At 42.0% G+C, this 141,521-nt stretch overlaps 10 protein-coding genes, 1 non-coding gene and 1 pseudogene across 21 annotated transcripts in view; 7 read left to right on the top strand and 5 right to left on the bottom strand.

Moving 5' to 3' along the window:
• The window catches only part of usp49 (ubiquitin specific peptidase 49), a 9,824-nt gene extending 1,779 nt beyond the window's left edge, over positions 1-8,045 (top strand). For all 5 annotated transcript variants that reach the window (XM_086292391.1, XM_086292387.1, XM_086292390.1 and 2 more), the window contains 5 exons: positions 125-1,569; positions 4,003-4,210; positions 5,887-5,995; positions 6,223-6,428; positions 6,533-8,045. In XM_086292391.1, coding sequence (XP_086148517.1) covers positions 190-1,569; positions 4,003-4,210; positions 5,887-5,995; positions 6,223-6,428; positions 6,533-6,636 — 2,007 coding nt within the window. In that variant the 5' untranslated portion in view covers positions 125-189 and the 3' untranslated portion in view covers positions 6,637-8,045. The remainder of the gene's footprint in view (positions 1-124; positions 1,570-4,002; positions 4,211-5,886; positions 5,996-6,222; positions 6,429-6,532) is intronic.
• Positions 7,725-15,898, bottom strand: tmcc2 (transmembrane and coiled-coil domain family 2). The gene is made up of 5 exons (XM_086292393.1): positions 15,555-15,898; positions 12,680-13,093; positions 11,734-12,356; positions 10,474-10,609; positions 7,725-10,174 (listed from the first exon to the last, which is right to left on the bottom strand). Exons 1-5 carry the CDS (start codon positions 15,555-15,557, stop codon positions 9,875-9,877), a joined length of 1,476 nt encoding a protein of 491 aa, XP_086148519.1. The 5' UTR covers positions 15,558-15,898; the 3' UTR covers positions 7,725-9,874.
• Positions 15,899-17,548: 1,650 nt separating this feature from the next.
• On the bottom strand, positions 17,549-21,444 carry cdkn1a (cyclin dependent kinase inhibitor 1A). 4 transcript variants are annotated; one of them, XM_086292386.1, is made up of 3 exons: positions 21,124-21,444; positions 18,994-19,444; positions 17,549-18,911 (listed from the first exon to the last, which is right to left on the bottom strand). In XM_086292386.1, exons 2-3 carry the CDS (start codon positions 19,433-19,435, stop codon positions 18,856-18,858), a joined length of 498 nt encoding a protein of 165 aa, XP_086148512.1. In that variant the 5' UTR covers positions 19,436-19,444; positions 21,124-21,444; the 3' UTR covers positions 17,549-18,855. The 4 variants fall into 4 exon arrangements, with proteins under 4 accessions (XP_086148512.1, XP_086148511.1, XP_086148509.1 ...); XM_086292385.1 differs by lacking the exon at positions 21,124-21,444 and adding an exon at positions 19,782-19,860 and having other exon boundaries at positions 18,994-19,685; XM_086292383.1 differs by lacking the exon at positions 21,124-21,444 and adding an exon at positions 19,782-19,842.
• A 9,617-nt stretch (positions 21,445-31,061) lies between these two features.
• On the bottom strand, positions 31,062-37,639 carry srsf3b (serine and arginine rich splicing factor 3b). Of its 4 annotated transcripts, none has more exons than XM_086292381.1 (6): positions 37,481-37,639; positions 36,744-36,954; positions 36,156-36,296; positions 34,120-34,158; positions 33,549-33,635; positions 31,062-31,786 (listed from the first exon to the last, which is right to left on the bottom strand). In XM_086292381.1, exons 2-6 carry the CDS (start codon positions 36,944-36,946, stop codon positions 31,759-31,761), a joined length of 498 nt encoding a protein of 165 aa, XP_086148507.1. In that variant the 5' UTR covers positions 36,947-36,954; positions 37,481-37,639; the 3' UTR covers positions 31,062-31,758. The 4 variants fall into 4 exon arrangements, with proteins under 4 accessions (XP_086148507.1, XP_086148508.1, XP_086148506.1 ...); XM_086292382.1 differs by lacking the exon at positions 37,481-37,639 and adding an exon at positions 37,122-37,335; XM_086292380.1 differs by lacking the exons at positions 36,744-36,954; positions 37,481-37,639 and adding an exon at positions 35,100-35,547 and having other exon boundaries at positions 36,156-36,294.
• A 1,268-nt stretch (positions 37,640-38,907) lies between these two features.
• LOC147330659 (S-adenosylhomocysteine hydrolase-like protein 1) lies at positions 38,908-54,722 on the top strand. The gene is made up of 17 exons (XM_086292376.1): positions 38,908-39,425; positions 42,442-42,553; positions 42,837-42,980; positions 44,972-45,072; positions 45,413-45,515; positions 46,353-46,447; positions 46,808-46,914; positions 47,000-47,116; positions 49,403-49,466; positions 49,606-49,694; positions 49,948-50,018; positions 50,399-50,493; positions 50,648-50,746; positions 51,020-51,088; positions 51,419-51,497; positions 51,662-51,782; positions 51,932-54,722. The coding sequence occupies exons 1-17, from the start codon at positions 39,246-39,248 to the stop codon at positions 51,936-51,938; spliced, it is 1,653 nt and encodes a 550-aa protein (XP_086148502.1). The 5' UTR covers positions 38,908-39,245; the 3' UTR covers positions 51,939-54,722.
• Positions 54,723-56,407: 1,685 nt separating this feature from the next.
• Positions 56,408-68,740, top strand: strip1 (striatin interacting protein 1). The gene is made up of 20 exons (XM_086292375.1): positions 56,408-56,529; positions 58,437-58,506; positions 58,614-58,688; positions 58,783-58,917; positions 59,013-59,133; positions 59,457-59,632; positions 59,716-59,843; positions 59,960-60,142; positions 60,574-60,794; positions 60,917-60,982; positions 61,078-61,141; positions 61,256-61,327; positions 61,726-61,800; positions 62,159-62,256; positions 62,601-62,727; positions 65,833-65,933; positions 66,055-66,121; positions 66,215-66,319; positions 66,430-66,634; positions 67,321-68,740. The coding sequence occupies exons 1-20, from the start codon at positions 56,419-56,421 to the stop codon at positions 67,566-67,568; spliced, it is 2,448 nt and encodes an 815-aa protein (XP_086148501.1). The 5' UTR covers positions 56,408-56,418; the 3' UTR covers positions 67,569-68,740.
• A 189-nt stretch (positions 68,741-68,929) lies between these two features.
• Positions 68,930-77,922, top strand: LOC147330657 (tripartite motif-containing protein 16-like protein). Its single transcript, XM_086292374.1, has 7 exons — positions 68,930-69,419; positions 72,981-73,076; positions 73,157-73,390; positions 73,475-73,631; positions 73,708-73,797; positions 76,056-76,115; positions 76,228-77,922. The coding sequence occupies exons 1-7, from the start codon at positions 68,949-68,951 to the stop codon at positions 76,770-76,772; spliced, it is 1,653 nt and encodes a 550-aa protein (XP_086148500.1). The 5' UTR covers positions 68,930-68,948; the 3' UTR covers positions 76,773-77,922.
• A 973-nt stretch (positions 77,923-78,895) lies between these two features.
• LOC147330655 (sodium-dependent neutral amino acid transporter SLC6A17-like) lies at positions 78,896-99,576 on the bottom strand. Its single transcript, XM_086292373.1, has 12 exons — positions 99,084-99,576; positions 95,080-95,525; positions 91,501-91,658; positions 90,812-90,938; positions 87,565-87,746; positions 87,362-87,472; positions 87,040-87,281; positions 85,169-85,361; positions 84,899-85,091; positions 84,461-84,620; positions 84,200-84,362; positions 78,896-83,867 (listed from the first exon to the last, which is right to left on the bottom strand). The coding sequence occupies exons 2-12, from the start codon at positions 95,360-95,362 to the stop codon at positions 83,466-83,468; spliced, it is 2,214 nt and encodes a 737-aa protein (XP_086148499.1). The 5' UTR covers positions 95,363-95,525; positions 99,084-99,576; the 3' UTR covers positions 78,896-83,465.
• trnag-ccc (transfer RNA glycine (anticodon CCC)) lies at positions 92,004-92,074 on the top strand. Its single transcript has one exon. It is a non-coding gene; the product is annotated as a tRNA-Gly (tRNA).
• A 6,626-nt stretch (positions 99,577-106,202) lies between the features above and the next one.
• On the top strand, positions 106,203-114,288 carry LOC147330654 (RNA-binding protein 15 pseudogene; annotated as a pseudogene).
• A 4,148-nt stretch (positions 114,289-118,436) lies between these two features.
• LOC147330653 (amphoterin-induced protein 1-like) lies at positions 118,437-123,541 on the bottom strand. The gene is made up of 2 exons (XM_086292372.1): positions 123,333-123,541; positions 118,437-122,977 (listed from the first exon to the last, which is right to left on the bottom strand). The coding sequence occupies exon 2, from the start codon at positions 122,907-122,909 to the stop codon at positions 121,389-121,391; it is 1,521 nt and encodes a 506-aa protein (XP_086148498.1). The 5' UTR covers positions 122,910-122,977; positions 123,333-123,541; the 3' UTR covers positions 118,437-121,388.
• An 11,354-nt stretch (positions 123,542-134,895) lies between these two features.
• LOC147330652 (G protein-coupled receptor 61-like) lies at positions 134,896-139,867 on the top strand. The gene is made up of 2 exons (XM_086294227.1): positions 134,896-135,170; positions 136,569-139,867. The coding sequence occupies exon 2, from the start codon at positions 136,784-136,786 to the stop codon at positions 138,185-138,187; it is 1,404 nt and encodes a 467-aa protein (XP_086150353.1). The 5' UTR covers positions 134,896-135,170; positions 136,569-136,783; the 3' UTR covers positions 138,188-139,867.
• The last annotated feature ends 1,654 nt before the right edge of the window (positions 139,868-141,521 follow it).

The raw sequence follows: 141,521 nt of genomic DNA, 5'->3' as shown, positions 1-141,521 counted from the left end.
CTTTCTTTTTTGTTTTGTGACAGTTGCTTATACACTGCAGTCTTTTCATTAGAAAAACAGAAAACAAAAACACTGGATTCTGCTATCAGCAGTAATCTTGCTTTATTTTTTTCTTCCTCTACAGAATGAGTTGCTGTTTGGCTGCGGGACGTGTGTCCTATCGCTGAGGCCACATGTGTATCTGGAGCAATGGATCGTTGTAAGCACGTGGTACGCCTTCGCCTAGGCCAAGACCATTCGATCCTTAATCCGCAAAAATGGCACTGTGTCGACTGCAGCACCACCGATTCGGTGTGGGCCTGCCTCAAGTGCTCCCATGTGGCCTGTGGACGGTTTATGGAGGAGCACTCACTCAAACACTTTCAGGAGTCGCACCATCCGCTGGCTATGGAGGTGCGAGAGCTGGATGTTTTTTGCTTTGCCTGTGGAGACTATGTACTCAACGATAACGCAGAGGGTGACCTCAAACTCCTCAGAGGGGCGCTCTCCACTGTTCGGAGCCCGGGTAGGCGCTCACTGCGCTCTTCAACAGGGGGGGAGTGTACTCCCTGGGTTGGGGAAAGTGGGCCGCAGCCCGCCATGCAGCTGGCCTTGCGGCACAGGAGGAAAGCACTCCTGGGGAAAATGCTCCGGATGTGGATCAGCAAACATCAGGAGCTCCAGAATCAGCGTAAAGAGAAACTCGAGGAAGCTAGAAGACAAAAGAAGGAGGTGAAAAAGAGACTCATGGAAGAACTTGGCAATGTTCCTCCCAGGAAGAGTGCTAGGCTTCTTACTCAGGCGCCACGTTCAACCATCACACTCATTCCACGCAAATTTCGCGACCCTCCAGAACGCCTACCTCCTCCTCCTGCCCAAAAGAAGCCTTCACTTTTAACCCTGTCCCGCAAGACTTCTCAGAATGGCAAAGCTGCCAGACTGAGGCGATACTACTCCACGCATGCAGTCACACGACGGAGACTCGCTCCGGGGGTCACCGGTCTGCGCAACTTGGGGAACACGTGCTACATGAACTCAATATTGCAAGTGCTGAGCCACCTGCAGAAATTCAGGGAGTGTTTTCTCACTTTGGACCTGTGTGAGACTGAGGAGCTACTTGCCAAGACCAACCACTCCCAGGGGATGAAGGGGGTGACAGGAGGTGTGGTCAGCAGTGGTAACACAGCGCTGGCAGAATACCCTCTTGGACGTATGGGGAAGGCGGGCTGTTGGAATTTGCCCGTGGGGAAAAAGGAAAGCGTCTCGCCTCCTCCTCGCTGCTCCACCCGCCAGCAGATGTCTCTGTGCCATGAGTTACATACGCTTTTCAGGGTCATGTGGTCAGGCCGGTGGTCTTTAGTATCTCCCTTTGCCATGCTGCACTCTGTGTGGAACCTCATCCCAGCTTTCCGTGGATACGACCAGCAGGATGCCCAGGAGTTCTTGTGTGAGCTGCTGGACAAGGTGCAGCAGGAGCTGGACACAGAGGGGTCCAAAAGGCGGATAGTCATCCCCATCACAAAGAGGAAACTATCCAAGCAAGTGCTAAAGGTTCTCAACACCATCTTTCACGGGCAGCTACTCAGCCAGGTGAGACTCCTAACTTATAACTGCATGCAGTCAGTGTTGTCCAGTGTGATGTAGGTTGTTTTGTTTGTGTATTTATCTCTTTTCCCTCTTGCTTTCCATTTCTGCATGTCTGTTGTGAAGTTCTGGGCTAATGCCAAGATTTTGACTTTTGTGTTTTGTTTTGCTTTCATTATTATTTCTGTATATTTATATTCCCCCTTTGTGCCAGAGACACAAATCTGATAATAAAATAAGTAATAAATGTTAATTAATAAGTGATAAGTAAAAGGATAGCGTTTTAGTCTTCATGCCTTTTATTTTGAAAATTGACCATGTTCTTTACTCTCCTGGGTCTAACTTCCTTCCTACAAGATGAAGACAAGATAAAAAAAAAAAGGAGAAAAAAATGACCCAGTGGTATTTTTAGTAGGTGCTGTTTCTGGGATGCTTCTGCAAAAACATGCTTCACCGGGTACAGTTAAGCTGTAGTCATTGTTTTGAAGAGGTGTAATCAGCTCCTGTAGCTGTCCTTCAGTTAGTCCCCAGTTAACTTTGAACACTGAGAAAATTCACATGAGACATCAGATAAACGTCGGCCACTGACATCAGTAAAAGGTATCAACTTAGGTGCTCTTACCAATCACAAAGGCCCATATCAGTTAATATCAATTATATATAAGCTGAAATTTATACACTGTGCTGCAGATACAGATGCCATGGATACAGATTTCCAGTTAATCAAAGTCTGTGGTTGCATGAAAAAACTGTGATGTCACTAGGGCTGGGCCATATCATACCGTTCATGGTAATACCGGTATAATGTTGGGCAACGACAAGAAAATGAAATATCACGATAGAATATGGGTAAAATGCGCGTGCGCAGTGCCTTTGTTTTCATACGCACATGGCGAAAAAGGCACGGCGGCGACAGAGAATGACAAGGGCGAAAGCGGATTGTTGAATGAAACGGATGAACCAGAATTGGTTTGTAAAAATGCTGCAACTTCAGTGGTGTGGAACTGGTTTAGCTTTCGTCCGTCAGATACACAACAAAGCACTATTTTTGGTAGAGCGTGCTAGCGGGCCGTCATTATTACCGTGTTTTTTGGTAAATACGGCACACTTAAAATCAATCATTTGATTTTTCTGAAAATCGACAGTGCCCATTATAATCCCGTGTGCCTTATGTTTGAATTCTGGTTGTGTTTACTGACCTCAAAACGATTTTATGTACACGGCGCTCGAAAATGTTTTAGTACGACTTTGCTAAGCTACGAAGCCGCACCGCTTGATGGATTGTCGGCGCATTACGGCTATCTTAGGCAGGAGCCTCGCGGAGTGATACATACGGTGCTTCAACATAATATTACTGTATTGTGTGTGTATAACCTCTTTTTAAGTTTTGTGGATATTATACTTGGTTATGCTGAGGATATGTCGGCCAGTTTCTACTGGAAATGCTTTTTGGTTGAACTGTCAGCGAGGAATTTGCATTTGCACTGTTACGTTTTTATATAACTTTAATGCAAAAAAACAGCTGCTTGTTTAAGTGAAAATACATGTTTTGTTTTTTGTTTTTTTGCACTAATAAAATTGTGGAGTTGTAAAGTATTTTGTCTAGTGTCAATTATCGTCAGTTATATCGTTATCGCAAATTTTCAAATCTATATCGTGATAAATATTTTTGGTCATATCGCCCTGCTCTAGATGTCACATCACCACATTCCTATAATCATTTAGGGTGGTGCATGAGGAGGACCAGACTTACACTACAATACACTACAATGGTGCGTTGTAGTGTATTGTCTCTGTGATGTCCACCTATAGCTGCTTTAGAATCACCAGCTAACCTTACATCCATGTGTTTGGACTGTTGGAGCACGGTGGAGTACCCAAAACGCCCATGCAACATGCACGCATTACACAGAACACCCTCCCCCCAAAGTCCAGCAGTTTCAAAGGCGACACTCTGCAGTTCTAATTGCGATTTAATTTTTAAAATTCAAAATTCAATCCACTTCAAGGTGATGTGTTTTTGGTGTTGTGAACAAATAAACAAACAAAAAAAGTCTTAACTGCATCTGTTCAGCTCTGTTTGCAGGGTTTGACCAATCACAGTTAAGATTGTGAGTTTAGTAATAAAAAAGAGGCATGCATCTGCATTAAAGAATAAAATGCAGAGACACGGTGGGTTAAGCAGTTGCCTGGAAGAGCAAGCCAAAGAAGACAGTTGATTGATTGTGATCATGTATGAAGAGCATAAACCTGTGCTGGAATGTAGTTAGAATGGGGAAGTGTCTGGATTTGTAATTCAGGCAGATATTTTTGTTTCATTTATTAAATCAGTTTATTTATTTGTTTGAACCACTTTCCAGAGTTCTGCTACAGCTGAAACTTGGAATCGTCGTCACACTCACCTTTGCTTGTGTTCCTCCTCTTCTCTGTATGTTTTAGGTGACATGCCTATCCTGTAAGCACAAGTCTAACACAGTAGAGCCATTCTGGGATTTGTCTTTGGAGTTTCCAGAGCGATACCACAGCATAGACAAAGGCTCGAGCTCGACGGCTTACCAGCGTAGCTGCACCCTCACTGAGATGCTGTCCAAGTTTACAGAGATGGAGGCTCTTGAAGGCAGCATCTACGCCTGCAACCACTGCAACAGTCAGTACAATGTTTAATGCACCACAAGCCAAGCTCGTCTTAAGTTCATTATTAGCTGATAAGACTTTGCTTCTTAAGCTCGAGTTGAATAAATCTGTATTGTTTCAGGATATCTGCCTATTATATGACAACTTGGATGCATTCTGATAAAGCTGCTTATCAACCCTAAAATATCAATTAGCAGTTAAATTATTCTCTTGATTCATCAGACAGAGAACTGGATAGTGGACCATACCTACACAATTTGGATTCTAATGGGAATTGGTTTTAAATAAGTTATTATCCAAAGTGGAACTTAAAGTTATAGATTTCCCTTCATGATTTATTCATTTTGACTCCGGACCCTGCTTTTTCTTTAAAGGTCAATGCAGTTTTTCTTGCGAGGTATTTCTATGAATAACTGAGAATGTCAGGACAGCAACTTGTAAAAATGAAGCGTTCAGAACATTTTCCTGTTAATCTGATGGCATCGGAACTAAACGCACACCCGGGTCATGACTAATTAAAAGCTGTCATTTCATTCTCATCAGACGCACAATAGTAACATGCAAACTGTCGCATAAATGAAGAGGATTGCACAGGATTACGACCGCATGCATGTGTTTCCCGACGTTATCAGTTAAAAGACTTGATTTTTCAGGATGGAGAGAAGTTCGTCTCCGAAGTGTTACACATGCATTCAGTGTGATCCAAATGCATAAAGCAAGATTTACAAATGTATGTATTGATGTGTGTGTAGCGTTTGAGAACACACAAGCAGGTGCTTCAGTCCACGCAATTTCAAAGCAATTTTACCACACGCGAAACTGTTTTACAAATGCGCACATCCACATTTGAATAAATATTGAATGAATACTGATCAGCTGCTCACAATTCCTGTGCATACAAATGTCTGAAACTTTACAGACATCCTCCTACTCACGAATGGCCTGGCACGCACAGATCACATCACATGGTCACGTAGGATTTTGAGACAAATTTCAGGCTGCCGGCTTCGCATACATCCAGAAATGTAAGCTGCATTCAACTACTAGTGTTCTGTTTTCCTGCATTTTTCCTACTAAAGTAGCCATTTCTTCTAAGTAAACAGAACAACTAGTCACCCCGCTACTAGAAAACAGATTTTCCAGTTATGTAGTTAGAAGTTTTCACTGGAATGGAGACAGGATCTATCAGGAAAAAATGTTTAAGTGATTCATTTCAGGGAGGTGAGGTAAAAGCTGCTGTATTTACTGAAGTGCGAAGTCTTGTGGTCCCAAATCATCAAATAAACATCAGTAAAGTGTAAACACTTACCTCAAGTATGATTTGTCAGGTAATGTATTGTCAGATTTCACCCATGCTGTGCATACAGAGTACACTGTAGAACTGTGGGTGCATCTGAATGTACCCGTGAGGAGCATTTGTGTGTAAAGTGACCTTTACCTGAATGACTGAATGCTTTCAACAGATTAATGAAGCCAACGGTGTTATTTATTTATTCATTGTCTAAGAAGCTCTTTAATCTCCTGCTCACAGCTCCGGCGGAGGCAGTGACTTAAAAACTAGGCTAGCAGCTTTGAGAGAGCCACACAACACTTTCGCAAAGCCTGAGATTTTGCAAGAAAGCGTCACTTGTGCAGCGGAAACAAAGCCTCGCATCAGTAACCTGTGATCTCCTTGTTTCATGGTTTCAGAAAGAAGACGGAAATCATCCCACAAACCCTTAGTTCTGTCAGAAGCATGTAAGCAGCTTCTGATCTACCGTTTACCTCAGGTTCTCCGGCTGCACCTCAAACGCTTCAGGCAAGTTTCTGTAAAGGCTGATATATATAATTATTATTATTTTTTTTTTTTTACTTCCAAACCAAGTTCTTTGAAATTTCTCAAAGAAATTTCAGGATTTCCTGTAGTTTTGATCTTGTTTTTTCTGTTTGCGTTGTGAACTTGGGGTGCTCGACCTTTATTTATTTTTTTTGTAAGACGAGGCTTGTGAAGTGTAGCAACACTAACTATCGCCTGTTGTACGGCAGATGGTCGGGGCGGAACCACAGGGAGAAAATCGGCGTCCATGTGGCCTTTGACCAGGTTCTGAACATCAAACCATACTGCTGCACAGGCTCAGGTCACTCTGTCCACAGAGGAGGCTACACCTACGATCTGTCTGCTGTAGTTATGCATCATGGTAAAGGCTTCGGCTCAGGGCACTACACCGCATACTGCTACAATACAGAAGGAGGTGAGGAAGAGCGCACAGCATCCTGTGGTTTATTTAAGATGCAAATGTTCTGCTGTGTTGTTGTTTTTTTAACATCTTTTTTAATGTGCATTTGCTATCCTCAGGTTTCTGGGTCCACTGTAATGACTCTGAGATGAAGGTTTGCAGTGTGGAGGAAGTGTGCAACACTCAGGCCTATATTCTCTTCTATACCCAGAGGTCTGCTTAGGTACCTCTCGCTGTGATGATAACCTGTGCGTGGAAACTTAGGGCTGCATTCACGAAAAGGTTTTCTGATGCTTTCCCAGATGTCATAACATTTTAGCAGCACAATCCAGATAAGAAGTATGATAGTGGTGAGTAATGTTGCCATAGCTAGTAGATCAGAAAGCTCTGGGTTTATGTCTTACTTTTGACTCTGTAAGAAAACATTTTCGTAAATGAAGCCCAGGTTTCTCAGCCTGTAGGACCAGCGTATTGATTCCTGGCCTGAAGACTGTGGTCAGACTCTGTCCTGCTGAACAACAACAACAACAACCATCAGGCTCGTGTCTGTTGAGTCTGGGAACAACCAGGCGCTCTCCCCGAGACAGCATTTTACATTAAAAAGGCAACACGGATTCTGGACTTTGGAGCGTTTGGCCACAGTAATGTTGACGATGTGCATTTTTACACGTAATCGCGCGTTTGACCGCTGAGCTTTACATGAAGCGACACATTTTTAACGTTGCCAGCGACCGCACTGATGGTCCACGCTCCATGTTGCCTTCTGCTCAGCTTTTTTAATTATCGTGAAACATCAGTTATGGAAACTTTTAATACTCACCCCTGTGTCATTTGTATCTCATCATGTCCTCTCCCTCAGATGTACTGCTGTGACTGGATACTGTGTCTTAGGCTCAAGGCTCTCAGTGAACACGAATAGGTTTTGTTTTTAGTTTATTTTGTAGCCGCTCTGTTCCATGAAAAGAAGCAAAAAGCACGAGTATCAGACACTCAGTGGAAAGCTGCGGGAGGAGCTGTTGCTGTCGGCTCCCGTAACACCTTGAAGTGTCTGCTCCTCCTCCTGCGGTTAGACCGGTCTGAGCCTGGGTTGGACATGCCGCCTCTCTTAACCTGCCGGAGACGGGGCGCGAGTTAAAGGGTAGATACCGAAGAATGTGTGGTTTCTTTTTCTTTCTTTCTTTTATCTGTTTTTTGGGGTACCCATTTTTGAGTTGAGCACCTGAAAGCAATATATTGTACATCTCGCATCTTGACAGGAAATTTAAGAAAATCAGGAATTCTTCTGCTTGTTATATACAATGTGTTTTGGGGTTTTTTTTCTGTTGTCTTTTTTTATTTTGTTTTCTACTCTGCTGTTTCTATCGAGGTCTTTAGATTTTGCTAGGTTGTCAAGAAAAACTGTGTTTGATACGAGTCAAATGCAAAATACATTTGTGAACTCTGTGACAGTTGGAACAATCTAATGACGATGAATGTCTTACTTTTTAGCGGTCAGGTGTGGCCATGCCACCAGCTCTGATCCCCTTGAGTTCTGTCGTGTACTGTAAGAATACCTGTCATAAATGTAATGGTCATATGGGTTTTGCCTGACAGTAATTATTAAAAAGACAAAACAAAATTGAGATGCTTTGGTTCTCTTGCTTATTATTATTATTTTTTTATATAGTATTTTTTCCAGAGGGAGTGGTGATTCTGATTAAAAGAAGGTTATGAGCAGCTTCATGAATTTAGCTTCATGGCTGAGCCAAGAGAGTAAAGTAGAACTGAAATAATCAGGTTACCAGATGGATGCACAGCTGATCCGAGGCCTAACCACTAATGTGTTCTTAGAAATATAATCTGATCCAGCCAAGGATGGTGCTCATAATCAAATGTAAATCTCTTTCTTGCCTTAACAGTAAAGTGATCAGGGGCGTGGCCGCCACTCCCAAATGAAAAAAATATGAATCAGTAATTGTGATCCATAAACATGCCAACAGTGTCTGAAACAGCATTCTACAAATGCTCCCTTAAGGTATGTGTATGTGTTTAAATGCTTAAGATCAATCAGCTTATGGGACTCTTTCACACTGGAAGCTCCTAAATTTCCCTTTTTCCATGCTTCATATCTGACTTTTATGGAAGATCTATGTTACTTTGTTTGTATGCAATGGTCAAGGGTGGAGCAAAAGGATGGCCAAGCTCACCGCAAACTAACATTTACCCGTCCTTCGGGCCTACCTCTTCCAACCAAAGGTAATCCGATGATTATGCACACAGTCAGAGCTGGAGCTTTATCCACTCTCTGCTGCTTTTTTATGCTTCCCATGCATTCACATTGTAACAGCAAAACCACCCATTTATATGCAATAATCTTACAATTATTATAAGCAATCAAAAGAGAATACACTTTGGTGCCTGCATATGCAAATACGTTTTTAAAAGTAAAAAAAACAAACGGGTGTCGGCGTGAAGGACGATGAGGAGATGGATCAAGGTCAGCCTAATATATGAAATCATTTATTTCTTACATTGTTTAATAAAACAGCAATAATTCTTCTTTCTTTTCTTTTTTTTCTTTTTTTGCAAACTGGATATAAACTTTGAACATGCCAGTTAAGTTGACACTGTGGATAGTAGCAGTTCTACAATAGATATAATATGAAAATGCATTTGTGGACAGAGCAGATTTTTACACTGTTGAGTCAGTATGGTGAATTGTAGCAGATTTTTTTTAACTATTCATTCATTTGCAAGAGAAAAAAAAAAAAGGAAAACGAAAGAAAAAGCACTGCTTCAACACCAGAGAAGAATGTGAAACAAACCGGGAATGACACCGAGTGGAGATACGACAGATCCGCGCTGCAATTCTGACACCAAAATGGCAGTTATAGAAGATTCAGTCTGTCAGTAATGACATGTTAACTCATGCCAGCTAGATGCATCTCAGTGCACATATGAGGACATGCATGAGCACATAACATTCATGGAGAAAAGAAGAAAAAACACCTTGTTCCTCTCAAATACACATTAGCTTCAACATGAAGATTACAGCAAACATGATCGGGCATTTTATTTTTACTCCTGTCTTTGTAATGAATGTATCATAAATCATTAGAAAAAGGCCAAAGATTTCTTGCAAGAAACTCAGTTTTTGGTGACAGCGATGCGATCGACGGTTGGTCATCAGTGCCGGTACATGTGGGTGAGAGGGAAGGATGTCTTTTGTCACTTGGCAAGCAGAGAATTTCACTTGTTTTTGCTCTGTAAACACCTCTCGGCGCTCCCTGTAGGCCGGGTCTCGACTAAAAAGTGCCGTGCTTTGTTCTCTCTCACTCCGCCTTCAAACTCAAAGGGAACTCGCCGCAGTGGCTTTCATTTCACTTCAGTCTCTGGGTCCCTTCAGTGATGGCGAACTGAGCTGGAATCAGCTTCTCTGATCCCCTCCTCCTCTTCCTCCTGTAGAGTGTCTTTCAGGAAGTTTAGCTGGGCAGCAGCCACAGCTCCACAAAGTCCCACTGCTTCCACAGCACGAACAGCAGCAATGTCAGCAGGACGGTGGCGGCTACGCGGGCCCGGGTCTTCATCAGAGGGGTGATGAAGTTGGCCAGAGTGGAGACGAAGACCAACAGCACGGCCATGAGTGCCAGGATGACGTTGATGAGCTTCCCCAGCAGAGCTCGAGCGTTGGCATTCTCCACTCCTTCTAACTGGACAACCTGCTGCTGCTGCTGCTGCAGCTCCAGCTTGGTGATGCGGGTCAGGCATGACTCGACTGCCTCCTGTGTGTGCAGATCCCAAAGAAATGAACCCACTTAGTGCGATTTTGTTTTTCAAAACCTCATTAAAAGGCCTGAAAATCTAAGACACCTTTTACAGGGAATGATAATGTCTTAATTCAACTGCTTTAGTCAGAGTTGAAACTACCTCTGAAAATCACAGTCAGTAAACACAGTTTGTACGTTCACGTCTTTGAAGCATATACAGGTTTTGGAGAAACATATTGCCCACACACAGCTCTGATCCCAACTTCTAGCAAACTCCAAAGTCTCCAACGATCTATCGGAGTCTTTGTTTTTACCTGAATGTCTCTCGCCCTCTCATACGACTGGTAGGCGACTTTCTCCTCCATGCTGGCGAGCTCCTGTTTCAGGTTGGTCATCTCATTCTGGTGCAGCTCCGTCAGGTCATTCAGCTGCTCTTCAAGTCGCTCATACCTGAACACACAGCGCAGCACACACTGTACTCCAAAGCGTGCATGTCAAACTTGTTTTACATGGTTTATCTACATATTTAATCCCTGTGATGTCATTTATTTTTCTTTTTTTTATTATTGTGGACTCATTGTACAAAACATACATTTAGTAGAGGGCAAAAAAATAGAAGTTTCCTTGTATTTAATTCATCCTCTGGTTGTTTGTTGCTTTCTACCATCTACCACTCTACCATCTTGAAATTTTGTGTGATGGTAGAGATCAATAAGAGCTCAGCTGATTTCATTTGGGAGGAAATCTGGTCATGGTCACACCAAATGTAAAAATCAGTATAAACTTTATATTACCCACAGTGTTTTATGGATCTTCAATCTTCACAACAGTATAACAGGCTTGAATGACATGATTACCTAGGTTGGCTAAGCATTTGACCTTGACCTTCATTTTCTAGCACCCAAGGTTAAAAAAAAACATTTGAAAGGGCATGGAGAGAACACGCTTGTAATTCTTTTCAATATGATGCCCTAATTGATCACGATGACAAAATCACACACTGCATGAAGAAATGTCAAAATCTGAAGTTATTGCAGCTTATTGAAGCCAAAGATTTTGGCCGATTCTGCACCAATCATCTGGGTAAAGATAATAAAATACACTAGCATTTAAGGCTTTAAGGTCATAGGTCAAAGGTCAGACAGCATGTTGCAAAACAAAAGCTTTAGTATACTCCTTGACCTTCAGGGGGAGTTGTGCTCTCTGAGTGCTATTGTTGTTTATCTATTACTTAATTAATAATGAATTATTAAGTGAATAATTAATTTGTGTTGCATGCACTGTTAGAGGGGAGGTGTTTATCAGAAGGAAAAGCTGTAAAGCTCTGAAAATGTAGTCAGAAATTTCAAACCCGATGCCCTCCTTCACATTTTCCAATAACGTCTAGTGGACGGCACTTTTCCGGCCACTTTTGGCGACTGGGCCTTAATTTTGACACCCCTGCTCTAAAGTACATATTTAATGATGATTTTAAAAGGAGCAGTGGGGACTGAGTTGTTTTTTCCTTGTGTGAATTGCATCTTGATGTTCAGTGTAGCACGTTAGTGATTGCTTTTCTTTGCAGGGACATCTACCTGTATCTCTCTTCCTGCAGGCACTGAGTCATGTAAGAGTAGTCGCTCTGCAGCTGGCCCTTCATGTCCTCGATGGCGTCCTCCATGTGCGTCTGGCTGGCCTTGATCTCCTGCAGACCCTCAAGTAAAGAGTCCCATGAACTATGCATGTGATGGTGGTGGTGGTGGTGCCCGTCCAATCTGGGGCTCCCCATCGTTGGGCCTAACATACCACCCCCTCCTCCTCCACCAGCCCCACCAGAATTACTGCCCGCTCCGGATCCAGACGTGGCGCTGGAACACTCGTCGTCGCTGCCGTACTTTGGGCTGGAGACCAGGGTGGCGCTTCCACTCAGGGCGCGGGGCGTGGGGGTGTCTTCAGCGTGGCCCCCAACTCCGTCCTCTAGCGTGTCTTTTAGGTGAGCAATGTTATCAGCACTGCCAAACTTGTTTCTTATAAGACTGGCAAACTCTCGTGGCTTGGAGACAACGGCCGTGTGCGTGAGAGCAGAAACTCCTCCTTTAACCCCTTCAACTACTCCACCTCCGAATCCACTTATCCCAGCACGAACGTTGGCTCCCACGTCCTTCAGTCCCTGCTGCATGTCCCGCAGGACATCCTTCGGCTGCCGGGCTGGCCCATTCTGTGAAGAGGGGAAAAGGAATGAGGAAGCAGAGAAGTGGAGGATCCTAAAGGAGAGAGCTGATCATGTTATGAGGGTAAGTTTTAACCCTCATAACACAGATGAGGAAAGCAGTCCCTGTGAAGAATCAGGTGAGGCACAGGGGGGATGCACTGGTTTAAATAAGTGTTTGGGAAATCATCAGTCTATTTCTGGACTCCACTGCGCTCCCAAAGATAGACTGAACACTTGTTCAAGTCACTCATAAGATAAATGTTCCAATAGACCACGAAGAAAGACACGTGCATACACACACACACGCACACGCACACGCACACACTTACCTGCTCTATCTCCTTCAGCTTCTTGTGGTAGTGCTCTAGTTTTTTGTGTAAGTGCGCAATAGTCTGTGCCGATTTCTGGTTCTTCTTCTCGAACACTTGCTTGATTCTGGACGCCTGCTGTTTGTCCGCGTTGTGAGCCAACTTCAGGTACTCCGCCACGTTGTCGTCACGCGCCTCCTGCTCCACGCGAATCTGCTCGGTGACCTTTAGGATCTTCTGCTGCAGATGCTCCAGAGCAGCACGTGTCCGCTGCGGCTCACCGGCCACAGCACCTTCCGCTCCCCCCGCCATGCCCCCAGACACCGACCCCACCGCCGCTGCTGCCCCCGCTCCGTCCATGCTGATGTTGGTGTCAGAGCCTCCATGGCTGGTAGTGGAGGGCAGGCCTAGAGTTGCCACCTCACTCTTGTCCAGCTGAGGGGACAAGAGGGCAGTGACTTGCTATTCAGGGGTGAAAAGAGAGCTACAACTGCTCCAGATACATTAGAGGTGTTAGTCAAACTAAGGAATCAGAGCCTCATCAGTATAAAAGTGTAAAAGTAGAGATAACAAAGGTTATTCAGATAAACGGCGCTGGAGAAACATCTTCACTGTAGCTGACTCTTCACAGACTGGGTTTTACAAGAAAAGAAGTTCATCTGCAGACATGTGGTGCCAACACAGGCTGTTATTATTGGTGTTATATTCACATAAACATTACTGTGCAAAAGTCTTGAGCCACTCCTTATATCTATGTCTTTTAATGGGAAATAGGTGCAGTGATTTACATGTGCAAACTTAACATAAATACAGCACATTAAGGCAAACAGAGTTTGTACAACTCCAACAAGCTTGAAATTCAATATTTTGTTATGACCGCCTGAACTCTCTTCCTCAAGCTTTCTTGTAATTCTTGTAATTTCTTTAAGTAGCCTTCAGGGATATCCAGGATACTTGAAGGACATTCAAGGTCAGATGCATCTTTTAGGTCCTGTGTCAGGGCTTTCCTTTCCTTTCCTTTCCTTTCCTTCCTTCCTTCCTTCCTTCCTTCCTTCCTTCCTTCCTTCCTTCCTTCCTTCCTTCCTTTAAACTTTATATTAAGCATTATTCAAAGATTCAGCTAAAGAAATGGAAACAAGTTATATGCTGTTGTGACAGGCTGCTAGTAACAAAGTGCCTAGATTAGACTTATTAAAAAATCTATTATTAAATATTTATTAGATATGATGCAATTTAAAATCGGTTCTTTGCTAATGTTCTGTCACATATAGAGACAACACTGGTTCATCCCTTGAGTGAGATGTTGTTTTTGTTCTTGAATGACTCACAAGGTACAAGGACTGGACTGAAAGTGAGAACAAACTTTGAAAGACCTTTGGAAAGCCGAAGCAAAATATAAAGAGACAAGGGTTGGCTCAAGACTGGTGCTGTATGACAATAAAACAGTAATGCTTCGTTTATAATTAAAGTACATCATATAGGTCGCATACATAAAACACTCAGTTCATTTTTAGTTGTGTGTAATTCAAAAAATTATCTTCACAGAAACAGACAAAATGTAAAGTATTTGAATCTTTACTTTCTGCAGGAAACAAAATTTCTTCTGTTTTTCTAAACTGCAGATTATATTTTCCAGATCTCAACTGCCAGAAACAAAACACCTGAGTAACCTCAGTAAAATCACTCAACAAAATAAATAAACCTCCTTCGATGGGACTGTCAAAATGTGTCATTTTGCCCACTCGGGGCATATTAGCTTTAACCGATCTAGCGGAGAGATTAGAGACCACATAGAAAGGCCACCATGCATTAATTAGATGATGCTTCCTGCCCTGCTGAGCCTCAAAAAACGAAGAAGGAGAAGAAGACGATGACGATTAGTTAAGATCGAAGCAAACTACACATGTAAACCCACGAAGGTGTGCAGCACGTGGCGTGTACTTTAATGCTAAAGACACGCTGAGCGTGTATGTAAATCTATTTCTGCCTGAACCTTCGTCTGACTTTTCCTTCAGAAAAACAAAAAACATAACAGCCTGAGGATGTAATCCCTTTTACACGACGAGACCCCGCGTTGACAGATCCACGCGGGGATTCCCTGGTCAGTATTATATGTTTATGTGCGGCTTTGGCAGATGGCGCGTTTGATAATGACTCTCCGCCTGACGTCAAAACGCAGCAATCAGACCCTCAGACACGAGTTTGGGCTCACACATGACGAGAGCAGTGCTGTGAGATATTTCTCACAGCACTGCTCTCGTTTCTGTCTGCGGGATGGCGCGAGGATTTATTTTACATTATATCTGCGCGACTGCGTGAAATGAGCACGCGCTGTGATTGTAAAAGTAGGTTACAATCACGGTGTGATGGAGAGGAAAACGCATGACTGCAGCCCCGTGATGGAAAAACAACAAATCATTTTTTTCCTGATCTCTGAAAAAAATAGATGAATAAAAAGTGGGATGCTTTTTTGAGTGGCTATCACTCGCAGGATCAGAGGGGGTGAAGTGGGCAACCAAAAAAAAGCGCAAATCGGCATATAGCGACGGCTGCGGTGGTGCTCAAACCTGACGCGGTGTCTCTGTTTAAACGTGTAATAATAATAATAATAATAATAATAATAATAATAATAAAAGATCCACGGAGCGACGCTGTGGATGAAGCCGAGACTCCTGAAGGTCGGGAGAGAAGCGGTGAGGATGAGGATGGAGATGGCAGATGTCTATGGCGTGAAAACAAGAGGACAGGGTGATGCCTGTGCATTCTTCACTCAGCGGGAGACGCGCGGGGACGTGATGCCAGCGAGCACGCGAGGACGAGACACAAGCAGCGCAGGAAAATGAAAATGAAAAATTTAAAAAAGGAAAGAAAAAAAAAGGATATCAGAAAACGTTACCATACTGCTTTAATCCAATTTTTGCAGTGCCATTGCAAGTCTGTGTTCGAGGCCCATCCTCCTCCTCCTCCCTCCGCCTCCCCCTGAGCTCACCGAGGAGGAGTCCCCCCTCCTCAAATGTCTTTACCCCCAGCCGTGGGTCTGGCTAACTGTCACCTCCCTGGATCCTAACGCTCCATCGTTAACACCATCGATATCTGCAGCCTCCCTCTCCCTTTTCCTATCTCTAATGCTCCGATCTCTCTCTCTCTCTCCCTCTCCTTTGTGTCATATGCTCCCTCCGCCTCCCCCTGCTTCACTCTCCTACATCTCTCTCTCTCCCCCTCCCTCTCTTTCTGTCCCTCTTTCGGTCTACATGCAAATGCTATCAGTCCTGCCCTGTAATGGATGTGGGAGCTAAGGGACAGATGATGGAGGGGCTGGGAGAGCTTGGCGCAGGCGTGCAGGTGCCCCCGTGCTGATAAGGCCAGAGGAGGGAGGGAGGGGGTGGGGTGAGTGGAGGGAGGGAGCGCTCCACTCACCTAAACTAACTCCAGTACAAACACGCGCACTTCGCCTGTGCTGGTGTGGGACTGCAGTGATGTTGTGCCAAAGTACACAATGCCTCAGAGCGCCGACTCGCTCTCGTAATTTGCCTACTTCACAAAAGAGTGAAGAAAAAAAAGTGGTATCACAACAGCAGAAGCCAGTTTGCATGACTCGGCACTACTCGAGGATATATTCACCCAACTTCAGATCTCTCTGTGCCTGACGGTGCGTCAGGATGTGTCTCCGCGGAGGGACGCCCTCTAAAAAGGAAGCGTAAAACACGCTGTCATCGTCGTCTTCAAAAACAAACTTGGAATAGATTTCAAAGAGGAACTGAGAACAAAACAAGTAAAAGAACTGGAAGGTATAATAAATAAAATAGACTTCAACAACACTTGATTTTAGTGTGTTGTTATTTTTGAATTATTGTATTACTTATTGATCGTGGCCCAATAATAGCAAGAGGTAATACGTTAACACGCTTACTGGACACTTTATTAGGGTGTATTCAACCTCTCCTTAACATAAATATTTAATTAGCCAATCACATGGCTTCAGGTCCATGTATTTATGCATGCAGACTAAGGAGCTGCTGAAATTCAAACTAAGCATCAGATTAGAGAAGAAAGACGATTTAAGTGACTTTGAATGTGGCATGGTCTGCTGTATTTCAGAAACTGCTGATCTGCTTGGATTTTGCTGCACAGCCACCTCTTTACGGGAATGGTCTGATGGTCGGAAAAAGAGAAAATATCACATTAGTGAGCGGCAGTTCTCTTGGAGAAAATACCTCATTGGTGTCAGAGGTCAGAGGAGAATGGTTTGAACAGATAGACAACAGAAACTCAAATAACAGCCAACGTTACAACCAAACTATGCACACCATGTTGCCAGTGACGTCAGCAAAGAACAGGAAACTGAAGCCACAATTTGCACGGGCTCACCAAACTTGGACATTAGATGTTTGGATAAATGTTGCCTGGTTTCAGGAGTCTCGATTTCTGCAAGAAATCGATTTTCTGATTTCTTGCATACTTTGGGCCCCTTAATGCCAATTGATTAACATAAAAAAAAAAACACCACAGTGGCCTCCACAGTCACCAGATCCCAATCCTGTAGAGCATCTTTGGGATGTGATAGAGCATCATGGATATGCAGCTGACAAATCTGCACCAAATATGTGATGCTTTCATGTCAACATGGACCAAAATCTCTGAGGTTTGTTTCCAGCACCTTGTTGAATCTGTGCTACAAAGAGTTAATGCACTTCTGAAGACAAAGAGATCCAACCCAGTGCTAGCGAGGTGTTCCTAATAAAGCGGCCAGTGAGTGTATAATGGCCTTAATGGAGAAATGACAAGTTGTTGTACTGTTGCACAACACTGCAAGGGTTCAACCAAACTAAGGAACAGTTTTACCGCTGATACTAAAAAGTAAAGTGACGACACATTAAAGACACAAGGCGGTTCATTTGACCATTTTATTGGATTTCATAATAATTAAACAAAACCTAAATTAACACATGACATCGTATCTAACAATAAATAAGGACAGATTTTCACTTGTAGCCTTGAACAAAACACAATACAGAGGAAATGTGCGCAAGCATCTACAAACAGAAGTGCATTCGTTGTTTGGGGTCATTCGCTTATTTTCTCGGCTTCGGAGCATTTGTAAGCTTTCTGTTGGTGAGGGTTAGCGTCACAGTGACACCCATTCATATTACCCATAGCAGCAGGATTTGCTAATGTAGACATAAATAAGTGCCAAGAGGGAAAAAAAAGAACAAATTTAAGGCAAAAAACCCCAAAACATATCATTAGTTAGATTGCACAGTGAAAATAATAAATGTGACATTTTAGCTTAGTATACATTTACTTATGATGAAGGAACTTTAAATACCAAAAACAAATGCCAGTAAAGGCACTTGATACTGGGTGTTTATGTGCAATACTGCAGTTTAAATGATTATGCTACCTGACAATGCCATATTTAACTTTATAGATAAATCTCTTATACATATATAACTAAATAAACGTGTTTAAGTGTTCCTAGTCTACGTTATCAGTATCAGAGTCTGCGCAGCCGAAGGACATCAAAAATCAGCTGACGTAAAGTAGATGGAAAAGGATGGAAGAGGACATGATGGCACTTCTGTCTTTTACAATCTAAGCAAAGCAACTGCGTGTTTGAGATGTCAGAACTCTTCAAGCATCTTCCTTTGATTAAAAGATGGTCGATAAAAGCACTGTATACAGCTGGACATAAAAAGTATAACATACTTCGGAAAGTAAAAAAAAGAAGACGACTGGTAAACCCTTGTGATACACATGTAGAAAAAATGCTGTAGAAAAACAATAATGGATTTGAACTACGGAGCCAAAGAGCTTTGTCCTCTCAGCTCACAGACATGATGAGGCTGGATGATTTTAATCGACACATCTCCAGCGGATGTGAATGTGCTTTCAGTGCGGCTGAATGTGCAGTCGGGCAACACTTTGGCACCCCCCCCCCTTCCCCAAATGAGTGTAAATCCACTGATTCCAGAGATTACTGTTAATCTTCTCTGCTCAAATGTCGCATTCTTGCCACTGAGGGAAAAAAACACCAATCTCCTCAGAGTGACTACAGTACCCTAATTAAGTGTTTTGTATTGACGTGTGGTTGAGGTCCCTCCTGGGTGCACGGCCAGAGTCTGTGCGGGACGTGTGATTCCTGAGCGTGGCCCTGTCTGTGAGGTTCTCTTGGCATATTGGCGTTTCTCCACCGAACATCACTCGCCGGATTTGCGGGGCATCCACACTACTCTTCTTTTAGCCTGGTAGAAATCTGTTGGGATAAAGCGCAGGAATTTTAAGCTCATGCACTCTCACGTAAAATGACGAGACTTCTCGCTTTCAGCTACACGTACCTGTGATGTTCGTCTGCTTCCTCTTCAGCCCCGTGTTCTCGCCCTTCTCCGGTGTTTTCTCCAGCATCTCCTGGCTGTGCGTGCATTTCCCCGGCGTACCGGGGATGTTCTCCTTCTCGCTCTGTGCCGTCTCCACCCTCCCTCTCTTGGGAGTAACTGTCGCTGCTGACCTTTGGCCTTCAGCTTGTCCGAGATCCTGCAAACAGGACCTGTAGAGCAGAGGCACCCTAGTGCTCGGGACACCTTCCCATTGGAAATCACTGCTCTCCAGAGGCTTGTCCAAGCTAAAGTCAAAGCCCCACCGCTTTGAAGCCTCCTGAAGGTCGCTACGCATGGCAGCCTGGTACTCCACCTGTAGCTGCTCTCGGTCCACAGGCCCAAACAGGTTTCTCCGGGCTGGTCTTTTTCTCAGAACCCCCAAGATTCGCTTGTGAGAAGCCATCACTCTACACTGATGGAAACAGACAGAAGATCTCTGGTTAGAGTAACACTGATTGGCGTTTTGCTTTAAAAAAGTAGCAACAATAATAAACCAGGCATGACATATTTGAAAGTTAATTTTGTCTCCATTAATTAAGCATCTCCAGCGATGAGACTAATCCTCCCAGACACTCGGTGCTGATGAAATGTTGCACAAGTAAAACATGCAGTGACTTCTCTGAGAGGAGAGGAACTTCTGCGCCAGTCTTATTCTAAACCAAGCAAAATGAGTTCTGTAATCCATTACAAGTGCATCCATCTCAGTTACTTGATACTGTCTCGAGTATGAAAGTAAAAATCAGTCTCACCATCTTTCAAACCAGCGTAAAGCTCCTCAGTGAACTAACACACTGGTCTCACTGGGCAGCTTTTTATACTAAGGCAGTGACTCACTGAGCGCTCCTCCCTCTCTCTGAATCACTGGTACATGCCAGGGCATAATCTCAACCAGACATGTAAGGACAAGTCCTAAGCAGCGACCAACAGCGCAAACACCGAGAATCACCACCAGGTGGCAGTATCAGGCCCCCTGCAGATTAAAAATCAGAGGCGGTGATTTGTGAATCCTATTTCCAGATCTGCAGATCTGGACGGGACTTACAAACAGCAAACACTTTACTGCGAAGGCTACAGGAAGGAATCAGGTGTGTCTCAGGTGGATGTCATTAAGGCCATCCGGGAAGTACTGGGCAGAATTCCCAGGATTTTCTTTTCAGGGAACAATCATGAGAAGCAGTTCCCATCATGATTATCCAGCTGAGGACAGCAGGAGGGGGAGAGGTCACTCTGATTAGAGTTTAATAAGTGATGAAAATAATGACGATGAAGAGAAGTGCAGATGAGGCAGAGAAGCAAATCATCAACACAACCTGATAACTGTTCACTGGCACCTTAAGTCCATTGTTTTTTTCAACAAAGCTTTCAATAAACACGGGCTTTAAAATGACTCCTTATACTGGGAAAAACTGGGGAGCCAAAAATAAATCCAATTCACCTAGAATGAAGTAAAACATCAGAAACAAGGAAACAGTTTGGGAGAGGGTGAATACACAGCTTGTAGACACCATCCTCCTCACACCCTCCCATTTCCATCCACTCAGTCACGCGTATGACGCGGCGTGAGAGGAGGGGGCGGAGTGATTCAAGCGAGTGGCGGGAGAACGAGTCATGCCCGGGCGGCGCTGGAACCGGCTCGGACCCTGCCCAGTTTACTACACGGGTCCACGTGAGGCTGGAACTCGTGCTGGCCAAACTGCGCTGTCACTGTCTGGAGCCCTTACCACCCCTGCACACCAATGAATCATAACTACACACACACGTAAAAACAACCGTGCGGGAAGCTTTGGTAAAGTTTTGAGTTGATACACTGAAACCAGCTAAAAGACATACAAACCCAACAACAACACGGGGACGGCGGTAATCATGGAAAGGTGTAATTTATGGGATTAAACGAACAAATAAATAAATAAATTAGATTTAAAAAAAGATAAAATATAGTTAGGACTGAACCTAAAAGTAGCTCCTATAACATTGCAGGTTGTATAGCTATATAATGTAAACAGCGATTTGTTTTAGAGTTGTATACACTAACAGGCCAGTCACAAGTGAACACACCAAAGCGCAAAAATTCAAATTTTTAGTTTTACTTACATTTTAATTCAAAGACAAAAAATCTTCCTTCTTTCAAACTTGCTGGGGGAAACCTGACTGTTATCCACCTTATCTTGCTGTTTTTCTGATTTCCAGTCTTCACAGCAGCTCTGAAGTAAATAAACGCCCGAAGCTGATGCTATGTAACCCAGCAGATTCACAGGAAAATACTTCTCCGTGACACTTTCTCCTAAGATTTCTTACAGACACGGACTCCTGCTAAACTTTTATGAGCTCGGGTACCCTCCTCTCCAGTCCAGAGGTGGAGACTCGGGGGACTCGCACACGTGAATTTGGCCCGGTAAACACACGAGCGCACGTGAAACTTGGCTCGGGTAGAAGACGTGAGGAAATTCCAGTTCAGGACACAGCCCAGCTCAGCCTCCCCCTCCCCGCCTCTCCCTGCCTCTCAGTGCGCATGACAGAGCGCAGCGGTGTGTGTACTTGTCCCGTTTCCAGGATACATGACACATCTCGTTTGCTTCCTCCCATTTCTAAAACAGCTCACGCGACGTTTCGGTTTCTGTTGACATCACAGAGCAGACAGCAGCGAAGGAGAAAGTAGAAGTAAAAGTGGAGAAACTCGTAAACAGTAAATGGAACTACACTGGGCAACTGCACTCATGCGCTCTTTGTACCTGTGTCCAATTTAAATATATCCCTCCTGTGGTAACCCCCCCTCCCCAAAAAACTCACTATATGTATCGACCACTTCACTATGACAACATTCACCGGCCACTTCATTAGGTACACATGTTCAACAGTTTGTTAAGGTCAATATCTAATATGCCGATCATATGGTGGAAACTCAATATATTTAGATGTGTAGACACGATGAAGATGACCTGGTAACGTTTAAAGTAAGCATAAGAACGGGGAAGAAAAGTGATTTAAGGGAATTTGGTGCCAGATAGGCTGGTCTTTGTATTTCAGAAAGTGCTGCTGTGCTGGGATTTTCCCACATAAACATCTCCAGGGTTTGCAGTATTGTCCAGAAAAGAGAAAATATCCAGCAAGCAGCAGTTCTGTGGGTGAAAATGCCTTGTTGATGTCAGAGGAGGATGGACAGACTGCTTCGAGCTGATAGGAAGGCAACATAAACTCACATAACCACACGTTATACTCAAGTTATTCAACTCAGTTCAGTTAAAATTGTTTCTTTACACGGTGTCAAATAACAACAACAATCACCTCAAGGCACTTTACATTGTAAGGTAAAACCCCTACAGTAATATGAGAAAACCCCATCAGTTAGAGGACACCCCCACCCCCTCATGAGCAAGCACTTCTGGGAAGGAAAAACTCCCCTTTAACAGGAAGAAACCTCTGACAGAAGCAAGCTGAGGGAGGGACAACCATCTGCTGTAACCAGTTGAAGGTGAGGGGAGGAAGACCACCATAAGGCCACACAGGGCACCACTCCTGTCAGCTAAGAGGAGGAAACATAGGCTAAAATTGGTACGGAGTCATAAAAACTGGACACTAAAAGACTGGATACATGTTGCGTGGTCTGATGAGTCTCAATTCCTGCTGCCACATTCAGGTTGTATGTTCAGGATTTTTTGTAAGCAACACAAAAGAATGGATCCATCTGCGCTCCAGCTTTGTATCAACACCTCAGTCGATTGTGTAATAGCCTGGAGGGATATATTCTTCACACACTTTAGGTCCTTTAGTTCCAGCTGAGCATCACTTAAACACCACATCCTGAGTATTGCTGCTGACCAATGCACCATGTCGCAAAGCTCAAATCATCTCAAACTAGTTTCAGTCAGCTTATTGGAAATTTAAGGCAACTAATGTAACTAAAGAAGTGGCCCATGAGTGCAACTTACTTTGACATAAAAAAAACTAAAAAGAAAAACAGAATTATTTCAGAAAATATCTTCAAGTTTTACAGAATAAACCCAATCTTATACTAGCAGCAGTGACAAGACAGTAATAAACTATACATGCAGACTGTATTCCCTGCTGACACTTTCAGGGTGTTATTATTACATAACATTATACACCCCCGTCCCCAATGCTCTCCAGCCCCATCATGCTGCCCTTTAGCCTAGTTCCCAGAACATCAACAATAAGGGCCCAGACTGTAGGCTTCGGTGTATAAAGGCCCAGCTGATCTGACTCTACAGTGAGTCCTTTGTTAAGTAACTGAGTGATGAGACACAAGAGAAACACACATGCACACCAACACACCAGCTAGGAAGTTATACTCAGTGGAGATATGCACTGGAGTTAATTTGCTTTTACACTCGTGCAGCTGAGTGGACACTCTATTATCGCTCAGCTCTGAGGCGGCGGCACAGTGCACAGGCCTAATCAAATTGTGTTATTCAGGTCTTTGTTCTGCACCCACCGTAAAAGCTTTGTTTCACAGATAGCGCCAAATGAAGTGCATAGACTAAGTAAGCTACCACTTAGTTAAATATTTATCAAGGAAGTCCCGCTCTTTGCAATTTTACCTGACACCATGCTTATGTAATACTGAAAACATACAACAAAATCAAAATCAAGTACTTGTGTATGATCTCATTAAAATGTTAAAACCTGTTTGTTATTAATTATGCTTACAGTTAAATAACCCATATTTCAGCAAGGAGCATTTCAGGGAAACAGATTTGCTTCAGCTTTCTACTGTACATACTGGATGTTGACACTTTGACCTGGGAGCACAGCATGTCCTGACAAAGCACCCTGCAAAGCGCACAATTATGTAGCCTTCAAAAATGAATAGAGGGTTACTGATTTTACCATCCCGCTGCAAAAAAAACATTAAAGTTATTTAGATATGCCAAAGTGTCCAAATTCTGGCATAAACACAGAGGAAAAACATTTACAGAACTATCGGTCCAGTGTGCCGTATGACAGCACCGTATTACAACATGCATACGGGATGTGCAAATAACTGTTTTTCTATCTAAATCTGCAGCAGTCCCAAGATTAAGGCTGAGTTCAGACCGAGTTCAGTTTCACGCAAATAAAAGCAGCTTCTTCGTGCAACAAGCCAATGAAAAGGACAGACATGTAAAGGCAAATTCCTTGTGGATTACTTTTTAACCTGAATGCTGGGTTTCTTTTGTTACCTCGCAATTGCTTCAACTAAAACTTGGCTTTCTGATATTGTTTGTATGTCTAAGAGTATAACGAACTGTTGTGGATCATTGTTTTTACTTCAGAATCAATGCTTAAATGTCCATAAGGCTAAAAAAAAAAGTCTTCTCAAATGTTGCAGGTATAGACACGTGTTGAAGCTGCGGAGGTGCATTTACAAGGCAAGAGAAAAAAAAGCATAAAATGAGTGACGGTATCAGGACAGAACTTAACTGATCCGAATCAGGAAGTTACCGGGTCATTTGCACCAATGTTTCCAAAAGGCTCAGACTGAGTTGCTGAATGTTTTCACCGCGGAAAGAGATTTCCAGAAGGTTCACCACCAAACAGCTGCTCTGATTTTTACACACAGTATGAAGGATCGTGCTCCATTCACGTGTATAAATACAGCTTCTGGGTCTTAGAAATTACCTTATGCATTCTTTTTAATTTAAAAAGAATGCATTTGTTTAAAACAAATGGCAGTAGCTGTGGTTGCAAAATATTTCCAGTCCGATTGAGGTTTTGGAGACGTTAACTAATCCTTGGCACCTGTTTAGCTCACTGGTTGAGCAGGCGCCCGCATGCCATATATGGATGAGATGCAGTGGCCTGGGTTTGAGTGTGACCCTTTCCCGCGTGTCTTCCCCTGCTCATTCTACTTCTCTTTTCCTGTTTACCCCTCACTGTTGATGAAAGACCCCAAAAATATAAAAACATTAACTTGTCCACCATTTTCAATGTGTGACAATCGTAGTTACAGAGTAGGATCAAGTGAATAAAGCCCCAGTCACACAGGCCAAGAGACTGGTCTGCAACCATCTAGCAACCATTCATCTATCCATCCAATGGCTACAACCTGTCAGCTTGTGCTTCTGCAAAGCCACCATCAGTGCTCATAGGTAGGTATATATAGATTTTAGAGCAACATATACTCCCATCCAGATGATGTCTTTAGCAAGAAAATGCTAAACTCCATACTGCAGCGATTACTGCAGCATAACTTCATAGTAGAAGAGTCCGAGTGCTGAACTGATCTGCCAGAACTTCACCAGCTGATAACATCTGCTCATCATGAAACACATACGACAAAGAAGGCCCAGGACTGCTGAGCAGCTAGAATCCTGTTTGAGACATGAATTGGACAATAGTCCGATCCTAGAAGTCCAGCCAGCTGGTCTCCTAATTCCCCAGATGTTTGCAGACTGTTAACTGAAGTGGGGACGGGCCTTTCCAGCCTGTTTGAGATGTACTGCTCAACAGGACCATGGAATGGTACATTTTCTCAGTTTAAACAGTTGATATGTTTTTATTGTAAATAAATCATTTCATTTCATTGGTCATTTCGTTTTTATTTAGCATCAAAACTACCTTTTTGGGGGTGGGGGGTGGGGGGATTGGGGTTGTACAATACAAAGCGCCTTGAGGCAACTGTTGTTGTGATATATAAATAAAATTGAATTGGATGAAATAAAATTGAATGCAAATAACCAACCAAACACACTGCTGTCAAAGGGTTCCTCTGAGAAAGGAGGTGCACAGGTGTTCCTAATAAAGTGTTGTGTTCAAGGACAGAGGTAAAATATTCGCCTCCATTAACACTCTATAAGAAGAAAGAGAGGATGCCAAGTTCTTCTTCTCACTAATATGAAATCCCAACCTTGGAGCAGATTGAAGAGAGTGTATGGACTGATTATTTAAAGTGTTTTATTTTGTCTTCATCTACTGTCTGATCACCCAGCTCAGCGCTGGGTGATCACAGGGTACTGAACTGTGACCTCGTCTAGAATTAACACGCTGCAGCACCATTGTGTGCTTTACATCATCCTGTCCTCTGCTCCGTGGGCGTCAAACCCACAGGTAATGCGTTACATAACGCTTGGGTGGAAATACCACGGCTCAAAGAGTGGCTTCCCGTCGCCGTGGATGCAGAGTCATCGTTCCAGTGACGTCACACGGGCTTGAGTAATTGCGGGAAAGCGCGCGCAGATTTGAGAACTCAAGTCTCCGTTATGCCGGCTTCACGTGGACTGTGAGCGTGAACAGCTGGAGCTGGGTGTAACCCAGGAAAAGTTACTGGACAGCGTGAGAGCTGTGGCGGGATGTCTTAAATAAAGTCCGCCACCCACAGCTTTAAATTTAGTGAATGAAACTGTGTGAAGCACCCTTATGCATCATGTTACGCTTTCACTCTTAGCTACTATTTTCAGTATTAGCACGGTTTTCAGACGCTTTCACACGACTTTATAAATAGCACAAGGACATCATTGTTTGGATTGTTTTTTTTTGTTTTTTTACTATTTAATTTGTAAAAATGTGTATACACACACACACACACACACACACACACACACGTAGGAAAATATTTAGTATACACATCCAGAAATGCATACACTATTATATATTGTACATATATTTATTAGTTTCAGGTTGGCCATTCTTGTATTTTGCTCGTTTGTGTTGTTGTGTTTGCACATCTCTGTTGCTTGTGGGGCTCGCACACAAGAATTTCACTCGCATGTGCTGTGCCAGTGTGCCTGCACATGTGATGTGACAATAAAAGTGATTTGATTTGATTTGGTTATCTGTCCTGCTGAAAGGGTTAAACAATCAGTCAACCTATTACATAACAGCCTCTTACTAAACACCACGTTCAACAGAAAAGGAGGGAAATTACGAGAACATGAACCTGCCATAGGTTGCTTTTTTCCCTTCTTAATCCTGACTTGTTGACACACTGGGAACTGGCAAACGGGAACAGTAATAACCTCCCCAGTCCTCTCATTGCTCCTCTACTCAGCTAATCGTCTTCGAAAGTCAATATTAAAGCCTGTGCTTTATTTATAAAAGATATCACATTTGCGTTATTTAAAATTTTAGTTGGCTGAAGGGGAATTTTACATTGAATTTAAACACTAAAAAGTTTTTTTTTTTTTAAAAAGACCCTTTGTGCATTATTTATTACATAAACGAGGACTAAATATGGGGAAACCTGTACTGATGTGGAGTTTGAACTACCTGAAGTGAAACCGTGAAACAGAAAATGATGTTCAACAAATCAGAAGGAAAAAATCCCAAAGCGCCACTAGCTGGAAGTGGATTCAACAGGTTGCTCTGAGTGAGCTTTTTGTTAAATGTGGTCTTCTTCTTTTAAGGGTCACCATTGTGGATCTGTCTCCATCTCACTAACTCGCATGCCCTCCTTCAAGAATCTTCTCTCAGGTTTTCCTCTTTTCTGCTCAGCTTTCTCACTTCTCCAAACCATATAGCAGATCTCACTACCATCCCTTTCACTCTCGCTGAATCCTTTTTTTTTTGTAATACTTTCTCTTTATTGATTTTCATCTTATGTTACATACAGAACTAAAGAGGGCAAGGGAAACCAACACATTCACATATGTTCACATCGCCTCGTTTTACTTGCATATATTACATATTACACAGGTGCATGTTCCATTCAAACAAATCCACAGCTGTCCCTCTGCATCACACAGGTATCAGTTTCTAGTCTTTTAACGTATAATGATCCAATCTCTCCCAAACTCTCTCCTTTCTCCTTCTGCAGCCGCAGTGAGAGGGTAATCAGTTCCATATGATGAATTGTGTTAATAATGTCTATGACCAGCTTCCGTGTGGGGGGGCTTGTCTGTAACCAACATTTAGTAATTGCCTTTTTGCATGCAACCATAATTATTTTCAGTAAGTGTGAGTCTCTTTTATTTATATCCTCAGGGATATTCCCAAGGTACATGGTACTAAAGGAGAAGTCCAGTGTTACTTCCAGCACATCCATCACCAGTTGTTTAATCTCCTCCCAAAAGGTCTTCAGTTTAGGGCATGACCAGAAGACATAGAAGCAACCTGCAGCGACCTCCCCGCACTCCCTCCAGCATGAAGCGCCTGAACCACTTATTTTGGATTTCTGCTTTGGTGTGATGAAGAATCTAATTAAATTCTTCCATCCAAAATCTCGCCATGTTAAAGAATTTGTGGTAGATAACACATTCTTCCACATCCGCGACCAATCTTCCTCTGAGATAGTTATACCTGCTTCTATTTCCCATCGATGACTGACATATCTTGTTGAGGTCTTTTTCATAGCTATAAAACTTCTATACACTTTGCCTGTAGTACCTCTTATAATGTTCTCACCATAAGCATCCATAAATATTTGGATCACCCCACTAGCATCTGCGTCAGGCATTCTAACTTCCTTCCGGAAGAAGCTCCGAACCTGTAGGTAGCGATAAAAATCTTCCCTGCCGATCTCGTAAATCTGACACATCCTCAAAATTTATCAGCTCCCCATGCTTCACTATCTTACAGACTGCAGTGATTCCATGCCTGGACCACTCCCTAAATTTATGGTCTAATAATGCTGGAAGGAAGCGTGGGAGATACGCTGGCCATCCCAGCAACCCTATTTCCCTATTAAGACCAAAAATTTTAATCACATCTGCCCATTTTTTCAGAGAAAAACTTACACAGAAATTTTGCATCTGATATGCCTGTGGCAAACTCTCAAGAGACCCCAGAACAAACTGTATTGGGAAATCAATCAAAGAAAGCTCAATGTCCTTCCATTTTGCCTCATACTTAGTTACACCAGCACACTAGAGGTCTGATCTGGGCTGCCAGATAGTAATCCTCAAAGCATGGTAGGGCCATCCCCCCCGCTCACCAGGCAGCTGCAATATTGCATATCTCACTCTCTGCCTTTTATTTCCCCATATGAATCTTGAGCAATGCATATCCCACTCCCTAAATTGTTTTGCTGGAACCTCCACTGGAAGTGCTGCAAACAAATATAGCAGCTTTGGGAGGATATTTATCTTTATCGCTCTAACTCTGCTGGCCAGATCGAGGTGGAGCAGACCCCACCTCTCCAGATCTTCATAAACTGCTGGAAATTGGACTTCCTTCTACCACCTGCCGCTGGAGCAGAGACTTCCTTTCAGACCGTGTACAGAGAGTTAGAGTGGGGCCTCATCTTTCCTCAGCCCTCAGCCTTAACACCGGCTCTCCCCAAGGCTGTGTACTGAGTCCTCTACTGTACACTCTGTACACACATGACTGTGTTAGTTCCCACCCAGACAACACAGTCATTAAGTTTGCAGATGATACCACCGTGGTGGGGCTCATCTCAGGGGGAGATGAGACGGCGTACAGAGCTGAAGTTCAGAGGCTGACAGATTGGTGTGTAGACAACAACCTGGACCTCAATACCACCAAGACAGAAGAACTGGTAGTTGACTTCAGAAGGAGGAAGTCCGAGCTGCAGCCTGTCAGCATAAACGGGGAGTGCGTGGAAAGGGTGTCCAGTTTCAAGTTTCTGGGTGTGCACATAGACACAGACCTCCAATGGAGCTCTAACACCTCTGCGGTCTTAAAGAAGGCCCAACAGCGTCTCCACTTTCTGAGAATCCTCAGAAAAATGGACCTGAAGAAGGAGCTGCTGACCGTCTTCTACCGCTGCTCCATTGAAAGTGTGCTGACATATTGCATCGGTGTGTGGTTCTCCAGCTGCACCACAGCACACAGAAAGGCACTCCAGAGGGTCATCAATATGGCCCAAAAAAATCCTTGGACATCCTCTTCCCTCCCTGAAGGACCTGTACAGCGTACAGCACTCGCTGTCTCAAGAGGGCACGCAGCATCCTACGGGACTGCACACACCCAGGACACCGGGTGTTTAAGCTGCTGCCGTCTGGCAGGAGGTTCAGGCTGCTGAGGACAAATAGACTCAAGGACAGCTTTTACAACAGAGCAATACCCTGATCAATGCAAACAGCTGACCTGACTGGCTACCTACCTGGACTTTTTTAGGGGGGGGGGGGGGGGGGGGGTAACAACGGTAAAAACAGTAACAATAATAATATTTATATTTATAACAAGGTGCAGTAATAATTAATGTGCAATACAAATACACTTATTCTTTTTTTAAAATAAGTTAATATACTGTGTTGTGTTGTTTGTGTTGCGCTGTGATGTGTCATATCGTGTCGTGTTATATGTAGTGCCGACGTAGGACAGTTTTCCAATTTCATTGTACTACTGTACTATGTATGACTGTGCAATGACTGTAAAGAGTTATCTTATCTTATATATCTTCTCTTTCACCCGATTATAATTAACTTCATATAACAATGCAAGGTCTTTGTCAGCAGGATCCCCAAGTACTCCATTGAGATTGATGTCATCCGAATCTATATCTTGCTACCAATTGTCTTGAGGGGTTAAAAAAAGAACGTCAAGCTTTGAGTTTTTTGAATGTTTAGTCTGTAACAGGACAGTCTGCCATATTCTTCCAGTATTTCCATAAGCAGAGGGATTCCCTCTTCCGGGTTTCCTAGCGCTATGTCTGCATACAAGCAAATTTTATTTTCCACGTTCCCCGTTGTAACCCCCTCCAATCGAGTCTCTTCCCTGAGGCATTGAGCACTCTCGCTGAATCCTATCAAAAATGACCCCTGACACTCATCTCCACCTGCTCCACCCTTCCTGGACTCTGTTGCTCTGAATATTTGACCCAAGGTGTTTAAACTCATTTTACCTTCATTGCACTGCTTATAATGAAGAGAGTTGCTTGAGATTTATATTAAATGCAAAAAAGTAATACTTGCGAATGAAAATAAAGCTATGAAAGCTATTTAAAAAGAGTGAAGCCTCATTTACAAAGCAGCTAGGGTTAAATAAAGGCACATCTTTAATTCAGCTGAAACAATGCTCTGGGCTTCTTCACACATCAAGAGCACCCTCTGGTGGGGGTTAAATGCTCAGAGTACATTGGTACTTTATTAATCTTAGGAAAGGTGTGAGGAAAAAAATACAAAAAAACCCCCAACTTTTTTTTAAAACCAACCAGTATTTTTAATTGAGACAATTTCACATAGTATCAAACAAAAGAAAAAAAATGAAAAACTTCACAGACAAAAATCTGACCTCTGCTCCTTGTAGTTATTTTGATTCACTGGACAGATTTGCATTTGAAAAGGCTGCCTTTTTTTTTTTTTTAAATAAACAAAAACAGCCAACCACTAACAGATGGAAAACTTCATTATGAAGAGTGTAGCTAGAAAAAAAATAGTTGGCTTACAAACAAACAAAAAGGGATTTATCCCATCTTTTTCTTTTTTTTAAAAAATGCTGACATTTACACAGTGAAAAATGACGGACTACTCACACGATGTCTAACTACACAGAACATTCTTCAAGAAAACAAAAGCTCAGAGATTAACTGGTGAACTGGAATGCTGGGTGGCACTACTGTTTCAGGACCAGCAAGACAGACATGGCACAGGTGAGCTATTATACCTGTACACGCCCAGTCACTGTATTTGAAAGTCACCACAACAGGAAAAAGGGAGGGACACTAAAATGCTTGATTGTTGTTGTTTTCTTTAAAAAAAAAAGGAAAAAAAAAAAAAAAAAAAAAAAAAAAGAAGACAAAAGTGACCTCACGGTCATGATGAGTCCATCATATGAAACGGTAAAGCCCGTAAAACCGTTCATCTTCAGCTCCCTTTACACCTGGCAGACCTCTTATCTTCTGCCATTAGACCTGGAGCGGCTGTGAGGGAGAACAAGTCAAAAAATAAACACATTTCAGCTCATTTTTGCATTAAAGCGCCCTTCACCAATCACAAACAATCAAATTGGGTTTTAAATGCACCTGAAATGTGTTTGTGCTGCGTATAACATCACACCCACAGGATGCCAGATTCATTAATCGTGTGACCAACAGCAGCAGACTGATGTCACACATACTCACACACTCAGCTGAGTGGTTATTGATCGGTTTACTCTGAGGCGGATACTCTGGGTTAGAGCTGGGCGATTGAACGATAACGATATGTATTGCGAAATAACCTTTTCTCGATAGAAAAATTAAACTATTGCGATAGACCTCACCGCTCTTGACCTCTTAAAAACAAAAAACAAAAAAAAACAACAGCCAATCCAAATTAAGTAGTGCAGAGCCGAACCAATCACAGCCGGAGCGTCACTTCACGTGACCTGTTACGTACAGCACAAGTGCCAAGCCGCACATGTGTATTTGTTTTGGGAAGCAGCCAGCCGCTTTGCCGCCCGGGGAACGGAGGAAATGAGTGTGCCGACTAGAAGGTTACCGAAGAGAAAACAGATGATGGTTCCAATGCCGGAGAGATTGTCGAACGGAAGAGCCATAGAAGTTCCATAGTGTGAAGGTATTTCGGCTATTTCAAGTCTCACAAAAAGAGTAGCGCGCACTATAAATTGTGCCGAAAGCAAGTCTGGAAATGCAATAAACCGGTGCATGCTCAATCTCTGACTGGAAGCTCTAATTCGTCATTCGGCTTTTGTCAGACTAAAGTAAATGTTAAAACTGTTTGAAAAGCTCAGCTATACAACAAGGAGAGATTGAGAATTTCCTTTTAGTTCTCAGTTTATTTGATATTGACAAAAGTTAGTCAGTTTTGTCTGTTCTTCTGTAAAACAAACTAAGATTTATTTTTAGAATTAATATTTTGTTTCTAAGTGGAATTGACAATTTAGTCTGTTTCGTTTGTTCTATTTTGAAACTTAAACGCTTTAGCGGCTGCCTTTTGTGTAGTTTGCAATATTTGCCTTTATTTATCTGAAAAAGTTTCATGTTCCTTAAGTACATCTACCCTCTTGAACTTATTATGGGAAATAAATATTTAAATCAAAACAAGCTGCTGATTATTTCACATTTTACTTGTGAGCAACGGCACATTTAAATCTTACAAATATAGTTATTTGGCTTATATCGTGATAGATATCGTTATCGCCTGAAATGAAAAAAAAAAAAAAAAAACATATCGCGATATGAAAAAATCTCATATCGCCCAGCTCTACTCTGGGTCATACATCTCTTTACTTTCAGCAGAGAAACAGGTGCTGCCACCAAACACCCTATGATAACCCTCTTTTTTTAAATTTCAAAGCCTACTTCAACTAACTGGATAAAACAGATATCAACAAACCGGCAACACCCCCAAGTTTTGGGCAACCATTTAGTCACCAAGAATAGCAATAAGTCGTGGTTTTTTTTTTTAAGAAGGTGGCTGTCCTGTTTTTTTACTGGTGGGATGGAGACATTTGCTTGCTCTGGATTAAGAGGCAGCCTTGACAGGAGTATCCGGTGTTGGATGGCTTTTCAGTCGAGCTGACTTTATCTCAGTTTGTCAGCTATGAACCAACACTGTCACTGTAAATTAATATCCCAATATTTTATTTAAATAAATAATGTTTGTCTATTTGATGAGTCGCTAACAACCCTACTTTAATGGACTGAAATAATCTTCACACAGTTCAAGGTGTACAAGTACCTTCTTGATCGAGAGAAGGATCTCGAAGGTTTGTGGTTCCTGTCCCGGGAGAGGGACCTCTCTCTCCTCCTGTCTCTGGAGAAAGACCTGAAGAAGAAAAACATCCCATTATAAAAATTTTATAACTTTTTTATAACTTTTTTTTTTTTTTAAAACAAAAACAGTTTAACCAAAAGTTAGATATATTTAAAAAGATGGTGGTTTGCTTTCAAATTACATTTAATTTAGTGTAAAGATGCACGTAAACAAGGTCTGAAATCTGTAAACATGAATATATTAAGTGTGCATATGTACACACTCAGTTTTCACTTAGTGTAAGCCGACTCCACTTTGCCTTCCACATCATATCAATTAGCGCAGAGCTTACACTGCATCATCACAGAAACAGCAACAAAGGTTCAAACAGGCTGTAAAGTTAAACAAGCACCTCTGCAAAAAACATTTCAGCTTCCACGCAGGTCAGGTTTAGCGCAACACTTCTGCATCACATTTGTATGCTACAAATAAAACACATGCATACACAATGCTGAAATTATAGAGTTAATCTCATGCAGCGTGAAAGATGACTTGCCTGCTACGGCTGCGGCTGAAGCTCCTCCTGCGTGGGGATCTGCGCAGGGAAAATACAAACGTGTTAAGGACGAAGACAGATAGATTGATCACTGTGTAGAGCTCCACATTATTTACTCCTTTTCTTACACGGGGCTCCCTCAGCACAGCCCTTTGGCTATTTCAAGAACTCAAAATGGAAGTAAACGACTTGCATGTTTTTCCAAGGAAAACAAAGACTTCAACCAGAAAACAGAAGTCACTGGCAGTGGACCCAGCACATAAAGATGGCAGGTGCAGAGGAAACCACCTCTCACCTTTCCCACAGTAACACATGCACCTTTCAATAAAGTCCAATTATATTTCAGTCTAACTTTGAAATGCAGATTAGGATTCGTCCCGTGATTCATAAGCAGTAGATTCAGAGCTCCGAGGCATGAAACCCCAGCAGGATTTTCATCTTAAGGTAGTTTGATATCGTACTGTGGATCGGCTCTGATGTGGGGAATCAAAAACCCAGCACACCATTTGGGCCACCATCTGTATGAATTCAGTCCACTGCACTTTAAGGGAAAAATGTACAGAAATGGAAATTGGTACCAAAATTTATTTTTCACAGGGAATAAGCCTCGTGAAACAGCCAGGCTAAGATCTCAAACCGGGAACACACACACACACACACACACACAAAGATCTGATATTCATAGGGGGTGTTTAAGGAAAGTTTTGATGTGACTTCATAATTCTGCTCAGAGCCCCAAGACATACCAGATGATTATCTATCATCGAAATCTCTGGAAACATGACGTTCCAGATATTTGATGTTGGTCCATCCCCCTTTGAAACAAGGACTACAGAAATGGTGGACGACAAAATGACAAACTTATGATTAAAATAATAATAATTTAAAAAAAAAAAAAAAGAACAACCCTTTTAAACCAGCTGTCTCTTCACTTTTAAAACTGTAATCAGCAGTGTACTGAATGAAGCAGGAAAACTTACTAGTATTTTTGGTTTTCAACAAGCTAGAAATGACGAAAGGGAGGCAGACTGTCGGCCGGGTGGGTAGAATTGGCTGAATAGGACTGGCCAGATGCTGCAAGGTGATTAGGTGGCAGGCAGATGGGGGCTGGCTGTGGCTTTTTTCCTGCTTTAATTGGTTAGCCGAAGGCTGCTGCTGGTAGGTTGTAGACATTTGGGAACGTAATACGCTGATTGGTCGGGAATGTGAGGTGGCCGCTGCCGTTTGGGTTAAGGTTGAAGGAGGAGGAGGTTGAGAACGGCATGCTGAGGAACCAATGGGCTGGTGCAACCTGACGACTGGCCATGCCTGGGTCATGTGACAGCACCAGCCAAGCTGATTGCGGCCCGATGATCAGCAGTCACATGATGCTGAAAGAGGACTAGTTGATTGACTCAGAGGGTGGTGAGAAGAGGCATGGTGGTGGCTCTGCAACGGGTTCATTCTTATTAATATAGATGAAAAATAAAAAGCATCCTCAAACAAAAAGAAAAAAAATTGCATCACATTTGGCACTTTTATTCCCCCCAAAATGTATACTTATACTTAGCCTATACTTTTACTGACTGCCTAAATCTGTTTCCCCACACCCATTTTTGCCTTTTTAAAACAGTTAAAATGAGACTGCACAAAAATGTGCGTTTCAGAGGAAGCATTTGTGCCTTAAGTATAACCTAGGTCTTGCAGACCACACTTTAGATGCCTCAGAAACAGAAAGGCAGCCCTCTCTATATTCTGAAATAATGCCCCTTTTCCACTACATGATGGTGAATGACTATCTGTGTGGCTCCTTCCATAAAATGACCATTAATGTCAATGAAGATGAATCTGCAAGTCTTAGGCATTGCAACACCCACAAATATATAATCACCAGAAAAGGTCACAAACACTAGAAATACCTACACTGGAAACCCAAATGCAATTAAAGGGAACTGTACTGTGGGCAAGAAAGTTGAACCGGTAAGTGACCAAGCAAGAATAAAGTGCAGAATAGATTGGTTATCGTGTCTACTGGCCAACAACAACATGTAGGTCACCTGCGTCTGGGTGGTGGGCTACGCCGCCTGTAGTCGTCTCGGTCTCTAGGACGCCTGCTCCATGAAGGGGGAGCGCCTCGAGTGCGGCTACGCTTCTCGCCAGTAGATAACTCCACACGCACCCGACAGCCACACAAAGTCCTGCAAAAGAAAAAAAAACAAAAAACAAAAACAAACAAACACATGAATAGAAAGTATTTTTCCTCGTTTTTCCAATAAAATGACTTACTTAGCACACTTCAGTGGGCTGAATATATCATTTGAATGTCTAAATGTAGTCTAAACGTCTGCTAATGTAACAGATGTGATGACCAATAACATGTTATCATTGTTAAAAGTGTGACTGCATGAGAGGAACTCTCCTTTCTGCAGAATGGGAGCAATGTCAGGAACTTGGAGGAAAGAGTAGTGCCGATCCAATAGCAATACCTTCATTTAAGTAGACTACTCATGTGGATGCAGCGTTTTCAGTAGGAGAAACGTTTCATCATCTTCCACTGAAAACGCCATGTGCAGATAAACAGAATCCACTTTCCTGACCTGGATGATTGAGCATGCATAAACTGATTTGCATAGGTTGCCACCTACCTTCCATCAAGCTCCCGCACGGCATCAGTTGCATCTCTGGGATCTTCGAACTCTACAAAGGCGAAGCCTGGGGGGTTCCTGGCCACCCAAACACTCCGGAGAGGACCATAGTAGCCAAATGCTCTTTCTAACTCTGTCTTGTTTCCATTGTTGCCGAGATTTCCAACGTAGACCTTGCAGTCAAGGGGACAGTCACGATGCATGACTGTATCTGAAAAGTGAGCAGAATAATATTAATGTTTTAGCTCTAAGACAAAGACTGGTAAATGGCCTGTATTTGTATAGCGCTTTACTTAGTCCCTATGGACCCCAAAGCGCTTTACACTACATACACTACAAAGACTGGTCACACTCTCTCTCACTTAGCCATTTACTCACAAACGAATTGAGAGCTTGGCCTACTTCCTGCGCTGGATTTGCAGGTTATGCTAACGGAAACTTAAAAAACAAACAAACAAAAACAGACAGCCAGACGAAGCGAATCCCAAATGCCTTAGTTAACTCGTTTGCTTTATATCTCCAACTATATTGTTGCATATTCGACGCTGCATTGTGTTTCGAGGCTAATAGCTTATTTACAGGGAGCTAAAATGGCTGCCGCCTACCGAGGCCTACTCAGCGGTAGCAGCACTCTGCTAGCAGCCGCAGAAATTTGTACTATACATTCACATATGTGAAGTAAACTCACAACAGGTCGTTTTGCAAACATATAACAACGCAATACATTGAAACGCTACCGTTTTAGGTGTAAATATCAGCTCAGATTATCGATTGTGATCCGGCTAAATTGTGCCTTTTCGTCTTCGGTGGAAAATGGCGTGACGTCAGTGGATTAACAGGATGCCACTTTCGAGAGGGCGGGTTTAATGTCGCCTCCTTCCTTTGCCCCCCCTCCCGAACAACAGTTGTCCAAGTTTTGGCTGCCTTTTCACTCTATCCAGTCCTTGTACATGACCTTCAGAGGAATGTTTTGTTTACAGTGTGAATACATTTACCAGAGCTCAAGGAAAAATTATGATACTAACGAGTTACATAGCATAGTTAAATTGATGTAAAGTATTTCTTCAAATGATATTAAGAGAAATAGAGATATTTGAACTAATAAAGGTATAAATAAATTGTACTCTGTACAATAAAGCATTTTAGGACTCTTCTCTCGGTTGCTCCCTTAGGGGTCTCCGCCACAGTGGTCATCTGGTCATCTGTCTCCATTTCACCCTATCCCTGGCCTCCAGCCCTCATCATGCCCTACTTCACTACATCCATGAATCTTATCTGTGGTCTTTCTCTTTTTCTACTGCGTTGCACCTTCATCTTCAACACCCCTTGTAAAATATATTCACTAACCCACCTATCCCACGTCCAATCCATCTCAGCCTTGCTTCTCTAACTTTGTGTCCAAACCTCTTCCACCAGCTCCCTACCCTCACTAGTGATTACAATGTTGTCTACAAACATTATAGTCCACATAGACTCCTGTCTGACCTAATCTGTTAGCTTGTCCATCACCCCTCCAAACAAGAAAGGACTACATTGCCGATCCTCTGATGTAATCACCCACCCACCTTAAACCCATCCTTCACTCCTACCATATTATTACTGAGATACTAATGTACAAATGTAATGCATACTTGAAAACATTTTTTTCTGTTTTTGAAAAGAGTAAGTTGTGGCTAATAAGATAACTTCATTCGCAGTATCACAGAAAAGAAGTGGAAAAATAATAAATAAAACGTGTTATGGTTGTATTTTCTTGGCAAGATTTTTCTAAGTTTTTTCTGCCAGTGGTTTTCCAAAATAATAGCTTGATCCACGTATAACTGATACACGTCCAATTTCCTGAGTACAAAGGCTGCTTTACTCCCTGCCAAAACAAATGAGTACACACTGTGTTTATTTACAGTGTGGAATTGGGACAGACTTCCTGCTTAGACTACGACTAAAATGTGGGGGAAACTGTAACTGTAAAGTTAAAGTTACATACGTCCGCCATATCTCACAAAACCGAAAGTACTATACTATAACGGGATCTAATATGTCAAATTTGGCCAAAAGGGCAATATATATATACATTAAAATATAAATTAAAGGACGTGTTCATCGTTCGTTACGTGCTATCCCAGTTACCCTGAACGTAGCTTAACACGCGAGCCGCCCACTCAGTCTGTTAGTAACCGCCCACAAAGTTGGTCAGCCAGGTGACAGGAGAGCCAGCCGGGAAACAGCACGGACCACGTCCCGCCTGCGTTAGGAAGTCGACTACGTAACGATTCACAACCAAATCAAAGTCGACTAGCCAAAACCACCTGCTTAAATCCTGCGTTTATTGCCTGCTTTCACGTGCTCGCAATCTGACAGCCTCTTATCCGCCAGCAGTTGCGACGTAACCAGCTAGCAGTTCGAGGACACCCATAACATAACGCTAGCCTCTGACGTTAGAGAAGACTCAACGGTTGGTTGTTGTATTTCTGTCCGGGTAAAGATAGATAAGCCAGCAGCGAGATGTCCGAACCGGTCGGAGAGGCGAAGCTGGAGGTGAAGCAAGCGAGCAAAGAGGTGAAGGAGAGCGAGAACGTAGCGGAAAAATATTCAGCCATGACCGTGAGCAAAAACAGCGAAATAACCATGGGAGAGCTGTCGACTGTCTTCAGCGCTGTGCCCACTCACAAACCGGTTAAAAAGGTAAGTCTGTACCAGGTGTAAGCATAACGGCACCGAGGAGGACCCTTGGATAATAAAACAAACCTCCAAGGCTCTTTTTAGCGCGATAACAGCACTTTATAGGTGCTGTATCTTCTTTGTCAGACTTAACCTTCTTTTTGCAACGTGAATACATTTTACTAGAGCTCAAAGACTTCTGATTTTAAGAAAATATATTTGGTACTAATGAGTTATATGTCACAGGGGGTTAGGTATTTGTGCACCAATAACAGTCCACACACATTGCTATTGCGTGTGACAAGAGAATTAAAAAGTTGTTTAAACCCACATTAAGTAATTAAAGAGTCACACGTCAAGTCCAAAGAAACTTAAGCATTTTCTGCATGTGTATAATGGCTCACATCTCTATTAATAACTATAAAACTTTATAATTGTGCATTTTTATTCACATATTACAAATCCCAAATTTACTACAGTTTCAGCACACTTTCAGCAGCGGCTTCTGACCTGAAATTGCGAAACAAAAGAACCACTTTTTCCTTGTAAAACTTGCAAAAAGTTATTTGACACACTCCAGGAACAAGGAAGAGCTGCGCCTTTCACTTTTGAGGCTGAATGGACAGTGTTTGCACACTCCATATAAGTTACACTGAAGTGGACAAATCACAATGCACAATGCAACAGTTTTTGCATTTGGAAAGCATATAGCTCGACATGGGGCTCGGAGTCTGTCAAATGCAAGAGTCAGCATGCTCAGCCAAGAACATATTAGGCAGACGTTCCTGTTATACTTGACTGTTTCACATCCTCATACTGTTTTAGGGAGGATCTTTACACTGAAGCATCACTAGCTTGCAAACAGGAGCCAAACATTTGACCCTAAGTTTTTGTATTGTTGAATTCAAAATAGTTGTGCTCAGCTGATATCAAGAAGAATTGGGAAATGTGAACATAAAGGACACTTATCAGCATGTCCTCTATGACAGCACAGTTGAGATTACTGACCTTTTATTTTAAATGTAATGCTTATGTATTCTTACATATTTAGTGTAAGACATTTAAGTTTCAAGCTTACTAATTATTTACAGTTGGAATTGGAGGGATAATGGTTAAGTCTGGGCTTCCTGGAGTTCTGATATCAGAAAGACTGTAATCTCTTTGACAGGCATTTAAAATAAAGCAACAAGTGTGATTAAATCACAGATGGCAAAGAAGAGTATTGTAACACACTTGGGGGGGAAAAAAAGCACACACAAAAAGAAGTTTTAAGTTTTCCTTAAAATATTGCCAAATGGTATGTGCTCAGATTCATTTTTTAAATATCTAGCCCTTACTTCACCTTTAACTTTAGGTTCCATGTGGGGAATATACAGACGGATGTGTCTTCCTCCCACTACATAAAACATGACTACAAAAAAAAAGGTTTCATTTCCTCTGAAATACATTTTGTTTATCAAATGGCCGGAAATAATAGGAACATGCACAGAGTCCTGATTAAATATAGTAATACAGACTCAATACGTACTCAATCATTCTGGTAACCCCCCCCAACAGCTCACATAAAACAGTATGTTTCATTCAGTTGGGCCTTGGGACCCTGAAACCTACACCACCCTACTGAACTATGTGGTGTTTTTCACCTAAATCACAAGAAGACTGCTCCTCATTGTCTTCTGTTACCATGGTGTTTAGCAGGTATGTGGATGGGGCACCTCAAGTCAAGATAATTAATTGGAATGATGAGAATATTTCATTTACAGTTGTTCTATTCATGTTTTATTTATATAGCGCCAAATCACAAAACATTTGCCTCAAGGTGCGTTTATATCGTAAGGTTAAGACTCAACAATCAGACGACCCCTTGAGAGCTAGCACTTGGCAACTGTGGGAAGAAAAACAAATGGCAAACTGTGGAAGTAAAGCACAGATTAATTGTTATGCATGTATATAATTTATTGTCTAGGGTGATCTTTAAATCTGATACTTGGATACTTGGGTCTGATACTCCAACACATTCCAGAAACTGCTGAGGTGGGGCAATCTCCCTGTCCTCTGTTTGCATTGGAGCACCTTGAGAGTGGAAAATCCCTGTCAACATACGTTTTCTTGTTGCTGCAAAAAAAATAAAAAATAAATAAAGCCAAAAATACCCCAAACTGTCCAGGCATGAAGTTAGTTACCGGTACACACAACAAAGATACCAGTCCGGTTTCTTCATCTCGCAGAATTGTGTACCGTTTGCTTTAAAGGGACAAGGTTAAACCCTTATCGTGCAGAGAAATATTTTATTGGAGGCCAAACCCCCCCCCCCAAGATGAGAGCCTGCAGCACACACAGGGAGTAGGACTGTTTCATAGTTCTGAAAAGTAATCAGTAGGTACAATTCAGGCTTGCACTCATTTCACGTCAGTTGCTTAAATACCACAACAATGTGAGCAAAATGTCACGTTTGGCTTAACACACTGCGCTGGAACCAGAGCTGGAGAGCTTTGTTTATGTTTTAAAAGGTCATATAAGGTGATTTATTTTTTTATTTTTTCCTGCCATGTGTACGCCCCTGCAGGGGATCAAATAACACGACAGGGAATTTTTCGACGTCAGAAAAGCCGAGAGTCGATAGTAACAATCGTTACACAAGCACGAGTCAGATGGGGTCATCGAAATCAAAATATGGCTTGAGCAGCTTAATTTTGGAACATCAGTCTTGATGATGCAGTGTCTGCTGGGCTATAGCCAGACATCCATTTTTGGTAATAAACTGAAATGAGCTCACAAATTTGAGGGGGATTTTTATATTGCCAGTAATTTTCTTGGATTCTGCTCCATTCAAATCTATTAAAGTCATTATACTATACAAGAAAGACAAAAACAGCTCTACTCTGGCTCCTGAAGGACTGTAAGAAATTAACATTTAGCTGAGCCACAAGAAAATTATCACAAGACATTAAACTGCTTGTCTGTGTGTGTGTGTGTGTGTGGCTTACATTGTCTGCCCTCTTTTTTTTTTTTTTCTTTTTTTTTTTTTTCCTTTTTTTAGCAAATCCAGTTTGTGGAGGACAAGCAGGAGTTCAGCAGGTTCCCCACCAAGGCAGGCCGTCGCTCCCTGTCCCGCTCCATCTCCCAGTCCTCCACAGACAGCTACAGCTCTGGTAAGAAGGAGCCAGAATCACGTGTGTGTCATTTGTGATGTAGATGCAAAAGATTTTACACTGTGTTGTATTTACTAAGCTGTACAGTGTGGAAAGGGAGATAATGAGAGGAGTCTGTTAGGCCATTTGATGACATCAATATTCGTACATTTCTTTGTTATAGGTTTTGTGGTAATGCTTCTTTTTGTCATCCTCATCTCATTTTGACCTTCAGCAAAAATGTTTGCTTAACTTCCTGAATCTTGAGTTTGGTTGGTGTTAATAATAAAACCCTGTTTTACAGCTGCATCATATACGGATAGCTCTGATGATGAGACCTCGCCACGGGACAAAACTCAGGTCAACAGCAAGGGCAGCAGTGACTTCTGTGTCAAGAACATCAAGCAGGCTGAATTTGGCAGGCGGGAGATTGAGATCGCAGAGCAAGGTCAGCACGAGGAGCGTGAAGTGATCTCAGCATTTCATTTAAGCAACAGCTACTAAATTTACAAGTGTTGTGGAGGAAAACAAAACAGGAATCAAAGGTTAATGTTTAAGTAGCAATGAATAACACTGTCGCCTAAAAATAAATCCCCTTACACAACTGAAGTGTGACATTTCAAGGGTATAATATTTCACCCTGAACATAAGGTTATTTGAAGTTATTTAGTAATGTGAGTAACTTTCTCAGTCTGTCGCTGCTGTAAGTGATATTAATTTGTTTGTAAAAAGGAAAGTAGTTGTCATGATATCACATCTCAAAAGATGTTAAGATCTCTAGCACATAGGGCTGTTCGATATAACAATATATATCGGATGACAATATAAAAACATCTATAGTTTCATTTTACCCCATCATTTGTTTCGTGGTGTCGCAAAATAAACTGTTTACGGCAATATATTTTCATCGTTTTGATGGTCACTGTAGTGGCTATATTCAATTCTTAAAGTTCTCTCTTTCTCTTATATTTTATATAACCACACTACTGACGGACAAGCGCCTGTTTTTATGCGTTGTCGTTATCAACAGCAACAGTAACAGCATCGCGTGTCCGCTTGTTTATGTTCCACATAAAGCTTTCACAATAAAGCTCAAGATCCTGTTGAGACTTTCCAAAATAAACTGAATCACGTGAAAGAGCAGATTATTTACAGATGACAATTAAAAAATGAGCCGCCAGGTGCTAAAAAAATAAACCTTAGGCTCAAACGTTAGAACAGGCAACCCGCAGCGCGCTGTGTAATAAATACAAAGAAAATGGCGGCCGTTACAACTTATGTCTAAAAATGTATAGTTTCATGCATCGGTTAAAACACTCGACTCTGGGTAAAGGACGCGCAGCTGGAAACACTTCACGCAAGTCGAGCTGCCCGAGATTCACAGAATTTACAGATAATTTGAAATTTTTGTGATTTATATCGTTATCGGACGATAGAATTCTTATATCGGGATATGAGATTTTGGTCATATCGCACAGCCCTACTAGCACATTGTCCATTCTTTCTTGCTTTGGATCAAAGAACTTGTGGTCAAAGGAGCTTGCAAAGAAAAGCGTCTGGACTTCTATAGAAGTCCAGACGCTTTTCTTTGCAAGCTCCTGTGACTACGATGACCTGGATGACTGAGAACCTTCACAGACACAAAGAACTTGTGCTTTAATAAGATGAGCCACATGGTTTTAATCATGTCTGGATATGATACAGAATAAAATCTTGTTAGTCTTATCATACAAGATTTAAGTATCTGTGCAGATAAGTGTTTGATGCTGAGAAGCAGGCCTTATTAATGTGCCAGTTACGAATGTAACAACAATATTTTATAATCGTAATTTAAAACAAAAAAATTCATGATACATTTATAGTTCACACTTAAGATCTTTACTAAATTTATCAATCAGTATTCATCTGTTTATAATTTTCAGACAATAAAACATTAACATGATTCCTGCCTGTAGTATTTCCTATAACATGAAAAAAAAGAGAAGGAAAATCTGGACATGATTCATAAACAGACTGCATTATTCAGCAACACTAACATTTGGAACCTAAAGCAGCATTTTAAAGGTCTGTTTGCTGGCAAAACGTCACTGAAGCAGATTGTTCGGTGCTGCTGCTATTGCTGCTGCTGTTATTTAAGCCCTGGTCACACAGGCCTAGAGGCTTGCTTTATTTAAGAAATATAAAACACAAACAACAATAACACTACATATTTCCATCCAAGACAGAAAAGTAAAACCTGTATATTTCAAATAGTCCCTTTATCCATCTTTCAAAAAATAGCCAGTAGCTCTGTATAAAAATAACTGCCTTTAACGGTTAACGGTTTAGTTTTATTCTGTAACGCTTGCTAAAAGAAAAGGATGTATTTTTTTTTCTACTGCATCGTCTGCGTTGCAGTGTTTCCCACTGACTATTTTCATTATGTAATCTTGTTTTCAGATATGTCGGCACTGATCTCACTCAGGAAGAGAGCACAGAGTGAGAAACCGTTGGCAGGTGCCAAGATTGTGGGCTGCACTCACATCACTGCCCAGACTGCAGTAAGATTCATCTCTGACATCGAGCTTCAACGCCTGAGCAAAGACCGCACTGTGATTGTGTCTGTTCGTCATATAGGACTTTAAATCACTATTTAACTGCTTCTTACTTCACACAAGCTCGTGCTTCCTCTTATTATTATTATTATTTTTAATTAAATGAGTAAAAAGAAAATCTATTGTATTTCAATTAAAATGTATGTAGCTGGCTGTGTTCATGGGCTGTCAACAGCCAGATGATCCCAAAGAGTTAAAGATGATGTATGTAGACGTGGGTCATGGTAAATTCATGTGTTATATAACAATAAAATACACTTATTGTGACTGTACTGTATGTTTTCAGGTGCTGATTGAGACTCTGGTTGCTCTCGGAGCTCAGTGCCGCTGGACCGCATGCAACATATACTCCACACAGAATGAAGTGGCTGCTGCCCTGTCAGAGACAGGTAAGCAGCAGAGATGGTGAAGAAGCTCATAGACCACGTTGAGTCTTCTAGGCGAGCTTGATTGCAAACAACATTGTGATAACAGCAGAACACAGCATCAGATAAGGCTTCTTTTTAATCTTTAATGAGCAAAGGTTTGTTCTGTTGTGCGAGCGTCTCGTGGCTTTTAAAACCAAGGTTACGGTTTGTAAATGTTAAACTCATGACAGTTCATCCCTGCAGACTTAATGGGAACACATAACTCTGTCCATGTAGTGAATTAGCAGCACTCTTTATGCCCTTTATCTGCGGTTGCTATGTGATGGTCAAAGTGTGCATTAAATCTTCAGAGTAGACTCGTCATGATCGGGAAGGCTGGGGGAGTCTCAGTGATCCTGCATTTTTATTTTTATTTTTTACAGGGTGTCTAGTGCTCAGTTAATTATTGCTGTACGTACTGTACTGAGCTGTTCATTAAACTGAAGGGCACATAGAGAGTACAAATGTCTGCCACTATTAAACTGGTCTTAAACTTGCTTTTACACCCAGTAATCATATTGGTATCATCTGTTTGGAGTATGACACATTTCATTTGAACAAATACTATGTCATGAAAAATCTTTGGTTTCCACTGGGATGAGTGAGATATTACATCTATAATACCAGTTATCAAGCGAAGAGGTGAATTTGACTGTATTCACTGTCTTTATTTAAGACTTTATGTATGCTTTCATGCAGTTTATCCAGTTTCTGCTCTGTGAAATGAACGAGACAACGTAATTGCTCATCAACATTGAAGTGGTTTCTTGATATGACGTACTGCTACTGAGATATTATCGCCCATCTGCTATGTTTCAGGTGTGGCTGTGTTTGCCTGGAAGGGGGAGTCTGAAGATGACTTCTGGTGGTGTATTGACCGCTGTATCAACACTGAGGGCTGGCAACCTAATATGGTTGGTGGAAAACATTTTTGCCAGGTGTAATATGTGAATGATGTGCACAAACAGCAATGTTGAAAAGCCCCAAATAACACCAGAAGAAGAACCCGTTCATTAATAACAGTCTGTAAATATTTAATTACTGAAGAGAAGATGAGAAACGCCACGCTCTGTTTATAAGATGTAGCAGATGTAGCCATTCTTGTATTTTGCTTGTTTACATTATTGTATTTTGCACAACTCTGTTGCTTGTGAAGCTCGCACACAAGAATTTCACTCACATGTACTGTACCAATGTACCTGCACATGTGATGTGACAATAAAAGTGATTTGATTTGATAAGAAGATGACGAATCTTTTCCTCCTGCTTATTAGATCCTGGATGATGGGGGAGACTTGACACACTGGATGTATAAGAAATACCCCAACGTATTCAAGAAGATCAGGGGCATTGTGGAGGAGAGTGTCACTGGGGTTCACAGGTAATTTATTTTTGTATATGTGGATATTTGCTTTCTTGACACATTTAGTTGCAAGCCAACATGTTTCCATCATGTTTCTGTCTAGGTTGTATCAGCTGTCTAAAGCTGGAAAACTGTGCGTGCCTGCGATGAATGTAAATGACTCTGTGACAAAGCAGAAGTTTGATAACCTGTACTGCTGCAGAGAGTCCATCTTGGATGGGTGAGTAAGCTCGGGTTTTAAATGTTTTGCTCATGTATAAACAATATTACAGTTTGTTTGTTGGATAACTTAAATAACATGGTTTAAGGGGGGAGGGGAAGGGGGAATCCAGTAATTTTAGTAACTTTTCTAGAAGTGATAAAGGAGAACAGCTTATCAACTTATTTAAAACCTTTAGATATATGTGCTTTTCTTTATACAAATCCATCTCTATGTACACTTGTACTTTATATTTGAATCAATGTAATATAAAGATCAGAGGGAGCTAAGCAAGGTAATTTTGTGTTGTGTTATCATTTGTCTACAAGTGGGAAAATCTGGCAGAACAGGCCCTTTATGGTCTGCTTTTCATCTCAGCATCATGTTAGTGGGGGCAAACACAATGTGCTTAAATCTCTGGATGATGGTCGATTTGGACTGTGGGTAATTCTTTTGGCTTTTGGGTCAGCTTTTCACAGGAGTGAAGAGAGTGAGGAATAAAATGGAGAAAATCTTTTTGTTCAGCTGCATCACTTGTGTTGCAAAAGGGTCTCGTGACCACGTTGTAAAGAAAAATAAGCATATATCACAGCATTATGAATAATGCTGTGATATATGCTTATTTTTCTGATTGTTATTAATGAATTAATAACAATCATAATTGATGTTACTGGAGGACGGACAGCCTCATATGCTGCTATCACAAAGAATGTTGCTGTTAAAGATCTAAACTTGATTTTTAAAGAGATGTTACCCTTGTAAAAACTTGTCTAGTGTGAACATTGCAGACTCTGCAGTCTCTGAAACAGCCTGACAGCACAGTTACATTTATAACCCTACTGTTATTTGGCAGCATAAAAGGTCTAGTGTTCTTTAACAGTGTGTGCACATTTCTGCATGGGAACAGTGCTTGCTGTGCTTTTCTTTGCTTACTGCCGAAAATTTATTGCTGTTCCTCTGGATTAATTATCAGCAGGTACAATGTTGTCTAGTAGCAGGTGTTCCATTATGAAATACTAATGATATTTCCTCGGTTAGTGACCAGGGCTAACTGAGAAAATTGGCTTCCACATTACTGTGTTAATTTAATTTGAAGTGGGCTTGTATTGGAAGCAGGTCTTATTTTCTAATACCCTCTATTTGACAGGTGTAATTTGTCATATTTTTGGTGCCTTGCCTAATCAGCTTGTTTCCTTTATTAAAGTTATTGCACTATAATGAATATTGTGGAGAACAGCGAGCCACTTCTGATAAGGATTGGTGAAGTGGCTGGAGTTTCTCTGCAGACATCATGAGGGGCTCACTTTTCATGCCTGCATCTCTGCCGAGGGATTGTTCTTAACCCAGAAACCCACTGCACTCCTGCTGTCACAGCTTATTTAGTCTAATATGAATGACTAACCGAATTATATAAATATAATGGGACCAACATGGTAACTTGCTATAAATGACTGTGTGTAGGATGTTTTTATTGCATGCATTTAACATGATACATGTTATTACATGAATGTTGGCATTATCAAACCTTTTTAAGGAAACTGATAACTGATGATATTCTGCACAGAAACCATAAATACATAATTAAAATAGCTCCGTAGGACACATCTGTAAATCTTTTTAAGTCTTAATACTACTTTTGGTCTAACTCGTCGAACAGTCCATTTCCTACTGCTTATTGGAGTCGTGGGGGCAGCAATATAAGCACAGATAATCCCAGAACTCCTCACCTACGAGGCACCCAGGAAGGATCCTGATCAGATTCCTGGACTACCTTAAATTGCTGCTTTCAATGTTGGTTAATAGTGGCTCTATTCCACGTCACATCCTGTCCCATCCTGTCTCTAAGGCTGAACCCAATTATCCTACGAAAGAGGCTCAGTTCTGACGCTAGTATCAATCTCATTGAACACTACCCAGAGCTTGTGACCATGTGTTCAGGGTAGGAATGAGGATCGACCTGCTTTCACACTCATTTCTGTCTTTAGCACAGCAGACCGGGACATTGTCAGCATCATCGAACACATAGAGTCAATCAGTCAGTCAAACTCCCAGATTCATGAGAGACTTAAACTGCTCCATTTGGGGCAACAAAAATTCCCCGGACAACATGGCTCTTAGGATCACTAGAGCGCACAGACTCCAGTGTGACAATGTGGAAATTTGGGATATATTACAGGGACTTCTGATACAAGCAGTGCCAAATAACATTTTACTGTGTGCCATAATTTTGCAAACACCATTACAGATTGGCAGTTTTGTTTTCCAATTCTACAAAATGTGCTAATTTTGTGTCTTAAACGTCTGTAGTTTGAAGAGAACCACAGATGTCATGTTCGGAGGCAAACAGGTGGTCGTATGTGGTTACGGCGAGGTGAGTTGTTTCCTTTCAGTTTATCATTCTGCAGTAATCATAATCGCATTGTTGTGAAAATGTGTGAGACATTTTAAACATGCCCTTTAAACTCTTTTCTGTAGTTTGCCATTCATGAATTATTATTTTGTCTTTTCAGGTTGGAAAAGGTTGTTGTGCTGCTCTGAAAGCATTGGGAGCCATTGTCTATGTGACAGAGATTGATCCCATCTGTGCCCTGCAGGCCTGGTGAGGAAAACATGATGAATGTATCGAGCGATATTAACAGGAAAAAGCTGCAGAGATAAAACCGAGCTGTCCAGAAAACTGTTCGTGTTAATTATCTGACAAAGATATGAAAAACTAATGATCAGCTTTAACTCAAATGCACTACACACCCAATCAACAATTGATTTGCTTGTCAGTAAAAAGATTTTCCAGCCTGTCACTGTCCAGGCCTGAGCTGAATTCAGAATCTCTTCCTTCTTTTGTGTATAAATAGCATGGACGGATTCCGAGTGGTCAAGCTTAATGAAGTCATTCGCCAAGTAGATGTCATCATCACATGCACTGGTAACTACATTTAATACACTGACATTTTTATAGCTTTTTAGGGGGCAGGGATAGCTCAGTAGGTAGAGTGGTGGCCCCATGATCGGAAGGTCGGGGATTCGATTCCCCTGAACAGCTACCCTGAGGTACCCCTGAGCAAGGTACCATCCCTACACACTGTTCCCCGGGCGCCCAATGGCTGCCCACTGCTTCACTGAGTGAATGGGTTAAATGCAGAGAGGAATTTCCCCACGGGGATCAATAAAGTACACTTTCTTTCTTTCTTTAATATAACATAAGAAGTTTTAAGTTCATGGAGTTTTCCACTGCTTCTTAGGGCTCCAGAGCGTTTATTTCTCCTGTAATAGATGAGGATGGTATATGTTTGTGCCTTTCTGTAGGAAATAAGAATGTGGTGACCAGGGACCAGCTGGACAGAATGAAAAATGGATCCATTGTCTGCAACATGGGACATTCCAACACTGAGATTGATGTGGTAAAATAGTGCTTTAAAGTATGATGGTAGAATTTAAAATTTAATACCACGATTATAACCAGCAGGAACAAACATATAAGTAAAGATCAAATAAATATTCTGTCATTTTAAATTATCACAAAACGAGGTTTACTTGTGTTCTCGTCTCAACTAGGCAAGTCTACGGACCCCCGAGCTGACCTGGGAGAGAGTCCGCTCTCAGGTGGATCATGTCATCTGGCCCGATGGCAAGAGAATTATCCTCCTGGCTGAGGTGACTGCCTGTGTCTGTGTGCCTTCGCTTATGCATTTGTGTCAGTTATAGCTACACAACATTAAACTGCGTTACAGCTATGCACGTGTGATCTCAGGTTGATAGCATCCTTGTTAATAAACAGTGTTGATCCAGTCCGATCCATTCTCCTCTTTAATGTGCTGTCATATCAAATCACTTTCAGCTTATGCTAGACTGTAACAATTGTGCTGTAGACCTTTGATTAAATTACTTTTTAAAGCCTGCGATAACGTGTTGTTTTTTGTCCAATAGGGACGTCTCCTGAACCTCAGCTGTTCCACTGTCCCTACCTTTGTGTTGTCCATCACAGCCACCACTCAGGTAACATGTAAATGGATGTTGACAGCAGCTGAAGCTAGGCCATATTTGCTGTTGATGTCTGGTGCAGATAGCAGAGTACATAGGAATCGGTGTGGTTTTTTTGTTGTTGTTTTTTCCATTTTCTGTAATTAGATGGCCGTCCTCGGAAATAAGCTCATTTGCTGACCCTGATATGTTATAATACACAGGACACTCAACATCTTCACGTTGTTTCTGTTCATAGATGCGCTCTGTCATTATAATCAGCAGTTCATAATTTAATCCTGCGCTATTCATTAAATTCATAATGTGCAATAAAATTTCAGCAGTGTTATTGATGTTTGTTTTCAGGCTCTGGCACTCATCGAGCTGTACAACGCTCCAGAGGGACGTTACAAGCAAGACGTTTACTTGCTTCCCAAAAAGATGGGTAAGGATTTAAATACTTAACCACTGCCTGTATTATTTACATGTTGAAAGCCTACAGGCATTATTTATGGACGCCTGCAAGAATGGAGTGCATGAACTGACAGATTCACATCTTCTGTGTGTGCGCCCATTTCTTTCTTATTAAAGGATGTCTTTGTTTTTCAGATGAATATGTTGCGAGTCTGCATCTGGCCACGTTTGATGCCCACCTGACAGAGCTTAGTGACGAGCAGGCAAAATACCTGGGTCTGAATAAGAACGGCCCTTTTAAACCCAATTACTACAGGTACACTTTTACACATTTTAAAATGGGGAAATATTTTGAAACTTATATTAACTTATTGTTATTGCACTAGGTTGTTTGCCAACACATAAACAATTTTTAAGAATTGTGTTGCATTCACATTATCTTTTTTTTGTTGTTGTTATTCACAGGTATTAGTCTGTCTCACCTGAGAACAACAGCATGTGGATGGTTCCTGATTAGTACCCGACCTCCAGGCAAAAAAAAAAAAGATTTGTGTATTGTATTTTTTACCCTTCATGGGACACATAGCTCTTTTACTCGTATTTTAGTGACTGTAGAAAGTTTTGCTGCTTTACCAATGGCACCCAAGCTGGCTATGAAAAGTGAAGTGTATGCACTCAGCTCATGTGAGATAACACATGCAAAAAAAAAAGAAAATATGATTTTTTTTATTTTTTTTAATTGCATGTGTTTCCATTCTGGAAGCTGTTGAGTATATCAGCATATTGTGCCAAATGACTGTGAGAGGAGGGTTGTGGTTGTTCAAAAATATTAGTTGTTAAACATGTTAAACCCACACGGAGCACTATTTTTGTATAATCATTCCCTCCATGTACTGCAAAGCAGTCACTTAAAATGCCAAACCCAGGAATCTCAGGAGCTTACTGTGCTTTTTATGCACTTTTAGCTCCTTGTTTTGGAATTTTCATCAATATTGTGCTTAAAACTGTTTGCAGTCTTTTCCTTAAAAACAGACAAGCCAACAATTGCAAAAAAAAAAAGTGACGTGATTTAAACTCCTGGTTGTTGTTGTTGTTGTTGTTGTTGTTGTTGTTTTTTTTAATTTCTTCTCTCAGGAGTAGGTGGACCAAATCTGAGTTGAAAGGCCAGTCGATATGAGACTTAATGTTACTTTTAAACTAGCCAATGATTTGGCATTAATCGGATGTCAAATCAGTTTTTCCTGTGTATCTGCTGAGTAGGCAATCGTTTGCTTACAGATGAGCCATAATAACCTGATGAGCTGACTGTAAATCAAAGTTTTGTTCCTCTGAGTATTTTTACTGTCCAGTGGTCAGAAATTGCTCTGTGCTGCTTTAAACATTTCTTCCTGCTTTGATATTAAAGCACTTAATCACCTTATACGTTCCATACACAAGATGCACTCCTGTTGTAGTATCCTCACAATTAGTGCTAACCTTGACTGGGTATAACAGAAACATAAGCGCTTGTTGAGCATAGCAAATGTAAGAGCTTGCCTTTTTTTTTTTTTTTTTTTTTTTCTTGAAAAAGAATTTGTCCATTTATGAGGTTTTGGTGTCTGGTGAGAGTTATATCTGTACCTCAGGGCATTCAAATATCTCTAATTATTTGTAAATATATGTCAATGCATCTGCACTATCTAATCTTAGTATTCATGTGTAATCTGTTGGTTTGAATTGAATATTTACAGCACCTCTGTAAATTAGAGGGATATAATCGTGTCTGTGATCCGTGTCATTTGTCAGGTTTAGCTGTTGAGAGTAAATTGAAATTGGCGGCTATGTAAAGCTAGCTGAGCATTGTTACATACAACACATTTATACTGTACATACAGCAGCGTCTGATGAGCTGCTCTCATAATGCTGTGTCTTGTTAGATTTGTCTCAGGACTCTGTTAAAGAATGCTAACAACGGAGAAGTAACTGTCATTTCCTAAATGCTCTGGGACTAGACACGGATGAGCTTTGTTGTATTAGCTTTACCTCCCGTTATCTTGTGGTATTGTAGTTATTCTAATCCAACACAGTATGTGTGTTTCCAGAAGATTATGATCATTTTAAAGGCTTACGCACTGTGAGGCGTAAACGCTTGTGAGGCTTGTTAAATGCAAAGTCACATTTTACTCTGTTATATTCACATGTGATATTTTTTTTAAACAGTGGGCACTTTGGATGACTGAGTTGAGCAACTCATTTTATGTCTAAACTAGGTATTACACAGATAGTTGTATCTTGTTGAACTTCAACACATTTCAACTTTACAGTTGACAGCACCGCTGTTCCTCTCAAGTGTTTGACACCTTGTTACCATTTTAAAATAACACGCCACATGACTGAGGATCCTGTTTCATCACCGCACTAAGCTTAAACCTGAATTTATAGAAACTGCGTAATTCATTTGTGCAGTAATTTTCAATTTGAAATGAACAGGTTGCCCCCCCCCCCCCCCCCCCCCCCCAGTTACGCCTGTTGTTTATTGAATAGTAGCCTACAGTGTGCTACTGCTAAGTGCTTTTCATCTTTGCACTAACAGCTTTAAGGGCATTACAACCATGGTTACTGATCAGTTGACAGTGCCTTGTAACTCAGTAATTTATATTCACATGGACCATCTGTGCGTTTTTCTTTTTATCCATGTTATTGCCCGTCGCAGTTATTACCCTGCAATATACAGTTATAGCTATGCAGCAAAGAATCCTCAGCCTTTCTTCTGTAAAAATCAGTGTTTCACAAATTCCATAAAAGGTATGCTAATAATTACTGTAAACAGTTTGAATAAGCAGCATTTTACATTCTGATATTTACCTTTTACATTTATTGTGATGTTTTTTTTTTTTTTTTTACCTTCTCTATGTTAGTTCTTGTAATAATGGCACATTTACTTTCATAATGGCACTCGGAAAATGCTTCGCTTTATAACTAATAGTGACAGTCACTTTAACCTAGTTGTTCCTCTGTTATAGAGACAAATGAATGTTATACTACTGGCACAAACAGCTTGACTTTTGTTAAATTGAAGTTAATCAGTATACCACTGTGATTTGGAAGCTGTACATTGTTACATTTGAATACAAGGTTGTCTACATTATATAGTACCTATAATGTTTGCTTATTTTTCAACTTTGTTTCTAGTTTGTTTTCATAATGTCAACTGAATCCAGCTTGTTAAATTTCTCTTCACTTTCTCCTTTAATAAACTCCAGTTTAAATTTGAAAATGGCTCAGAAACATCATTTTCCTGCAGACAGACAATAAGCTTTACACAATTTGATTCCATTTAATTTATATAGCACCAAATCAAAACAACAGTTGTCTCAAGGTGCTTTATATTGTAAGGTAATGACCCTACAAAGAAAATAGAAAACACCAAAAATCCTATGGCCGCCTAGGAGCAAGCACTTTGGTGACAGTGGGAAGGAAAACTCCCTTTTAATAGGAAGAAACCTCCAGTAGAACCAGGCTTAGGGAGGGGTGACCATCTGCTGCAACTGTTTGGGGCCAACAACAAGGGGAGGAAGACGGGACAAAAACATGCTGTGGAGAGCCAGAAATTAATACTAACTAATAATTAAATGCAGAGAAGCATATAAACACATAGTGAGTGTTTATTCACTTACTAAGGCCACAGGCAAAAATATGTGGGTAACTGTGACAGCGAGTCAAATGGAACAATAATTTTTTTGTGTTCATTTCACTCAGCATAATCTTTTTTGGGCATATGTATAACTGGGGTGACTATGCCAGGTGGGAGAGCAGGTCATTTCTAATTGCAAGGTTGGTCCAGCCTGCATACCAAACATCCCTGAGCAAGATACTAAGCCCAAGTTACTTCTGATGCATCCATTAAAGTATAAACGTGTGTGCATGTTGGACAGGAAGCACTTACCTAGAAAGAGCATAGGGAAAAAAGTGCTTGTATGAATGGGTGAACTAGTTATGTAAAGTGCTGAATAAACGCAGAATAAGAACTAGTCCATTTACCATTGAAAAATAATGTAATTATGATGGTTAGAGTTGTGATTAGAAATTTACATCTACTCATGGGCATGAATGACGCAGCAATTTGGGGCTTTTAATGATATCCTGTGAACAAGCCTATGATTGTAGAGAATACATCTTTAATGGCTTTACAAAAACTGGTAGCACAAGCTTGGGATTTTCTCTAATCCACACAGGGTCAAAATATTATCGTCCCTTAGTAAGTTGCACTTCGACCAGACGCTTTCGGCAGATATAAACAAGCTTCTGACATAATTCTGGCTGAATATTTTACCACTCTTGGCAGAAATGTAGACTTCATTTAAATTGGTTGGTTTCCTAGCTCTTAAGTTAGCAAGAGCCAGGAAACAGGATTGAGCTCGGGGCTTTGGGAAGTCCCTTCTAGAAGCTATCCCCCCCCAGTTTAAATAAATAATTTAAAACAAAAAAATTACCATCACATGCATGCACCGTGATAAGTGAATGCAAACATCTGACCACAACTTCATCCATAATTTACAATAAATGCGAATTCTATATTTTCTTTAATTATAACTGTTTTGGAGGATTTTAAACATCTTTAGATGTTTATCCATCACGTAGAAGAGAAGTTTCTGAGTAGTCCCGCATTAATTCTACAGTAGCTACGGCAGATCCTAAATACAGAAGCGGAGCTGTGAACTTTCTTCATCCTGAATGAGTCCTGCAGCAGATGTCAGGCTCTGCTCCGACTTCTGATCTCATCATCATAGCGTCAGTTTGGGATTGAGGCCTGAAGAGGCAGAGAAAAATTCATTTCAAAAATAATTCTACACAACCACACCTCGGGCCGCTGCTGCGGACCTTCGGACAAGATTCTGCGGATGCGCTGAAGCGAGTCCGACAGTCACGTTCCATTTCTCATCTCGCGAGAGTTCACTGCGCCCCCAAAAATTATGGACGTCGGTGGAAACGGTAGTGGGCTACCTGTAAACAATAAGCAGAGAGCTATGCTACCTAACAAAACCAGGGGCGAATTTACCCGCAATCAAAGAAAAGATTCAGAGGTACGTATCCAGATGTTTATGGTTGATTTCCAGCGTGTATTTTTTTTAGCTAAAGAGACAAGGCCTTTCCTGCTGCTAGTGTAAAGTTAGCTAGCTCTGTCATTGTAGCACAATTAGTATTTCTAACATGATTCGGGAGTTAAGAGCAGCAAACGACCTTCATTACGGTGTTTGTACGTGTACCTAGCTGTACGGTGTTCCGTTTGTTTTCCGGTGTTAACACATTGAAAAGCGAGCAGGAGACAGCTAGCTGACGTTAGCCGGCTACAGGCCAGGCTTGTGTATGTGTCAGAAACCTAAGGACCTGTTGAAAACTGATTGTTTAGGTCCTGGTTAACGCATTTAATCTTTCTAATGCGACAGTCGGCTATTACAGTGTAATTTTACTGTATATATGCAAAATTGGTCACCCATTTGTGTGACGTTTAAAGAAAACAAGCTGAGTGTTTCCGTGTAGTGGTTTAAATAGCCACTGGAGACAGTCATGGTAGCACTGATTCCCTGTCTGTCTTGAAGAGGTGTATTATATCCAGTCTTTTCTTAAAAGTAGGCTCACAGCGGCAATAGTAAATCCTCCTGTGTTTAGTTGTAATGCTTCATGATGGCAGCTTCAGTGTGTTACTGTTACTTTCAGTGTTGCAGCTGGTACACATGATATTGTTTATTGATTCATAAACTTTATATTACAAATCAGAGACTACATTAACTAGTCTGAAATGTAAATTATAGAATAAGAGATTATAGAGTTGTCAGTAACAAATGCTCAAATACAAGTTTATTACTACTACTATTGGTACACTCTTATAACAAACAGTTCCCAAAGCGGTTTAGGTAACCAAAATATAGTGAGGTGTTAAAGTAACGGACATCAGCTGTGCACGGTGTTTATGGACAACTGAAAATATGACTGAGTGTGACAGAACTAAGTAACCCAACAAACCAACAGTGTCATGATGAAACTTTCCAAAGAGAGTAAGCAGACTGAAAGTGGAGGTTTTATAACCTTTACCACTCCCACCACTCAGGTGCACCCAGTCTTAAACTGGACATAGTGCTATTACAGCAGTGTTTGATTGCATCTTATTTTTTACTTTGTGCTCCTGAACTACTTCGAACAGTATTGCTTGTTGTTGCCAACTGGATGTTTTTATACCTTATACCGTGCTTTATAGGCACGTATAAAGTGGATAACATGCCTGATTAAAAAAAATATATATATATATGTTAAAAGATGTAAGCTTTGTTAGAGAGTAGCTGCCAGCACAGAGGAGTGTTTCACTTGTAGCTAAATACTAAAATGTGGTGAAATGCAGCTAAATGCATTGATTCAAGTACTCTACAAAGGAAGATCATAGTGATTATGATGCACTGCTGTAGATAAAACAACCCAACAAAAATGTATAAGCTCAACCTCAAACAGTGTTATCAGCAGTAAAAAGCCTCAAAAGACATTAATGCGGGAGAAATATTAATCCAACAGTAAAATATTAACGGGGAACATTTTTACTACACACTTGAAGTACAACTTGCTGGCTTACATGTGTTAACGTAAGTGGGCTTTTAATCCAGAAGGTTTCCTAGTCAAATTTATTTTTTGATATTGTAAATTATCAAAATGCTACTTCCACCACTTTCTCTTAGCGAGAGTCACTTGGACATTTTGGTGCTTTGACTCTTGATGATGTTGTTGCTGTTGTTATGGAGAGTTTTGGAAAGGAAATTAAACACTTCCAACTAAATACCTCCACTTATTAAATGAGAAAACCGTTTTTTATGTGCTTGTGTGTAGAGTTTGGGTAATGTGACTTCTTAACATCAGTCGGATGTGATTAAATTGGATTAATTACATTTTTTTTTCTTTCTATCTAGTAGCTCTCTTTCTAACCTCTGTGGTGTGTTGTGCACAGGGGCAGTCTGAGTTTCCAGATCTGGAGTTTGAATATTCGGACACAGATAAGTGGGCTGCAGAGCTGTCAGGTACGTGTGTGTAAGTGTGTGTGTGTGTGTGTGTGTCACACTTTAAGAACCTGTAACCACCTAATAATGTGTTCATATTACTTATGAACTCTTCATGTGTCTTGCAGAGCTTTACAGTTATACTGAAGGACCAGAGTTCGCTCTTAATAGGAAGTGCTTTGAAGAGGAATTCAGAGTTCATGGTAAGCACTCAGAATATACATACACAGCCATACAAATAAAAGATGAAGCAATTATGCATCGTAGTTTATTTTCTTCACCTCTGCTGTGCCTTAGTGTCTGATAAGAAGTGGACAGAGCTCGATGAAGCTCAGCACAGAGCTCACGCTATGCGCCTGTTGGACAGTCTTGAAGTCACTGCCCGGGAGAAGAGGCTGAAGGTTGCTAGAGCCATTCTCTACATGGCTCAGGGTCAGTCCATCACACATTTCCATGATTTCAAGTTAACTAGAAAATAGTTTGTCTTCATGTACTTCATGTACTGTCTTCTTTTTTCCTGTTTTTAGGGACCTTTGCTGAGTGCAGCTCTGAGGTGGAGGTACAGCACTGGATGAGATACAACATATTTCTGCTGCTCGATGTGGGGACCTTCTCTGCTCTGGTGGAACTGCTCAACATGGAGATTGAGTATGCTCTCCATCAACTTTTTTAGCCTTGCAGAAGTAAATGCCAATTAAAACAAAACAAAGAAGCCATTTTTTCCTACCACATAGCTTTCTGGAAGCATTTATTGATGTCCAAAGGTGCCATAAATCAGTCAGCATGCAATTTTACTTTAAATTTAGGACGGGGGAAACACATTATTTGTCTGTTGGTTTTTTTGTTTGTTTGTTTTTATTGTTTTTGTTTTTTAAACTAATGAATTCACTCAGAATAAAAAAGAAGAATCACTGGTTGTCTGTGGTAGACTTCAGGTTAACCAGCTTCCTGGTGTGCTGTCTGTGTTTCAGTAACAGTGCTGCCTGCAGCAGCGCTGTCAGGAAACCAGCCATCTCCCTGGCTGACAGCACAGATCTCAGGGTGCTGCTTAACATCATGTACATGATGGTGGAAACCATCCAACAGGACGACCCAACCGACAAGCCCGAATGGATAACCATCAAGGAGACCTTCAGGACAGAACTGGGTAAATTTCATCAGAGTAGCTGAAGACTCATTGAGGTTATGTGCAGAATCAGCCTTGTAAATGAGCATGCTTCTCTGATCCAGGATCTCCTCTCTTCAACAACGAGCCCATTTCCGTTATGCTCTTTGGTATGGTTACCAAATTCTGCAGCGGTCATGCGCCTCACTTCCCCATGAAGAAAGTTTTGTTGCTGTTGTGGAAGAGCATACTGGTGAGAGACTCAAACATCAGCCTTTCACAGAGATACTGATATCCCAAAGAGTTTATCTCCATTTTCCTCCTAAATCCCATCTTATCTTCCAAAAACCTTCCTGTCTTCTGTTTCAGTTCACACTCGGAGGGTTTGAGCGGCTGCAGAGCATAAAGGTCCGTAAGAGAGAGGAACTGGGTCTCCCTCCTCTCCCGGAGGACAGCATCCGAGTCATTCGCAGCATGAGAGCGGCTTCTCCTCCTGCATCTGCATCTGACCTCATTGAGCAGCAACAAAAGCGGGCACGTCGTGAACACAAGGTAGTTATAGCTGCTACCATCAGGTTAAAGCCAGCTATAAGCAAAACACCTCAAAGTGAACAGCAGTGCTCTCACAAACTTGTATTGGTGTGTACGATGGACTGTGTGCAGCAGCACACACTTTACAGCACCCATTCCCTCTTTGTGCAAACAAAACTGACAAATCCAGGAACACGAGCACGAGCGAGGAAAAGATGACTGCAGTCCAAAAACAGCTAAATAAAGACATTATTATAATTAATAATAATAATGATGATGGTTTTTTTTAGAGCACCAGCTTGCATTATTGTTTCATTTAGATGACGAGCCTTCTGCTTACAATGTATTCATGCAATAATTTCTCTGCATTCAGTGGCTTCATAGATGTAATACTTGAGTAATTTTAGTATTTGCTTCAGTCTAGTTGTAATTATCTTGTAACTCAAACACAGGCGCTGATAAAACAGGATAACCTTGATGCATTCAATGAAAAGGATCCTTACAAAGCGGATGACTCACGAGAAGATGAAGATGACAATGATGACAATGATAACTCTATAGAAGCAGAAACTTTCCCTCTAGAGCGGGACGAGGTGATGCCTCCACCTATTCCTCATCCTCCGTCGGAGAGGGTGTCCTTCCCAAAAGGTCTGCCGTGGGCTCCTAAAGTCAGGTACTGCTCAGTCTCACCAAACAGCAATGCTGAACTGTAATGATGTTAGTTCCTCCTTTATACCCACAAATATACAATTAAGACTTTTTTTTGTTATTGATGTTACTGTTTTGCTCCAACAGGGAAAAAGATATTGAAAACTTCCTAGAATCAAGTAGAAGTAAATTCATTGGTTACACTCTTGGAAGGTAGTGTTTTCTTCATTTTTTTAAGAGATGACAGTTAGCTTTTGTGCAGAAATATTGACATGTTAAGAACTGTTTATTTTGTGCACACATTACAGTGATACAGATACAGTGGTTGGATTACCCAGGCCAATTCACGAGAGCATCAAGACCTTAAAGCAGGTATTGCAGTATTTTGTGCTGTACTTCATTGTTGGGATATTGAAGCATGGCTTAATTTCACACACCTGAAGTGTTCCTGAACCTTAATTTATTAAATGCTATCTTATTTTTCAGCACAAGTATGTCTCTATAGCTGAACTACAGATCATAAAGGAGGAGGAATTTCAGAAAACCCCTCTTTCTGGCGTAAGTATAAACAGATACAGTTTTATTAAAAGGAGATCTGTCGTGGTACCTCTCATTAGACTTCATTAAGGTTGGTTGGCATGGTTACTCAGTTCAGAATAATCCTTTTTTATCATATAATGGGCCTTGGTGCAGCCTCTTAGTTCATCTTCTATCTGAAACACAACTTTGTTCATTCATATCGTACACATCCAGCAGCAGAAACAAATTGCCTGACGCCTGTCTGAAGCCTTTGCACATACACTGACCTCATAATTTTAAACTCTGGCCATGCAGAAATTATTCTCACAGTAAGCATAATAGGTCCATTTTAATTATTCAGTTAAAGAAAAACACACAAAGTAAATTCTTCAACTCGACGTCTCTTGTTTTGTGTTTTTCTTCTTTCTTGTCGTCAGGGTGAAGAGGAAGTGGAGACGTGTGCCACCGAGCTGCTTTACCAGGGGATTCTGCCCAGTTTGCCTCAATACATGGTTAGTATTGTATGGTTTATATTGTGCTACTGTGGGACTACTCATACTACAGCTGTGGTAGAGTAAAAAGGCTTTAAAACCTGTAATTCTGTGTGAAAGCAACAACAGAGCAGGGTCTGCTCAGGGATGGCGATAAAGATTATTGCACAAATACTCTATTGCAGCACTTGTGTAAAGTGTTGTGTCACAGATCAGTGGTGTGCTGTTAGTTATACTAAAGCATTTAGTTAGATTTTACGAATTATATGCCGGATACATTTGAAGTACATAAATAAAATTCCAAGATTTAGAAACCTCAGTGTTGGCAGGCTGGATTTAAAGTGTTTAAATCACTCCATCATGCTTGGTCTCTCTGTAGATTGCTCTGCTGAAGATCCTGCTCGCTGCTGCTCCGACATCCAAAGCTAAAACCGACTCCATTAACATCCTGGCAGACGTGCTGCCGGAGGAGATGCCGTAAGTGCCTTGAGCCTGCCAGTTTCTTATCCACTGTGCCATTATGTGATAAAGAGGGAACATATGCTAACCGAGAGACATTTCCATTATCTAATGTACTCACATTTCAGGGTGAGTACAGGTTTTCAGGTCATGCACACTTGTACATACAGAGCTGGAACTGGTTTGGTTTTTTTTTAAACAAGGAGATGTGGTTTATCGGCAGGTTATTTTGCCTGAGCATGTTTGAGAACAGTAGACTCTAAGATTGCTACGTTCTGATTTACAGGCAGGTGCTAGTTTTTACCTGCGAGCAGAACAGACTGAGGGTTATCTGATCTGATCTCTTCTGTCTGACCCTGCAGGACCACAGTGCTGCAAAGCATGAAACTTGGTGTTGATGTGAATCGGCACAAAGAGATCATTGTGAAAGCCATCTCTGCAATTCTGCTGCTTCTCCTGAAACACTTCAAACTCAACCACATCTACCAGGTGCGCACGCCACACGCCTGTTTAACGTTGCACATTGTTATTATTCCAGTTTAAATTATAATTTTGAGTCACATCAAATATCAAAACATGGTAATAGAGATAAAACAGATTCACTCCCCTTCACACTGCAGCAGGTTTAGTTTAACTCACGTTTATTTACAGTGGGGCAAAAAAGTATTTAGTCAGCCACCGATTGTGCAAGTTCCCCCACTTAAAATGATGACAGAGGTCAGTAATTTGCACCAGAGGTACACTTCAACTGTGAGAGACAGAATGTGAAAAAAAAATCCATGAATCCACATGGTAGGATTTGTAAAGAATTTATTCGTAAATCAGGGTGGAAAATAAGTATTTGGTCACCTCAAACAAGGAAAATCTCTGGCTCTCACAGACCTGTAACGTCTTCTGTAAGAAGCTTTTCTGTCCCCCACTCGTTACCTGTATGAATGGCACCTGTTTGAACTCATCATCTGTATAAAAGACACCTGTCCACAGCCTCAAACAGTCAGACTCCAAACGCCGCCATGGCCAAGACCAAAGAGCTTTCGAAGGACACCAGGAAAAGTATTGTAGACCTGCACCAGACTGGGAAGAGTGAATCCACAATAGGCAAGCAGCTTGGTGTGAAAAAATCAACTGTGGGAGCAATCATCAGAAAATGGAAGACATACAAGACCACTGATAATCTCCCTCGATCTGGGGCTCCACGCAAGATCTCATCCCGTGGGGTCAAAATGATCATGAGAACGGTGAGCAAAGATCCCAGAACCACACGGGGGGACCTGGTGAATGACCTGCAGAGAGCTGGGACCAAAGTAACAAAGGTCACCATCAGTAACACACTACAACGGCAGGGAATCAAATCCCGCAGTGCCAGACGTGTTCCGCTGCTGAAGCCAGTGCATGTCCAGGCCCGTCTGAAGTTTGCCAGAGAGCACATGGATGATACAGCAGAGGATTGGGAGAATGTCATGTGGTCAGATGAAACCAAAGTAGAACTTTTTGGTATAAACTCAACTCGTCGTGTTTGGAGGAAGAAGAATACTGAGTTGCATCCCAAGAACACCATACCTACTGTGAAGCATGGGGGTGGAAACATCATGCTATGGGGCTGTTTTTCTGCCAAGGGGACAGGACGACTGATCCGTGTTAAGGACAGAATGAATGGGGCCATGTATCGTGAGATTTTGAGCCAAAACCTCCTTCCATCAGTGAGAACTTTGAAGATGAAACGAGGCTGGGTCTTCCAACATGACAATGATCCAAAACACACCGCCCGGGCAACAAAGGAGTGGCTCCGTAAGAAGCATTTGAAAGTCCTGGAGTGGCCTAGCCAGTCTCCAGACCTCAACCCCATAGAAAATCTGTGGCGGGAGTTGAAAGTCCGTGTTGCTCGGCGACAGCCCCAAAACATCACTGCTCTCGAGAAGATCTGCATGGAGGAATGGGCCAAAATACCAGCTACTGTGTGTGCAAACCTGGTAAAGACCTATAGTAAACGTTTGACCTCTGTTATTGCCAACAAAGGTTATGTTACAAAGTATTGAGTTGTATTTTTGTTATTGACCAAATACTTATTTTCCACCCTGATTTACGAAAAAATTCTTTACAAATCCTACCATGTGGATTCATGGATTTTTTTTTCACATTCTGTCTCTCACAGTTGAAGTGTACCTCTGGTGCAAATTACTGACCTCTGTCATCATTTTAGGTGGGGGAACTTGCACAATCGGTGGCTGACTAAATACTTTTTTGCCCCACTGTATTTACAGCCTTGATTCAAAAAAAGTGACCAAAACTTTTTTGCACGTCTCTTAAACTAAATTCTGTCCACTGTAGAAAACAGAAAACATATCAAATGTTTAAACTGAGACATTTTACTTGTGCATGAAAAGTATTAGTGGACACACTAAGAAAAGTCTAGAAAAGTAGGAAAGCAGAAACTGCTGGAGGTACATTTTACAACTAATTAGGTTAACTGACAACAGGTCATCAATGTGATTGGGTATAAAAACAGCATCTTAGAGAGGCAGAGTTTATCAGAAGTAAAGATGGGCAGAGGTTAACCAATCTGAAAAAACTGCATCTAGAAATTGTGGAAAAAGTTCAGAATAATGTTCTTCAACATAAAACTGTGAAGACCAGGGCTATCTCATCATCTACAGTACACAATATCCAAAGATTCAGACCATCTGGAGAAATCTCTGTGCGCAAGGGATGAGGCTGATAGTCAGTACTGGATGGCTGTGATCTTCGGGTCCTCAGGCATCGCTGCATTAAAAGCAGCCATGATGCTGTCAAGGAAACCTCATGGGCTCAGGAGCACATCCAGAAATTGTTGTCTGTAAACAGAGTTCACGGTGCCATCTGAAAATCTAGGGTGAAGCCTGATCAGGCAAAAATGAAGCCATAAGTGGACATGATCCAGAAACACTGCTGTCTTCTCCGGTGCTGGCTTCTTTAGATTGACATATGCTCCACGTCTGTTTCATGGAAGGAAAACTAAGACGCTAAACTGCAAACTGCAGCTATTAAAACTTCTATTAAAACTATGAAATTAAAATTCATAGTAGAAGAGTCTGGGTGCTGAACTGACCTGCCTGCAGTCCAGATTATTTACCAACTAAACAACTCAAAAACAAAAGATACCACAAAAAAGACCCAGGACGGCTGAGCAGGTAGAGTCATTTCCTCTCCCAAAAGTCCAGCAGCTGGTCTCCTCAGTTCCTCCTATCAAATTCAAAACAAGCTAATAATTTTCCTAAAATGGTACATTTATTGTCAGTTTAAACGTTTGATATGCTTTCTGTGTTCTGAATAAAATCTGGGCTTATGAGGTTTTTGGGTCATTGCATTCTGTTTTTATTAAGTTTTAAAACAGGGAATTGGGTTAAAAAATAGTCTTAAAAATCCACTTAAATATAAAAGGCGAGTTTCTTCTTTTCTTAAACTTAAATAAATCCTAGATTATTTTCAGAGTTGAACAGTTGTTGTGTTAATCGTGAGTTCAGTAGTAACCAAAATACAAACTACATACACGTACTGATATAAAAACGAATCCTTGTGTAACTGCTGTCCCTCTGTGTGTGTGGTTGGTGTTCATAGTTTGAGTACATGGCTCAGCACTTGGTGTTTGCCAACTGCATCCCCCTCATTCTCAAGTTCTTCAACCAGAACATCATGTCTTACATCACAGCTAAGAACAGGTACTTTCAGTGTGGCGTTACATAACAAAGTCATGATTCCTGTTTGCAGTGCGCATCAATAAACTAAATGTACATGGCTCTGTATTTCACTGCATTGACTTTACTTTTTTCTTCCTCAAAGCATTTCAGTACTCGACTTTCCGTACTGTGTGGTGCACGAGCTCCCAGAGTTAACCGCAGAGAGTTTGGTAATTTTACCCCCCTTGTTTCTGTTGTTTTGTTGTTGTTGACACGTGACTGTAGGATTTGGATGTTTACTGTGGACGATTTCTTTGTTACAGGAAGCGGGAGACAACAATCAGTTTTGCTGGAGGAATCTGTTTTCCTGTATTAACCTGCTGAGGATCCTCAACAAACTGACCAAATGGAAGCACTCCAGAACAATGGTGAGAGGACGTCACGTCACATTTGCTGTGACACACGAATCACGTATGAAAAGACAGGATATAACTCTCTGCTTTGATTCTTTTTTTTTTTCCTTGACATTTTCTGCCAGATGCTGGTCGTGTTTAAGTCGGCACCCATCCTGAAAAGGGCGCTGAAGGTCAAGCAGGCAATGATGCAGCTGTATGTCCTCAAGCTGCTCAAAGTGCAAACAAAATACCTCGGACGTCAGTGGAGGAAGAGCAACATGAAGACCATGTCTGCCATCTACCAGAAGGTCCGACATCGCCTGAATGACGACTGGGCGTACGGAAACGGTGAGAGGAAAATCTGAACAGCTTTCGTGCAGAATATACAACACTACACACAAACATAGGACAGCATTATTCAAGTATCATTCTAGAAAAAGTGGGGAGCAGGTGATATTTGAACACCATAAAATCCTTTTTATATTCAGAGAACCAGTCAAACCTGGAAGCTCTTCTGCATACCTTGGCTGTCATGAGGGGTTACTTGAGTCACTGTTGCCTTTCTATGAGCTCAAAGAAGTCTGGCCATTCTTCTTTGACCTCTGACCTCTAAGAGAACTGCTGCTCACTGGAGATTTTCTCTTTTTTTTTGGACCATTCTCTGTAAACCCTGCCACGTGATTGGCTGATTAGATGTGTGTTAACGAGCTGTTAGACAGCAAATAAAGTGGCCGGTGAGTGTGCATTTAATAAATGTCATGAGTTGGGAAAAGTGCCGCAGACTGCCTGAGGTGAGACAGCTGGTGTGTGAGTGAAAGATGAGCTGCACATTCAAAGTGTTTCGTGTTTCTCAGACCAGTCGTCTGTTCGCTGCATGAATGTTTCATGTGTTTGTCGCCTTTTTGAGACAAACCTGCTGTTTTGTTTTTATGTCCTAATGGAGATCAGGATTTGTGGGCTGCTGCAGATTGCTGTTACGCTCAGAGCAGACAAAATCCACTAACTTACAGTTACTGTTTGTTTTGTGTGAGCAGATCTGGACGCTCGTCCGTGGGACTTCCAGGCCGAGGAGTGCGCTCTACGAGCCAACATCGAGCGCTTCAACAGCCGCCGCTACGACAAGAGCCACAGCAATCCCGACTTCCTGCCTGTGGACAACTGTCTGCAAAGTGTTCTGGGCCAACGAGTGGACCTGCCCGAGGACTTCCAAATGAACTACGACCTTTGGCTGGAGAGGGAAGTCTTCTCCAAACCTATTTCCTGGGAAGAACTGCTACAGTGAGACTCGACCACCGTCAACATTCTTGTCGTTTATTCTTGTTTTTTTTGTTTTGTTTTTTAAACAGTTTCAGTCAGGTGTTCAGATGAAGCACCACCAGTGCTCTCACTGATCAACAGAACTCTTCTCTGAACAGAACAGTATGCTACACATTCTGTATAGACTGAAGGTGACGGATGGATTTTATTCTCAGTTTCCAGCATGGAGGAGTGTTGTCGGGGGTCCTGCTAAATGCTTTTGGTGTTTGAACTTTTGCCTTTTGAGAAATTTTGCATTGTTATGATTTCTGTGTAGTTTTTAGCCAAAAAAAAGATCATCCTTTTGTACTTAGGTTCTCTGAGACGTCTCTTGCCTCGTTCCCAGTTTTTTAATGAAATAGCTGATAATGACCTCAGTGCTAAAACTCCATTTGCGGACTTGAACTCTGCTCCTTCTTTACATTACAGATATTTCCTCTGTGTGCCTCTTACCTGCTACTGTAGGTTCGCAACTCACCAGGAAGCACTACATGACCACACTTTCACTTTTAAGTTTAAATAGAGTATTCATTTTAGGTATTACGTGTTAGGCCAGGCTCAGCACATGAATAAAACATTCCTCGTTCCATCTCACGAGTTCATCATCTTCAGAGAGACTGAAGGAAAGGTCAGGATTTCTTTATGTACACTCATGATAGTCGGATCATTGCTCCTTTAACAGTTGGACCTTTTTGTTGCCCTGCTGGATTTTCAGGATGATATCATATCTGTTTTACCTGACTAAGTGCTTTTGCTCTGGGACCATCAATGAGGCTGAATGGACATTAAAATCCCAGTCTAGACAAAAAACAAACAAACAAGAAGCTCGTCAGCATCTTCGTCTTCTTTGCTGTGCACACACCTGCACTGTGTGTGTTGGATCTTGTGAAAGAAAAGAGTGTTTCTGGTCTCATAAATGTGGTTCTTGTTGCCTGGTTTTATTCATCAGACGGCTGTTTTTGAACAGAAGGGTACAACTGAATTTAAATTGCCAGTTACAGAACTGTTATACTTCTACATCTTTTTCAGATATGAGTTTCTTTGTTTTATTTAAACATTCAGGAAATGAAAGTACATGTAAATTACAAAGCTTATTTATCACTGCTTTTCTTTGTTTTATGTTTACCTAAATACTGTAATAAAGACATTCATGTTGGATTTATTTGTCCTTTCTGAAGGTTGTTGTTTACATTTGTCTGGTCTTTGAGATTCAAACAGCCAGTGTGGAGGAGACACAGACTCCGCCTTCCTTTTTACAAGAATTTCAAAAGATTTAGTCACTCCCACACACAAACACACACTTGTGAGTCATTTGTGCAGGAAACGAAACGAAACTTGTGACAGCCCGCCTTTTTACCACAGAGACATGGCGGAGCGTAACATTCCTGCGAAGATGAACCACCTCTGCTGTCAAATTTGCAGAAACCTTCTCAGGAATCCTGTGATGATTCCTTGCGGACACAACTTTTGCATGCGCTGCATCCAGGACCAATGGGATTGTGACCAGCTGAGGAACAGTCTCTGCAGGTGCCCCGAATGTAAATATGAGTTTCCATCCAGACCTCAGCTGATCAAGAACACAACTCTAGCCGAGGTGGTGAGAGAGACAGAAATGAGTTGTAATAAAGAGCAGCAGTCCTCAGAAGGGAATCGGAAAGTCCTGAAGAGACCCCGGAGCTGTGCAGAAACATCAGAGAGCACTTTGTGTGGAAAACACAACAAGCCCCTGGAGGTTTACTGCTGCACAGATAAGCAGATCATATGTGCACAGTGTGCTTCAGCTGAGCATGGAGGACACAGGATCGGGTTGGTGAAGGAGGAACGGAGGCGGAAGGAGGTACTTACAGTTTTTTCTGAATGCTTAAACCCTAACTGTGATTCCTGTAGCACAATCTCTAAAACTATTCAGACTTATAGCAAAACCACTCACTGAGTTTGCAAAACTAAAAGCACAAAAACTGCTTTGCACTCAGTTTGCAATTTTGTAACACACACTTTGCAAAACTGTAGGCACAATTCACTGCACAACACTCAATTACCAAATTTCCAACACACTCCTAGCAAAAGTATACACATGTATGGCTATCATTAAAACTAATTTGCCAACTGTCTGGCACACTTTCACATGTGAAAACTTCTTTAGATAATTAGTTCACTTTGCAATCAGCCTAAGCACTATAATACAGGTAAGCTGTGTTTGCGGAGTACAATGGAGGGAGCAGAAAGAGTGAGAAGAAGAGGAGGCTGAGGAAGAGGACGTGGAGGTGAAGAAGTAGGATGAAGAGGACGACAAGGACAAGGAGGAGCAAGAGGAAGACGAGGAGGGGGGAGAGGAAGATGAGGAGGGGGGAGAGGAAGGGTAGGAAGAGTAAGAAATAGAATTGCTGATGACATCAGAGCTACAATAGTGGACCATGTAATCAACCGTGGAATGACCCTGAGGGTAGCTGGCCAACGGCTCCAGCCTAACTCGAGCCGCTACACTGTAGCAAGTACCATAAGGACATCTTGAAATGAGAATCGGTTAGCACAGTCACTTCGCACAAAGATTTGTAGCACTGCCATATGCCAATGAGAAACACACCAATACCACTGATGTAAAAATACTGAAATTGTTACTTTACAGAATTGCTAGATGACCAGATGCTGGGGGCAGAGGAAGCATGTTCACTGCAGACCAAGTAACCCATATAGTCATTATGGCGATTGCAAATAATCCTATACTTGGAAATAAACACTTGTGTTTGTTTTGATGTGTTTGAATAAACACCAGTACTTGAAGTTTGGATCCCTCTATGCTTATGGATCTATGACAGAAGTATGAGCTCAAACTGACATAGCCTACCTTGTGCGCAGAGAAAGCAAAAGCCAGATGTGTTTTGTATTCATACCATCAGTGTGCAGTTGGCGCATTGTGTGCTTAGTAGATGATGGCTTGTGTGTACTGTTTGATACGGAAACACCATTTTTACGAAGGTGTGAAGAGTTAATCTAGCTGTGTTTGCTTTTGCAAGAGAACTACAATGTTTTGATTATTGGGTGACAGGTTTTCTTATTTGTGTGAAGAGTTTTGCAAAATTAGCCAATAGTTACAAAAAATGTGCTTAAGCAATCAGAAAAAACTGTAAAACAAGATTTAAAAAAAAGGTGCAAATCCTACTTGAAAGCTCAAATTTGCAGGAAGAAGAAACTGAAGGAAGAATCTCCTGGAAAGCTTTTGGTGAATTAGCCCAGGAGTCAATTCATGCAGTCTTATGGCATAATACTAGACCTTCTAGCACTTACAGTTTTTTCTGATTGCTTAAGCACATTTTTTGTAACTATTGGCTAATTTTGCAAAACTCTTCACACAAATAAGAAAACCTGTCACCCAATAATCAAAACATTGTAGTTCTCTTGCAAAAGCAAACACAGCTAGATTAACTCTTCACACCTTCGTAAAAATGGTGTTTCCGTATCAAACAGTACACACAAGCCATCATCTACTAAGCACACAATGCACCAACTGCACACTGATGGTATGAATACAAAACACATCTGGCTTTTGCTTTCTCTGTGCACAAGGTAGGCTATGTCAGTTTGAGCTCATACTTCTGTCATAGATCCATAAGCATAGAGGGATCCAAACTTCAAGTACTGGTGTTTATTCAAACACATCAAAACAAACACAAGTGGTTATTTCCAAGTATAGGATTATTTGCAATCGCCATAATGACTATATGGGTTACTTGGTCTGCAGTGAACATGCTTCCTCTGCCCCAGCATCTGGTCATCTAGCAATTCTGTAAAGTAACAATTTCAGTATTTTTACATCAATGGTATTGGTGTGTTTCTCATTGGCATATGGCAGTGCTACAAATCTTTGTGCGAAGTGACTGTACTAACCGATTCTCATTTCAAGATGTCCTTATGGTACTTGCTACAGTGTAGCGGCTCGAGTTAGGCTGGACCCGTTGGCCAGCTACCCTCAGGGTCATTCCACGGTTGATTACATGGTCCACTATTGTAGCTCTGATGTCATCAGCAATTCTATTTCTTACTCTTCCTACCCTTCCTCTCCCCCCTCCTCATCTTCCTCTCCCCCCTCCTCGTCTTCCTCTTGCTCCTCCTTGTCCTTGTCGTCCTCTTCATCCTACTTCTTCACCTCCACGTCCTCTTCCTCGGCCTCCTCTACTTCTCACTCTTTCTGCTCCCTCCATTGTACTCCGCACACACAGCTTACCTGTATTATAGTGCTTAGGCTGATTGCAAAGTGAACTAATTATCTAAAAAAGTTTTCACATGTGAAAGTGTGCCAGACAGTTGGCAAATTAGTTTTAATGATAGCCATACATGTGTATACTTTTGCTAGGAGTGTGTTGGAAATTTGGTAATTGAGTGTTGTGTAGTTAATTGTGCCTACAGTTTTGCAAAGTGTGTGTTACAAAATTGCAAACTGAGTGCAAAGCAGTTTTTGTGCTTTTAGTTTTGCAAACTCAGTGAGTGGTTTTGCTATAAGTCTGAATAGTTTTAGAGATTGTGCTACAGGAATCACAGTTAGGGTTTAAGCATTCAGAAAAAACTGTAATATTTCCAACTCCAGATTTAGTTTTGAAACGACAATGCAGCGACATAGCTGACTATAACAAAAATATTACAAGAACATGTTTTCTCTTTGGGTAAATCCAGGAAACTGTCATTAACCAATTGCTCGTGATTTCCTGCAACTTCAAGATTGCTGACAATGTTTTATATCCTGGTGGATATTTGGAAACTTTTGCATATCTTGTGATTTATATATATGTACAATGATTTTAGCCATGTAACTGAGATGAAAGCAAAGTGCACGCTGCATCTAAGGCACACAGATCAACGATTCAAACTTCAACATAAGCCTAAAAAAATGAATAATTGCTGAAACTAAGTTTCGATTGGAAGTGAGGGGAGGAAAACCGGAGAACAGACACCCTGTGGAACGAAAACAGAGGCTGATGATAACTATTATAATTATTAAATGCAGGATGGTGTATAAACACATAGTGAGTGAAAAAGAAACACGGTGTATTATGGGAAGCCCCCAGTAGAACAGACCGACTGCAGAATAACTAAAGGAAGATTCATGGTTATCTGATCCAAATCTATTGATAATCCCTTATCAACAAGGGACGTTTTAAGCCTAATTTTAAAAGTAGATGGGCTGTCTGTATTTCAGACAGGTGACACTTCCACTTTATTTGGTTAAACAAATCATTCCTGAGTACTGGGACAGCCTTACAAAACATTCAAATGACTTACAGCATCGACCCAGTTTTAGACAAAGATGCATTTGATTCATACAAATGTAAAAAGTGCCATCCAGGAAAAAACTAACAAAATCTAAACAAATTATGTGTTTGCTTCCAACTAACACATTCTGAAGAAGGAACTTAAGGACATGCAGACAAAGTTCAAGCAGACTCTTCAGAAGCAAGAAAGGAAAAGAGAGATGATGGGGGAGATGCTCGGACAGATTCAGGTGAGGGGAACATGTGACCAAAAAGTTATGTTGTCTGAAGTGTTTGTAGTGTGTCACCCACTCACATGTGTATCAAACAGGACGAGGCGAGAAAAACAGAAGCCTTCTGTGAGAGCGTCATAGTGGGCGCCATCGACTCCCTTCAGAAACATTACCTGTCAGTGAAGGAAGTGATTGCAGCTCAGGAGGAGGCGGCTGCAGCTCAGGTTCGCATCTCGCTGAAGAGCCTGGAGGAGGAGGTGAAGCAGATGAAGGAGAGGGATGCTAAGCTGGACCACCTGGCACAGACTGAGAGCCACATCCGTTTCCTGCAGGTATACTCCCAACACAGCGCTGGAAACGTTGCCTGTTTCTGAGTGACGGGTCGTATCCTGAACTTCTCCCCTCCATCCTCACAGAAATGGCCCTCTCTGAAGCTCCTCTGTGACCCCTCGTTCCAGGAGCTTTCAGAGGATCCACTCCTCCACTTTGAGCTCACAAAGAGAGCCGTTGAGCATCTTGGGAAGCAACTGGAGGGATTCTGTGACAAAGAATTTGCCTCAATCTGTAACACTGGTATGTGTCGTTATGTGGAAAACATCTCTCTTTAATTATAAGAATGTAAGAATATCTATGTCCTTGCGTATGACAGCTGATGGTGAGGAGCAGCAGGAATCAGCATCAGAGATGGAGGAAGATGATGTCCAGCGAAGAAGTGAAGCCAGCGTCTCACAGCTCCATGGTTTGTCCTTCAAACAGTTTCCAGAACAATTTTAATATTATCTTACAATTGTGGTCAGAAGTTTACACCCACTCGTCATCATGGACATGACCGTCATGCTAATTTTGGGTTTTTAATGGTTTCTTTAAACTGTTGTTCAGCACACATCTTTAATGGCTTTGAGAAACAAGAATCGAAGAGAGAAGTTTGAATATATTTTGGATTTCTTTAATTCACACAGAGTCAAAAGTATACATACAGCCTCAAATATATTAACCAGCCCCCAATAATATTTTGTTAAATGTCCTGTTACTGTGAGCCTCCTTCATCCATTCCAAAACCAGCTGTGTCCGCATTGTCCGGATTATTTGACATTAGGTTGAAGAAGACCCTTATGAAAAGGACACCGAGGGAACAGTTTACCCTGCCCGGGATAGGGTTACCGGGGCCCCGCCCTGGAGCCAGGCCCGGGGAGGGTGCCCGAGGGCGAGCTTCTGGTGGCCGGGCCTTAGTCCATGGGGCCCGGCCGGGCACAGCCCGAAGAGGAGACATGGGCCCATCCTCCCGCAGGCCCACCACCCGCAGGAGGCGCCATAGGGGTCAGGTGCATTGTGTGCCGGGTGGCGGCCAGGAGCGGAGGCCCTGGCAGACTGACCCCCGGCTGCCAAGACTGGCAATAGGGACATGGAATGTCACCTATCTGGTGGGAAAGGAGCCTGAGTTAGTGCGTGAGGTTGAGAGGTACCGGCTAGATATAGTCGGGCTCACCTCTACACATGGCTTGGGCTCTGGAACCAGTCTCCTGGAGAGGGGCTGGACTCTGTCTCAGTCTGGAGTTGCCCCTGGTGAGAGGCGGCGGGCTGGGGTGGGTATTCTAATATCCCCTCGGCTTGCTGCCGGTACGTTGGGGTTTTTCCCGGTGGACGAGAGGGTTCCAGGCATGTCCCACCGGGAGGAGGCCCCGGGGCAGACCCAGGACACGCTGGAGAGATTATATCTCTCGGCTGGCCTGGGAACGCCTTGGTATTCCCCCGGATAAGCTGGAGGAGGTGGCTGGGGAGAGGGAGGTCTGGGCCTCTTTGCTTAGGCTGCTGCCCCCGCGACCCGGCCCCGGATAAAGCGGATGAAGACGGATGGATGGATGGATGGATGGATGGATGGATGGATGGATGGATGGATGGATAAGTTGAAGAATTTGCAGGTAGTCCTGCTCCTTATTCCATCCATTTTATGATGTACCAGTGACACGTTTATACAGGAGAACATCTGTCGTTTAAAAGGTTTTATTTGCTTCAGCAGTTGAAATTACAAGTTTACAGCACTGGACTTTGATGTGAACTCAGCCATCTGCTTCACACAGAGGATGACTCTCAGAGTGGGCAGTCCAGTTTTATACTACAACAAAAACACGTATTATTATGAAAGCGGAAGCGACGTGGCAGTCCTGTGACTCTTCTCCTCTCTTTGTTCCCAGCTGACCTCGTCTTGTATCTTCTCCTCTTCCTGGAAAAATAAGACAGAAAGAAAACACCTCCCTGCCTAGCCTTGATTTTTAATATAACCTAGCAATCCTAAGGCTACTGATTCCACTTATTATCTAAGTTCGGGACATTCTGTTCGGACTCCCTTGGCCCAGAAAATATAATCTGGACTTCTAACCAGTTATGATGTGTAAGCATGCTTTGCAAAACCCTCTGCACTTCTACATGTCAATCACGATAATTCAATTCATAGCGCTGAATGAAGCTTTCGACCCGTAATTCATGGAGTGCCTGATACCAGTACCACTGCTAAAAATAGCCCAGAGCATGATTCGGAGATGGTACAGTGTTCTTCGGTTTAAAAGCCTCACCACTATTCCTCCAGATACACCTCATGTCATTGTGGCCAAAAAAGTCTTTATCTTGTCTGACTATAAAACTCGTCCATGTGAGCAGCAGCAAATTTTAGTCCAGCTTGAACGTGGAGCAGGGTCTTCTTTCTTGTATGGCACCCTTCTACATGCCAGTGTAAAAATCATTTCACCTTGGACAGGGGTGCTGGCAGTTCACAGTTAATGGCAGGTTTGAGTCGGTGGTTCCTGGGTTGTTCCTCAACATCCTTAAACATGTCCTCTCATCTGAGGGTCAAAGTTTGAGTCTGCTTCCAGACCTTGGCAAAATGGTGACACATCTGAATAACTTGTACTTACAGGCCAGTTTCAGGGTCCCTGTATTGTTTAATGATGCAGCAGAGACGCTCACTGATGCTCTGATGTCGTCTCCCGTGTCTCTTTACAGCTAGCAGGCCTCTGGCTAAACAGAAAGTTGAGCCTAAAACCAGAGAAGAGTTCCTGCAATGTAAGTTTATCTTCCAACCTGCATTCACCATGACTTTACCCACACACAGACTCATCCAACCACAGCTGTCTTCTTAGAATTCAGTCCTTAAATGTTCTCTTCATTATCTCAGATGCGTGTAAGCTCTCTCTGGACCCCACGACAGCTCATGAGGACCTGGTTATTTTGAAAGGAGGGAAGATGGTTAAGCTGTGCAATGAGAGGTCCAAGAATCCTAGTGTTCGTAACCCAGAGAGGTTTATACATCGGCGGCAGGTGCTGTGCAGGGAGGGACTGCAAGCTGACTGCTACTATGAGGTAGAGGTGAAAGGAGACAAAGCAGAGATCGCTCTAACCTACAAAGGAATAAACAGAAAATCCCGCACTACACTGTCAGCCTTCGGGGCCAATGCAAATTCCTGGAGTCTGGATCTATCTAAACATTACTCTGTGAGCCACAATTCTGACAGCATCCAGCTCACTACACCACCCCGTCATCACAGGGTTGGAATTTATCTTAAATTTCAAACCGGAACTTTGTCTTTCTATGAGGTGTCGGACAGTATGAACTTCCTGTACAAGGTTGAAGCCGAGTTCAGAGAGCCGCTGTATCCCGGATTCTGGCTCGGAGAGAAATGTTGCATCAGGATCTGTGATCTGAGACAGAGCCAACTGTAAAAGAACTGAAGAGGACTGCAAACAGCTTCTTTCTACTTAAAGGGAAATTAAAAATAATATGTATAGATTGCTGTATAGATTGCACAGTGCACTGACATGTCTGTTTCCTATGATGTGTGGGGTGGTTGATAACTCTGCAGTATATGAAGCCCAAATTGCCTATATGTGTAAGTTTGTATAAATTCAATAGTATAAAATTGCGTTTTTATTCATGCTGGACATGTTTTACTGTGGACAGAGTGCTGAATGTAGAAGAATGTCTTGTTTCTACGTAACCTCCGAAGGCAGGATTTAGCAAGTACATATAGTTGAGGGTATATATGTATATTCTGTTTCTATTTAACATTGCTTTGTGAAATTACTGTGTCCAGAAGAGGGCGCCATGTGTCTGCGGTTTGCCTAATAGCCTTGTATGGAATTTCAGTCAAGTCAATATTAAAGAACTAAATAAACAAGTGGACAAATAGAAATGTAATTAAATGAATCCTGAAATATTTTTCTAATTAAGAAAATGAATAAAAATAGAGGCCGTCTCTCTTGATTGCCCACTTCAGGGTGGGAGAAACACCCCTGAACTGTGTTATGATTGTTGATGTAACATAGTTTGCTTACCAGAGGGCCCTCTGAGCTCTTCCCTGTTGGTAACACCAGAACACTCAGTGGGAAATTAGTAATAAATTAGTCATCTATGACCTGTTGACACAATAAAACAAGATTTATTTAAACTGCATTGCCATATATTATCTCAGTAAGGCTCATTAATACGTCCACATAACAAACGTTTTGGAAATCTGTCTAACGCATTAGCTGATATATTGGACTTATAAATCACCAGATATTGGTGCTGGTCTTAATAATCCTCTGTTGGTCCAGCTTTACTCAAGTACTCTGTATTTAAAATGCATGTTTGATTAAGGATGATGGATTTAACAGTGTGGTTAAAGGGAGATAATTTATTCTAGCAGGCAGGGAAATTGTGTAGATTTGATATTGCAGTGCTGGTTGGTGAGAGTCTCGAGGAGATTGTCATTAGTCTGCATTTGAACTCATTGTCTAATCTTCCTGTTCTGCTCGGTATGGCAGAATAGGAAGAATAGACTGTTTGGTCCTTATCTTTTTATTAATTGCTAATTCTGCATATTAAAACTGTGTGTCGTGTTTTAAAGTCTATGGTGATTATTTAAAAGGCTCTGACTCTAAAAACAGTGCTTTATATATCGATTCTACCAGTTGAACCTGGTTACTTGATGGTTGATGATGTGAGTGCTGATGGAAGCAGCAGGATGAGTCCTGAAGTGTACAGGGCTATACTCTCTGCGCGTATTATTGAGACAATCGCTTCACAGTGTGAATGGATAATGACCCAAAACATAATGTTCAAGCAACCCAAAAGGCAAAGAAATAATAATAGATTGGATTTATATAGCACTTTTCAAGGCACCCAAAGCGCTTTAGAATACCACTATTCATTCACACACTGGTGGCTGCCCTGGGGCAGACTGACAGAAGCGAGGCTGCCATATCGCGCCATCGGCCCCTCTGGCCAACACCAGTAGGCGGTAGGGTAAAGTGTCTTGCCCAAGCCACGGTCGCCCCAAATAAATAAATGAGGACTGGCTGTGTCAGTCATGTGATCTCAGCTAGAGTACGACTGATATGGGATTTTTAAGGCCGATATAGATACCGATATGCGGCGGTTTAAAAAATCGGTTTAAAAAACTATATTTAAACAGACAGATCTCCCTAACATTTGTTATGTCTAGTTATATATGAGTGCTTACTAACATAATAAAGCAATACAGTTTAAAAATACTTGTGGATAACTCATTTACACCCGACTCTGCTCTGATCTGTAGTCGCGTTTATGTTCCAGACACGTGTTGCCAACAGGGAAGTTGAAGAGCCGAAACAAACTATGTAACATCAACACTCCCAGCGTTGCAGGTCGTCTCTTCTTCACTTTTAAAATGTTCATTTATCGGCTGTAATAAATGCCGACACTGAAAATAGTACTCTAGAAAATAGTACTGGCTGATGTATCGATCACCACCAACATCTGATAAATCATGTTTACTTTGACCGAGAATGAATTTAAACCAAAAAAGTCCAGAAACGTCACAGCAGCTTGTCCACTCTTTATTAGAATAATTTTTTTATGGTCACAATTTTTACAGTATTTCTCAGTATGATACATTCATAAAATGAAAGAGGAAAGAGAGGGAAGCTGTAAAGGGACATGTGTCTCCTGTTTGAAGTGTGTGCTCACTAAGGCTTTGCACACACCAAGCAGAAACTCACATCTCACACACACACACACATGTGCACACACCAGTGTTGGGGGTTATTTCTAAGGATTGTTTTTCACAGACAGGATTTGCTTTCAGCCACAGTTATTCTGTCATTTAAATAACATCATATTGCTTTTCATCAAATTTTAAATGTACTGGAAACAAGACAACGAAAACAGACGTTAGCTTTTTGCAGTCTTGTGAAAAAAGTGCATTGATCACATTCATTTCTAACTTTTGTTATACTTACTGCTAAAACTTTTAAGACATTAATCTACATCACGTTAATAAAATCTGTCTCCAGAATAGTTTGGTTACATAACATTATTTACAGACATGAACACACCAGAGATGTCTGCGTGATACACTCTTACACTAAAACGGCTCACACACCAAACACAAAACATCTGTAACCACACTAGTGATCCACTCATTACACAGCAGAAAACTAATTCCTGAATGGACTGTGACAACTTGCTGTTCATAGAGCTACCACCAGGGGGCGAAAACATTGCCAAAGGAGGATTAGCCAAATCCTTTGCTCAGGTCTCTCCGTGCAAACTTGGATGAAAAATGTGCTTGGAAGCTGAAAATGTTTGATTCAGAGAGAAAAACAAAACCAATCAAACAGAAAGAAAAATCCCACTTTGTGGATCAAACCTACCGTGTTACATTCATTTCTGAATCCTTACACTGTTAAAGGAAACTGTATTTTTCCACATATAGAGCAGTTGAAAAAACCCCCAGCATATTCCTGATACATGTGTCTGTGTTTTTCCCCCCAAACTGGATGCAAAAGATTGCATCCAGTAAATATATATATATGATTTTTCCAGTAAAGTGTTTGTCTGTCTCTGATGTGGGCAGAAGTGAGTATTTCATCAATGTTACTTCTGAGTGCATAAAAAACCCAGTGATGCCTGTTGCGTTACTCTGTATGAACGACACCTTATTTTAATGATGTCGATGGAGATGCTTTGGAGGACGCTGATAATAGTCATCTTGCTTCTTGTTGGATGCTGTGTTTTTGAATCAGCAATTTTTCACCTGCCCCTAAATAAATTTGCAAAGGTGTGGACCACCCAAGCAGCAACCTCCAGGATTGCAGTTCCTCTGGTGGCCACTTGAGGCTGGCTCCAAAAGTGAGTCAATCCCTATAGGCTCCCATGTTAAGATGCTAACCTTTGAAGCACTAAAAATGAAAAATGTCCTTTGCTTCTATGGATAAATTTCCCTTTTATTGACTCTGTGCTGGCTACATGTTTTTTAATCTAATATATCTGGATAACAACAACCTCCATAATCAGAGATGTCACTTTTTCAATTTAGGATTGTGGGTAGTGTAGTTCTTTTCCATCTCATGCAGACTCTTTGGTCTCCACAGGAGCAGATTGTCGCTAGTGATGTGCGATTCCACTGATTTCCTTTCCAATCCGATACCAAGTAAAATTCAGGGTGGTATCGACGATACTGATCTGATACCGATACCTTGTACAAAAACGTATTTTATTTATTGTATCTCAAATTATAGTGTCATAATGATTACAGGACATCAGATTACTTGTTCTTATCACTTAATAATGCAGAGTTCATCATATAGAAATAAAAAACCTGAAGTTGTGCGCTATTTGAATGGAAGAGGAAGTAGTTCCTTCCAATTGTAGACAATCCGAATGAAATAGGTTATTTCCACTGTGTTCCTGTTAATGATAAACTACAAATTTACCCTAAATTACTAAAATATCAATATTTTAATGTGAGAATCGATTCTAGAACATAAATGACTGGTATCGGAGGAATCGATATTTCAGTATCGATCCGCACATCACTAATTGTCGCACTATTGTTTGATTATGTCGTAGCTCGTAGTGAGTCTACTTTAGACGGCTAAAACATTATAGCTCATAATTAAAATCCCTGTGGAGAAATTTACTTTCTGGAACCTTGTTGTTGAGCTTTATTAGCAGGTGTTTATTATTGTGCATTGAAGCTGTACAGATTATGAATGCAGCTTAGTAGCAAGCTTGCTAACTTTAGCTTATAACTTAGCATGCCACCCTCTTGTCCAAATACCCGAGGATTAAAAAGTTGAACAAAGTCCAAAATCAATGGGTGACCTCAGAGTGGTTCAACCTAAAAAAAAAAGTGCTTGCAAGTTTTGTATACATCTGGAAAGATATCTGCTCAGGATGTTAGCATGCTGTGTCATCTACGCTAAACATATTTTAGAGACAGCCTTTCATGAACCTGTTGGCTAACAGGACATTTTGAGAGCATCTTTCGGTGAACGATTAGACCACTAAACCGGAAGTGGACACACACACGACTAAACAAGACCGTACATCAGCTCCACAGTGCAGCATCAATTTCATGTCCACGATCAGCTCCACAAACTACAGAACAGTTCTAAAATGTACAGACTCAATAAGCGTCACACAAGATTAAAATACACAGTATACATACTAAACGCTTGTAAAAGATAAATCTTTGTAATTCATCACGCCTACGTAACAGCAAATATACAGGAATATAAATATAGTCCATTTATACCTAAACACCATGGCTGTAAATATTGTGATTAAAAAAATAAATTAAAGATTCCTTTAAATAGGAATTTAAATGTGCTCAGTTTCAACTCAAGTCAGCGACCATCACCGTAATCCCTGCTGCGCCACGGCAGGCCCTGTAACACAGAGAGCAGTGTGTATGTGTGTGCATGTGTACTTCTGTCTGTGCATGAGGAGTCTAAGGCTTTCAAAGGTGCACACTATCAGGTCGGCTGATAAGTTCACAGAATTGGAATTTTTGCTTTTTAATCTTTTGGTCCGTAGCTATTTTTCTTATTTTAAGTTCATTTTTTTTGTTCAAAGTTAACACAGTTTGTGCGCCAATATAAATATATATTGCTGTGTGTCCCATAATATGTCTCGGCAGGAGTTCATTTTAAAATGTGGATCAATGCTTGAGACAATTCCAGCCAATAATCTGCTTGTGCTCAGTGAGTCAAAATCTCCTTTGTGCTTTTTTGAAGGAGGAGAAAAGCAAAGTTTGCGAGCTTCGTGCCCGCGTTGTGTTTTGGGTTGTAGTTCACTTTCACTGCAGTCCAGTGTAACAGGTCTGTTATTCTGGAGCAGATTTCAAGTGTTTTGTTGTTTACTTTTAACTCTTTGGTGGAGAAACTGAAATGAGTGTGTTTCTACAGCACGGAGACGAAGACGTGAGAGTGATGGATAATGAAACAGTGGTTTGAGCTCCCGGTTAATAAAACCCAGAGTCCTAAAGGTATGTTACATCACTATAACTATACTGTACATTGTGATTTTACACCTTTTTTTGTTTTTACAAAATGAACAACAACAATAGACTCTACACGCAAATTACAGGAGGAGGTGGATGTGGGGTCTGATTGGAACATAAACGGGTGCCTTTAGAGTCGTCTTAGCATATTTTACAAATCATAGTCCTATGAAAACAAATCTCACGGCATCAGAACAGAGCTGCGAGTCTGTGGCCAAAAACGTTACCTGATCTTAATTTGGAAGTGCTCACCTTTAAAGTCATTTTCTTAAACATACAGAGTCGAGTGTTTTGTTTTTTTTGATTCCTTGTGTGCCATCACACAGTGGCAAACACCACAGGTCAGGTGGTTTGCTGTGAATGTCTTCCTCAGACACCTCAGGACGTTACAGTAGAGTTTAGTTGTGACTTGAATTCACAGCGCACACTGTGGAGTGAAAATGGGACTTTCCACAGCTGTGCTGAGCATGACCTTGAAGAACAATTTGTCCAAATCTGAATCAGGTATGGTTTTGGAACTTTTCAGTTGCACCTTGTCGACTGCATAACATCTAATATAAAGAAAACCTGCTGCGTATTAAGTGGTACATGGCTTTGACACCCATTATTGCTACATAGGAAACCAGCAGAACCTCACAAACTCTACTACATTCACTCTTTCACACTACCTGCACTGTGCAGACATTGTCCTTATACTATGGGGTCGGTGTCTGCTAGGGGATCCTTAAACTAAGGCAAAGAAAATCAGATCACAGAACTTCATTCTGAACACATTAACCTGATGTTTTTAAATATATACAGATGTAGTGTGTCACTGTTAATCTCAACCTGATTCCAGAGTTTCGTTTATTGTAAAACAGTGAAATGCATCCCTTATTTCCTGTTTTCTAACTTCCAGATGCTTGGAAACATTCTGGAAATCTTCTCATGAAGTTCCTTCGTGTTATTTTGGAAGCGCTCATAAACTGGATGGCTACGTACAGTTTTGTGGCATTAGCAGGGCAGTGGTGAGGATTCCTGGAGCTGCGCTGAGCTCCAGTGGAGACCTCATGGGTAAAGTTGTGCTACAGGGGTGGTCAGAGGGGAGTCTGTCAAGGCTGGGCAACAGTCAAGAGTCAGACTCTGGTGTGAGAGGTGTGCTTGGTGTAGTTGGTGTGGTGGGGCTTATGGCAGCATTTTGGTAGCTAGTACCATAGCAGATGTTTGGAGACAGGGAGTCCATGGGTTTGTTTCCTCCAGGTGTCAGGAAGGGTTTACGTGCTGGCCCTGATGATGGGGCCTCGCCTGGTTTGCCTCCAAGGATGAATCTAGCCTCATCCTGCTCCTCAAGGTTGGATATGTCCTTCATCATAGATTTATGGTAAGAGACAGACAGCTTGTTAGAGCCATCTGACATCAAGTTGAAGTGTCGGGCGATGAAGACAACAGGGAGCGGAAGCATGGCCACAGCGATAAGAGCGAAGCACATGGCCAGAGCCCAGGGAGGATAGCTCTGGAAGCGTTCCTGAGCCTAAAATGACAGAGGGGTGAAATGAAAAGGAAACACTTTTCAAACGTTCCAGGTGAAAACTAACCCCCCAATCACTCCTACAAAGTACACCCTGTGTGGCTGTGTAATGGTGGGAATTTATTCTGTGCTTTTTATTCTTACTCACACAGAGACACGGTATGCAATCCTGTGAAAAACGAAGTACAATTTGTCAAATACGACTGTTGCTGTTGGACATTTTGCTTACATTTTAGCAGTTTTCGTGTCATGTTTTAGCTTCTTTTCCCTGAGTGAAGCATTTGAAAACTTCTTTTACACCAAAACAGCACAAACACACACACAGACAGACTGACCAGCTCTTGAACCCAGGCGTTGTATCCTGGTGGGCTGATGGCCATCTCGATGACAGTGGCCGAGATGAGAACGATAAGACAGAAAGGGGAGACGTACTTCCAAAGGTAGAAATAGATGATATAAGGTCGGAAACCTAACATGTCCTCCAGGTCCTGCATGAACCTGACGAAGAACAACAAATTGCAGTAAGGATCCTTTCCTTGGATACACTTTTGTAGTTTGATACACAGCTTTGAGCAGCATCTTGTAGTTAGCCTCACCTTTTGGTGCCATATATCCAAGCAACAGACAGATTTTCCAGGATGACCACTACAGTGAGAGGCAGACCAGCCGAGTAATCATCGAACATGGTGACAAAGTAATTTCCCGACCGCTGAACAAACAACAAGCCGCATAAGAAAGCGATGATGCAGCAACACACTGAAACAAACACAGAAACAATTGGAGCTCATTTGGAAGAAAAGATTAGGAAAAAGTTTGAAAAAACAGATGAGAATTAAAAAGGTTTTATTTGCCATTAAGTGCTATTATTTCCTGTTTCTGCTTTCCATTCAGTTTGCTCACAGCACATAAATACTAATGCAGCTCATTCCCAGATGTACTTTAATCCTTTCTAAGTGCTGAGCAAGGGGTTTCAACTACTAATAGCACAGAGGCTGAGGGAGTCAGTGTGGCGGTGGTGCTGGGGAGCGGCGTACCTGTAAAAAGCTCCTTCTGGACTTTGTAGGCGTCAAGGACAGGTGTGGTGATGCCAGTCATGGTGCCGATCATGCTGCCCAGACCGAGGTTGATGAGCATGAAGAAGAACATGACTGACCAGAAGGGAGATGCTGGGAAATGCGTCATGGCTTCTGTGAAGGCGATGAAGGCCAGGCCGGTGCCCTGGACAGCCTGCAGAGAGACATTGAGAGGTGTGAAACACAGAACATGCTGTGGATTCAGCTGAGTTATGTGTGCCAAAGGCTCACTTTGTTCAGCTCATCCTCCAGAGCACACGGCTCCAGACCCAGCTGGGGAAAGCTGTCCTCTTTGACCGTTTTAATGACCCCGTACATCTCAGCGTAGTCCGACGTGGTGAGATGGGAAAAGTTCACATGTGGAGGAATAAGATCATGACTCAGGACGTTGGAGTTGAGGTATCCCAGGATCTTTTCTGCATTCCTGCAGACAGAAAAGGTCAGAATCACAATGAATCCAATACATATTTTGTGCCACACTGCTTGACTGATGCTCTGACAAAAAGCCATGTAAGGTACAATTTCTTGAAAAAAAAAACTGTTGCTGTTAAATTACTTAAAGATTAGATTAAATTAAATTAGATTGTCTCTTAAATTAGATACAAACATCCATTTACAATTTCACCTACCACTCAGTAATTTAATAAATGATCACAATAGAGACAATTTAGACCTATTTAGCTTACACTTTGGTATCCTCATATTCTTTATAAAGGATGTGATTTTTTTCCTCATAAATAATTAGGTAGGTAAAAAGCGCAACAAAAATTGTGGTTTTTACTCCTGTACTTTGCGTTTGGAACAAATTTACAGAGTTTTAACTTGTTAATGTGCCAAAAACATGTATTTTTAAAAGAGTAAATGGATACATGCATTTTTCATGCAGTGGTTAGTGCTGTGACCTCAAAATAAGCTCTCTGGCTTCCTCCCATAGTTCAAATTATGCTCATTTCCAGATACATAATAATAATGTATACTTTATTGATCCCCGTGGAGAAATTACTCTCTCTGCATTTAACCCATTCACACAGTGAAGCAGTGGGCAGCCGCAAATCAGGCGCACGGGGAGCAGTGTGTAGGGACGGTACCTTGCTCAGGGGTACCTCAGGGTAACCATTCAGTGGAACCTTTCGATCATGAGGTGACCACACTACCCACTGAGCTATCCCTGCCCTTATTTTGTGTGACCTGCTCCATATCACCACTGTCTCCTGCCCGCTCAGATCCTCATCTGCTATTCATCTTACTGTTCCGTCCGCACGTCTCACCACTATGGGGAACAGAGCTTTCAGTCGCTCTGCTCCTCGGCTCTGGAACTCTCTTCCTCCAGCCATAAGACATATAGACTCTCTTCCCGCATTTAAGTCACAGCTCAAAACTTCTGTTCAAACTGACTTATTCGCTTTAGTGCTCATTTCATCTGTTGTCAAGTTCTGCTTTGCAATTTTAACTGATTTTATGTATTTTATGACTATTGCTTCTTTTATTAATTTTGTTCTTTTGTAAGGTGACCTTGGGTTTTTGAAAGGCGCCCTCAAATAAAATGTATTATTATTATTATTATTATTTTATATTCTTGGACTCTACCAGAGTAGCTTGCATGTTTCAAATTTATTAAAAAAACAAAAGACATCATAATTTAATTAAATTTTCAACTTTCCCCTGATTGTCTGGTCCTCATATAAGTTGGAATAGCATGTTTGTACATTTATTATATGAGGCTAAAACTTTGAGAAGAATCATCTTGTCTTCAAGCGGGGACTTTCCCCGTCTTTGACATCAGATAGAGTCACGAACAGAAAAACACCATCAGAAACCAAGAACTCAGAACAATCTGAAGATGGGCCTTTTGGCTCGAAAGCACTGCTCGCACGTGCACTGACCACAGTATCTGAAAATATGAGGATCCATCACTGTAACAACATATATGTGACAGAAAATAAGGATAACTGCCACTGTTTATAACATAAAGACTGTGGGGATTGTAACTTTGAGGTGTGATTTTTGGTTAATATGCAGTACTCATGAACCTTGCTGTCGGACTTTGGGTTACATTCAATGTTGCCAAAACCCCCCCCCCAAAAAAACAGTGTTCAACTTACTCCACAACACACTTTTCATTCATGATGTTTGCTTTGAAGCCCAACACAGCAAACACAACCAGTGTGGCCAAAATGGAGGTCAAAAAGTTGATGACAGAGACGAGCACGGCATCAAAGTGGCAGTTGTTGTCAATCTTATTGTAACTGGAGAAGGCAATGACTCCTCCAAAACCCAGACCGAGGGCAAAGAAGACCTGGGTGGCGGCCTCCCTCCACACCTGCGGCTCCAGCATCTTCTCCAACTGAGATGTGAGGAGAGGCTTTTGTTAGCATGCATGGTTGAAAAAACAGAGGTGAGGAACAATGACTCTTCCATCCTAACCTTGGGAGTGAACATGTGAGCGATACCATCTACTGAGCCCTTCAGCATTAAACCCCTGACCAGGAAACAGAACAGCACCACGTAGGGGAAAAGAGAACTGAAGTACATCACCTGTACAGGTGCAAAAGAAAAAGACATCAATTCAGCAAAAAACAAGCCTCCACACTTTTCTCCTAAATGTTTCTGTGTCATGGTTTCCCAACCTTCCCAGAGGAAGCGATTCCTTTAATGACGGCGAGGCAGACAATGATCCAGGCTACCAGCAGAGACAGGGTCATTTTGATGTTGAGGCCGCCGCTCTCTGCGATGGTGCTGGTCGTGTTCAGAGTCTGCCGGTACCAGAAATAGGTCGTAGCCGAGCTTTTGTCACATTCTGGCTCCACAACTGTAGATGACAGGAAAGAAAAGTTTAATTTGGGTGATAATGAGGAAGCAAGAAGAGAAAAGGTTTGAAAAGACTGCAGGGAGCCTGAGGAGAGCGAAAGGAGAGTATACTGGTGCAGAGGATGTTTGCTCGGGGTCAGTATTACAAGATTTGGCTGGTTTATATTTCTCACTTACACAAGGTCATCTGTGTACTTGGTATGCAAAACACACAACTCAAAGTCACAACCCTTGAGATTTTCCTCACAGTGTATTAACTTGTTACCTTGAAGAAATGAAATATACTGTGTGTGGCTGAGAGTAGAGGCAGCGGTGTTGTGATAATATGATCACGTATTACTGAGCTTTATCTGTGCAGAGACACACACGGCACACAGAAAAAAGTCAAGCACAAGCAGGTGAAAATGCTTCACAAATTAAACTGAATCAAGTTGTTCTTTACTATATTTGTTGATCGATTTGCTTCCACGTGTATGTCATCACAGCGGCCGTGAAATATTTTACAGTCTGCTGCTGTCCTTCAGCATTAGCGTCCTTCAGCATGAATCTCTGCTTCCCCCGTCTTTCTGCCAGCCTTGCTGAGTCATTCACATGCTGGTTTTTGGCTGCCCCAGGGTTTACAATATAATCACCACTAATCGAATAAGTTCCAGTGGGTTTTAATCTGGATTAGGCAAGTGAAGTCTTGACAGAAAGTTGTAGTGAAGGGAAGACAGCTTGTGTCTTCTGCTCAGGAGTGTTGATGAAGACTGAAGCTTTGTAACACAGCAATCCATTGAAGTATAACTGTGAGAATTATGTGCAATCTGCAATGTTTCACCAAATCAGTAGCATGATTTTCTCATCATACTGAACCTTTAAAAATCAAACCCTAAGCGGCCTGCATTAAATGCATCAGTGACCTGCAGTTAAGACAGTTTTCCTGTACGGTCATGTGAAAAAGAACGATTTTCACAGGACTGTAAGTAACAACAGTACGTTGCAAGAGTGACCACCTCTATAAAAACTGGAACGTTCCGGTGTGTATTAACACAATGCCACAATCTTCCGTGGAGTGAACATCCAAGCAAATTCATCGCAGACTGTGCAGAGAAAGTGCAGAAAAACAAAGAGCTCTACCTCATATCGTACCGCTCACGGTAATACCGGTATAATGTTGGGCAACGATAAGAAAATGAAATATCACGATAGAATATGGGTAAAACGCAAATGTGCAGTGCCTTTGTTTTCATTGTCGGCCAATTTCCACTGGAAATGCCTTTTGGTTAAACTGTCAGCAAGGAATTTGCATTTGCACTGTTAAATTTTTATATAACTTTAATGCAGATAAAAAACAGCTGCTTGTTTAAGTGAAAATACATTGGGGTTTTTTTTTTGCACTAATAAAGTTGTGGAGTTGTAAAGTATTTTGTCTAGTGTCAATTATATCGTCAGTTATATCGTTATCGCAAATTTTCAAATGTATATCGTGATAAATATTTTTGGTCATATCGCCCTGCTCTATGCAGCATGTGAGTACAAACACCCCAAACCATCTGCCGAGCATGGTAGTGGAAGGGTGATGATTTGGGCTTGTTTTTGCAGCCACAGGACCTTGCAGTCATTTAGTGAGGCATGAACCTCTCGATATGCCGAAGATATCTAGAGTCAAAAGTGAGGCCATCTGTTCGACAGCTAAAGCTTGGCCACAGCTAGGTCACGACAACAATCACAGCACAGCACAGTAATAAACCTACAACAGAACGTCTGAAAAAGAAAAGAATCGACTCTGCAAAAAGCCAGTCAAAGTGCCGACCTCAACATGGGAGAAATGCTGCGATGGGAACTTAAGAGAGTTATTCATAAACATCCATCCATCCATCCATCCATCCATCCATCCATCCATCCATCCATTTTCATCCGCTTTGTCCAGGGCCGGGTCGCGGGGGCAGCAGCCTAAGCAAAGAGGCCCAGACCTCCCTCTCCCCAGCCACCTCCTCCAGCTTATCCGGGGGAATACCAAGGCGTTCCCAGGCCAGCCGAGAGATATAATCTCTCCAGCGTGTCCTGGGTCTGCCCCGGGGCCTCCTCCCGGTGGGACATGCCTGGAACACCTCACCCAGGAGGCGCCCAGGGGGCATCCTTGTCAGATGCCCGAACCACCTCAGCTGGCTCCTTTCGATGTGGAGCAGCAGCTGCTCTACTCTGAGCCCCTCCCGGATGGCCGAACTTCTCACCCTATCTCTAAGGGAGAGGCCAGCCACCCTTCGGAGGAAGCTCATTTCTGCCGCTTGTATCCGCGATCTCGTTCTTTCGGTCACTACCCACAGCTCGTGGCCATAGGTGAGGGTAGGGACGTAGATCGACCGGTAAATTGAGAGCTTCGCTTTTACACTCAGCTCCCTCTTCACCACGACGGACCGGTGCAGCGTCCGCATAAACAAACACGTACAATTCTCAATGAACTGAAGCGATGTTGTAATGAAGAGTGGCCCAAATATTAACTTCAAGTTATTGGTGGTTTTACGAGAATTCAAGAATCCAAACTGTCTTTCATCTTAATCCTCATACTGGCTGTTTGTTCCCACTGTCTGAAAGACCCATGTGTGAATTTCTGAACCCTATGAGAGAAAAAATACAAACTCTTTTTGTATCCTTTCTTTAAATTGTTGCCTAAAAGGAAAATTGCTTTTCCATCCCCAAATTCCTCTTCTTAGCCAAGAGACTCTTGACATTAAGTCCAGATCAGTCTTCAGGGTTTTTCCTTTAACTTTGGTTATATGCAGGAAATATCACAGTTTGGAATAACTAAACCATGTTACATAGCTAAACTTAAGTTGCTGCACTTTAAACTTTAGCTTTACATTTTGGGCAACCTGTGTCTGCACAAAACTGTCATTCCTGTTTATCTATAGCCATCCTAGCAGAATGGCATTGGAGGCAGTATCCTTTAGTCATCTTTTGTAACTGCACAACTAATGAGAGGGACTACCATGAGATTTTGGAGAGAAATGCATCTGTGAAACAGCGTTTACTGTCAATTAACAAATGTTGGTATTGCACTAAAGTAAGTTCATATAAACTCACTGGCAAGTGTCCCATTCTTTCTGATTGGGCAGTCACTCCATGGGAGAGGATACTGGAAGGACTGGAAGAAGTAGAAAATGCTCCAACCGATGATCACATTATAGTAGAGACCCACAAAGCCGCACACCTACAGACAGATAGATGGCGTTATGCGACAGAAACAGCCAGATAACATTTAATGAGGTACAAATATGTGATGTCAGGTTTGATATAGACATCACATGTGCAGAGGATCATCTGTGCAGAGTGAGAAAAACATGCAAATGAGGCAGGTGCTTTGTGCATGTCCCAATGCTGCTGTCAGTCTTTGGAGCAGCCTTGCCAGCAAGGACATTCAGAAGCTAAATAAGGTTGAGGGAAGCATGAATAATTGAAGTGCTCTCTTTTCAACAGTGATCTTCTGTGAGATATTTATAGCTACTTCTGCAGCTCTGAAGTAAGACTACCTTCCACTCTCAGACACGTCAATACCTTCATAAACCTGCATCAAGATATAACTTTAACTAGATAGATAAATAAATAGAACCTCTTTGATCTCATCACCATGCTTCACTTGTCAAACTGCTTCCTATGGAGCCGCTAAAGACTTTAAGAGCACTGCTAAAGAAAGAGTGTACATTTGGCTCACAGTTAAAAAGATGATGGCTCTGTCTCACACTCCTTACAGGAACAGAAGCATCTCAGCTTACCATCAGACTTGACATTCCTATTCCACCCAGGCGGGGACAGACGTAGTTCCACACCCCGATACTTCCACGCCTGATCTTCTGACCCACTGCCAGCTCCAAGAAGAAGAGAGGGATGCCAATAATGAGGAGGAGGATGAAGTAAGGAACCAGATAGGCGCCTGAAAAAACAAACAAACAAAAAAGATTTGGTGTTTCTAGGAAAAAAAGTGTTGCTGTTTGGTTGGCTAACTTACACAGGAAATCACAAGTCCTTGTCCCCCTGGATAGGGAGCTTTTTCATGCTGTAAAATGCTAGTGCTACGCTAATGGGTAGCACTGGGTGTCCTCTGGCTGCTACAGTAAAAGTAGGACAGTTGTATCAAACTGTGGGAAAATAACCTTTTTACTTCTCGCGTGATCCCACTAAACACCCTCAGTCACTGCTCTCAGGTTTTATGCGATAGGATAAAGTGCACGGTAAAGCGGGCTATGCTATGATGGGCCTCCATTAGCGGTATACCGTTGCGCCGCTGGTGTAGTGGTATCATGCAAGATTCCCATTCTTGCGACCCGGGTTCGATTCCCGGGCGGCGCACGAGCTTTTTCCCTCCCACAATTTCGTTGTGCAGTGACAATAAAGGGCGACTCTATTCTATTCTGTTGTCTGTTACATCTGGTTTAACTACAGTGAAAATGGTCAACCGATGGCTTCAATAACCATTGGCTCACACCACTAAAACTACAATTAACTAAATAAAAAACGTAATGAACTGGATTGAGAGCATCCCCGCTGTTTGCTGACTACTTGCCAGATCACTGACTTAAGAACTCCTACAAAGGTGACTTGTGCAGCTTCAGCTTGTTAAACTGCAGCTATGCACTGCTGTCTGTTATGGAGGGTGTCTCTGACAAAATTACCTGCAGTTTTTTGGGTTTGCAGCTGTTGTTGTTGCTGTGATGAAGACTGACAGTGGATTTTGTGTCTGGGTTAAATATTCACTGTACGTCTTAAGTACTAACCCTTCTGGAACCCCACATCGTAACCTATGGCCCAACCTAAGATCTGAGATGCACCTCTCTAGAAAATATAACTATTTCGACTCAGCCCACAATGACTGTGATTGGTCAGTTCAGTAATTTTGTTTCCTCCTGTCCATTTCCTTCATTTTTTAATTTAAATAGAAAATAACAGATCAAGTTAAAGAAAGCAATCCCTCTGCTAACTACACACAGGGTACGTCGTAGATGTAACGTAGAAGTAAAAATTAATGCCCATTGCATAACCTGGTATATTCCTGACAGCATTTTTGCCGGAATAAAACTTGTTTTGTTTAACTCAGCCTCATTGATAAATATTCTTTGAAATATAGTTTAATCTTAAAGGATGTCTGAATTTGTCCCCTTTGGAGCTTAATCCAGAGAGGAATCATCAGGACGCAACTGTGTTTTATGTGTGAGGGGTGAGTCATCATCCTGGATATAAAGACTTATAGCTGGCAAACATGTACTATTAATACATCAGAAGCGGGAATTACATTCAGTAGTACATGCATCTCACAGTCGGTGGAGTAATGAGGCAGAGAGATGAGAGGAGGCAAAAGGCTAAATCCAGAAAGCTGAAATAAAGAGGAAGTTAAATTTAGTGAGCGATTCTGGTCTCTTGCCAAACTTGAAATCCACTTCATCACCCGCTAGTTGAAACCAGAGGCCACTAAAAAATGTGATGCAGGATAGGCATCTCAGAGGAGGAAGAATGACAGAGGATGCTGAACGAGAAAGAGAAAGGCGTGTCCTGAGGAAAGGAGGAAACGAGAGAGGAGTCCACACATCAGTAGCGGCCAGCAACCCTGATCTTTAATGTGTCTGTAATTGGGTGGCAGACAGCAAATTACACAATGAAAAATGCCTGCTTGTCAAATCGCATAACCTGGCAAGTGCTGGTGGAAGATTACTGGCAGTAAATCTGGCCTATAGGCAATAAATCCTACGTATATGCTGTAAGTCAGGCACAAGCAGTAAAGCTAAAAACACTTAGACCAATGAAGCAAGAGCAGATCTGTCAGCCCATGATGACAAGGTGTTTTTCCTACAATGAACACCAGTTTACACTGCATGCGCCTCCGATTACATAGAGTACATGCATACCTGAGAAAAATAAAACCTCATACAGTTACATTCATTCTCCATACAGCTCTCTGTTTACCAGGGTATCAGTTGAGCCTGGCCTGCCCTACTGGCTATAGTAATCAATAATGCAGCTATTTTTAGACTTGGCTGCTTTATGCACAGTACAGCTGCTCTCTTGGCAGGGCTGAAATGAATGAAAGTGTCGTGTTGTTTTTGATAGTCAAGGTCATGAGATGAACAGCTCTCTCTGTGGCAAACGAACATGCTTGTCTGTAAAGAAAACAAATCCCATTGCTCGAATAGGACTGAGCGATCAATACCAAAATGTTAACAAGAATATTTTCTTAATATCCACATGCATCTGTTATAATCCCTAAGCTAATTCTTGCTGATTATTAGTTATTTTCTGTTCATTTATAAGATTTCTTCTGGATGGTTTTCATGTTTGATTTCTGTTTGGGCTGTAGGATCTGTAGCTTTTAGTTCTTTTTACTTTTGAAATTTAGCTTCTCTTTGTATTAGAGTTTGTTATTTATAACCTCTTATATTTTGCTGGGAAAATGTAGACACTCACTGTTGTACCTCTCTCCTGAACACCTCTTTGAAACAGCGTTTCTAATTTGGAGTCATCACTCCATAACCCCGTTGCCACTGGTTTTCAGCCCAGTTATTTTTTGATGTCTTTTGTAGATTCAACTAAAAAAATTTATACATTATAAAAACATATAACATTATGTAAGATATACATTTTATGCCTGCTAGTAACAAAGTGCCTAAAAATACAATTTATAAGTGGTTCTTTGCTAAGTTGTCTGTTATGTGTTGACAAAACACTTGTTCATCCCCTTATGTGCCTTTTTGTGCTTGAATGATTCATAGGTCAGTGACATCGCTCTGAACACTGTGAGGAACCAGGACGACTGAAAATGAGTGAAAAAAGCAGGCGATGCCCAAATAAAACCTTTGAAAGACCTTTAGAAAGCCTGAAGAGTTATTGCTCAACACAACTTTACAAAATGAATGTGACATCATGAGTTCTCAGACCAAAGCCATCGTTAACCTCAGTCTTCATTTGGGTTTGTAAAGATTTGTGACTAAAATTGTTCCACAGAGACTGAAATATAAATACCTGCTAAATATGGGAAAAAGTACTACAGTAAGTGTCAAAAGAAAAGTGTTGAGCCACAAAGACACAAACTAATTTCTCCATCATCATAACAACTGAATGTGGATAAATGATAATTGATAATAAATTACTTCCTGGCAGTGTTGGTGGAGTAACATGTAAGGGAGTTAATTAATTAAATGAAGAAATAAATGTAATTCTCATCAGTTCCATAGAATTTAAGTGCAAAATCCTCATGAGTAGGATGCCTGAAAGAGTTCCAAGACCCAGACAGGCTGTTATGAATCATATTTAAAAAGAAGAATGTATATATGTGGTAAATGCTGTAAGTATTGCCTGTGACTCACCTCCTCCATTCTTTTGGCACAAGTATGGGAAGCGCCACACGTTCCCCAGGCCCACAGAGAAGCCCACCTGGGCCAGGATGTACTGCAGTTTGCTGTTCCAGGCGGGTCGCCCATCGTTTTCAGGGACCTCTATCTGAGGGACTTTCTTCCCCGCCGCCCCTCCGACATTCAGGGAGCTGCTCTTGTAGTCGAGCGGCTCCTCGTGTGCGAGCAGGTCAGCCACCGACTCTGTGACGTGCTCATGGCTCTGCTCGCGCTGTGTCACCTTGCTGTTCTTAGGCATCAGGGAGGCTGAGGGTCAGGAGGGGGGTGGGGGTGGGGGCGAGTGGAGAGAGAAACAGAGAGCGAGAGACGGGAAGAAGTGACGGAGGCCAAACGTCAGGTGGGGATGAAAGGAAGAGCGATGCTGAAGAGCGATTGCTGGATTTCAGTTCTTGGCTTCAGTCCTGCATCAGAAAAAAAAAACAGAGCGATAGTCGCACCCAAAATGGTGTTTGGACATCATAACATTTAATTTAGTAATGATGTTGTATTATTAAATGATAACAACGTTAAGCATCTACGTTGTGAATAAAATAGTAGAAGGTTTCTGCCCTTGGTGAGTCTAATTTCCTGACTGTGATCGTTAAATAACACTTTGTACAGTAGCTGACACAAGTAATACCCCATTTATTGCTTGGTTAACCTCCTAATAAGCCACTGGATTGTAACACATGGTTATATCTCTCCAGAGCCAATAAAGAATGGCACCATAAAGACAGGATCACAGACAATTTGTCACAAAGACAGCTGTACGAATAAGATTTGGGGACAATTTTATTATGCTTCTGCATAAATGTGACCTAAAGCATTACCAGAGGTTACTACAAGTCTTTAAGGAAAAAATTAGAAACCAGCAGAACCAGTCACATTGATTTATTGCAGAATTTGATCCAATATTATACGTTTGTGATGAGGAGTAGTATTAGCAGTAAATTTGAATATAAAAGCAACAGGCGATGATGCTGAGATGTTAGTGGACTCTGAGCAGCATTTAAATATCAGACCTCTGATATAGTCTGAAAAGCACTAAAAGGAAGTGAATCGTGGCGTGAAGAAATGAGTTGTCTGAACACCCGAGGACCTGAGAAAAAAAGATGACTGATGCTCATCAGGCTGGAGAGGATTAAACAATCCTTTTTAAAGAATTTAGACTCCACCAGTCGGGCATTTTGAGAGGTCACACGTGATTCCAGGGTAACTTTTAAGTAACTAAATGTCACATTGGCTATTGGACATGCTTATGAGTCTGCCACCAGGAGAACAACAATACAGAGGAATGCAGGGCTGCAAAGACAACATCACTGCTGTCCGTTTACAGCCTTTAGGGCTGTGTGGTAACGTCAGGAGACTTTGTGGATGCACAACACCAAAAACCATTTGGTTCATATGAAAAGAAAAACAAGAACCTTATCCCATCTGTAAAACACGATCTTGTTGTGTCAAGATGTAGGCCTTTCTGCATTTGGGCCAGCACTCATGAAGTCTAAGTTATGGTAGCAAATTCTAAAAGAAAAAAATGTCAAGACATCTGAAACTGAAAAACTGAGTCATGATAGCAATAGATGGTTTATATTTTTAAATTACCAACACAAAGTATTGTGAAAGGGCCAGAAGTGTGGCGCTCATGTGAGGAAACTCACAGAGATGTTGGAGTGCAATGTGCTCTGAGCTTTGGGGTGCACTTCTCCACACCATCACACACGGCTGATCAATAGTTAAGGCAAATGCTTAGTTGCACTTCGTGCCACTTAAATGGGTCACATTGAGATACTGAAAGCAAAGATTCACACGACTTTGCCACATAGGGACGTAATATTGAATCGGTTAACTAAAAAATAAATGGTCTTGTTGTGTTGTTTGCTTGGGTTATGCTTATTAGGACTTTTCCACATATTCTTAGCGCTATACAAATACGGGTCATTTACCATTTTACCATTTTCTTGCAACTGTATGCAGTATCCGAATTTAAGAAAAGCTCACCAGTGATTGGAACGGAAACAAAGCCCCTCACTGCAGCTCTTTGTATCTCATGCAATGTTTTCGGGTCCCAAAAATTCCCAATCCTGCAAATTGTTCTATTTAATTTCCCTGTTCTGAAAAGCTTAACTTTGGTGAAGCTTTTTTCATGTAAATCCTTTAATCCTCTGGAGCCTTGCGCCAACATCCATCCCCACCCCTCTTTGAGGGAGTGGTTGGTTCAACCCAAATGTAATAGAGGAAGTAAACACGATGCTTTGGATGAAGTGCCCTCATACGTTCTCCTTATTCACATCACAGGCCTGCACAGACTCATTACTTATTGAGTGGGCTCTTTTCTCCATCATGTTTTCCAATTGAGATGCAAAAACTGCAAAATATGAGGTCTGAAGTGAAAAAGAAAAGAAAAAGAAATTAACTAGAAAAAGTATTCTCTGTGATTGTGAGCTCATATTTCTAGTTCCACACTTGAGCTGAATGAAGGTGCTCTACCTTTCACGTGATGCTACAGCAGTGATGCGCCCGAGATCTCATCGTCACTGCTTACATCAGCCTAAAACAAGCTTCCTCCGTATCAGCCGATTCAGCAGACCTTAAATGCTCCACAAACCCTCTTAGAGCTTCTACCGACAACAACAAACCTACATATTCTTGATGCGCTTTTACTGTCCTAAAGAAAAAACCCCCCACAAAAAACAAAACATCCCTAAAACAGATTTCCTCCTCTGTGCACAACAAGATGATCCCATGATGTAATAATCCAAGCGCAGCCATTCACAAGTCTTCATAATCCTGTGTGCATTAACTGTAAAAACCACCCGAGTGCTGCTTTTCTGTCTTGTCATTCAATCCCACGCTACAGTAGATACGTAATATCAATCAGCGACTGCATCATGGGGCCAACACTGGAAAAATAAAAACAGCAAACATCAACTAACCCATCCAATAATCCTCTGGGAAAAAAAAAAAATCAGCACACAGTTCAGATGACCCCAGCTAATGCTAAGACCGAGTCTGTGTGGAGCAATTTCATACTACAGCAAAAGGTTGGAAGAAACCTTTGGGTATGGCTCGCTTTATCTGAGGTCATTCATTGTGCTGTCCTTCAGAGACTCTCACCGCACAGTTACAACCTGGCCTGGCTTTAGATATACAAGCTGCATCATCAGTCTAGTAAAAACACATGATTTGGATTTCTGTTTCTTGCCAACAGTCTGTGGCTAAAAAGAGATACCAGCATATATGAAAAGCAGTATGTCAAAGACATACAAACAGACCACGGTGTGTTAAAAGTTATATTCATTTGCAGATAAGGATGAAGGACCTCACCTATTAGCTAGAAGGTGGTTATTAGTGATACATGTACACAGTCATACACAGGTGCTGTTACTTATTGACAGTGTCACACACGACGCAAAATGCAGTTTGATTATAAAGAGGCAACCCTGTATACATCAGCTTCTGCAATCAGTCTCAATTAGATGTCCAGACTTCATTGATCAGCTGATCCTGCGATTATCAGCGAGCTCTACAAGTCTGAGCCACAGTTAAAGGTTAATCAGCTGTTTCACAAAGTAAAAAGTGTTAAAAGTCTGAAGCACGCATGTCTTTAATGGCCAAATGGCAGCATTAGACCTCAGAGGCTGGGACTGTGTGAATTGAAAGCATGCAGGATGTGAAAATCTCCATCATCAACACTACGACAGAGATCACTGTCTGGAGCACCAGGTGAGACATCTGGTGATGACAGCGATACCTCTGCCTCTGTTTTCACTGCTCGTCCTGAGCAGAATCAAGGTCACTCCAGAGCCCAGACCTGCGTGCGTCGCGGAGCACATTTGAATCTTGATGCCTTTTTGTTCGCAACATAACACAACTTCTCTTTAAAGTTGGCAAGCATCTCAGGTATGACACAGAACAATTAAAACTACTTTTAAGCAGAAAGAAATGTTAAATGAAGCAATGGCAGGAAAAGAGTTTCTCACCGTGAGTCTTGTACAGCAGTATAATCCGGGCTTAAGCGATCGCAGTTGTCAGAGAATATCTGGAGAGAGGCATGAATACATCCACCACGAGCATGTGTATGTGTGTGTGCGGCTGTGGTACTGACTGAGCGCTCACAGGACAGTGCAGGACGGAGCATCACATGCTGCACTGCCAACAATTGACGTGCAGGGTGGAGAGCGCACCGTGACGCACGAAGTGGCTCTCATTATCAACAGTGGCAAATTAACACGCCCCACTCTTTCACTTGTTTGAGATCCATCACGGCATCTCTGCGCCGGAAGAAGGACGCCGAGTGAATGAAGGGGGCTACAACCGTGCGCGGATTTGTCAAGGTTATCCACTCCTACCTGAGGAAACGACCGACTGACGCAGTTTTCGTCATTCGCTTTTCAATTGATGGAAATTTGAAACCGTTCAGCCATGACCGGTCGGCACACTGAAAAACAGTGCTCAGGAAAAAGAAAAAAACAAACATATTTAAGGTAGAGCTCAATGAGCCTGGTTTCTGGTGGCAGTATTATGATGAAATGAGCAAAATGTTGAAATGTGCGTTTTATAGCGGAGAAGAGTCAGCGTTGATAGGAAATGTTTATTTTAAGAAAAATATATCTGATAACAATAATCACACGCAGATCTGGGCAACAAAACAAAGAAAACAACCATATAAAGCTCAAATTAACGTGGTGTCTAACAAAGTTTTGCGCTTTTATTAAAGGTCATGCACAAAAAACAGTAATATTATAAACCTGATATAAACAGTGAAGGACAGGTTTCCAAGATTCAGGTCAGGGTCAGGTTTGCAGACCCCTTCATCCACACTGACCTGGCTCTCTACCAGACTCACCTCATCACCTCCTTTGCTTTCTTAACGCTTCGTCTCATGCATAAACATTTGCTGGTCACAGGCTTATTCTGACATTTTCCTTGGGAGAACAGCCACCCCTCAGACTGCTCATAGTTACCTATTAACCATGAATTTTTTTTAGCTCTGCACAAATGAAATTGCTTGATAAAAGGATTTTTGGGAGCCAGTATATGAGCAGAAAAAGCATATAAGCAGATAATCTTACTGTTTTCAAAGACACAGGAAAGGGAAACATGAGAAGTTTTAAATTACTCAGCAATAAATAAGCATTAATAAATCAACAGTAATCAATAATTGAAATGACTCAGCATCAGCTGGAAACCAGACTGGAGCCTCTGCATGACTCTGGGCTGATGCGTTTGTTCCTGTTAGACATGTACCTCAGGCTGAGGCGATGAGGTGTTATTGTTGCCTTCTTGTCCAGAAATGATTGTAAAAGTCAGTAAAACCCAGTTTAGGAACTAAAAATACCCAGTAACTATTCACACAGAGATTATTTTTAATATTTCCCAACATGGACTCCACTGCAGTAATCTCAGACTAATAGCTTTATCTCTGTGATGAAACTGTAAGTCATGAGGTGGGTGGTCATTTCTCTATTGAGACGTGGACGTGCGACACGACTGCAGCAGACCGAGTCACCCAGGGGACCATAAATCATGCACCATCCAGCAGAATATTCTTTATTACCACCGAGATAGGGGGAGAAGATAGTATTGAGAGGCCATTTTTCATGCTGAGTTTATGGATTTATTTTGCTCCCACATGTCCGCTTCCTGTGCTTTAACTTTGACATGTCTGCATCATTATCAGATTCTTTTTAAATGGAAGGATTATTATTAATGATTATAATCATTAATAATAAGACATTATTCGATTATTATTATTCTATTTTGATTGAATATAGCAAATGAGTGTAATTACCTGCTTTTAAACTCTGTCGGAGGCCAGAATCCTGTTTAACAGTTTTAATTGACACACACAAAAAAGTCGAACATGACCTTTGCAGTGTAAGAGAAGCAGGTTTATTCTTGTGCAGCAGACTTGGTTAAGGCGGAATCAAAGTACACAAGACAAGCTCGCTCTCACACATTTCTCCTTTTTTTCCTCACTTGACGATGCTCTTGACACACCTTCATCTGACTACTGGGAGCAGTTGCCACAGCAACCCCAGGATCATATGACAGACAAGCCTCATCTCTGCCATCTCTTTCCTGCATCCCCTCACCCCCATACTTTGCTTTCTCCGGTTTGCAAACTGAAGTTCCAGTGGCATCCCGTAAGAAGGAGAGGAATGAACCTATAATCTGTGTTAAATCAAAACTGTTAATCACCAAAGTGGCTGTACCCGCTTTAGCTTCTAGAACATTTACCTCACCTGGTCTTGTGGAAGATAATAGGAACCCTGTGATGACTTACAAGGCATAGGGCATTAACTGTAAAATAAATGTTTGATGCTCAGCTGCCCTTGACCAAAGCTACGCAGCCTCAGTTTCTGCTGCAGGCCATCTGCTAACTGGACAGCAGGGTTCCACTCAGCATTACGATTCTTTTCCAAATATTTATTTATAAGTGACTTATGTATGTATGTATGTATATATATGTATATATTGTACTATTCTTAGTTAGCGTATTGTCTGTCTTGTCTTAATGTTGGTTTAAAATGGAGCACTGTAACAAAAAATAATTTCCCCCAGGGATCAATAAAGTATTCTGATTCTGATTCTGATTAGTCTTTAGGGGTTGAGGGTTATTAAGCCTGCATCAGCAGCCTTTCAGACCTGTGGGACTATTGTCACAGTGCTGCTGCCACCCTCTCTTGTTAGCAAATGAACCAACAGTCCCATGTAGATTCAGCATTGTTCTTGCTTTATATGCACCACAGGACTTTTGATCAGCCTGGAGTTCAAGATTCCAGTTCATGTCCAGGTGCTCTGGTTGCTTTCTGATTTTGTATTTCTTAGCTGTGTTTATTGTACAGGTGCACTCAGTTTGCTCAGCCTTTTAGTCTTGGTTGTGTTCTAGTGCTGAAGTTCATGCATGTTTCTATCTTGTGTTTAGGTTTACTTCCTTCCTTGTCTGATTGTGTTTATTCTCTAAACCTGTGTCTAAATTTAGTTTGGCCCACATGTTGGCCCCCTAATGTTGGCCCCCTAACTCAAGGAATAAACCAGTGTTATGTGTCAGTACAGGAGGGGCACTTTGCTACCCCACCTGTCACAGAAACACATCATTCGTTTCATTTCTTTACCTAACAAATTCTAAAGATAACACTGTTTGACAGGCATTAAATAGTATTTGTGCACCAGCAAGGTGATTCCAAAGAAGCAATTAGCTGAAAAAATCTAAACATTTCACTGTGGTGTAGGTGTTACAAACACAGTTTATTTCCAGTCTTATATTCCTCTTTGTCTTAACCACTGGACCTTTTTATGATCAGCGATTGTTCTCACTGTCCTTCCTTTCGCCTTAAAGAGCCTCTCTTTAAAACCTTTTCCTCAAACAACATATCTCCTGTTTGTTTTGGGTTTTTTGTTGTTGTTTCTCTCGACCGTTGGTGCCTGACGTCAGCACCCTTTCGCAACACATCTCTGCTGTTCACCTTCAGTCGTCTCCAACTCCACGTCGTCTCCCTGCTGTTTCGCAGCATTCATTGCTGCTCCCCAACACCCACTCACATGTGCTCAGGCATTATGCATCTGCAACACCACATCCGCCCAGTACTTTTCCCTTACTCTAGTCTCATTTATATTCCCCCTGTCCCATCCCTTTCTTTCTCCCCCCCTCCCTCCCTGCTGTTTCTTCGTTCGTGGTTTGCGCTGTCTGGGTCACTCTGAACTGCTAAAAAAAGCTTCACCCTGCACTGGGCTCTGTGGTCTCGTTTACACAGCCCATTATTCTCAGTACAAGCGCTTGAATAAACATGCTTACACGATCACTGACATTTCTACTGTAGGCGAGTGAGTATGGACACATTTAAAAGGTGTGAAAAGGCTTGTCAAAGTAACTGATTGTCCACATGTTTGACATTTCACTAATTCTGCTGGATTATTTTCGGGCAAAAAACAAGACACAAGTCGTCTATTAACACAATCAAACAAAGGTTGTTTTCATGCCAGTCATAATTCAGGTGTATCTTTAACACAGCAAATGCACATGACTCGTACTATTAGCTCTTAAATTATTTTCTGTTGAGGCAGCATTAACTGCTGCCTGTGCATGAGTGCGTGGGGATATGCTGGTGTCGTGCAGGTGTTCACAGGACACAGGAGAAAGTGGGTCATGCTTAGCTCTGACAGACTTAGTGCAGCGCAAACTCCAAGATATTTTTTCCAAAGAATTATTTACACATATTTTACTCAAAATCTGCTGTGTGAGAAGATTTTCACTAATTAATATTAATCAGACATAATGATAGGTCTCATTCGAGGACTGTGATTTCAGTGACATCAGTGGGATTGAGTTTCTATTGAAGATTGGAAATTCATCATGACTCCATCCATGCTGGCTCAGGTTACACAGGTGAAAGGCCGGCTGTCCTTTGGTTGGCGGATGCCGAAAAAGCACAGGCAGATCTGTTACCAAGCATCTGTTTCAGATGAAAGCTGTGGAGCAGTGGATCAGGTCGCGATGTTCACCTAAAAGCAACACACAAAAATAGAAACTCATTAAAAGCTGTTTTTTCCCCTCCGCTAATCCAGATTTACCCTTTGACAGCTCATTAACAAAAACCTTGGTACGCAGTTCTGTTTTCAGGGGTTATTAACAGATGAACCTCGTATCTGTTTCACTGTGGTCGAGGTTTAACATTTCTGTGAATTTGTAGCGGCAGCTTTGGGAAATTTGACCTAAAACGATTTAATTTGGCAAACACTTTATATAACGCTTACTGACAACACTGCTGTTTCCAGCTGCTTATTTTGTGGTATGAACATGTTCATGCTACAACAAAATCTCTTTTAACCCATTGCCACTGTTTATACGTCATTTATTTGCTCTACTTCAATGATTAGAGGCACCACACTTCTCCACTCATGCTGTTTTTGTAGACACTCCTAAACCAATTTTAATACTGGACAGCAGATTGCCTTGCTGGACCTGTGAGGGGACATGTGACTCTCCGTGGAAGAACCTCACCAGATGGCCTCTCAAACAGGGGCCTGTCCAGCTCACAGGGTTGAGGACAAAGCTCCTGTCCCCATTTTTTTGGACAACATAATCCTTTTAAAATACCCCTGCAGCAAAGCACTCTTAACAAAAAAAAAAAAAAGTATTGTTGGTGCAACACAGTTGGTGCTGCAAATAATCAGGTCAAACTCACTGTGAAAAAACCCCAAATATACAGGTTTAAATGTGGCAAAAAGACATGATTTTGTTTATTTGGAGATGGGCTGGACAGAGCAAACAGTTAATGATATTGATGTAACTGTAGCTAGCCATGGATTTATATTTGAATGAGCATGAAGAAAGTGGATGGAGATGCTTTGAAACTGGAAGCTTTTCTGTTCATAATAACTGCACAACCATTTCCCGCCCTGCTGTCATTATGCCTGTAATCCTACATGTGGGAGTGCCCTACATACGTGCCTCAGGGTTTTATCTCTCTGTGTTATCAATGTTAACAATGAATCCCACATAATAGGAATAATGTGGAAGATGGTGATCTCATTTTAGTAGGAGCTACAATCATGTGACCAAAACGTTTCACAGGACTCTCTGCAGTCCAGTGAAACTGAGCACATCCTGACTGCATCCACATGAATGAAGAGTGTAAGTAGCAGCTAGGTGCTGCTAAATGCATTTGATGAATTGATAATCAGCAAGTGTGAACATCATTCGACAGTAAGAAAGATTAATCACAAGTGGAAAACATCTTCCCAGGAAGAGAGTAATATAGAGCTACTACAGTAACAATTAAATTAAGAATAGAAATGTAATATCATCCTGAGAACTGAAGGAAAAAAGTATCTTTCAGTTAATTTTTTTGTGATTTCCTGTCTCGTTGGAGCTAAAAGAAGCCACCGAAATGCATGAGAAATCACTGGAAAGACCTGGATTTCCTGGACTTGGTGCGTTAGCTCAAATGGACCTAAAAATCCATTACAGAGGACATAAATGAACAGGCTGGGTTTCAGGAGGATATAATGGTTTTATATTTTGCTTGGAGTAGTATAGAAGAGTAACTAGACATGAAAATGTTTCCAGCTGAGCTGTTTCTACCACTGATACCCAAAGGTTTCTGCTATAGAGACAGTCTGTTCTTTGATTTCCTGTTTCACTGAAGATGTTAAAAGAAGCTTCTCTGCCCTCTGGTGGTGTTTCTGTGTTCAGCATGCAGCGGGCCAGCAAGTCACAGACAGACGGACATAAACGGATTTTAACCGCTGTTCACTTCTTAAAGCACAGTTTGCACTTCTAATGGCGAATAAATTGTGCTTACAATAACTAGCAGACTGAGCAGTCTAAGAAATCGCCACTGTGACATTTAACACGAGCAGTCTGAAGGAAAGAGGATACTGAAAATATCTGATTCACTCGGTTTAACAGATCAGGTTCTTGATTGGTTCTCATCATATCTAAAGGCCAGAAATGAAAGTGTGATTACGGTTTAGAAAATCAGACTATTCAAATCTTACAGATCATCCTGCAAGTTACCTCTCAGTTAAAGCGTGCACTTCAATCTAAAAACTGTCTCCTCAGCTCATCACATTTCTACAACTCTGTTCTTCGAATAGGGGCAATGGCCAGCTGCACCTACCGGGCTATTTCAGACACAGCACCGCAGGATGCAAATAACTTGTTTGATCCTATTATGTCAGTCAGCCCCCCCCCCCCCCCCCCCGCCACTGTTTTCCTGTCTGGTATTATCACAAAATCAGTGTACTTACTTCAAGGGCACCTGCAGCCTTCCTGTGCAGGCATTACGCCACTTTTAAACTAAATCTTCAAAATATAAAAAAAATATATTAGATTTTTATTTTATATTTCAATAAGAAAATAAAAGTTATAGTAATCTCAAAGCCAAGTGTTCTCTTGCTTTGGGCCTCTTCTGTTTATGCAGTGCTTCAACCATAATGCCACAACCTGTTTTAAAATAAGCTTCTGCCTGCAGGACTGTACTTTGACCTCAGCAACACAGCCGCACCCTCTTTTATAATAGGTGAGCTGGTTTCCTTTTTTATGGATTGACAAGCCACGGCGCCAATCGGCTTGTTTTACAGGAAGGTAGGCGGGACTTCCTGTACAGTAGTGCAAGTAATCCAACATGGCGCTTACGTTGCTCGCCTGAGAGTGCAGTGGGAAGCGCTTTAAGTTCAGCTCGATTTCAGTAGTAGAGTTCATTAAAGCGGATCAGGCTTTTAGAAATGAAGGGGAAAGAGCGATCGCCGATGAAGAAGCGCTCCCGGGCGCTGGATGATAGCAGAGACCGAGGAGGAAGCCACCTGAGCAGCAAGAAGAGCGGAGCCCTGTCGGCGGTTAGCGGCAACACGGGTAACGGCTCTGCTTACAGCGGCTCTTCATCCAGGAGGAGCTTACACAACGACAAAAGAGACCTGAGGGATTCGGACGGACACAGCACATCCAGTCGGACTAGCAGCGGCTACGACTACGGAGTTGTTTCCGGGAACAAGCCGCACGGTGGCGCTGACCTCGCCGCGGAATCCTCCAGGTCGGGTTCACGCAGCGACCTAAGGCCTCCGTCAAACCCAGGAAGTGAGTACAAGACTTTGAAAATCAGCGAGCTGGGCTCCCAGCTCAACGACGAGGAAATAGAGGACGGCCTGTTCCACGAGTTCAGGAAGTTTGGGGACGTGAGCGTTAAAATGACCCGAGAAAACGACGAGAGGGTCGCGTTTGTGAACTTCAGGCGACCCGATGACGCCCGGGCTGCCAAACACGCCCGCGGGAAGCTGGTGCTGTACGATCGGCCGCTGAAAATAGAGACAGTCTACATGAGCAGACTTAGGAGCCGCTCCCCCGTTGCTAAAGACGGCTTCCCCGCGGGACACAGACCCCTACACGCTCAGAAAGCTCTGTCTCCCTCAGGCATGGGGTTCAGAGACTACCGGCTACAGCAGCTGGCTCTGGGCCGTCTGCCCCCTCCCCCTCTGCCGCCTCCTCACCTCAGAGACGTGGACAGAGACAGAGATTTTCCCGTGTATGAAGGCAGAAACAGACCGCCTTACATTCCCGAGTGTTTCCGCGATGAGGACATGTTGAGCCCCGAGGACGACCAGAGGGCAAACAGGACTTTGTTTTTGGGCAATTTGGACGTGACTGTGACGGAGAGTGACCTGAGAAGGGCGTTTGACAGGTTTGGAGTGATTACAGAGGTGGACATTAAGCGCACAGTGAGAGGCCAGAGCAACACCTATGGATTCATCAAGTTTGAGAACCTTGACATGGCTCATCGGGCCAAAGTGGCCATGGCTGGGAAAATCCTGGGCCACAGCCCGATTAAAATAGGATATGGGAAACCTACGCCCTCGACCAGGCTGTGGGTGGGGGGGCTCGGGCCTTGGGTTCCACTTGCTGCACTTGCCAAAGAGTTTGACCGCTTCGGGACCATCAGGACTATAGACTACAGGAAAGGTGATGCGTGGGCTTATATCCAGTATGAGAGCCTGGATGCTGCTCAGGCTGGGTATACTCACATGCGTGGCTTCCCTCTCGGTGGCCCCGACAGGAGACTCAGAGTGGACTTTGCAGAAGCAGAGACTCGCTACCAGCAGCAGCAGTATACGCAGCTTCCTCTCCCCCTGCCACACTATGAATTAGCCACCGAGCCATATTCACACCGCCTTTCTGATCCAGTGAGAGCGAGAGAGCGGTCCCCTCCACTTCCTGCTCGCTTCAGAGACCGGGATCTCTACCCTGCTGAATGGTCTGGCCTCGGTGCACACGAGAGGATGCGAGGTTTTGACCCGGCAGACCGTCTGGACAGGCGCTCCCATGAGAGCTGGTCACTAGAACGGGAGCGGGAGTTGCAAAGCAGAGATTTGGCCCGCACAAAGAGACCTTTAGATGACGGTTGGCGGCTGGAGCACTCCCCTGACGGCAGTAACTTTGGTCTGCGGCGTCATGGCAGCTCTCTGGACCGCAGCCCGGGAGGGAGCAGCCGAGATGGGGGGCGCTACAGTGACCCCGAACGCTTGCCTCGCTCTGGCAGAACCTCCCCAGTCAAAGACAGGAAGAACAGCCTGGACGCTGGGTTTGTGGACAAAAAAAGGAGAACACGCAGCCCATCAGAGCCACGCTCCGGCTCCGAGAAGGGGCGCAAACACAAAGTCAGTGACTCCTCCAAGAGCCCAGCGAAGAAGGAGGACCGCTCAGAACATCTTTCCTCCTCTACAAACTCCTCCAAACCCGGTCAGCAGCCTGACCCAGATGCTGAAAAACAGAAGCAGAGTCAGGTCTGGCAGGGCGTCCTCCTGCTGAAGAATAGCAGCTTCCCCACCTCACTGCACCTGCTGGAAGGGGACATGAAGGTGGCTGCCAGTCTGCTGGTGGACGGCTCTAAAGGGGGCCAAGTTTCCCAACTGAAGATCAGCCAGCGCCTGCGCCTGGACCAGCCGAAGTTGGACGAGGTCTCCCGTCGCATCAAGGCCGCCGGGTCCAGCGGACACGCCATCCTCCTCGCTTTGCCTTGGACATCCGACGACAGCGGTGCCCAGGACGCCGTCAACTCCACCGAGAGACCCCTGAAGAACCTGGTGTCCTACCTGAAGCAGAAGGAGGCGGCAGGTATCATCAGCCTCCCCGCTGGGGGCGGCCGTGACAAGGACCACGGAGGAGTACTACACGCTTTTCCCCCATGTGAGTTTTCCCAGCAGTTCTTGGATGCCTCTGCCAAAGCCTTTGCCAAATCAGAGGATGACTACTTGGTAATGGTTATTATCAGAGGAGCATCATGAAAAAAAAAAAGAAAGAAAAAACCAACAACAACAACATGTTTCATGTCACACTCAAAACTGTTAAACTGTGAGATGTAAACACAGGGAGAAGAAGTGGTATTAAAGCAGTGCAGGAGACAAACAGCAGGATGCAGATTTTAAGCTCTCTAACCTGCTTCTATTTCATCCTGGTGAAAGTTTATAAAATTAAAGTCAAACTGAATTAAGTACATTTTTATAAGTTGATGAATTTGATTGTTAAATCAGGTGAAAGTTTGCCTTTACTATTTAGATATTTAGATTAAATGCACATTACCTGAAGGGTACTATCCTAAGGTGAGTCCAGAGTGAACTACAGGTCTGTGAATCAGTACTGTGTGTGTTGCCTTATCGTTTAAAAAGAACAGGTCCTTTATGTGCTTTTCACACAACTCCTGCCTACAACAATGAGCTGAAGATCCAGAAGAGAGCATTTAGCCTCATTTTTGGTATTTGAAATCAAACTCATGTACACTGTTTTCTTTTTTTTCTTTTCTTCTCCTGATTAAGGAAGTCCATTTGCTTTAAAGCACTATCCGTTGGCCAGTAATTGACCTACACCAGATGTTCGTATGTATTTGGTTTTCTTTTTTTTGTGACCAAGTAAAAAAATTTTTGAAGACTTCCAAATTCCAACTTTCAGTAAATGATCTTTAAGATGTCAAATTATAGCAGAAAGAGCAGTTAAACAGACCAAATCACTCCATCACTCCTTCTGGATATTCATGTGTAAAGTTAAGGTACACGAGAGCATCAGGAGTTTCAAGTATAATTTACATTACCAGTGCTTTTGTGTGTGTATGTGTAGTTGCGTGTGTGTGTGTGTGTGTGTGTGTGTGTGTGTGTGTGTGTGTGTGTGTGTGTGTGTGCCATGTTTCATGAGTCATGTTACTTTATGACTAAGTGGAGGTTTGTCATCGGTGCTTTCACAATTTTCACCAAGCACTTGTACCAGCAGCAGCCGTTTGTGAGGGGATGGACACAAGCAGCAAGCTCTGCGAGCTTTCATTTCTCAAAGGCGTATCAGGATCCAACTACTGATTGATCTTTAAATTATTATTATTATCCATCTGAAATTGTGAAAAATGCTCCCTGATTGACCAAAAGTCCAAAACCCGAGGACTAGATTTTTTTCGTGTGTGTGTTTGAAATTTTTTGCTTATCGTTATCTTTTAATATTTTAGTAACGAGCTAAATCAACTCCCCCGCAGTCTCAATGCAAATTTTACAAGGCTAGTCTGTGTTGTCGGGCTCTTATTTTGAAGTATGGGGTTGCTTTTTGTGTCCTTCCCTTCTCCGTTGTGTGGTTTGTTTGGTTTTTTTTGTTCTTTTTTAATTATCCACAGTTTGGTTGAGCATTTATTGTTTGATCAGATGCCTCACTCAGTTTGTCATGTTTTAACTCACTGATTACAATTACTACCCTAAGAAAGCATATTGTTTTTGTTTTGTTTTTTTAAAAAAAAGAATGATGTAACCTCCAACTGAAGAGCTGTATACCATGCACAGGTCTTTTTTTTTTTTTTTTTCTTCTTTGCCTGATTGTGAGTTTCCAAAAAAGAAAATGTTGCAGTTCGATCAGAGGACTTTGGCGTACGTTTCCACACACACGAGGAACGGAGGCCATGTTCAACTGGCCATACTTGCCGCCTTCAAAAAGGGACTCATAATGATTGTTTTTCATGCTTTGATTTGAGTACTGTGTTTCAAATGGATAAAGAGTGATTTGTGCTGTATACTCAGGATATCTGAAGAGAGAGAGAAATGGAGATCATCAATGCTCATGGGCCTAAGAAGTATACCTGTCAGCAAAAACACGCAAAGTGCAACGTGCACTTCATACATCTTGTCTTAATAAATTTACTCTTTCGTGGGAAACACGAGTGCCTCGGAAGACAACTTTTGTGACCTTTTTCTGTTCTTGGAATTTTCTGTGAAAGTCTTTAAAAAAAAAAAGAGAGAGAGAGAGAAAAGGGGAAAAAAAGGCTTTCACTTTGACAGCAGGAGGCTTCCCGGCAGACGTGAGAGGAAGTGTGAGAATCGAGGGAAAGCCTCTCAGTTCTGTGTTTTCGTGATGCTCGACATGTGTTCGGTGACCTCTCTTGTGAAGAGCTTTTCCATATGACCTTCATTGAGATTGAAATTTGGCGGTGCTAGAATACTTTGTGCAGCCTGTTTGGGAAAGGAAAATGTAGAGTCCCTGTGCCTCCTCAGACCTGTGGCTTATTCCTCGGTCGCCTTTGTGCGTGCGGAGGTGTGACACAGAACCTGCTCATCTGAGAGCTGTTTCTCAACAGGGCTCGTCTCAGCGGGAGCTTTTTCTTCCTCCCCTCATCTGGTTCCAGCAGCGCACTGGTGCACAGTGTGTTTGTTCAGCGTCTGCAGCAGGAGCAGTGTTTGTGTAGTTGCTTATTGTTCTTGCATCGGAGTTTTAAAGAAGAAGATCTCCGTGCTAGGGCCAGACCTGCTGCCTCAGCCTGTCGGAGAGGAGGTCGAGGCGGTGAGACGGCGTCTGCCAAATATCGGAAAGGAAGCGCAGTGGAGACGAGAGATCGCCCCGGTTGAGGCCTGAGCAGGGAATCCTAATCTTTTAGTTGGTTTGTTGATCTGATGATTTATGCACTTTTAAAAAGATTGTGTGGCAAACTGCATATGAAAGCACAGAGACGAGAGGATGACTCCCATCGTAGTTTCCTGGTTGTTCTTCAAACAAAAGGGACGGCTACCCTTCAGCTCCAAGTATCTGCACGGTGCTCCAGCTCAAGGTGTCCCCTGGAGGGGGAGGCGTGAAGCGTAACAGCTTTACGCCTCCTGGCTGCTCCCACCCCTCAGGTAACGTATACTGATGGCCACAACGACACGAGCGGGTACGTATTGTAATGTCAAAGAGCACCACAGGCACACTGTTGCTTAAGTAAAAGCTGGTAAGTGGAGGGGTAAGAAAAAAAAAAAGCAAAATAAATCAGTTAACATGCAGTAAAATTACAATAATTCTGATTTTGTTAAAAGCATAAAAGCCAGAGATTAGTGTTGAGCTAACATTGTCACAGTTTCTGTCAGTGACAGTCGGTGAACGTTTCTTTCCTGTTGTCTCACCAAATTGTGGTTTTACATCCCATAAACTGCTGTAACCTAGCAAAAGATTTAATTTCATTTCAAAAGGTACTTAAAATTAAGCTCTGCCCCTTTGCGTGCATTAACATGTGAGTAAAGTTTAATCTCAGTGAGACGGTGCTGTAGTTGCCTTTAATTGAAACCTTGATTTTTCAAAGTAAGTCAAATATATGTGCAGGAGTGAAACTCATAGATGTAAAATAAATAAATAAATAAAATAACAGAGTAAATGGGAACAGCCAAGAAAATGGAAATGGTCCAGGTGCACTAAAGAACAATGCTTCAGCAGGCCTGAGAGTCTCTGAGTGACACAGAAGGACAATGTAATGCAGGCAAGATTATTATAGTTCACTAAAAACTAAAATAGGTATAAAAAAAAAAATTGACTTTTGAAAAAGAAACAATTTTGTGAACTTTGAAAACTAAAATTTAAAAAAAAGTTTTAGAATTTGGTAAAAATTGTTAGCACAACCTGCCTGACGAGGCTTTGGAAGCCTACAGGACTGTGAGTCGACTGCTTTCAAAAGTTCGGTGTTTATATTGTAGCATCGACACTGATAATCTGAAATCTTGTCTCTGGTGAATGCTCTAAAATGAACAAACGTACTCTGGAAAGTAAAGTTAAAGTAAAATAAAAATAGAAGGTAAAGAAAATCCAAAACTGTAATAACTGAATATATGTGTATATATAATACAAATACACGGTAAACTAAACATTACAAAAATGGGGAAAAGTAGATCTCAAGACCATTATAATTTGTAAGTGCTCTTACCTGCTCTGAGAGAAAGATGTCAATGTTAGAGGCCTGCGGCTGATCCAGATAATGATAGTATTGATACCAGTGATGGTATCGGATGGATACTGGAATACTAGGATCAGTACTTTTTCCATCATCCAAGTTCAGAATGAACCCTCTGAGCTTTTACTAAATATTTGTTCTGAAAATGAAAAACTATAACTCAGACATACACTAGAAAAATTTCTTAAGCATTTTCCAGTTTTAAAATACATGAAAAGCTGAAATGTGTCTTAAATTTGTATTATTAACTAATTATTGTGGAAAGTAAAAATCACAGTGATTTCTTGGTCAGTAAAATTTATCCAGATTTTGCAAATTGATGATGATTCATCTCATAAATCATTGCACATTGCTCTTCTCTACATAAGCTGCCTTTATAAGTTAAACGTATTGGTATTAACAATGCTGTGCTTGTACTAAACTTGCAGTATTGCCCAGTGAAAATAGTGCTGAATAGATGCCGTGCAGTACGATCAGCCATCAGCAGGTGCTGTCAGTCACAACAGCCTCAGTTCTTACTCGTTATGATGGCAGTCTGTTTAGTTTACTGTATTCTGCGCTGCTCGCCGCGGTACATGAGGCGTGCAAATTTTGTTTTACAGCTTCAGGTTTAGTCGGTGCAAAGGTTCATGCCAACGGGATTGCTTGCTAAATCAGAGGAGGTGCAGGCGCTTGGATTTCTGCAGGGATAAAGGTGACTGAAGCTTGATGTTGTTACAGTGAACTAAAATTAGGTGTGGAAACCACAACAAGAATGAACTGAACCATTTAAAAAGTCACATATAAATGAAAACAAAGGGGGAAATGGCCGAGGAGACAGTTTATGCATGTTTAATAAGCTTAGGATGTTCACATGAGTGACTGTGAGTCAGCTGTTGATAAAATATTTGGGGTTTTTTCCGTCTTATAAATACCCTCCACATATTAATAATAAAAAAGTAAGCATTTCAAAATAAAATTAAAATGAGCAAACTCAGTGAAACAGTTTGAAATCAAGTGGAAAAACAAATGAGTGAGTGTATCCCAGGACCATGCCTTTTAACTTCAAAGGAATTTGCCATCATTTGTGATCATTAGAAATATCAACTGGTGTGAGTATTATTACATCGCCTCCAGCTCTGAATCTAAACCTGCACACCTGGAAACGTTTCTGCTGTTTCACTGAGTTTTAGGCCTGTTTTGTGAAAATCCAGTTCTTTTTGTTTTGAACATGTTTTAAAGATGCTTCTAATCAAAATGTTGAGTGTTTCAGGTCATTCCCTCGACACAGAAGCAAAGAAGAATGAAAATATCCTCAGTGGTTTGCCCTCTGAACGCAAAAAAAAAGCCCGCTTCACACTGTGGGACGCTGGCTCTGTGAGTACAACTTAATTAAATTCAAATCTTAATTAAAGTTTTTTATTGTTTCTCATAATAATGTGAACATCAGCTGATTTTGTGCTTGAATAAAGGCAGCTGTTCTTTAAACGTTTCTGATTGTCTGTATTTATTTTGTATTTGTTTGAATGATGAACCTTTTACACCGTCAGTCCTCCGGAGGGCAGCATTGAGCGGAGCGATATTAAACAGAGGCTTTGTAGCTTATATGGGGGGAAAATTCAGCTATTTTCTCATAAGTAACATCCAGTCTCCCGTGTGCAGGATGAACACGTTCATTCTGACACAAATAGGAGACGGTCACTTTCATCTTTATGATTGCACAACTAACGTTGCGTTTGCCAGATAAAGGCAGCAACAGTATTCTTCACTTCAGAGGGACTTTTACAGAGAGTAGATAAGAGAAACTAAATCAGGATGTAGTGAAAGTGAGGACACCTGAGAACAGGTGTGGCTCACAGTTGGATCTATAAGCTTTTGGAAGATTAAACATGTTGACAGGAGCCTCTAAAAATGGGGTAAATGGTTGTAAAATGAACAGTTATGTCAATGCTTTTCTTAAAAATGTGTTTAGTGTCCTTTGTGTTGGTGCACAGAGGCAAAGTGTGTCATCATCAAATACTTATTGAACCTAACTGTGCAGTTTCACCACCGGGGCTGCGTTGTGTTCTTCATCTCATCGAGCTCAGTTTATATTTCTCCTGCACTTTTATAAATCACTCCCAGCGTGTTATTCCTTTTTAGGTTAAGCTATGAGGCCGGAGATATTCTGGAGAAAATGTTTATGAGTGTGCTCCCAGATGTTTGTGCAACTGAAGTGAAAAGTTGTTCCAGTTGCTTCGATCTGGCAGCTGCTGCAAGAGGAAAACATTTCTCCTGCCGTGTAGTCGTCTTTAGAGTGCATCGGCCATGATTGTTGAGCACGACGGGCTCCGCTCTGTCCCGATGGAGTGAAAAACTGAAACATTGGGAACACCAATATAAGATTAACAAATAATGAAAGACAACAGTATCAAAGTGACTGATCTGTTCTTTCACCAGCCTCCATCCTCTGCTTTTGAGACCACCAAAAAAACATTTCATCTTATACAACATCAGGGCAAATCCTACATACTCCATGCAAGCATGAAAAAATGATCTGAGAAGTGTCCAAGAATATTTTTGCAGAGGGAAGAATGAATCCTTCCATGTCAGGGAATTGGTGGCCGCTAGATGGCAGTAGACTCGCTCAACTGCTGCTTCAGTCGCTTCCCCATTCATGTGATTCTCCTGGGAGGGGCCTGAGGAGAGGATGAGTCATCTCACTTAGAATTCAGCCTTTAAGCCACCGAGCAAAGACGCCATTCATTCATTGTCAGCAGGCCCACAGTCACTGCCATCTGTGTGTGTGTGTGATGTTCAGCGATCTGATATTTTCTTCAGACAGCTGCATTTGTTCTAATAATAATCTGGCATATCATGTAGCTCTTTCCCATTTAAACGCTTGCATCATCACACAGATCAGCCACTGTCAGCCCCTTTCTGTCTCCTTTGGGCTTTTTATGAATTAAATACTTTGCAGATCCTGATTCAGTGTTGTGTTTTTGTCCAGCGTTTTTCAGATCTTTAAGCCTAGTCTCACACACACCTGGGTAGTGTTGGGTGTATTGTGAGTAAGCGTGGTAATATGAGAAAGCGCCTGCTGAGACAGGGAGCACGAACATCCCCGCAGACATCTTCAATCATTTATCCAGGAGATGAGTTGCAGGGCAGCCAGTGAGGTGTCACAGTGCACCCTCTTCACACACATGCCAGACGGTCACATGAACAAGTGTCATATATTATGTTCCACATAAAATTAGATGTGTTTTATGTGTGTAAATTGCAAGTTTACAGTAATAAGATGGAAACACTAGGTTGTCAGAAGCTGATATAATGCAGCTCTGTCTTGGACTGTGATTGGCAGAGGAAACTGAATACAGCACAGTGAGTTCACTCTCCTCGGGGACATACTGTGGTCAACAATCCAAATAAGGTTGAAAATCCAGCAACTTCAAATGTGGCCAGAAGCCGGCATGTTTCAGGCACAGATGCAACAAATACGACTCCCAGCTTCCACCCCAGCAGTCCATGTGGTCTCCTATTTCACTCAAGTGAACAAGGTTGGGTCAATAACGTAATTTAGAAACTGAAGCCAGAGGATTTCCTGCAGACTAACTAGGACAGCAAGTGAAAATTAATCTTTGCCTAGAAGGACACAACAGTCAGGCCAAGTCTGATCAGTCAGAGCCAAAGTTAAAGGAACAGTTTTACATTTTGAATTGGAATACTCTCTAATTAAGACTCTCTTTCTTGATAAGAGAGTCAGTGGCCCTGAGTAGTAAAGATAGCAACACTTTATAATATGGCCCACAACTAAGGGCATCATTTCCCAACAATTAAATAGATTTTAATATATTTTATTCGAAACGACAATCTAAATATATTTATCTTCAAATTCCTAAAGGTAGGGACACTAGAATAAGGATGTAACAAGTCAGGTTTTTACAGCAAACAAATAAATAATTAGACTGTAAATAAATTTAAGTAAAGCATAATTTCTTGGCTATTGACTGAGACATGGAACACCACCTCTCTGGTGGAGAAGGAGCATGAGCCAATCGTGAGGATGAGAGGTACCAGCTAGATATAGTCGGGCTCTCCTCAACACACGACTTGGCCTCTGAAACCAGTCTCCTGGAGAGGAGTTGGAGTCTGTCTCAGTCTGGTGTTGCCTGTGGTGAGAGGCGGCGGGCTGGGGTGGGTATCTTAGTATCCCTGCCTTCCCTGCTGCCTGTATGTTGGATTTTTCCCGGTGGATGAGAGGGTTTGTTCCCTGATCCTGCAGTTCAGGGAATGGGTCCTGACTGTTCTCTGCACTTATAAGCCAAACAATAGTCTAGCGTATCTGGCCTTCTGAATCTACAGCTGTATATTCTGGACACTTGGGTGAAGAGAGGGGCTGAGCTGTCAACTGACCACCGCCTCACCTGGCGGTGGTCAACTGACCACCGCCTCACCTGGCGGTGAGTTGGATCAGGTGGCCGGGTAGGATGCTGGACAGACATGCTGCACTGAGCTGGTTGGTGCCTGTCATGGCGGGAACCCTCGATTGAGATGGTGGACACCGGTGGTGAAAGGAGTCCTACTGGGCTTCAGAGGCAGCTGATAGGTACAGACAGGCCAAATGAAACACAGCTCGGGCAGTGGCCGAAGCAAAAGCTCGGGCGTGGGAGGAGTTCAGAGAGGCCACAGAAAAATACTTTTGGACTGCCTCGTAGAGATTCTGGCAAACCGCCACGCAACTCAGGAGGGGAAAGTGGTCCTCTACCTGCACTGTATGCAGTGCTGACTTCAACTGAGGATTTTGTCAGGCGGTGGAAGGGATCTCCTTAATCCTACTGATACATCTTCCCTAGAGGAAGCAGAGTCTGGAGACGAGGGGGATGACTTGTCCATCACTGGGCGTGAGATCACTGAGTCAGTTAAACAGCTCCTTGGTGGCAGAGCCCCTGGAGTGGATGAGGTTCACACTGAGTTCCTAAAGGCTCTGGATGTTGTAGGACTGTCTTGCCTCTACGATGTTGCATGGAGATCATGGGCAGCACTTTTATGTTGGCAGACTTGGGATGTGGTTCCCATCTTTAAGGAGGAGGACCGGAGGGTGTGTTCCAACTATGGGGGATCACACTCCTCAGCCTCCCCAGGAAAGTCTATGCGAGGGTGCTGGAAAGGAGAGTCTGACAGTTAGTCGAAACTCAGCTACAGGAGGAACAATGCGGCTTTTGTCCCGGTCGCGGAAGACTGGACCAGCTCTTTACCCTCTCTAGGATAATTGAGAGTGCATTGCTCAACCAGTCTACATGTGTTTTGTGGACTTGGAGAAGGAATTTTCCTCTGAGTTTAATATTTTAAATTATTAATAAGTAATAATTTTGTTGCTGTGTTGCCCCTTATTCTAGTGTGCATACCTTTAAGGATTCAGTTACCTGCTACTTAGCTTTGCAGAACAGCACAACTGGTCGGATTGTGTCCAAACATGTTAAAATCTGCCTTTAAAGCATCTTTAACACAAACAAAAACTGCAGAGCAAAAATGAAAGGTGCCTTTGCACTAGGACATTACAACATTTCAAGTCTTTATTTTTTATGCATGTTAAAGAAGTTGCAAAGTCACAATTAATAAGTTAGCCGGATTCTCTAAGCCTGGGACAGAGCCACGCCAGTGATTTTACCTTGTTTCTGTATTTCCACTGTTTGTGTGAAGCTGAGCTAACAAGCTGTTGGCTGCACATGACAGTGAAAGTTCTGCAGTTGCACATATGTCACAGGACATACTGCACACGTCTCTTTTTACATCATGTTTATTTTTGTTGTTTGTGAACTACATGAGGAGTACAGCAATAAACAAGATACACAGAGCAAACAATGAAATGCAATAAGTCGTTATTCAGGATTGCATATATTAAAATACAGCAGGTGAACTCAGCACACTGACAATATACTGACTGTAAACACTGAACATGTAGGTAATGATTTGTCACACGTAGCTCCGTCTTTGGTTATTATAATGTCCAACATGATGACATAGTACATATGTGCCTCCTCTGACAGACTGAAAAGTTCCTCCGGTTGTGTTGCTACATTATAATATTTAACAGACATGCTAGATTCTGACGATGTCATGAGCTTAAACTCCCACAGACACATTTATTGTGATTACACCGAGGTTATATTGAAAAAGCACCATGAGAAGTGCATAAACATCACTGTACCTTCAACATTAACATACATACCCTTTATAACGCAACTTTGACTATCCAGAGATTGTGTAGCAATTACGATGCTCTACTGCTAATATTGTGACCTGAAATGAACAGCCTGAATGTATTATTATTGTTTTTTTATTATTATAAGTTGCATTTATTTGAGTCATCTTTTGGTCTTCATTGATTTTCATCCACACCCCTTTCTGCACAGTGTAACACAGCTTTTGTGGTTGCACCAGCCAGGGTAAAATATGAGCTTCTAGTCCTTTTAAGAGGATTCTGTTGGACATCTGTTTGAAAAACTGCTACATCTACATTTATATTTCAGCTGTCAGCCAGCCACAGGGGCCCGAGTGTTGGCTGCAGCTGCTATTTCTGACAGTGTTTATGAGAATTCTGGCTTGTGGCTGGCATCGGCTGATTTGCTTAGGGTTGGGCACTAATGCCCAGAAGCATTCAGTGGATGGTACTCGCTCTCAGGCTCTTCCAGGCTGCTATTTACTCTTCAGTATGGAAGTATGTGTGTTCATGTTGCCATTCTGAAACCTGACACTGAACACGATATTTTGTCGCAGTGTGATAACAAAATATGCAAATAAACTTGCTCAACTGGAAACTTATTGTTATGTTTGTTAGCATTATCAATCAGTTTCAGGTTTTCCATCTAGAGCAGCTTCCATACGTTTCTAAGATTCATCCATCCAAACTCACAAAACAATACTATTTATACTATTTTCTTTTACTCGAATTATTCTGTAATCTTTGGTAATTTAATTTGAACCCAACCTCTAAAATCGAGCAGTTTGACTGTAATGTTTACATCTAATAACTCGCTCATATAGAACATAATAAAATGGTGGCATTTATTTGTAGCTAAATTCAGCTGGCTGATTTTGTTTTTGTCGTCTGGAATATGTGTTTAACTTTAGCTTATTGCAATGAATTCTTTATGAACCAGGAACCAGGATTTGTTTTTTCTGCATAATCCACAGATAACAGTAACTATACCTGAAGCTTAGTCGGTGGAATAGTTTCTTTTTAAATGAGACTGTATTCATGCTATTGGCATGCTATTTGCTAATCAATCAGACAATGACATCAAGAGTTCATCAATATTTACTGCAGATTACTGACGCTCAACAACAGCACTGTTTACTGGAAATGTATGCATACTGGATGAGAATAAATTTGCCAAATAACAGTCAATAATTGTGTTTATACTGATAAAATAGCTGCTGAGTGTTTATATCCTGAGAACCAGCCTATTCATTTATGTCTTCTCTAATGGACGTTTGTTTTTGGTTGATATCGTTTGACTTATTTGAGCTATGCTAATAAGCCCTGGTGTACTAAATAGAGGACATCCTGGTCTATCCATCTATATCTTATGTGTTTGGGTGGCCTCTTTTAGCCCCAAAGAGGGTGGAAATTACAAAAAAAGTTCAGTGGGAAGATTCATTTTTCCCCGGTTCTCAGGAGGATATGAAGAGCTAGTCTGGTTCATTTTAAAGATTTCTTTTTAAGTAGTGCCTTCAGACAGCAGCTGTTGTGAACTGGAGCAATATAAATAATATTTTATGAGACAAAAAGTCAACTAAATTTGTCAGAAATTAGAATTCATTTTAAATGATAATAAAAGTATACCTGCATATGATATTTAATCAGAGCTGCTTTTAAAAGCACTTCATCTTAAGGCCAAAATTACTGCAAAAAACACATATTGCTGTTTAAACATTAAATCGCACTTGCATCTAAAAAGAAATTTAACTGAAAAAGTTGCATAAGTGTAATTATTAACAGCACTGTTTTCTGTGAAGTTTAGGAATGTTACATATAGCAGAAATATTGCATAATAATAGTAACAGAGTGAGTTCTGCAAGCTTTGCATAAAAATTAGCCTCCCTTTCTACGTTATTCAACAAATTCAGAACTTCTCACCTTTGCAGCACCTTCATCCCAATTGCAAGAAAGGCCATATCTTTAACATGCAGGCTACTGGCTACTCTGAGGTGACCTTCTCTCAGTAATGCCTTTAAGTAGTCTACTAAGCGCTGCTTGGTGGTTAATGTCTACATGGTAAGCATTTTTAAGAACGCAAACAATATTTAAAGTTCATATATTCTCATTTTTAGGGAACACGTGTTGCATTTATGAAAAAAAACCCCAGTTCTCTACCAGAAATATAGCGCTCTGTGCCTTCACAGAGGAGTCATTTGAATTGTTAAGACGCATCACAAATAGAAAGGCCTAAAAGTGATTTAATCAAAAGATTAAAATCAATTTGAATCTTATGTTACTGGATCGGCACCACCATCTCGAGTCAACTAAAGCTTTGTTTGGAAGATGCTCACTTTTGATATTTTGCTCACATTCTTAGAATACAAAGAAGCAGCGGCATCGCTCTTATTTCATATGACCATAGGAGAATTGGAGCACACCGAGCTGACATCAGACCTTGTTCTGCCCCTGTTGGCCCCCTGCCACTCCTCATCTTCCTCACTTATTGGATTCAGCCTCCCATTCTGCTCCAGCTGTTCTTTAGGTTCCAGGAAGGCCGTGTGTCTGTAGAGGAAACCTCCACCTCCCACCCTCTCTTGCCATCTCTCCTCGTGTGCCTGGGAGAGACTGACAGTTGAAGAGTGGAGGCTGTCTTTGCCGTCATTTTTCTCCATGTTCTGACCTGGACAACAAGCGCAGCGACACGGTGTGAAAAAGAGGTAGATGAGAATCATGACGAGACTGATCAGACACGCTACAAGGGTGGTGTAGGCTGTTTTTAGATTCTCCAGTCCTTTGCTCATGGTGGTATTAAACACCACTACAGTTACATACAGCGTCTCATTGAATGAATCACTTGTGGCATAGCAGGTGTAGACCCCTGAGTCTTCTACCTTTAGGGGCCCAATCCTAAGGCTGCTTTCGTTACGGATGAAAGTGGTTTCGTTTTGAGACACTGTCAGGTTTCCTGGCAGCACCCATCTCTTCACCATGTTCTTCTGTCTGGTGTCACAGTCTAACACCAAAGATTGCTCCAGATAGCCTTCTTTTTTAAAACCTTTGACCTCACTGCAGTTCAGATACTGTCTGGTCAGATCTAGTATGGCCATTTTTTCCTTCGGCTGGCCTGATGTCACACATGTGTGGTTGCTCCTGAAGTCAGTGGAAGGGCTGAGCTCCCTGAGTTCCCAGTGTGCCATCAGTTCATACAGCTCACAGCTGCAGGTTAGAGGGTTGTTGTGGAAGTACAGACCGTTTTTAATCCAGGCAGGCAGAGCCTGAAGCTCATCCAGGGGCAGAGCTTTAATTCGGTTGGAGGAAACATCCAGCAGTCTAAGGCTTTTCAGCCTGCCTCGGCCCTTTAACAGCTCTACGAGGATGCGTGTGATCTGGTTGTGGCTCAGATAGAGCCTCTGCAACTCGATGAGTCCAGAGAAGGCAGAGCGATCTATCTGAGAGATGTGGTTTTTATAAAGCAGCAGGACCTCCAGATTCTCCAGCGGCTCAAAAATGTATTCGTCCAGCAGGCGGAGGCTGTTAAAGGAAAGGTCCAGGTAGCGAAGCTTTCTCACATTCACAAATGCCTCAGTGGAGAGAAAGGTGAGGTTGTTATTACTGAGCAGCAGGCTTTGCAGCTGGTCGAGTCTGATGCCGGTCCAATCAGCTTGGAGCTTGGTGATAAAGTTGAAGCTGAGGTCCAGCACAGCTGCATACGATGGAAGAGCGTTGGGAACATTTGTTAGATTCTGCTTGGAGCAGCTGATGATGGTGCTGGCACACAAACAAGTCTTCTGACAAACCAGGGGGCTTCCAGTTAGCTGCCCACTGGCTCTCACTGCTGGTAACAGCAAAGTCAAGTGCAGAATAAAGCAGCTCCTTCGTTTTAACACTGCAACAGCAGCAGGCCAAAAAAAGCCGATGGAGCCCACCATGGCGCCAGCACTACGCACTGCAGGGACTCTGGATGTTCTCTTAGTTTTCACAGTGGAAAATCATGGATCTGTAATCACACATTGGGCCACGTGATCAATAAATCAGCTGTCAGGACATAATATGACATGATAATGATGCAGAGTCTCATGCCATTAAAGCAAACCCGCGCTCTAATGCAGAGAGGCGTGGTGCATTTGCGCAGCTGGATCATTAAAAAGTTGAATGTCGGCAAAAATGTTATCAGTGTCATATCGTGTCGTAGCATAGAATAAATAACAAACTATGGCGATTAATCAATGTGTCAAATTATTCAAAATAAACAGAATAGTCTAAAAGTTAAGTGTGTGTGTTAGTCGTTTCCCTGATATCAGTTATCAAAGCATTTACATTTGTCCCAGCGGGCGGACGCGATTCTGCGTTACCTTTTTTTCTCCCGTTTTTTAAAGAGAAAGAAGTCCTTAGCAGTCCAGTCGCGGAGATGATTAGGACAGATGCATCTTCTTCATCTTCATCATCTTTATCGTCGGCGACCCGCGAGCTCACAGACATCCACCTCAACACGCTGAGCTACGGGCGAACGCACTCTGCTGTCCGGCTCCAAATGACCGGAAGAGGCTGTGTGCAAGCCTCGCTGGTGAGGAAAGGAAATGCAACTATATCCGAGAGCTGATCTGATGTGAGGGGTGCAAACAGCAGAGGTGGGTGTGTGCCACATTTCCTCTCCTGCTCTCTGTCTCTCTGTCTCTTATGGCCAGTCTCTGATTCAAAAGACAAAAAACAAGCACCCAACATGAAAGCAGTGAGATGACAGCTCGGCTACACAAGCTTCAACATTTCATCATCTTTATCGAAGCTGATTTTTATTCTGCTTCCAATGAGCCAACATTTCTGATATTAAAACAGTGGTTCTCCAGGTTATCTGGAGGTCTTCCAAAGTTTGTCTTTGGACACATTTTTAGTGGAATGTTTTAGTTTGTTTGTTAACAGGCAAAAAACATAAATAGGTACGTTTTTTCCTTCACTTTTACCTAACCTGACTTGATGGCTCATTCAGTGCTACCATGCCTTTAATAATGAATCTCTTTCCCCAAAGTTGTCCTAACATCCTGGTGAAGGACGAGGTACCTGTGTGGATGAACTGCTGCAGCTCTGGACATGATGTGCGTACAGTAACATAGGAATCAATACGGGAAGTTCAGAGTACAGCACAACATATGGACTTACGGTAAACACCAGGCAGGCACAGACACATTAAGCACAATCAGTCAAATAAAGCAGGAAAATTAAGAGGCACATAAAGTTTCTTAAGATGGATTGCTTGAAGAAGTTTTATTGTACTGCAACATCCATGCAAAGGACAAACCAGTCCTGAAAACTGGTCTCTTATTTGATGAGGTCACACCTCATTTACAGTCATTTTCAAGGCTGTGATCTCACAGGTAGACCTCAGGTGTAACTCAAAACAAAGACAATATTTATCTCTGTGGTTTTTGTATTACTTGTGCCAGCTGACTGGGATAGCTTAAAGGGGACTGTGCCATCAGTGATGCTATTAACTAAACTTGTGGTTTCCACCTCATGACAGGTCAATATGTCTGTTGTGGAAAAGGTCTGCATGCCACTTTATAGTAGTGTGTAAATACTCATCACTAGGAGAGTGTATAACATCGCCTGTGTATCTAGTGCCCAACAAAGTTTATTTCACTGTTCAACAGACCTCTGTGAGCCACAGTGAGTGATGTGGTGCTTTTCTCTGCAGGGGAAATGGGCTCTATGGTGTATTTCATACACAGTCCTGATGCTGTAAATACTGACTGCAGCGCCAGATATGTGTTTATATGTAAATGATCTCCAGCAAGTACTGTTATTTGAAGAATAAACCACTGTGCCTGGTTTTAAGTGGTGGCGTAACCTTAACTGAGTGTGAGTGTGCATCAGAAGTTAGTGAGGGTATAAACTCTCACTGCCCACCAGTGTTGGGACTAACGCGTTATTAAGTAACGTTACTTAATAACGCGTTACAGTAACTACGTTATTATTGTGGTAACGAGCACGGTAACTAGGTATTATGCCAAAATTAGGAACGCGTTAATCGTTACTGGGATTTAGATAGGGTCGTTATTCGTTACTTCGTGTGGTGAATCCACAGATTCAGTAACATTAGCAAGTGGTGGAGGCCAGGAGGTGGATGAGGGAAAGGGGAGGCAGGAGCAGAGACCCGAAGCGGCCGCCGGTCCGAGTGTCAGGTGGACTGAACGTCAGGTAAGAAGTTATGACCTGCAGTCTATCTGGGTCAGATCTAAACCAAGTTTAGGTGGAGTTTATTTTCGTTTTGCTGACTTTTTCGTACTGGGTACTCGCTAGCATGACTGAGTTTCTAATTGCCAACCATCCTGTAAAAAACAGAATCGTCTCGTATTCAGAGAAAATATTGTGCGTTTCGTGTTGAGCTGAAAAGGAACAGTTTGTCCCGGACTTCAGCTACAATGGAAAAGACACAAAGCTGGAGGTATTCTGTGTCTTTGCTGCACAGCTGCCTCTTCTCCTCTCATTCTCTCTTCCTCCCTCTCCTGTTGCTACTTTAATCATGAAACTGATCAATGATCAGCTGATTGGCTTTTCTCTCTTGCTTGTTTATCGCCCACTTGGCGCCAGAAAGAAGAAAACAGCGGTTGTCGCGCTAAACAACAGCAGCACGTTTAAGCTTGATCAGCTGTTGTTAGAATTTATTTAATATTAATTTCTACTATCAGCTGATGTTTGCTGGAGCCACAGCTGTAAAGCTGCTGGTCATGATGTCGGTTTGGTTATCTGGTGAGAGGGAAACATGAAGATGAAACCAGGAGATGTCCTTACTGAATCATCAGAGCTGAACAGGTGATGGAGAAACAGGTTTACCTTTTAGGTGACATGAATGAGTTGAAGGGAAGTTATGAACCATTTCTGAGAGACAAATAACACCAGGATCCTTTTTTAGGTAGCTGACAGCTGGTAACTGTGCAGGGGCGGGTCTAGCAAAGTATTGCCAGGGGGCCAGGTAGGGCATTAACAGGGAGAGGGGGGCACAAAGAAATACTTTCTTATTCTCATTTAAAATGTCTAGCTTTTAAAAAATAATTATCTGAATCTTACAACAAACGATTGATAGATTGATGCATATATACCATCAAAACTGTGTACATCACTGTCACAACAGTGTTTATTATCATTCAAAGTCTTTATGATTTTTGCTATAATGGTGGGCCGGTCTCTAGTCAAAACGCCCAGGCCGATTTTTTTTGTCCCAGTCCAGCTCTGTATGCAGCTCATCTTCAGTCTGGTGTTACCTACATCTTCCTATTCAGAAGGCAGAATTTCAGAGTTCTGAGTACAATCGAAAGCACCACGACTGCAGTTTTTGTGTTGGATGTAAAAAGCGCACATGACGTTGTGACGTAGGCTAGAATCATGGCGGCGGTCAACAACGGTCCAGGCGTGGGATTTCTCTCGTGGAAATGTGCACATTATTTTTTCCTTTCTATTGGTAGGTGGCACAGTGCACTGTGGCAAGTAAGCAAGCTAGAAGACTGGCAACGTTATGGAAGAAACACATTAACAAGAGAATTCTGAGTAAAACCAAAGTTACTTTCCCTAGTAACTAGTTACTTTGAAAGTAACGAGTAACTTGAAGTAACTGAGTTACTTTTGATAGAAGTAACTATTAATGTAACTAAGTTACTAATTTAAAGTAACTTACCCAACACTGCTGCCCACACAGCTTACTTAGACTACCCTGGGAAAAACCCAGAACCTACTCTAATGGTCATCAAACCACATCTTTATTGATATATGCTGACATGTTAAAACTTGTCACAAAGGGTATGTGAGGGTCACAAATATCATCTTTATTGAACAAAGAGTTAAAGTTTGACACCTCCGGTAAAAAAACTGGGTTTGGAGGTGGTCTGTTCTTTTTGTCGCAAATATTAAGAGACCGGCACTAGATTTAAATGCAATAAAAATGTTGCAAACTGACATCCTTATCCATCCACAAAGCTAGTCTTCAGAATAAACACAAATACCTCACTATACTATAGATACTCATTCTTTCCAGTGAATGAGCCCGCTGTTTATTGTGCCCTAGCGAGTCATGTAAACTCACTTCTCCTCATCCCACCAAACTCTTCAAGCTCTTCAGCCTCATGTGAATTCTATAAGGAAGTATCAGACGGCAAGGGTGATTCAGGCCACAGCCTGGTGGAGGGTCATGAGGTTTAAGTTCTCCTGTAAATTATAACTAAAGTGCAGCTTCAGGGCAGTGGTCGCAGGTAGTATCTAAACCAGCCCACGGTGTGGAAAATAAAGGGAATGTATGTCCTTGCAAGACACGAGACATGTTTTTCAAAAGCTTGCCTGATGAATTGACACTAACATTTTGTATCCTGATGCCCAAAGGATATGTCCTACAACCTTAGACACTCTTGTCTTTTGCTCTGGTGTGTAAATATTTCTGAAATGTGTGTTTTCAAGTAAAAAAAAGAAAGAAAGAAAGGCTCTGGGTTTGAACCTGTTGCTCAGCTCTTGCTTGTTAGACAAGGTCTTCATGTTTTCCTTGTACCTATGTTTCTCTCCTGTGGTTGCTCTGACTTCTGGTTGCCTTCTCATGCTTCACTGTTAGGTAAACTGTCCATTGGATTGAATGCACACATTGCATTGACTTCTGCCTCTCTGTTTGCCCTGTTGTGTCCAGGGTGTGTCCTGCCACTTCCACAGTCTTAGCTGGGATATATTTTAGGACAGATTTGTGCTTGTGGTGTTCTTTGTAGGATCACATGAGTCACCGATGACTATTTTCCTTATTAAGGAATCCATGGTGACAGATTTGGCTGATTTACTAAACATTTGAAGTCGTTCACAGCCTGAGAAAGAATAAAATTAAACCAGAGTAACCTGTGTCAAGTACAGGTTAGTAAGAAGAAGCAGAGGCAAATTAAAGAAAAAATCTTGAACCCTTCAGTGAATTAACTCTGTGGCTCTGTTATGCGATGGGGGACGTTATGCTGAGGTTGTTTGAGTTTGCTTGCCCCTTTAAAAAGAGGGATCACTGCACATAAATTCACTGTAAGTAGTCCTGAGCATCAGGGATCACTGAAAGGTTTGATGAGCATGGATATCATGTTAATCTGTTTAAGATTTTGTCCCATTGTGTTAGACAGCCCTCCATCATCTCTCCATCTCCATCATCAAACCACCAAATGATTGAATTTCTTTGGAAGAATGACGAATAGCCTTCCGGTGGATGCCAAGATGCATAAAAGCTTTTGCGGTTTTACTTGATGGTTACTGTTAATATGGTTTCTTTCTATCATTATTTGAGATATTACTGCTCACTGTTCAAAATGTATGCAGCCGGCAACCACTGATAATACAATGCACAATACAGTGGACATACTGCCACCATCTGGTGCAAGCAGCATGTTCAGGCCCTGCTCGAAGAAGCACATGTGCTTTCTTGTATAACTTTTCAGCTCTGCTCACCCGTTACACAAATAACTCAGCTGCTCTGCCTCTTCCAGAAAGCTCATGAAGATCTGTGTGAACAGACAAACAAATGCATTTTGTAACTAAATGGCTCATTTTGACTACTTAGGACACTCTCTGTGGCCACTTCATTAGGCACACCTGTTCAACTGCTCTTTTGGGTTTACAGAAAAGTGAAAATATCCAGTGAGCAGCAGTTCTCTGGGTAAAAATGCTCTACTACTGCATGAGGTTAGAGGAGAATAGCCACTACTTTGAGCTGACATGAACTGAACAGTAACTTAAATATCCACCCCTCAGTAATACTCAATAATACTCAGTCTACTTGAGTATTGTTGTTGACTGTGTCCACCTCTTCATGACCACAGTGTACCCATTTTCTGACGATTGCTTCCAGCAGGTTCATGCACCATGTCTCAAAGCTCAGATCATCTCAAACTGGTTTCTCAATGATGACAATGAGTTCACTGTCCTCTAACAGCTTCCACAGTCATTAAATCTTAATCCAATATAGACATGTTGGGCTGTGGTTAAAAACACGAGATTTGCATCGTGGATGTGCAGCTGACAAATCGGCAGCTACTCTGTGATGCTATCAAGTCAACATGGACCAAAATCTCTGAGTGTTTCCAGCACCTTGTTGAATCTGTGCCATTAAGAATAAAGGCACTTCTGAAAGTGAGAGGGGAGTCCGACCGAATACCAGCAAAACTAATGAAGCGGCCAGCCAGTGTATACTGTCAAATTTAACCTGGAAAAAATATATTTTAGAAACTATATGCTTGTGTGTAAAAGTAGCTTTGAAAAAGTCTTGCACATTTAAAAACACACAATATTTCTACCTGAAAGTAGTGGCCTGGAAGTATAAAGTAAAAAAGTAAGCCCAACAACGTATGGCTTATAGTATATATGAAAAATACTGCTGACCACCTGTGCTCCCCCTCAGCCCCCTAGTATACACAACAAGGCATCAATTTCAAAATCCTATGTTGCTTTGTTCTCAAGTTATTGCATTTAGAAGATTTTTAGAAAACCTACTCTGACCCCGAGGCCAAGGGCACTGAGATTTGAAGTCATCCAGTAATTTTAGTAGACTCACCTATGGTAGCAATTTGAAGCTCCTACTTCGCCTCATTCTCCACTTATCACATTTATAAAAACTTAGGTGCTCACGTCGCTTGCCTGCCTGCCTGCCCGGCAGGGTGTTGACAATACCCCATCAGTAAAACTGATTGTGACCTTGCTTTCCTCTATGCAGGGCGAAGCGCTGACGCTCTTACGTCTTACATTGAGCAAACACACCCACACACACATATGTAAGTACTGATTGTGTAACAGATCAACATATCAATAAAGAAAATTATCATTGATCTGTTTTACCTGTAAAGTAGGAAATATGCACAACTGGTAAATGCACTGGCTACAAGTGTTCATGTATACAAACATGCATAGTGTTCAGAGGCCGTTTACAGCGCACAGAAAATAAATAAATAAATGTAGCTAGTAAATTTGACACCACCAGAGGCACATGTAGAATAGAATAGAATAGAATAGAATAGAATTCAACTTTATTGTCATTGCACATGCACAGGTACAGGGCAACGAAATGCAGTTTGCATCCATCCAGAAGTGCTTTAGTGATATAGATATATTACAATATATATTAGCAATAATATAGATATGTGAGTATATTACAGAAATGGGTCTATTATGGTATGTTATAATGTACACGGTATGAAGTATGTTGTGAATATTCTATAACTATAAGTATGTACAGGCTGTAGTGAGTACAAGCTATGTACAGGATATGAACAGGATATAAATATGAAAAACTATACAGAATATGAAATAAATAACTTTACAGAATCTGGGATATACAGCTATACAGAAATGGGAACTATGCAAGTTGTAAACAGTTGTAGGATTAAAGATTATCGAATGTACAGAATGATTATTTACACAGAGCTATACAGTAGTGCAGTTAAGATAAGTGAGGGTGTAGATAGTTTCTACAGAGGCTATATAAAGTGCTAGTGGTTGTGAGTGGTGGTTCAGTCCATGTTATTATTGTGTTTGAGGGTACAGTTGTCCATTGTGGGTGTGTGTATGTTCAGTCCATGAGTTTAACGTGGGTCAGATGTCAGGAGGCAGAGTTCAGGAGTCTGACAGCTGTGGGGAAGAAGCTGTTCCGGTACCTGGTGGTCTTAGTCCGGAGGCTCCTGTGGCGCCTCCCAGAGGGCAGGAGGGTGAAGAGTCCATGTGATGGGTGACTGGGGTCTTTGATGATTTTCCCAGCCCTTTTCAGACACCGCTTCCTGTAGATGTCTTTTATGGCAGGAAGTGGTGCTCCGGCGATGCGCTGGGCAGTTTTCACGACCCTCTGCAACGCCTTCCGGTCCGAGGCAGAGCAGTTCCCGTACCAGACTGTTATACAGTTGGTCAGGATGCTCTCGATGGTGCAGCGATAGAAGTTCACCAGGATGTCTGAGGACAGGTGGTTCTTCCTCAGAGTCCTCAAGAAGAAGAGGCGCTGGTGAGCCTTCTTGACCAGCTTGGAGCAGTTGGTCGTCCAGGTGAGATCCTCGGAGATGTGGACTCCCAGGAACTTGAAGCTGCTCACACGCTCCACAGCCGTCCCCTTAATGTGGATGGGTGGATGTGGGTCAGCATTCCTCCTGTAGTCCACGATGAGCTCCTTGGTCTTCTCGGTGTTAAGCAGCAGGTTGTTTCTGTCGCACCACTCAGCCAGACGATCCACCTCCTCCCTGTAGGCGGCCTCATCGTTGTCACTGATGAGGCCAATCACCGTGGTGTCATCTGCAAACTTAATGATGGTGTTGGAACCATCAGCAGGTCTGCAGTCGTGGGTGAAGAGGGAGTAGAGGAAAGGGCTCATCACACAGCCTTGTGATGGCTTGTGATGGTAGATGAGCAGCGGTTATCCAGCCGGACATGTTGGGGGCGGTTGGTCAGGAAGTCCAGTAACCATTTGCAGATGAGGGAACTGATACCCAGGTCTGTCAGTTTCCTGATGAGTTGTGAGGGGTGGATTGTATTGAATGCTGAACTGAAGTCTATAAACAGCATTCTGGCGTAGGTGTTGTTGTTGTCCAGGTGTGAGAGGACAGAGTGCATTGCGATGGAGACTGCATCCTCTGTGCTCCTGTTCCGGCGGTATGCGAATTGGTGGGGGTCCAGGGTGGGGGGGAGACAGGATTTGAAGTGTGCTAGGACCAGTCGCTCTAAGCACTTAGTGATGATGGGGGTGAGTGCTACTGGGCGGTAATCATTGAGGCAAGATGGGTTGGAGTTTTTGGGTATCGGGACGATGGAGGTGGATTTGAAGCAGGCCGGTACCACAGCGTGGGCCAAGGACAGATTGAATATGTCTGTGAGCACTCCTGCAAGCTCCCCAGAACACGCTCTGAGAACACGCCCGGGGATGCCATCAGGGCCTGCAGCCTTGTGGACATTGATCCTGCTCAGCACCGCTCCTACATCGGTGGGGGAGAGAGTCATAGGTTGGTGGTCTGGCGTCATGTAGGTGTTTATGCTAAACTTTCTGATTACAGTATAGTAATAAAAGAGAGAGCTACATCTTCAACATATTAAAAAAAAAAACAACCCAAAAAACATACTGCACATGGCAAAATAAGTCAATCTGTGTCTCTGCATTATAGCAGCTCCAGAACCTGCCTGGTAGTAATTCAATATTTACTAAATTTAGTGGAAATGTTTGCTGTTTAGCTCCCAGGGGGTGTAGAAAAAAAATCCCTGCATCCTAATATGTTTGACTGTCTGCTCTGATATAAACCTTCCTCCCCAAGAGTCTCCAAGGCAACATTCAGTCAGCACTTAAGTCTTTTTCTGCAACACTCCAACACATTTTGACTTCTACAAGCCATCTGAAAATGTGACATGACAGACGCTTGTTAGACATTTGTAAAGACTCTGTATCCTTCGCTCAGGTATTGTGCAGCTCGCCTCAACAGTCGTTTTGTTCTCTTGCTTTGATGTTATCAACACGGTGCAGGTTAATGTTTGCCCGTGCCTTGGTGCACCCCTACAAAAAGTGCGTTTGGATTTGAGCTGATTGTTTGTGTAGGCAGCGGTAATTATGCTTTGGTAAATGTAATGGAAGGATTTTTTTTTTTCAATTTCTGAGTGCTGCTGTTATTTGCGCATTCATATCTATCAGTGGTTATTATTGGCAGTAGGGGCTCTCTGGGGTCATTGCAAGCGTCCTTTGCTATTTCTGAGTGCGAATGTGGAGTCTATTTTTCAAGGTTGCCATGGAAACCATTGTATTTGTGGTGGCAGTGATTGGTGCTGCCGGCCAAGCAAGACTCTGCTATTTTTGTCGTGAGTCAACACATGATATGCACGCTCTCTCTCTCTCTCTCTCTCTCTCTCTCTCACACACACACACAGACACACACACTCAGGTGAACATGCCTGAATACAGATTCAAGCAGACAGTTTCACTCGCACAGTGCACACATCCACACCGCATACCTGCAATGTGGATTCACTCATGTGTAGTGTTTGAGAAGTGCTGTGCGTTACACAAGCATGTGTACATTTCGCATCCTTCCTCAGCGCTACCAGGCATCTTGATACATCTTCGCCATGACAACAGTAGTAAATGCTGTCTATTAAATCCCTCCACCAAAAACTGGTCATGTTTCCTTATGTTCTGTATGTTCTGCTTGTTCTTGTTTTTCAAGCATTGGCTGAAAGAAGCTGATGATGATGGTGGCGATTAACGTATAATCACTCAGTTATGTAACATACAGAAAATGATGCTACTGTGATTTATCATGTTTGCATTTGAGTTGTGAGGCCAAAGGACAAAAAATAGCTTTTTTTTTTTTTTTTTTTACACATCCTGGCACAGTGATGAGCACGGAGCTGTAAATGATGCCAAACTTCTTACCGTAGCCACCTGTATGGGAATCTGTCAGCAGCAGTTTCTTGGTGAAATGGAGAATTCCTCAGGCCACAGGTCCAACATATTTAAAATCTGCAAATTTGTAATGCTGTAAAAACACAATAACTCAATTCACAAATCTTCAAAAAAAAAAAAAAGGTGCTTTGGTTAGAAATGAATCAAACAACTGCAGTGACAGATGGTGTAGCAATAAATACTATTTGCTCTTTTTTAAGTGGGTGACACCACTCCACTCTCAGCATCTTCTACTTGCCATAGTGCAATAAATACACTGATATGGAGGATGGGAGCAATAAACTAGAAAACCTCAATTCTCACAGCAACTAAAGCAGTGGCGTTATCATAATAGAGCTATTAGTGAACAACTAGTTTAATCTAAAAATGCATGAGAGGTGCTGCAAATTAAAACATGCTTTTTAATGGTCAAAGAAGACATAATTTCCATGAAATGCAAATGTTATGTGTGTAATTATGGGAAACCTTACAAATGCAAATGAAAAACACCCCAGAACTCAGCAGCTTTATGCCCACTCCTTCAGTAGAGTAGCCTTATCCATAATAGCCCAGATTTCATTGTCCTCAGCAGACAGAGCAGTGAGGATGGACTCCATGTGAAAAAGATCACCGTGGCAACAGGAGTCCCAGTTTGAGAAGCTGGGATGGATGGAGGCTGAGGCCTGGCCTAATCAATCCTTCAATGTCTCAGCAAATCTTAGACTGGAAGGCGCTTTAATCTGTAGAATAACAAACTGAAACACTACAGGCTGACAACAGTAAATCAACTGGAAGAGGAAGGAGAAATAGGGGGCGGGATATGAGAGGGAGGAGCATGAGCAAAGATTTATGAACCTTAACAGGTTATTTGAGAATCGTATTTTCCAAGGTAGGAGTTTGGAAACACACAAACAATATTTTTGGTATGCTAGTGGTAGGTGACAGTAGGTTTCCTGTCAGGAAAGGTGACATGTTTTCCCCCTTCTAAATCCCCAGCAGAGGGCAACTTTTAAAAATGTGAAGCTCAGCTGTGCTTCATCTGGAGCAGTCAGGGTGTAGCAAAGTAACCATCATGTCACACAGCAAGCAAAAATTGCACATCAGCAGTGAATGGATTTTGCTCTGTACATTATTTAGGGAACATGTACAGTTAGCAAAGCGGCTTTCTGACTGTTGCTGCAGTAAATTTAACATAGGAAGTTGAGCTACCCTTTAAATAAAGCTAATATTTAAGCTCCCTGTGTGGTTGAATGTGAAGTCAGAGGACTGCCAAAGTGACTGCTGTTATCCTTTGAAGACCATCTTTACCAACTTTGTGACAACCCGGCTGAGACACACTAAAGCACTCGTTATTTAAAAGAAATTTATAACGCTGCTGCAGTGGCATTCCTTCATTTTTGAAGACTCAGATTGAGATGACGGTAAGGACATTAGGACCCTGTGGAGACAGCAGCTCTGGTCCTGTTTCTCACTGCCTCCTGCTCCATCTCTGCAATGTGTGTGAGTGGAGGGGGAAGGCAGAGAGTGAGCTGGTGTCTTTGCAAGCATTTACATCAGCATCGTTTCAGAGAAATCTCTGCTGCCACAGCTGTTGTCAGCTAGGGAGAAGGATGCACTAGGCAGATCAAGGGATGGAGAAAGAAACAGGCTGTTACAGTGGGAAGTACCTCAGCAGCATTTTTTAAGGTACAGTGATTGATTTCCACTGTGTACCTCAGCAGTAGGAGCTAAACCAGGATTCCATCCTCAAACCCCAAAGCAGCAGACAGCTGCATCAGGAAATACTCTGATTCAGGTATATTATGCTCTCTGCCTTTTTCTTTCTGTGTCTTCCCATCACACTCCCCGATCCTCACCACATTCTCCTCGCTTGTTCTCTCACGCCTCCTGTAATCTGCTCGTTGTGTAGCGCTGACTGCAACAAATTCATTTAAGCTACATTCTGATATACAGAATAAGAGCCTTGCTTATTATTAAAATGGGTGTAATGCATTAATAATTAAAACATAAACGAGCAGGTGGAAGGGAAAGGAATGGCCAAACCAGGCAGGAGGGTTAAAGTGAATTGACTGTACCCTTATGTGTGGTATACAGACGTTGCTCAGTGTGGGCAGTCATTCATAGGCGATGAGAGAGGTTAGAGCTCAGTATTTACTTGAACGTGGATTACTGTGACTGTAAACGTCACATCTGTGGCAGACAGAATTCATATCAGCAGGCAGCATGGTTTCCTTTATATGGCAACAGCCAACCATAGCTCTCTGTCTCTGTGCACAGGTAACATGCTAACAGCCTGCTCAACCTGTGAACATCCTTAGAATTTCTATTTGGAACATTAAATTAACTCATTCTAAATGATCAGGGCTTCCTCAGTGGAAGACATCACCCTCTGTACAATCACAGACCTACATACAGGCCTCTCAGAGTCTGTGGCTAGGTTTTGGTTTTTTTGGGCTAGAAAAGGTAGTCATAAATATGCAGGTTAACCACAAAATATGCATATATCTTTGAGGCAAGCGAGTGCTCTCATGGCAGTTGTAGATGTGATGGAAAAGGCCTATTAACTAGTCAGTGATAGTACTGGTTTTGGTGAATTAGCTCATGTACAGACAGGATGTGTGCTTGAAAAGTATTTATACCTTCCTGCTGTTGCTGCCCGGGAAGAATAAGTCTGGATTTATCGTTGACCTTCTTTGCTGTAATATATTCTTAAAAATTAAACTGCTCTCCAATTTTTTCCCTTAGAGTTATTCTGATAATAAATACGCATTTTTTTCAGTATTATTATTTGGTTTTAGACGTGGCCTAACTCTACTGCATGATGACTTCTCATTTTTCATTCTTTTTACTTACTCAGTTCCTGCAGCATGTTGCTAAAAAAGGTGTCAAATGTCCATGCCTTGAATAATGAATATCTAATAGAGTTAATTGGTTTGAGGGGTGGCTTTGAATTACCTTATCAGCAAGATCGCTTTAACGGAGATTTCAGAAGCTAAGGAGGATTTTTATAAAACTTCATCTAAGTGAATTAATTTTGATGGTAGCTGGGGCAAAAAGGGAAACTCACCATGGAAGGATGAGTTCATATAACTGATATTTGCAAATTAGAGGTCTCTCATGACACAGTACACACACAGGCAAACATCCACTCACAGATATTTACCCTCTCTTCTTCTTCTTCTTCTTATTGTAGGGTGGGTCTGTGACTGATGAAAGACAAGAAGGCTTTTTAATGGAAAGGATTCAAAACATCTAAACTTCCTGACATCACAGCAACATCTTCTGGACTACGGGGCAGCTTTTTACCTCATTTTCAAGTCACTGTTTTCTGGCCACATTTCCCTTTCTTTGAAGGATGGGTGATGGGCCTGTGACTGACTCTGCCCGCCTGCCTCGTCCCACCCTTCAATGGAGCCAATGTGGAACTCCTCCCACACACCTCCACAGCCCACATCCAACATGTCTGCCTCCTCTCTGCCTGAAGGCTGGGCTCTGTCCCAGTCGCTAGCCCTACTGGCGATGCTGCTCATGGATCTGTTGGCTGTGGTGGGTAATGTCGCTGTCATGGCGGTCATTGCCAAGGCCCCGCAGCTCCACAAGTTTGCCTTTGTCTTCCACCTGTGCGTGGTGGACCTTCTGGCAGCCCTGGTGCTGATGCCCCTTGGCATGCTCTCGAGCCGCGCCTTCTTCGGGGAGGCCCTGTGCAGGAGCTACCTCTTTCTCAGTGTGTGCCTAGTCAGTGCTGCCATCCTCTCTATCTCTGTCATCAATGTGGAGCGTTATTACTACATCATACATCCGATGCGTTATGAAGTGAAGATGACCATTGGCCTGGTAGCTTCGGTGCTTGTAGGGATATGGGTAAAAGCTCTGGCCATGTCTGCTCTGCCACTGCTCGCTTGGTTCCTGCAGGGTGGAAAAACTCCTCTTTTGGAGAGTAGCGGGGTTGAGGGAGGGGGTGGCGGTGCCGTGCCACCTCCCCCGGCTCAGGGTCACAGGCGCTGCTCACTGCACTGGACAGGGGGAGGGTCAAACCGTTTGGCCTTCATGGTCCTCTTCACTCTGGTGTATTTTCTGTGCCCACTGCTGGTGATTCTCGTTGTCTACTGCAACATGTTTAAAGTGGCCCGGGTGGCTGCCATGCACCACGGCCCACTGCCCACGTGGATGGACACACCTCGCCGCCAGCGGTCAGAGTCACTCAGCAGCCGTTCTACAATGGTTACGAGCTCCGGGACAGGTACTGGAACTGGCAGAGGAACTCCACAACGCCCTTTTGGAGGAGGGAAGGCTGCAGCAGTGTTGGCAGCAGTGGGTGGGCAATTCCTTTGTTGCTGGCTGCCCTACTTTACTTTCCACCTGTATTCAGCACTGGCTGCCAGCCCTCCAGCCACACTGGCCTCTCTGGAGGAAGTGGTCACCTGGATTGGCTACTTCTGCTTCACCTCCAATCCCTTCTTCTACGGCTGTCTGAACAGACAGATCCGAGAGGAGCTGGGCAAGCATCTGCCTTGCCTGTTTCGTCGAGCGGGGATCGAGGTGGAGGACAGACTGCCCAGCCGTGAAGGATCCATAGAGGAAAATTTCCTTCAGTTTCTTCAGGGCACCGGCTGCAACTTGGATCCTCAAAACTCTCACAGCACTTCCAGTCCTAAGGGTGAGGCCTGCTGCCCTGTGGCTCAGTCACAGCCAGCCGAGCCGGCACATGCCATACCCATTGATTTCCGTATCCCAGGACAAATTGCAGAGGAGACTTCAGAGTTTATTGAGATTGAACAGGCGAAAAACAACCATATATATACAGACAGCTGACTTTTCAATGTCTCTATATTTTGAAAAATACGTTCAAAGAAACACAGTCTTTCAGGAAAACACGTGTCTCTATTTTTTTCTTGAAAGCTGTCCACCAGGTAGCTAAATTCATTTTAAAGACTAATAATTGTATCTTTGGATCACTGCACTTTGCCTCATCAGTTTTCATCCTTGTTTTTGAAAACAATCATGGTTGAACAGTTAAATGCAGATGTACAAACTTTTGCTTGCGAACAGGGAAGTTACTGCTTTATTTAAAAAAAAGAAAATAAAAGGCTGTATTTTGGCCTTCGGCTCAGCCCTGTACAGTAAATGACTCACTGAATTGCTATTTATGTTGTTTAAGCTTTTTTAATAGATGAAAATAAACATTAATTTGGTGTTTGAGTCTCTGACGTTTTGGCAGTAAAATATTTTTGAGGAATTTCTTTTCATCTCAAATTAAGAAACACTTGCTTAAATACACTGGCTCCCTCTGAAATCATTACTTTAATATTATGCAGTTACATCTTGCTACCAGAAAAATTACCCTAGTATACGAATACGAAGATTAAAAAGTTTTGTTGGTTTTTTTGGTTTTTTTTACAAGACTTCAGCAAGTCATTTTAAACATTACTGCAAGAAAAGTAATGTTAAAAAACACAGCAATAAAAACATCATATTGAACAATAGTTTGGAGTTTTGTCAGTGACAATGGCAGCTTTAAGCCAATTCGATTACATTAGATGTGTACATATTGTGGCCTGACTGCTCATGGATTTGGTACAAGCTGTTTACAGACAAACTTTCCTTGGTGCTTTACGATGTAACTACGATGTTTAGGGTTACCCCCGCTTCCTGCCATGTGATGTATCTATCAATCAATGTCTTTGGATATAAATTTAGATCTTAAAAAAATTAATAAATCAGCATTCGCTTGATGCACTGCTAAAAATTGAATGATGATTCTGTTCTCTACATTGTTTAATGTACTAAACTCTAAGTTATGTTCAGTAAAATTGTGTAAGGTTTGGTTGTGTATGTCAGTCAACACAAGCATTTTTTAAATGATGAGTTTAGGTATTTGTAAAAGAAGTGATGACAAGGAGGCCAATGTATTTTGACAAGTAACTGCCTTCTTTGTGTTTTTCCGCTGTGAGATTTTAAGGAGAATACATGTGGATTGTTTTCTTTTTACTACCCTGATTCTCTTCAGGGTTTTGTTTTTAAGTACCTCAGTGCAGGAAACAATATTTCACTGTCTAATACGACCCCTGCACACTACTTTAATGTTGTGGGAAGAACAGAGCAGACAGAATTTGCTTGAGGTTTTTAAAAGACTTGGTTTTGCAGCTTAACTATGAGCTGAAATTGTATTTTATAGCGAACTGTTAGAGGGAGACGTGTGAAAATGACTGATTAAAATAAAGAGGCTTTCTTATGTATTGTGGAAACAGGGTTTTTAAGATATTTTTTCAGAGGGTGTTTTAGTGACAAGGCCAACTTGACACCTTCTTTTTATCACGTCTAAATATCTCAAACTGTGAATGATGTTGAATGTTTGTGTTAGGTTCTGTTTTGACTTGTTCGGAGATTGTTTTTTAAGCTGTGGTGAAGATAAAGAATGACTTCCACTGTACAATGATATGAATGTGTTAAAAAAAACACAGCTGAAGCTAAAGCGAGAGATACTGTTGTAATAAAGAGTTTCTATGTTTGTAAAATATTTTGGATGCATTCGCATAATTTAACCTACAATGTGGGGTTTCTGCCAAAATATTGGTATAAGTGCAATATACTCTTGCTGGCCACTTAATTGAGTACGGTTGTTCAATTACATGTTAACTCAAATATCTAATCAATCAATCACAGGGCAGCAACTCAGTGCATTTAGGTGTGTAGACATGATTAAGATGACCAGCTGAAGTTCAAACCGAATTTCAGAAACACACCCATTTGTAGGGTTTACAGAGAGTCCAAAAACGATCAAATATTCAGTGAGCTTCAGCTCTCTGGGTGAAAATGTTTCATTGATGTCGGAGGACAATGGTCTGACTGTTTGAAGCTGATAGGAAGGCCGCTGTAACTCAAAGAACCACATGTTACAACCAAGGTATGCAGAAGAGCATCATTGAACCGTGAAGCAGAAGACTGTATCAGTTTTCACTCCTGTCTCCTAAGAAATTGAGGGTACATTTTACTCTTGATCACTAAAATAGTAAATCAATATTTGTGGCATAGTTTTTTTTAATAATAACATTAACATTTTAGTGTTTTATATTACTGTACATGTGTGTGCCTTAATCCTTTGCATTGAAATGCAAAGAGAGATGGTGGGGGAATATAGTTCACAGTAATCTGAAGGTAAAAATCTTCAAAAATGAAAAAATTGAAATATTTTAGAGATACATGAAAAATGTGTCAATCAACCACTAAAACAATTTTTTCTGTTCATGAAAATTAAAAAAAAAAAAAAGTAATAATAATAACAATAATAATGTGCTTTTATATATATATATATATATATATATATATATATATATATATATATATATATATATATATATATCCTGTTTCTATTTAATTTTTTTGCTTTGTTTCATTTGGAAGATGTGATTGCTCAACACGCCTCACACTTCTATGATGGACCTCAGTCAAACCGCCCCCAGCTTCGGCAGGCTCTGCCATCCCCATGGCAATTATTACCAAGAGACATTTTTCTAGGCTGTAGTGGGTGGTAGGAGGAGCTTATTCGATTGGGAATCCAACATGACGCCCCTATCTGTGACTTCTTAAAATATATTCTCTACACTAAACCAGATCTGACATTTGGTTTTGTTATGTTATCACAAACCATAGCACTCCTAGTGTGAATATGTCATGCTGTAAACTGGAATGGCCCTCTTAGACTTTATTTGTTATTTATGTGAAATCTTGGGTTACTTTGCCTTGTAATATATCTAGTTGTACCATAACAACAATGTTATATTCTGTTAAAGATTCACATTATATTTGTCAACATTAGTTATAATCATACACATTATGCCCTTGCTTTTGCATTAACAGAAAGATCTGGCGTGTTGTGGTCCAGGACAGACACTAAAGCAGCACAGTAAAGGGAATTAATCATCATCCTAGGTAATCGTCTGCGAGTCATTTGATCAACCCACTCAAAACGGAATCTTGCACATGTTTTAACATGATCTACTAAATTATTATAAATCTTATCTGGTGGGTAATAAAGGTCAAAGGTTTGAGACACTGAAACATTGGACTTCAGTTTTAAATGCCTTGAGTCAGCCAGCTCAGTACGTGTTCCTATTTTAAGGCTATTTGAGGTGTCAGAGAGTCTTTT

The sequence above is a fragment of the Aulonocara sp. 'chitande type north' Nkhata Bay genome, linkage group LG5, assembly GCF_057382095.1.
Source record: "Aulonocara sp. 'chitande type north' Nkhata Bay isolate Kocher_YH1m ecotype deep benthic linkage group LG5, A_spYH_male_GT1.1, whole genome shotgun sequence".
In the NCBI taxonomy this organism is placed as follows: Eukaryota; Metazoa; Chordata; class Actinopteri; order Cichliformes; family Cichlidae; genus Aulonocara; species Aulonocara sp. 'chitande type north' Nkhata Bay.
Note: the sequence above shows the minus strand (reverse complement) of the source record. Positions and strands in the feature narration are given on the sequence as shown.

Coding starts and splice junctions, on each gene's coding strand:
- tmcc2 (XM_086292393.1), bottom strand. Junction 12,357..12,679: donor AGCTGAAGGAGATAGAGCAG/GTAAGTGTGTGC, acceptor CCCTCTTCACAG/AATGGGCCAGCCCGGCAGCC. Junction 10,610..11,733: donor CTGCAGGAAGAGAGATACAG/GTAGATGTCCCT, acceptor CTGTGTGTTCAG/GTATGAGCGACTTGAAGAGC.
- cdkn1a (XM_086292383.1), bottom strand. Junction 18,912..18,993: donor GAAGCAGACGAACATCACAG/GTACGTGTAGCT, acceptor TTATCCCAACAG/ATTTCTACCAGGCTAAAAGA.
- srsf3b (XM_086292380.1), bottom strand. CDS start 35,436: ATGACCCAGGCATGGCCAGTCGTCAGGTTGCACCAGCCCATTGGTTCC. Junction 34,159..35,099: donor GTTGAAAACCAAAAATACTA/GTAAGTTTTCCT, acceptor TTCCCTGCGCAG/ATCCCCACGCAGGAGGAGCT. Junction 33,636..34,119: donor TTCAGCCGCAGCCGTAGCAG/GCAAGTCATCTT, acceptor TTTCTTCTTCAG/GTCTTTCTCCAGAGACAGGA.
- LOC147330659 (XM_086292376.1), top strand. CDS start 39,246: ATGTCCGAACCGGTCGGAGAGGCGAAGCTGGAGGTGAAGCAAGCGAGC. Junction 46,448..46,807: donor AGGGCTGGCAACCTAATATG/GTTGGTGGAAAA, acceptor CCTGCTTATTAG/ATCCTGGATGATGGGGGAGA. Junction 50,747..51,019: donor GAATTATCCTCCTGGCTGAG/GTGACTGCCTGT, acceptor TTTGTCCAATAG/GGACGTCTCCTGAACCTCAG.
- strip1 (XM_086292375.1), top strand. CDS start 56,419: ATGGACGTCGGTGGAAACGGTAGTGGGCTACCTGTAAACAATAAGCAG. Junction 59,844..59,959: donor TGTTGTGGAAGAGCATACTG/GTGAGAGACTCA, acceptor CTTCTGTTTCAG/TTCACACTCGGAGGGTTTGA. Junction 66,122..66,214: donor AGTTAACCGCAGAGAGTTTG/GTAATTTTACCC, acceptor TCTTTGTTACAG/GAAGCGGGAGACAACAATCA.
- LOC147330657 (XM_086292374.1), top strand. CDS start 68,949: ATGGCGGAGCGTAACATTCCTGCGAAGATGAACCACCTCTGCTGTCAA. Junction 73,391..73,474: donor GCCACATCCGTTTCCTGCAG/GTATACTCCCAA, acceptor CCATCCTCACAG/AAATGGCCCTCTCTGAAGCT. Junction 73,798..76,055: donor CAGCGTCTCACAGCTCCATG/GTTTGTCCTTCA, acceptor GTCTCTTTACAG/CTAGCAGGCCTCTGGCTAAA.
- LOC147330655 (XM_086292373.1), bottom strand. CDS start 95,362: ATGCCTAAGAACAGCAAGGTGACACAGCGCGAGCAGAGCCATGAGCAC. Junction 87,473..87,564: donor GAATCGCTTCCTCTGGGAAG/GTTGGGAAACCA, acceptor GCACCTGTACAG/GTGATGTACTTCAGTTCTCT. Junction 84,363..84,460: donor TGGATATATGGCACCAAAAG/GTGAGGCTAACT, acceptor GTTCTTCGTCAG/GTTCATGCAGGACCTGGAGG.
- LOC147330653 (XM_086292372.1), bottom strand. CDS start 122,909: ATGGTGGGCTCCATCGGCTTTTTTTGGCCTGCTGCTGTTGCAGTGTTA.
- LOC147330652 (XM_086294227.1), top strand. CDS start 136,784: ATGGAGCCAATGTGGAACTCCTCCCACACACCTCCACAGCCCACATCC.